This window comes from Bidens hawaiensis, unplaced genomic scaffold, assembly GCF_021521415.1.
Source record: "Bidens hawaiensis isolate Kalapana, Puna unplaced genomic scaffold, B.hawaiensis_p1.1 tig00059336_1, whole genome shotgun sequence".
NCBI classification, from domain to species: domain Eukaryota; kingdom Viridiplantae; phylum Streptophyta; class Magnoliopsida; order Asterales; family Asteraceae; genus Bidens; species Bidens hawaiensis.
The window spans coordinates 1-106,990 of record NW_027500706.1 but is presented as its reverse complement, the minus strand read 5'-3'; the positions used below and the strand labels follow the sequence as shown (position 1 = coordinate 106,990).

At 38.3% G+C, this 106,990-nt stretch overlaps 1 protein-coding gene and 3 pseudogenes across 6 annotated transcripts; all 4 read left to right on the top strand.

The window, feature by feature from the left end:
* Window positions 1-4,165: 4,165 nt before the first annotated feature.
* LOC143602677 (haloacid dehalogenase-like hydrolase domain-containing protein Sgpp pseudogene) lies at window positions 4,166-8,399 on the top strand (annotated as a pseudogene). The gene is made up of 3 exons (XR_013147891.1): window positions 4,166-4,371; window positions 7,868-8,129; window positions 8,222-8,399. The product of XR_013147891.1 is annotated as a haloacid dehalogenase-like hydrolase domain-containing protein Sgpp pseudogene (transcript).
* Window positions 8,400-11,522: 3,123 nt separating this feature from the next.
* On the top strand, window positions 11,523-15,267 carry LOC143602676 (disease resistance protein Roq1-like; annotated as a pseudogene). Its single transcript, XR_013147890.1, has 4 exons — window positions 11,523-12,145; window positions 12,840-13,927; window positions 14,016-14,354; window positions 14,469-15,267. The product of XR_013147890.1 is annotated as a disease resistance protein Roq1-like (transcript).
* Window positions 15,268-32,921: 17,654 nt separating this feature from the next.
* On the top strand, window positions 32,922-103,264 carry LOC143602675 (TMV resistance protein N-like). 3 transcript variants are annotated; one of them, XM_077079709.1, is made up of 4 exons: window positions 32,922-33,411; window positions 51,537-52,632; window positions 102,058-102,342; window positions 102,437-103,264. In XM_077079709.1, exons 1-4 carry the CDS (start codon window positions 32,933-32,935, stop codon window positions 103,262-103,264), a joined length of 2,688 nt encoding a protein of 895 aa, XP_076935824.1. In that variant the 5' UTR covers window positions 32,922-32,932. The 3 variants fall into 3 exon arrangements, with proteins under 3 accessions (XP_076935824.1, XP_076935823.1, XP_076935822.1); XM_077079708.1 differs by lacking the exon at window positions 32,922-33,411 and adding an exon at window positions 42,548-43,047; XM_077079707.1 differs by lacking the exons at window positions 32,922-33,411; window positions 51,537-52,632 and adding exons at window positions 99,808-100,301; window positions 100,861-101,965.
* LOC143602678 (uncharacterized) lies at window positions 52,982-86,620 on the top strand (annotated as a pseudogene). The gene is made up of 2 exons (XR_013147892.1): window positions 52,982-53,025; window positions 85,724-86,620. The product of XR_013147892.1 is annotated as an uncharacterized LOC143602678 (transcript).
* Window positions 103,265-106,990: the final 3,726 nt, after the last annotated feature.

Below are 106,990 nucleotides of genomic sequence, written 5' to 3'. Positions count from 1 at the left end.
AAGAGGAGCCCTGAGGAGGAACCTGAGGAAGATCCCGAGGAGGAACCCGAAGAGGAACCGGAGGAAGAACCGGCTGAGCCAGAGGCACACTCAGAGGTGTCCCCAGACGATGTGCAGATGTGCAAATTCTTGGATTGGAACTGGCTAACGCGATGAACTGGGAGGAGTTCAAGAACATGATGCGAGAGGAGTACTGTCCGAGAGAGGAGATGTCGAAGTTGGAGTCAGAATTTTGGTCGTTGAAGATGGTGGGTTCGGAAATCGAAGCCTACACTACTCGTTCGCACGGGTTGGCTGTGATGTGTCCGGCGGATGGTGGATCCGCCGAACAAGAGAATAGAAATGATACATTGATGGATTAGCACCGCAGATTCAGGGCATGGTGACGTTTTCCAGGCCAGCCACGATCCAACAAGCGATCTGTTTAGCTCACAAACTGACGGATCAAGCTGTGACCCAAGGTGCGTTACCACCTAGGGGTTCAACCACTAAAGCCCGTGACAACCCGAGTAACTGACAGCAACAACAACAGCAACCCGAGCAGCGGAAAGAGAAAGTTCGACAACACAAGATCCTCATTCTCGAACCCCCCACAGCAGCAACACTACCGAAAGCCCGATTTCACCCGGAGCTTCAACAATCAAGGTCACAACAACAATAACAACGGTAGCGGGCAGGTTCAAACGCTATGATGGTAAGCACCCGAAGTGCAACATGTGCAACTATCATCATGCTGGCCCGTGTGACCGAGTCAAGTGTCTAAAATGCGGAAAGAGGGGTCACCAAGCAAAGGAATGTAGAGGAGACCTTGCGGCAAAGGATGCTCCTAAACCACCTGCGACGACTAAGGGATGTTATGAATGTGGTCAAGAGGGACATTTTAAGAAAGACTTGCCCTAAGCTGAAACAGAATAACAACAATGGAGGTAATGGAAATGGCAGTGTGTGGTGGAAACAATGGGAAAGGAAGAGCTTTTGTGATTGGGTCATGTCAAGCCCGCAATAAGTAGCTTTTGAACTTGTTTAATACCATAAAACATGTCTTGGTTAATAAAAATCATTCCTTACACGGTAAGGAACCTGTAAGTTCCCTGTAAACGATTGTTTTGCTTCTATGTGGTTTGATACTAGAGCTAATAGGAGTTTTGTGTCGAAAGCCTTTAGCCAACTCTTAGACCTAACTCCAACCCCGTTAGACGCTAAGCCTTTCCTGTTGAACTAGCTAACGTAAAACTATAGTAACGACTCATGTACTTGCGGGATGTAAGTTAAACTGTCAGGTCATGTCTTTGACATCGACCTTATTCCTTTTACGCTTAGTAGTTTCGATGTCGTCGTCGGCATGGACTGGTTATCCGAGAACCGAGCGGAGATTATATGCCACGATAAGATAGTCCATATTACCCACCCCTTCCGGTGAGAACATTTTGGTCCGAGGCGAGAGAAGCGGCATGACCACCAGCGTCATTACCCTTATGAAGGCGCAAAAGTATCTACGAAATGGTCATACGGCAATTTTGGCGCATATTACTGAGAAACCCGCGGATGAGAAGCGAATCGAAGATATACCGGCTGTGCGAGATTTTCCGGAAGTTTTCCCCGGAGGATTCGCCTGGACTCCCTCCTATTCGTCAAGTCGAATTTCAAATCGAGTTGACACCCGGTGCAGCACCCATAGCCCGAGCCCCGTATCGGCTCGCACCGGCGGAGCTTCAGGAACTGTCCACGCAGTTGCAAGATTTGTTGGATAAGGGTTTTATCCGACCTAGCTCATCACCATGGGGAGCCCCTGTCTTGTTTGTCCGAAAGAAGGACGGGACTTTCCGAATGTGTATCGATTACCGGGAGTTGAACAAGGTGACGGTCAAGAACCGTTATCCTTTACCCCGAATCGATGATTTGTTTGACCAGCTTCAAGGATCGAGTTACTACTCGAAGATCGATCTACGATCTGGTTACCATCAGCTAAGAGTGCACGAAGAAGATATCTCTAAGACGGCTTTTCAGAACACGGTATGGTCACTACGAGTTTTCGGTTATGCCTTTTGGCCTAACCAACGCACCAGCCGTATTTATGGATCTCATGAATCGAGTATGCAAGGCCGTACCTCGACAAGTTTGTGATTGTTTTCATCGATGATATTCTCGTCTACTCCAAGAACGAGACTGACCACGAAGATCACTTAAGGGTAATTTTGGAACTATTGAAGAAGGAACAACTGTATGCTAAACTCTCGAAATGTGAATTTTGGCTTCGCGAGGTTCCCTTTTTAGGACATGTGATCAACGAGAATGGTATCCATGTCGATCCCGGTAAGGTAGAGGCCATCAACACTGGGAAGCACCTAAGACTCCGACTGAGGGCGGCAATTCCTAGGACTGGCCGGCTACTACCGGCGTTTCATCGAGGGATTTTCAAAGATTGCTCAACCCCTCACTGCTTTGACTCACAAAAGGCACTAAGTACAATTGGGGTGACGCGCAAGAATCCGCTTTTCAACTGTTGCAAACCAAACTCTGTAGCGCCCCCATTCTAGCCCTCCCCGAGGGAACAGAAAATTTTGAGGTACACTGTGACGCATCTATACAAGGTCTCGGTTGTGTGCTGATGCAACTCGAGAAGGTTATAGACTATGCCTCTCGACTACTACGGATTCACGAGAAGAACTACACGACTCATGATTTGGAACTCGGAGCTGTGGTGTTTGCCCTTAAGATATGGAGGCATTACTTGTACGGTACCAAGTTTACCATATACACCGACCACAAGAGTCTCCAGCATATCTTCGATCAAAGGGAGCTGAACATGCGACAGCGTCGTTGGGTCGAGTTGCTTAAGGATTATGATTGTGCCATCAAGTACCACCCTGGCAAGGCCAATGTAGTGGCCGACGCCCTCAGTAGAAAAGAAACCGATAAACCCAGACGAGTACGAGCATTGCAACTCACAATTCATGCTAGCTTACCCGACCAGATTCGCGATGCACAACTTGAAGCTTTGAAAGATGATAATCTTCCATCAGAACTCATGCGGGCATGGACAAACAACTTGAAACCAAATCGGACGGGGTCCGATATTTTGAGAACCGGATTTGGGTTCCACAATACGGAGAGTTGAGAACTCTAGTGATGGACGAAGCACACAAGTCTCGACATTCTATCCACCCTGGCTCAGATAAAATGTACCACGACATAAAGGCACTTTACTGGTGGTCCGAACATGAAAGCCGACATCGCCACCTACGTGAGCAAATGCTTGACTTGCGCCCGAGTCAAGATAGAATATCAGAAACCATCTGGTTTGCTGCAACAACCAGAACTTCCCATGTGGAAATGGGAACAAATTTCAATGGATTTTTATCACGGGATTACCTAAGACACCAACGGGATGCGATACCATCTGGGTGATCGTTGACCGGTTGACTAAGTCCGTGCACTCCTAGCGATTAAGGAATCGGACAAAATGGAAAGACTGACTCGCGTTTACATGAAAGAAGTAGTGTCTAGACACGGAGTGCCTGTCTCAATCATTTCTGATCGAGATTCTCGTTTCACTTCGCACTTTTGGAAGTCACTACAAAGCGCCCTAGGCACACGCCTTGATATGAGCACAGCCTACCATCCTCAGACGGATGGGCAAAGTGAACGAACTATTCAGACCTTAGAGGACATGTTGCGTGCATGCGTGTTGGATTTCGGAAAAAGTTGGGAACCCCACTTACCTTTGGTAGAGTTTTCGTATAATAACAGCTACCACGCAAGTATTAAAGCAGCGCCGTTTGAAGCACTGTACGGACGGAAGTGTCGATCACCCACTCTGCTGGGCAGAGGTGGGTGACAGCCAAATCACTGGTCCAGAACTGGTACTCGAAACTTCGGAAAAGATTGTTCAAATCCGAAATCGCATGGCAGCAGCACGAGATCGCCAAAAGAGTTACGCTGACAAGAACCGAAAACCTCTCGAATTTCAAGTAAACGATCGAGTGTTACTCAAAGTCTCACCTTGGAAAGGTGTGGTTCGCTTTGGAAAGCGAAACAAACTCAACCCACGATATGTTGGTCCTTATCGGATAACGGAACGCATTTGGTTCCAGTGGCGTACCGACTAGACTTACCAGCAGAACTCAGCGGTGTACACAACGTTTTTCACGTATCGAATTTAAAGAAATGCCTATCCGATGAAACTCAAGTAGTCCCTTTGAAGGAACTGCAAGTTGATGAACAGTTATGCTTCATTGAAGAACCAGTTGAGGTTTTGGATTGGGAAACCAAAACGCTCAAGCACAGCAAAATTCCAATTGTTAAAGTTCATTGGAACTCGAGACGTGGACCGGAGTTCACGTGGGAACGCGAGAATCAAATGATGAAAAAGTATCCTCACCTTTTTGAAGGGCTGACCAAACACAGAAAACCGCGAAACCCAGCAAACCGTCAGAAATCACCGGAAGTATGAATTAAATTTCGGGACGAAATTTCTTTCTACTAGGGGATGATATGACAAACTGAAATTTTTCTTACTTTTTCAGACACACATCACGACTTGACTCAAATTTTCGGGACGAAAATTCTTTTAACATGGGAATGATGTGACAATCGTCAATTTCAGGTTAACTCCGTTAACGCAACTCCGTCAATTCAAACTTTAGATTTATGGAATCTATAACGCAAACTTCATTACATTTAAACTAGGGTTTAAATGACGCTTAACACTTACTACATGTGTAGTAGTCTTTCGGGATTTGCACCGAAACGCAAACGATTGATGAATAAATGAAACACACTAAAACACTAATGATGTGATAATTATGTGTTAGGATTATGTTTTATGTGATAATATTATTGTCATGTTAATTTAATGTGCAAGTTATGATAGAATGTTCTAGAAAAAGGAAATACTTAATGTTAACTTAAGGTGCAAGTTATGATAGAATGTTCTAGAAAAAGTAATACTTAGGAGTTGAGGGGCCAAGGTGTAACATATTAGTCTATAAATACATGATAACCTAACCCTAACTCCCATCCCTTTTCCCTAACCCCAAATCAGCCAGCCATCCCCTCTCCCCTCTCCTTGTGATCGATCAATATACACACACACACACTCAAGATCTTTCAAGTTTGATTGAAGATTAAGGTGCTAGGAAGGTATAAACAACTATTCTATGCATCCTCTATGTTTAATTGTTAGTTTTATTGGGTGTAATTGATATGCATGGATATTGTTTATGGAGTCTAGAGTGTTATGTGAATGCATGATAGTTCATAGATTGTTAAATTGTTGAGTTTGGATGCAAACAGTTTCTGGACAGATTGTGTTGTTGATGTTTGAATGAATGTAACGGGATGTTAAAGTGGAATTTGATTGAGATAATTGATATTAAAGTAAACTAGGTTGAGTCTAGTTTCTAAAGAATATAAATTTGTAATTTTTAGACGTGTGAAAGTTAACTTTTATGATTTTACAAAAACGTGGTGCAAAGCTGAATTGTTAGACCTGCTGTTAGGTTGTTTTGTAAATGTTATATCTCATAATCTAAGAGGCCAATTTGTTGGTTCCACTTCTGGAAGTTTACTTATTGAGTTAGGAACCTAACCCAAGTGGTCTTGCATTATTGGATTTTTCGTTTAACGGGAATTGCAAATAACATTCTGTTGCGCATGAATCTGACTGAATGAGTTGCTGTAGTGTTTTGATCATTATGAGAAATCTATGTGGAATAAAAATAAAATAAAATATGTTCTGGAAACCTAAGACATGTATGCTTCAGTGATGATTTTTGGTGAATTAATTGAGATGTTATGATCGGTGAAATAGTACAATCTTTCAAGTAGAAATTTTGTCTCGATGAAATTAGCTGCTGATTGTTGTGAAATTGCATGAAATATGATAGTTGTTAATTGATTGTCATAAATTGACCAAGATGCCCTTGTGGAGGGTAATTGCTAATTAATTGTCGTATTTTGACTAAATTGCCTTTACGGGGAGTATTTGCTAGTGATGTACATTGTTTATACATGACACAAATGTAATTGCTCACACACGTATTGTATCACAAGTGTACTTGTTTAAGTCACACACGATCCACAAAACGAAACACGATACATGTTATGTGCATAGGTATTATGTGCCGAGTCTAGAGACTCGTTAAACGTTCCGAAACTTAGAAAATCTCTTTGTTAATTTAGAACGCTAGAGAGAGTTCTACGACGCGCATCACTTGGTGATCTAATTTGGGAAATTCTTCGCAAACAGTGAGTTTCACTTACCCCACTCTTAAACTGTTTTCAAACGTTTTTCACTTGGGGGAGATAACATACTCCGATAAACATATTTTCTGAGATAAACGCATATGAAAGATTTTGTTATAAATTATATATCACTTGTAAAGGCTAAGCGGCATACGTAACATTTGAAGTCCCACACATCGGACCGGTTAATATTTGGAATAGCGAGTCACTTTTGGGTAGTACTACTGGGTTTGACAAACCCCACCCGACGCTAAGCTCAACTGGAGGTTGAGTGGGTGTAATTTTGGCTAACACTTACCATGGTCTGGGTTGACCTGGTGACGGGCACTTGATAAACAGTCAGCTTCGGTCTCGAACCACTTAGCGATACTTGTTGTATAGATTAGCTACCTATCGATATATAATTTGACATAACACTATCTGGTAATGCAAAACGCTTAAACGCCGTAACGTGGTTACGCAAAACGCTTAAACGCCGTAACGTGGTTACGCAAAACGCTTAAACGCCGTAACGTGGTTACGCAAAACGCTTAAACGCCGTAACGTGGTTACACAAAACGCTTAAACGCCGTAACGTGGTTACGCAAGACACTTAACGTAAAACGCTGAACGCAAACGCTAAACGATTTATTTTTATATAACTTGTGAACTCACCAACCTCGTGTTGACCCTTTTAGTATGTTATTCTCAGGTAGCCGAGGCGGGCGCGCGGTCTAGGAACATGCATTGTTTGAATCATCTTTATTTATATGGTTTACGCTTCCGCACTTATTTGCATTTAAACGTTTTTATGGTTTGATTATAATTAATGATTCCGATCCTGTTAGTTCACACCCTCTGACGGTAAAACTCCGTTAGTGGATTTTGAGGGTGTGACAAGCTTGCTTTGACTTACGAGAGCTCAAGCTCGAGCTCGGTTCATTACTCATGTTTCAAGCTCAAGCCCGGCTTGTGCGCAGCTTGTTTGTTATTATTTTTAATTATTTGTGTTATTGAGAAAACCTTAACGAGCCTAAAGCTCGGCTCTGCAGTGTGAAATAAATACATAGAAGTTCAAAAAAGTTAAAACTCAAAACTACGCTAGGCCCGTTAAGGCTCGACAAACCTAAACGATCTTCCCATACGAGGCTTGAGCTTTGGCTCGATAACTAAACGAGCTTTTATTTGACGCTCGGGCTCGGCTCATTTCGAGTTTTTTTTATTTATTTGATCACGAGTAGCTCACGTGCGTCTCTGCTCGTCTGCACCCCTAGTAGTTTGTATCATTATTTAAGTAAAAGCTAGTAAGTTTGCCCTTCAAAGATAAAATCTATAAAAACTAAAAAAAGATATGTTCTTTGACATAAAGTTCTGAGTAACTCTTGTTAAAAATTTTAATATTAATCGTGTTAAAAGGGCCCATGTTTGTGTTTGAGGAAATGAAACCTTTAATTAATCGTGCGAGTTGGTGTTTAATACTTCTGTCAATCGTGTCTGGCCCGCTTAACACATTCAGACCTGATTTGCTGTCCCGTTGAGGTAAAACATGATGCCTTTTAAAGTTATAATCTTTATTGTACTGTTATTCAAGTAATTTTGACCTTAAAATGTAACGTTTTAATTCTTGTCTAAAAACAAACAGATTGGCAGCCGAACAATTGGAACCTATAAGCGGCTTAAACGATGTATGCAAATGGGTAGAAGATCTTGGCCTGAAACGGGCTGCGGTTACAAACGCTCCAAAATCAAATGCTGAGTTGCTGATTTCAATGCTTAAACTACAAGATTTCTTTGAAGTGATAGTTTTAGTTGAAGAATGTGCAAGGCCAAAACCTTTTCCTGATCCGTACCTTAAGGCTCTAAATGCACTTAAATTTTCCCCAAATCACGCATTTGTGTTTGAGGTATGAACTCAACTCAATCATCTGTTAAAATAACCAACTGTTTCAATACGTATGCCGTGTGTTTCATGTGCAACTTTTTGTGTGTTGCTTAGGATTCTGTTTCGGGATTAAAAGCAGCTAATGGAGCCGGGATGGCGGCTGTTGGTATGGCTACTAGAAACCCTGAACAAATGCTACTAGACGCAGGGCATGCTTGTTATCAAGGATTATAACGACCCTAAGTTATGGGAAAATCTACAAGAGATGGTACAACAAAAGTCGCCTATTTGATCCAACTATGACAGCAAAGTGTGTCAAAAGTTTGTAGATTAGTTGGTTCTTGAAATTTAATAACCATCGCTTTCACTAAATTGCATTATTTTTTAAAACATTTCATGCATATGTTTTTTATTTTTCTGAAAAATATATACATGTGATTAAGAACAATAAGAGGATCTGAATTTGGGTTTTTGATTGATAATTTGTTGGTGCCACTCAATATTGTCAATCACGTGATCTTTCTTTAAGAGTAAAAAAATAAAAAAAGGAGCAGATCTTTTTTTTAACGACCAACGAAACTTATATGATAAATCAAAATAGCTGCTAGGTTGGCAATCCCCATAACACCTTAAAAAGAAATGATTCTACATGATGAGAGAATGCAATTATAGCTTAAAAGGTAAGTTAGAAGATAGAATGGCAACATTAATCGACTCATGAGAGAAATTTAAGAAAAGTCCGAGATAATTAAACGAAAGAAAGAAAAGGAAAAGAATCATTTCCTTTCTCTTTTTTTTCATTTCCTTTCGTTTTCTTCACTAACTTTCTTTCCATCCAAATAAAACCTTCCATTTTACCCTTACTTTTCCTATCAATTCCTACCCTTTCTTTCCTCTAATGAAACTCGGAAACACACATTTCCTATTTCCTTCCCTTTCCATCCTTAAATGAAACTCGGGAACACAACCAATCTTATTTCGTACATTTTCCTTTCTTTTCTTTCCCTAAATGATACTCAGGAACACATCATAAAGACAATATAGAGGAATTTGGTGGATGACAACATTATCGATTCATGTTGTATGTATATGTTATGGAACACCAGCTTATGGCCTTAAAACCAATAAAAGTAGACACTTATTGGTATAACATATAACTAGATGACATAGAATCATTGAGAGAGTTTGTTTCAATTTTCAGAAGGTATATATCTTTATAAAACAATATCACATTGCATGATAGATAAAAAAAAGTATACAAAGTATTGAGAAGAAAAAATAGGCAATGCATCAACCAAGTAATCAAGCATATGACCAATTAACCATGTCAATCAGCCAATACATAATTGTATATCATTGACTTGTAGTTGTGCATCAACCAGCTAAATAATCCCTAAATTTTGATAATGATGTAATATAAATTTCTTATTTCTTATATCGTAACCTATAATGAATATAAATTTTGCTATAGCAAATTCTGGTACCATAACTAATCAAACCCATATCGATCGAATATTAGTTTCTCTGCCGCAACGCACGACAATTCCACTAGTCTAATAAGTTACAGACTTCTTGTGTTAGCTAATTAATATGAATCAAATTATGTTTAATTTTTTTATTTAACATGTCACTTATTTCTGTCAGGGCTGGGGTGCTTTATTAGTTGATTATGGATGGGAGATGGTTGGGTGGGTCAGTGATCCGTTAATGATCCAAATTGACTGTTAAAAAAAATATGCAACGGGGCCTTCTGGTTTAATGACATGGAGTGATAGTTAAGGCTTGGTATCTTTGAGGTATCAGGTTCGAAGTCTGACCTGGGGGGATTTTAGGGTTTCATCTTGATGGTGTTCATGGGGAGTCAAGACTGAAAAGTCAAAATCAGTATGGACGGTTGACATGCCATTTCTGAAAGCTCGCTTGGGTATTGAGGTAGTTCCAAACGTTGTTGAAAAAATTAGCTACGTAGAAAACCAATCCTTCCAAAGCCACATTTCAATTTTCTTTTATTAAAACCACACAAATATAAGAAATAAAAGGAACTAGAAATATATATAATTTTAGGAATTTAAAATAAAACAATATATAACTTTAACACATTCCAAAACTTATTACATCATTCATAAATCATGATTCATCCTATTGACCCATTCCATTATGTGTAATATCATAGTTTATAGAAAGATACTTTGAAAAGTAAACCCAAAACAAAGAGGGATATGGCACATATACAATCCAAGTTGTTGCATGTGGTTTTCGTGACCGGGCGACTTTTAAAAGTAAACTCAAAACAAATAGATAGGCCCATTTAGATCAATGTTGCTGTCTGTGGCTTTCGTGAAAATTATATTGCTATTTAATTTCGTTACTTGGATTGTTTGTACTTAATTTCAAGGAATTTAAATTTATTACTTAAAAAGAAAAGAGTTAATTACACGAAAGTTTTATGTGGTATGTTTCAATAATGGATTGGATGACTTGAGTCCCTACTATACCAATAAATTATAAATGAGTATTTTAGATTATTTTTTAGTTACATATTCCATAAATTAACTAAGTAATTGAAGAGTTCAATTCAATCATCACTAATTTAAGATGGTTTATTGGATTATAATAGTCCCTATTGACTGGTATTGGCCGATAATAATCTCTATTCATTTTATCACCACTGGCGGTCCCAAATTTAAAAAAGTTGGCCCCCAATGGTCCGCCGTTAAAAATAACTTAACGGCGTTATACTTTTTTCCGAATTTCAAACTAATGCTTTAGATTTTTTGATCAGAAGGAGGATACAAGTCGATTGATGTAAAACTTAACTCGAAACCATTTAAGATATACTGTATTGATAAAACCTATTAAATAAAGATATAAATGGACTTTTGTTTAATATTTTTATATATCAAGTCATTAATTTCTATCCTGCCTAGGGTGTTTTAATATGATGTATGAACTACAAAACTTCATTCCATTCCATTAAAATTAGAAGACTTTGATAAGTAAACCTAAATTAATCAAAGAGAGATGCCCCACTAAGGATCCAAGTTGTTGCATGTGTGTTTCTTGACCTTATTGTGGCTTTGAAAAGTAAACCCAAATTAAAGAGACAGGCCCCATTTTGATCCAAGTTGCTGATTGTGGGTTTCGTGGAAATTATATTGCTTGGACTGTTTGTACTTAATTTTGAGGATGATGTTTACGTGTTGCCCGTGGGTTTCGTGACCTTATTATGGCTTTGAAAAGTAAACCCAAGTTAAAGAGATAGGTCCCATAATTCGTTTATGATCCAAGTAGCTAGCGACGTAACTTGTTACTCATTTATCTTCATATGTAATGATGATGTGTAAGTGCAATGAAACTAACTATTTCTGTTTGTTTTTATTCAAGTCTGATTTAATTCCACAGAATACATTATCTCCTTGTGCGTGGTTTACACGTTGCCCAGCCTTATCTTAATATGCATTCTGCACTTTAAACATTCATTCCATCCTATTTTCTTTGCAACCATCTGGTGAAAATTTCTTCAAAAAATATTTGACCTTTTAGGATCTGCCTTCGATCAATGGCTTCTTCAAGTTCACATGGTCACAACAAAATCTACAAGTATAATGTGTTTCTGAGCTTCCGTGGTGAAGACACACGCAAGACCTTTGTTGATCATCTTTATGCAGCACTTGATCGACAAGGTATTTACACCTTCAAGGATGACGAGAGACTCGAGAGAGGAAAAGAGATCAATGATGGGCTCTTACAAGCCATCGAAGATTCCAGATTCTACATTATTGTTTTTTCCAAACGCTACGCATCTTCATCATGGTGCTTAAAGGAGCTTCTGAAGATCATGGAGTGCATTAAGACGGGCGGGCATATTGCTTTCCCAGTGTTCTACGATGTGGATCCCTCTGAAGTCCGAAAACAAATTGGATCAGTTGAGGAAGCCCTTTCTGTACATAAGAATGAATCAGAGGTTGGAAAATGGAGAGAGGCTCTTAAAGGAGCAGCCGATTTGTCTGGTTGGGATGTAAAGCAGACTGCGAATGGGTAATTCTTCATTATATCTCTACTATGGCATCTCATGTTCTATTGTCAAATTCTAATCTAAAAATGAAATATATTATACTTGTTTTCCAATTTGTATGGATAATGCCATGCAAACGGACGGCCAGGTCGGCCGATCAGGTTGGGTCAAAACGCTGATTTACAAAAGTATAACTAGCTTTGGTTCTAGTGAAAATTGTTTGGACTAAAGTCAGTTTGGCTGAAATTTGTCGTTTTATAATTTAAGTATCAAACTAGGTTCTCGGGCCACATGTTTTTATGTTCTTTTATGGTGACTACTATACGCGGTGGAGACCCTAGCAGAGGAGGCAGAAACTACCGGTATTACGGGCGGTGATAATGGTTGTGATTGCAGCAGCGGTGCAGGTAGTGGTGACAGAGAAGGCAACAACAACGACCGTGGTGGTGATGGTGATGGTGTAGGCAACGTTAGTGGTTGCTCGCCCTGACCACCCATTTTGATTTAGCAAGTGTTTATAGGCTACCCATTCTAACCCTTTGTATAATTCGTCTAGACCCAATTGAAACCATATAAAATTTCCTTTTTACCGTAATCAACCCATTTATAGATTATAGGATCATAATCGGCAGGCTTAGCATGTATAAAGGTGAAAATAACTATTCATGTGGTTTCTCGATCAAGCAAGCTAATTGAATCTTCTTTTTTCATCTACAGGCATGAAGCTAAAGTCATAGAAAAGATTGTTAAGCGGGTTTCACTCGAGTTACGTCCCTTTGTTATGTGCGTTGATGAAAATTTAATAGGCATGGAACAAAGGATGCTAGAACTCGATTCGTATTTAAAGATCGATTTGAAAGATGTTCGAATTGTAGGGATCAAGGGCATTGGAGGTGCCGGGAAGACAACTTTAGCCCGAGCCATTTTTGATAAAATATCCATTTGTTTTGAAGGGGGGAAATTCAAAATCCCCTTTGTTTGGTTTGAAGATGTTGCAAGAACAAATCCTTAGAGATGTATTAAAAGATAAAGACATTACTGTAAGTGGTGTTTATGAAGGGAAAAACTTAATGAGAAATAGGTTGTCTGGTAAAAAAATTCTTATTGTTCTTGATGATGTGGATCATAGAGACCAGCTTGAGATGTTAGTTGGTGACCCTTCTTGGTTCAAGTCAGGAAGTAGAATTATAATTACAACTAGATATGAAAAGGTGCTTAAAGAACATAACGTGAAATTGATTCATGATGTCAATCTTTTATCAGAAGAGGAAGCAATTCGCCTCTTCTGTAGGCATGCATTTGGGAAAGATATTCCAACTCAAGGGTATGAAAAGCATACACGTGAAGTTGTAAGTTGTGTTGTCGGTCTTCCATTGACCATCAAAGTTTTGGGTTCAGAACTATGTGGTAAAAATGAAATGCAATGGACCTTTACACTTGAGAGACTCAAAACAATTCCATCGAAGGAGACTCTTCAAATATTGGAGCTAAGTTATGAAAGCCTAGAGGATGAACACAAGGAAATATTCCTATATGTGGCATGCTTCCTTCGAGGATGGCAGAAAGACAATGCAATAAGTATGCTTGAATGTTGTGGACTTTATGCTAAAGATGGTTTAGGAGTTCTTGAGCAAAAATCTCTGATCGTAACTTTCAAAAGACGTTATGGTGTAATCATAGACATGCATGACCATATAGAAGAAATAGGTAAGAGTACTGCAGGTCGTGAGCATTTGGATGAGCCGCGCAAGCATAGCCGATTATGGATTCAAGAGGAAATCGAACATATCTTGGTTGATAACTCAGTAAGAGTCCATTTTATTTGTAAGGTGGAGATGAAACAAGTTTTTCATCGGTTATAACACATCTTTTATGATTGTTCGTGAATTCCAGGGTGGTAAAGCAGCAAGATGTATAGATCTAATATTTACTCCTAGTATTTATTTGGAAGGTCTTGGAAACATGACGAATCTTAGATGCCTTATTGTAAACAACATAAGTTTCAAGAAGAAAGCTGAAGATCGTGTGAAGATTGATGAAGCTCGCCCACGCTTTCCATATTCGCTACAATATCTGTATTGGTCCAAATACCCTCACCTTCCAAATTCATTACGATATTTGTATTGGTATGGGTACCCTCATCGGTGTTTACCCAAAACGTTTGAAGCAAATAATTTTGTTGCACTTGAAATGTTTGGAAGCAAAATCAAACAACTTTGGGAAAAGGGAAAGGTAGTATGATTGGTTGGTTGTTATTTAATGGTATATATGTATATCTATTAGCCGGTTATCACAACAACATATGTTTATCTTTTTTTTGGGTTCTCTTTTCATCTTGTAATATAGGTCATGGAGAAGCTCAAATTCCTTGATTTGAGTTTTACCGAGTTGAGGAGCCTTGACATTGGCCTTACGCCCAATCTCGAGAGGATAAATCTTGAAAGTTGTTCTGATTTGGAAAAACTTGACGTGCATGGTGGATGTCTAAAAAGCCTTGTCCACTTAAACTTAAATAAGTGCTTTAAATTGAAAACTATATCTTTTATCGAGCAGTTGAAATCAGTTGAGGTTCTTTATATAAGGGAATTATGTGTTGAGGGAATTACCTGATTATATATTCACAGGGCACTCCAGCAATAGTTTACTAGAGCTGGATCTTTCACGTAATAGCGATATAAAAGAAATACCTTCATCAATAGGAAATCTTCATAAGCTTGTCTCTCTAGATCTCGCTCATTGCGGTAGACTTAAGGGTCTTCCAGGAAGCATTTGTAGTCTACGACATTTGAGAACTCTTAACCTTTGTTTAAGTCGAATAGAGGAATTGCCAGAGGACCTTGGCCAATTGGAATGTTTAGAACGCCTAGATTTAACTTGGACAAACGTTAAACATCTCCCTGATAGCATTTGTAAGTTGAAATCTCTGAAAACCCTAATTATTCAATGGTGTGATAGTCTTGAGAAATTGCCAGACGAATTGGGTAATGTAGGATGTTTACAGTTGTTAGATATTAGGAGGACTGGCATAACTCATCTTCCACACAGCATTTCTTTGTTGAACATAAACAGATCTGAATCGAAAGATGAACCATCTGAAAATCTGATTTGGAAGATGAAGTTACACTTCGAGCATATAATCCATTAAAAGGTACTCTCTCTTTCAGCTAGTTACCTTTGTGTTTGATATTTGAAATTACTATGATTATCGATAACTCTAATGTAAATGGATAAATACGAATAAAACTAGTGTAACAGAATTTTGACTTTGCCTGTTATCTTGTATTGAAATTAACACGTTGGAATTTGGATTGCTAGGGGCTTGCATAGGTGGGTTTGGTTCGGTTTTGGGCTAAATCCGAACAAAAATCAAAGTATCAATATTTGAGTTTTTCAAAACTGATTGGTTTCAGTTTTTCGGTTATTGGTTTGGGTTCGGTCCGGTTTTAGTTTTTTCGCGTTAACCAAAAAATAATAAATTTTGGCCTATGTTTTTTGTTAGTTAGTTGATTATTATACATCTCGACCAAAACTTTTGGGTTAACTATCTATTAGTTTGGTTTGGATCCGTTTTTTCGGTTTTAACTACATGCAAACACAGAAACCGAATCAAGAGTTTGGTTTTTTAAGAAAACATAAAACCAGACCGTCTTAGCTTGCTTCATTTTGGTTATTCGGGTTTGGTCTTTCCATTTTTTTCCCTTTTTTGGATTCATGCACACCCTATTGGATTCAAGTACTTTAGCCTTATTTTGTTTTCAATATTTGAAATTGATATGATTATGGATAACTTTAATGTAAATAATTGGATAAATACAAATAAAGGTAGTGAAAACGTTATACATCAGAATTTTGACTGACAGTCATCTTGTATTGAATTAGCACATTGGATAGTTCTAGGGATGTGCTTGGGTCGGTTCGGTTCGGTGTTGGACGTCTAAAACTGGACAAAAAACCAAAGTGTCGGTTTTTGAGACCGGTTTAGGTTTTTCAGTTTGGTTTGGGTTCGATTCAGTTTTACTTTTCTGGTTAGCTAGAAATAATGAATTTGGGCCTAAGTTTTTTTGTTAGTTAATAACTAACTGATTATTGTATATTTGGGCTAAAACATTTGGGTTAACTATATATTAAACTATTATAAATTATTTAAATTTTAAAATAAATCTATTAGTTTGGTTTAGTCCCGTTCCGTTTTTTCAGTTTTAGTTACATGCAAAACCAAAACGAATCAAGAGTTCGATCTAACAGTCGGTTTCTGATTCAGTTTGGTTATTTTGGTTGGTCTTTCCGGTTTTTTTCATTTTTGGATCCAATTTTTTGGATACAAATACTAATTGTTCAAAGTTATTTTAATTTTCTTATTTTTAGCTGACATCAGGGGCATTTTTGTAAATATATATGCAATCGATCTGAATTTGTAACATGTTACTTGTGCTTCTGATGTTGCTGAACTGATCACAGATCACCTGCGTCTACGTTTAAGAATTCAAAGTTGACCTTTCTGCGTCTACGTTTAAGAATTCAAAGGTTGACCAAAGGTCAATTGTCAATTGATGAACCCTTAATATTAAACCATCCTTTTATACATAACATATCTGTTATATTTAAACTAGTGAACACAGTTTGACTATTATGGAAAGTCAAACTACTGTGATTTTCTTTGAATTTAATCTAATTACAAACATTATATTATACTTATTTCTAGCTAGTGCATGTTTAAACATTTCTGGAAGATATTTGTTTCTCTTATTCTAACTCAACTAAAAATATAACCGGATGAATAACTTAAATGACTTGACAATGATCTTGAGATTATAGATTTTAAACGTCTATGTTTTTCTTTTCTGTTCTAGCATCTATTATCTACACCAAAGCAAAGATACAATGGACGGTCCATGTTAATGAAGAAGGTACTTGCTCGTATGCTAAGAGGCAACAGGTCTACAACTTTCAACACTTTTCTGTTATATAAGTTTTGTTGAACATCAGTATTATTGAATCTTCTTGTATTGGATAAATGAACGAAGCGCTATGTTTTCTTTTTTGTTTGAACAGATAACTTAATGTATAATAATGTTTATTTATAAAGTTTTACACATTAGAATTAGTTGACTTTCATTAGTCAAACATTGCAAGTTTGATTAACTTTGTGTGTAGAAGTAACTTAATAGATTTTGCTTAGCCTCTTTATCTTGACAATAAACAACTGCTTTGGGAATCGTGCTCCTAAGTGTATCCGATACCATTCCAATATAAGATGACACGTTTGACCCGATCCTTCTAAAATGTGCTTGTGCTTATCGGTCAACTAACAGGTCTTCTGGACCAGGTGCTTCTACATACCAAAATATATACCATCACTTTAGGCCTACTTAGAATTGTAATTCCAATGCATATTCCAGGGCCTATGATCAATATACTGCTTATTCTCGGCCGACATAACCGAGTACAGTGGCATCTGACTAGCCCATATCCATTTTATTTAATTACCACTAGGCCAAATCCAATTAGCAATTCTCCTGGGCTCTATAATTTTGTTTATTTATTAATAGCCCATGTAACATAACTAACCCAAATTGTTTGCACTTCAACACTTGACTAAACCAAGCTCAATTGTTTTTATTACAAACGATCTTTAACTAGGTCTTACAATATTTCCTTTGAGCTTCATTCAACCCACGATTACTGATCAATTGGGTCTTTATCCGGGCTTATCTAATGCCCCTTTCTCGTTTTACCATATCGATAAACCCATGCGTAGCCCAGTTAACGATACTAAGGGCTATCAAGAAACAGGCCCATATTTCCAGCTATTATTCAACCAACTTTTGACTTACCGGTCAAAACTGACCAAAAAGGTCCACCTTCTCCGAAAGTCAACTCTGGTCAATAGAAATTCAAATTTAATTAAAATTTCAGATTTGGACAAAGAATTCACAACTTTAGTTATTTTTTTTCAGAAAGACCAGAACACCCTTTATGGTCATAACGTTTTTTTGTTCAACTTTTTTCACCAGTAGATCTCCAAATCTTGATACACACATTACGTTGACTTTCGTAGTTCCCCCAGAAGTCAAAGTTGACCCATAAAAGTCAAACCTATTAGGATTGCCAGTTTTGACCAGTTTTCTTCTCTTTTCCATCTGTTCCATAATGACCAAAATACCCTTTTTGTCAAAAACCTTTCAAAGGCTTCTGAAATTACCATAAACCATCCTATAATACAAAATCAAGTCAATAGAAGTTCGGAAGTCCTCTGAATAGCTTTTGCTTAACATGACGAATAAAATACATATTACGCAATTCAAGAAATTGGAGAATTGCAACTAAGCCGTCAAAAATCACCTCATGAAATTTTAGATACTTTGTCTTCCATTAATGCAATGGCTTCATTATGAGGATTAGTGCAACTTAGCTACTTTTAGCAAAAAAAAAGGTCAACCCAAAACATGAATTTCAAACTAACAGGTCGAATTTAATACAAAAATCGACTCGCCTGGACATTATATCAAACAGGTAATGTGCAGCTAATTATCGGTCTCGATCCTGCACCAACCGACAACCGATTGCATATGCAAGCATTGAATTTGTTGTCAAAATTGTTATGAGAAATTATGATTACAGAAAGTAATCAGTGCGTAACTGATGAATTTAAGAAGATACTTAATTTGCTTATTTAACAAGTTAGGGATTTTGTGCTTATGTAGTTTTTTTATCCGTCATGTAATTTCTATCCGAACTATGGTGTAAAATATGTATTTTGTGCTTATGTAGTTTTTGGATATGATGCAAAGTTAACTCCGTGTTAAACATCTTGTTTAACGTAGTTAATAAAATTCAGCGGCTGGTTGGTAAATTCTTCAAAGTTGTTTAAAGAGCAATTGAAGAACTTCAAGGAGTGAAGTTGCAACCACGGAGAATAAGTTCGTTAGAGTCTGACACAAGTTCAAAAGATTTTTTTAAACAGAACCGAATTTGTAACGTGTTAATTACCTGTGCTTATGGTGTATTCTGATCGGATTGTGCTTAACTGATGACTTATCAGCTGCTAATGGATGATGTCGATCCATTCTTTGGATTGATGTGATAAACTGGTGACATATTGCTGTTAAGTTGCTCAAACACATACAAGTTCAGAGGTGAAACATGATGCATTTAAATTTATAATTTTTATGGTATTATGGTTTTGGTTAGCCTCTTAGGAGTGAACAATATTCGGTTAGGCCCAAGAAAACGACTAGACAAACAGTTATTCAGTTTGGGCCTCGATTTTAAATATATATATATATGGTTGTAATTGGTTTTGGGTTGGTTGTGTCCGAACCAGAGACCAACTGTGGAACCCGAGACTGAACTTAAATAAATATATAAACCGCAGCGATAGGCTACAGAAAACCAAAGACCGAATTGTTCATTCTTGAAGCTGTTCTGCTCTATATTCTTCTTTTTTGGTGGTACTGGAATTTCAAATGCTTAGAATACCTTGATTTAAGTTTACAAAGGTTAAACATCTCCCTAATAGCATTTGTATGCTGAAACGTCTGAAAACCCTAATTCTTACATTTTGTCGTAGTCTTGAGAAATTACCTGAGGATGTTGGTCAATTAGAATCTTTTTTGATGTAAGTCGAAACGTCTCAAATTATGGTTGTGAAATGCTTGAGAAATTGCCGGACGAACAGGGTAATTTAGAATGTTTACAGATATTAGATACTGTGTGTACCGGCCATTATTAATATTATAAAGGGACAATCCCATTTATAAATTATAATCCAAGTTGTTGCCCGTGGCTTTTGAGGAAATTAATCTTATTATTTAGTTTCATTACCTGAATTATTCATTGTTTGTTTTAAGTATAATAATAAAACATTAATTTATATTACACTAGTTTTTAGCCCGTGTATTACGCTTATTAATTTAGGTTTTTTTTAATATTATTTTACATATATAATTTTTGATGTTACCATTTTTTTTTCCAAAAACCAGAAACATCACTAATTTTCTATTTCTAAAACAAAAGAGAGCATAAGAAAAATATTAAATATTTTTGACCTAACATTTATTATTTAGTAAAATAGTGTATATCTTCTCAATATTACTTATTGCATTGGATAAACTAAATACCATTATTTTACATATTGAGAAATATATTTTACAATGAAAGATACATACCATTATTGAATCAAATGTATCATTTGGCTCAATGGATAAAATTAGTTAGAGGAAATCTTGTCTCCATCAATGAGACCCATAGTATGTGTAACATTTTTTTTTTATTTTTATTAACGGGGGATGTATTAGTCGTTTGAGAGTCATCACTATACCGTCAGCCTTTCTAGGACTCGCATTATAATGGAACTTAGTTCGCCCATTTTTTAAGGCCATAATTTTTGGGTAACCTAATACCTTGAACCAATTTACATGTTCTTTATTATCGTTCGTGCTACCGTCAGTTTTTGCTAGAGCACGTGATAATATAGCCAATTTAGAGAATCCAGCTGGACTGGTACGTCCATGCGCATGGCTAGCTGTCATCTCCTATCAAAAGCAGCCACGTGTCCATTCAGGTAGAAAAACATGACAACTCCACCGAACATCTTTCCTTACCAACGACTATAACTACCTAACTTATCATCATCATGAGGTATTCATTGACACTCCCCATATTACATCAACCACTTTGTATTTTTTCTCTCTAAAAGAACAATACTTATTCTCACGCTGGAGGATGGTTACGGGAAGACCGCCCATCTTGTCCTTCCTGTAACGAGCTCACGGTGGTTATCTTGTCCTTCCCGTAACGAGCTCACGGTGGTTCTGTTTTGCAGGAGATTCACTCGGATATGGTGTGGCTCTCAACTTATTTTAACCTATTTATTAACCCATTAACCCTTACCCGGTGGAAATATAGATCTAACTATAACTGGTTTGGATCCGTATTTCTTCGGTTATTGAATAAAGAAGATTTCAGTTTTGTGACAGGCCCACTAGAAGAGAACTTATACAATAAATTTATAAGTAATTAAAGAATTTAATTAAGAAGACTTTTAATACGTTAATATAATAGGAAGGAGATGCAATGTATCTAACCATTGCAAAAATAATTAGATATGTTGAAGTAAATCCAATAATAAGCTAGGGACACGGCCCATTTATAAATTATAATGCAAGTTGTTGCCCGTGACTTTCGTGGATATTCTAGTGTTATTTAATTTCATTACTTGGATTATTTGTATTGAGAATAATAATAATGAAAATATTAATAAACATTATATTGACTTATATATCCCCCACCTTGGGCGACCTTATATCCATTCCAGACAGACTCTCACACACCTCCCTTCCATTGATCTACTACTACTACTACTGTCTTTTGGTGATATATCGCTGCTCGATCTGCTAATACCAAAATCTCAAGTAAGCTTTCTTCTTGTGCTCATGGTATTGTATATCCGATGTATAAACGACTATATGAGTATTTATTGATTACCACCTATTTAATTATTTGTTCATCCTTATATATACAACTATACAAGTAAAGTTTACTCAGTCAAGCCTATACGGGAAGATAATGAAAGAGTTGAAGATTTTAAGTAAATTTTTAATTCGACAATGTAATAGGTTGAAGATTTAAGCGCATGTAGTTTCTTGCTGTGTTGTAAAACGTATGAACTACAAATGAAGTTAAATTTGATTTTTTATACATGTACATGTGATCGTTATTCGGGATGAGGTGAAACCGCGTTTGACGTTTTTTATACATTTAGACGGTGCATGAAATAAATAGATCTAAATATAATAAGACTATGTATAATCAAAACTCTTCATATATGTGCATTATGTGATACGTGGCGCTTCAGCCAGTAATAGAGAGTTTTGTAAAAAATAGAGTAGTGGTAAAAAGCCTCAAAACTCTCCCGCAATCATTACACGATTATTATTTTTTTAATTCTTTTCTAATTTTTTAATATAAATAAAAGAAATAAATGTGGGACAACAAATTTGATTGGCGGGAAGTGATGGAGAGAGGCATTTTGTGGATAACTTTCCATGCCAAAACTTAGCTCAAAACTTAGAAGGAGACGGTGCTCATAGAGTTTTGAGGTGAAAAACGCCCCTACTACAGATAGTCTGATATTTTATTACAAAAATCCGAAACATTAATCCAAGTTGTTCGTGAGGATTCATTTTATGACTTAAATTTATTACATAAATCTGAAACATTCCAACTAGCTGTTGCGCGGGAATTCGTTTTGTGGCTTAAATTATTTTTATTTAAATATTAAACATGTAAAATTATAATTCACGTTACTTCAAGCAAGAACTTAATAATGTGGGGTCGAAAAAGTAAACTAACCGTAGATCAAAAGCCATCAAATAATTACTTGTTTTTTTGCAGGTCTGTTGTATCAAACTTCGTGGAACATTTTTATTTATGAGTTAAAATAATTTGTGTTGGACTTAATTGGATCGAGCAACGCGAACAACACCGATAATTTTGTGATAACTCATCACGACTCTTTCATTATTATTAAGAACTAAAACCATACAAAATGCAATAACCATAAATCAACTATTTATACTAAAATTCTAACTTGCTCAACAAAACTCCTAATTAGACTCAAAATAGGAAAACAAATAAACAAATTAAAATAAACTTTCTTTAACTCTAATAATTATGTCTTTTCATTATTATATCTGTGACCCTCTTCTTTCTCAGTTAACCATTTAGCCCTTCTACGTTCTTTCAAAAGAGAGTACAAAGAATTCTTTTGTGTTTTATTACTTTTATTATTTTTTTTACAAAGATACAAGACAAGTAATTGAAATAGACAAAAGGAACAAGGAACAAGGAAAAAACAAATAAAAGGAATGTCATATCCCTTGATTCTAGCCTCACAATGTTCTAATGTTTGATGTCATATTGTGGTACACATCTTCTATTTGGGGAAATGATGATAATATGATCCTTTGAAATCTTTATAATTTACTTTATTTTCTAACGCTCCTCTCAAGTTGAGTAGTGAGGTCTCTATTAATGCTTAACTTGTCAATGCAATTGTTGAATATTCTTTCGTTGATGGCCATAGTTAATATATATGCTAATTGTTCTTCTGATCGAGTGAATGACAACTCTATCGTTCCGACGTTGACTTTTTCTTTGATGATGTTCTGGTCAACTTTTATGTGTTTTTGTATGATCGTGCTGACATAATTTTCAGGAATTTGTATAGCGGTTTTGTTATCACACATGATCTTATAACTCGCTCCGGTGGAGGGAATCCTATCTCAACCAGAAGTTGTGCATCCGTAGAACTTATGCCAATCATCGTGCAATTTCTCATAATTCGGCTTCAGCGCTGGACAAAGCTACAACTTTTTGTTTCTTGCTTCTCCAAGTTACTAAATTTCCACCAACCAGAGTGAAGTATGCTGATGTAAATTTCCGGTTGTCTTGATCTCCAGTCCAGCCTGCATCAGTGTATAGCTGGATCTTCAGATGTTTGTTTTGCTAAAAAAGACCATAACCCATTGTTCATGTAAGATATCTAATAATCCTCATAAGTGCTTCCATGTGGGTAACTTGAGGTTGGTGCATAAACTCGCCAACCACTCCAACTGCATATTGGGAATGATATTGGTACCGTACCGGTACCGAAAATCATAATTTCTTGGTACCAGTATCGAAATATTCGGTTCGGTACCAGTGCCGTCCCGGGTACCGGTAAAAAAGGTAAAAATTCGAGAAATATCAGTACCGTACCGGTCCCGAAACTCAAAACTTTGGTACCGATTCAGTACCGACGGTACCAAAGCGGTACCGGTACCGAATTTGCTTATCCCTACTGCATATGCAATATCAGGACGAGTATGTGAAAAATATATTAATTTACCTACCGGGCGTTGGTATCTTTCTTTGTTTGTCAATTCAACTTCCTCTTCCATACGAAATTTATGGTTTACTCTTATTGGTGTGTCGGCAGACTTGCAGTCAACCATTCCTATTTAGCTAGGAGATCAAGAATATATTTCTTCTTATATATAAAGATCCATCTTATGGATGTAGTACTTCAATTCCAAGAAAATACTTAAGTTTTTGCAAATCCTTGTGAATAAGTTTTCCTTCAATTTCTTCATTTCTTCCCGTTCCCTGTAATGATCATTTCATCAAGTTTACCTCGTCTTTTTTAAAACAGCGTATGATCGGGGTTGCTTTGTTGATATCCATATTTTCTCATTACTAAAGTGAATCTACAAAACCAAGCTCTAGGGGATTGTTTAAGCCTGAAGAGAGATTTTTTTAATCGACATACTTCTTTTGTCTTGAAATTTTTGTGAAGCTTCCATATAAACTTCTTCTTCTAATTCCCCGTGTAAGAAGGCATTTTTGACATCATATTGATGAAGAGGCCATCCTTCATTAATCAAAAAAAGAAATCGGAATATGTCAAACTTGGCTACTGGTGAAAAGGATTCAGAGTAGTCAATCCCATATGTTTGGGTATAGCCTTTAGCCACTAACCTTGCTTTATATCTTTCAATTGTGCTATCTAGTTTGTGTTTGCTTGTAAAGACCCAAGACATCCAACTGGTTTCTTTCCTGGAGGAAGATCATATTTCTCTTATGTGTTGCTTTTCATTAATGCCTTCATTTCTGTATCCATCGCATCCTTCTAATTCTTTGACTTCAAAGCTTGTTCCATAGAAGTTGGAATTCGTTCAGTGTAAAGTGAAGAGGTAAAGGCTTTGGCTTCGGTTATGTTTGCTATTGGATACCTAGAAAATTTATTACTGTTTTTATTTTCTGGAGAGTATCGTTTTGTTAGAATTCCTTTGTTAACTCTTGGAGGAAGGACATCTCTCGGTGGTTTCTTCTTGTCTATTCTCTTCTTGTATTGGTTCTTCTTGTTCCACATGTGTTGTTTGTACAATTTCTATCTCATGGTTGTTAGTTATAGAAATATTTTCATGAGTATCATGAGATCCTTCATTTTTTATATTTTAATATATTTGAGAGTTACTTATCTCATACGTTAAGTCAGGAGGATTTGGGATTGCAACACTAATTGTTGGTCCACCAGATTGGTGTGGGGTCGGTGACATACCGTGATTGACTTATTCGGATGATGACATCCATTTTGGAACCCATTTCAACCAACAAAGCATGTGATGTGCTGAAAGCGTGACGTAGGTTGTCGCGGTCTACTCAAACAATTGATTTTTATTAACTTAAATATCTATATGAGTATGGGTAAGTAAGGTCGTCTCCACAGAAACTCAAGGAAAGTGAAAGTTTATATTTTTACTAATTAATTAACCTAAGCGGACAGATGATGTCAAACAGTTTTTGAAAAGATTAATTAAAACTAAAACGATTACTTTTTAAGGATTTGTCAATAATATTAATAAAGGGTATTCATTCTAGGTTCAGGTAATATGATATTTCAAATTAATCCCAGATTCACTTATCTTGATTGCGCAATAATTACTAGACCTATTAGTTTGATTGTGATGACAAACGATACCTTAACCGAATTGTTGACACAACTGAACTCGATCTACCCAATTACCAATTTATGTTTTATAAAAACTAATTAGGTAACAATATTTGATGATTAATAGTCCGATGACACAAGAGCCTAACCCTAAGTGTTGATGAACAAAACCAAACAACGGATGTACTAATCAATAATCGCAAACACAATTGTTTAAACAACCAAGCAATAATTAAGCAAGACTAAATCATAAAACTCAATCAAGATATTAGTATTTAAGCATAATGAATCTGGCCTTAATAAGAATTACACAAAACCCTAACCTAGAACAAACACAAGTGTTTAGCCAAGCATCATCATAAGAATTACACAAAACCCTAACCTAGAACAAACACAAGTGTTTAGCCAAGCATCATCATAATGTCAAAACAACTTATCTTTGATGAATATGCAAACCCGAGATGAACCGGAAGCTTTGGAATGATGGAAAATCGCCCTAGGCTGCCCTTTTTGCTTCTAGAATTAGTGATATGAAGAATGGGAAGTTAAATGAGTTTATATAGTGATTAACCCTAATTTTCTTCGGTTTTAAGTCGGTTCGCGTCTCGAGAAGCCTTCATGGGCCCTGTCTTCGCGTCGCGCGAAGACAAAAATAATCGGGGCCTGTTTTCCTAAACTTCGCGTCGCCCACGAAGTTTCCTCTCCAATCCTTCGCGTCGCTCGAAGGACAAAAATCTCAGCAGAATTTATTTTCTTTTCTTTAAATTGCCTCGTGATGCGTGCACTTCCATTCCCACACTTCTAAGCCTTCATTCCAAGCTCGTAAATCATCCTAATAAATTCATTAACGTCCAATGTCCTAAAACACATAACAATGCTTCAAGTACCAATGTGCACTCATTTATTTACCTAAATATAACTATTTAATATATAATAATAACTAACTTTTACTCAACCATCAAAGCGGTCTATAAAATATTAGCCTAACCTTGACACTCTAGTTTTAAATTTATAAACTTAGACTCTCCTAATGCTAGACCACTAGACAGGCAAAGCCTAATGAAGTCTGGGATATCGAACCCAAAGGACACTAGAGCCACCTAAAACTAGACTCTAACTTAAAACTTAATGACTTTACTTATTCGACAATTAACTAATTAAACTAAAAACTGACACTGACAAACACAAACTTAAAATCGATTATCTAGACGAACTCAAAGATTAGAGAAGCACTACCTAGGTTTAGGTTTAGAATCCTATTTGTGAATCTTGGATCTCTCTTGGCTATTGAAACTATTGTGGAACCAGGATCTTAATCTATGACACCCTTAGGCAACCTATGGATCCCTGATCATTCTCCGGGTGTGACCTAAAAGGAAACCTTAAAGGGCGTGTAAACTTACTGGTTAGTCAGCTCACCTCTTAGTCTCTCCAACAACACTAAAGTACACTAAAAGATAGATTACCTGTCAGTCTTAATATCTCAATACACCCTAAAGTGCAAGGGGTAACCTAAAAACAATTGATAAGACACGGAATTACAATGGATCTAGGAAACCTCATGTCAAAGCATTTTAGCCTAAACACCTAATCCGAAGGACAACCCCACTATCTATTACCTCTCAGTCTCTAGATAGGTAAAATATAAAGCTCTAACAAATCACTAACCGACGTTCCTATGAATTACTACGTATAGCAAAACCATAAAATAATCACAAACACACAGTAAGTAACCTAAACATGTGTCTATAATTGAAAAAAATTCAACAAGAAACTTGTGGAACAAAGATCATTAATAAATCAAAATTAAATATGCAACAACATCAAATCAATTATAAAAAGATTCTTTACTTTAGTATTAATCCAACATTAGAAACCAAAAACCAAGAAAAATCCACAAATCACAAAGTACTCATCAAAAACCTAGGTAGCGAAGGAGTTTAACCAACAATCATGCTTAAGAAGAAAACAAAATAAACAAGTTCAAACATTGAATTCATAAAGATATTAATAAATTCAAACCAGAAAACAATGTTTGGTTGAGTAGATGTTAAATAAGGACGCTCTCTAGTTGAACCAACACGTGCTAGCCCCTTCTCTATTTTCTTTTTCCTCTTTGTTCGAACTCCCGAAACCAAAAAGGGATGGCCCCCTTTTGAATTGCGTCCAATCTCCTCTAACCCTCCTTTGTGTCGGCACCTCTTATTCTCTTTTAATTCATCCAAGATTCATGGGCCTGCCACATTCTAATAATACCAAAATCCAAGTATTCGATCAATAAATTGCTGGCCCATAATTTCAATTTAGCTCATTTAATTGTTGGCTTATTGTTTATAAGAACCAAACCCAACGAGAAATTTTATTATTGTGATGTTGTCACTATTGTAATTTGATCCATAAATCATTAATTTATTTTGGTGACCCGAAGTTTTAATTTGTATATTATTATTATTATTATTATTAAAAATCTAACGTTCATGTAAAATAATAGTGTGTTAACAATAACTATAAAAGTTAGGTTCAAATAAGAAGTTTGATTTTCCTTAGAATGGTAGGAAGGAGGGTATTTTAGTCTAACACTTTAACATCAAAACCCACTTACTTTAATCTCGAAACCCACTAAAATTAATTTTAAAAATCCACTTACATAAAACCCACTTATGTTTTCATTCACCTCCTACAACCACCACCACTCATCCGCCCACCGCCATCACAACTGCCACCCACCCCAGCACCTCGTCGGAAAAGTATGTGGAAATTTCGCCGGAAAATTCGTCGGAAAGTTACCGGAAAACAATCATCGAGAAATTTCACCGGAAAATTACCGAAAAATTCACCAAAAAGTAGCCGAAAAAAAGTTACCGGAAACGGCCGCCGAAAAAAACACAATGGAAAACACTATGAAAGTTACCGGAAACGGCCGCCGAAAAAAACACAATGGAAAACACTATGAAAAACACAACATAAAAAACACAATGTGAAAAACACAACGTAAAAAACACAATGTAAAAAACACTATGAAAAAAAATTCACAATGATAAAAACACAATAAAAAAACACAATTGTATACATAATGTAAAAAACACAATAAAAAAACACTATGAAAAAAAACACAATGAAAAATACTATTGTATAACACAATTTGTAAAACACAATTTTGGTAAAACATAATTTGTAAAAAACCCATGATTTTTTTTTTTAATTTTTATATAACAATATGGTACTCATATAAAAGATAAAAAGACACTCGTTATTATGGTGAATTTGTTTTTCAATAAAAACGTTGTAAAAAAAGTTATGAACGTTCTAAAATGATTGGGGAATTTGGCATATACCCTGCATGTGGAGAGAGAGTCAACAAATGTGTTATTTATTTTATGCCTTTTCCCTTATGTTCACACTTGATTTCCCCTAAACTAATCTCAACCCTCCATGCTCAAAATCAATGGACATGGTTACTTTTTATCATTCTTGCAAAAACTATACTTCCTATTATTACCTAACCCATAACTATAATATAGAAGAACAGAGTTCATATTTACTCGCCATCTCAAGTTTCAGCAAAATATAATCAATTTGCTTATTGTCTCTTGAAACCTTTAAAACTTAAATATGAGCCAATTATGAGTAATATTTAATAAAAGCCTAGCTCAAAGTACTTAAAAGTGTAAGAAATATTTATATAATAATAATATATTTTAGACCACATCAAATATCCCCTCACTTGAACCTTTTGCGTCCTCGAAAAATATATAATGCAATGGAATCAGAATATAAGAGTAATCTTTAAAACATATAGGTTAAATTTTAGCATGGATAAACATAAAAACTGCGATTGCCGATATTGTTGTCCACTTAAACCCAATGACCAGTCTATCAAGCCCCTCTATTATATTTAGAGATTAAGTTCAAGTGATATCAATAAACCTAAGGTTCTCACACATAAAGAGTTACAGATCTACTTACCCCCCATCTCAAGCATAATCAAGACAATTTAAAACCGGGGTTGAAACAGATCGGTTCAACCTATCACCGTAGGCTAAGAACCTTTTAATGGTAAGAAGAATATGCACTTAGGTAGAATTTAGATAGATGAAAGGTCATGTGAGGTCATACGAGCAATACATAAACGCAAAACTATATTATTGGATTTCGGCCTAACATTGTTTCACCCGAGCTGCAACACAGTATATGACGGTCCCAGGCCTCCACCCTTAGTATTTCCTAAAAATATTTAATGACTTAAAAACCTCGAACTCCAATAGTGTATCCTCAAAGTCACCGTTCCCTTGGTAACACGTAAGCTCTTGGCCCGTCTAGTGTGTGCATTTTGGCCTCTTTTACTATATTTTTAACATATTATTTTTAGTGAATGCTTCTTTGGCATTTTCGTAACTTTCTCATTCACTTTTTCTTTTTAAACAATTGCACATCTTTGACGTTCGTGCAATCAATACTTTGTGCTCTTAGGCATCTTTTACCTAATTATATAACTATTTTTCTAAGCTCGTATAAAATTGGACATGGTGGGGCGCCACCACTCGTTATTTATTTTCATAAAACAAAGTGGTGTGCTAATTTAAGTGCATGTAATTCTCACCACTTCAAGGTAGTCAGATTACGGTAATACTCTCTATGCCTTATTGAATATTTAGCTTCACTATCTCCCCTCAAGATGAGAATCCACAAAGTCTATGATTTATTAGGTATATTAATAATATTCAAGGGAAACCTTTCAAAGCTAGTTGGGCCTAGCTACCGACAGATGCCAAGCTTAGTGTATTATCTTTTATTTAATCTCATATATAATAATAGTTTTGAAAAACCAATCTCAAATTTTTCTATCATTTTCCATTATTTGCCAAAAAAGTCGTTAAATTCTTAGGACATTTTTCAATTTTTTTTTCAACTTGTTTTTTTATTTTATTTTTTATTTTTGCTTAAAAGCGTTAGTTTCCCATCATCACACTTAAATTTAACATTGTCATCAATATGAGAAATAGGAAATGACAAATGAAAATAAAGCAAAAAAAAAAATAAAAATTGGAACAGACTCACTTGGTAAATTGTAGTGGTCGTGCATCACGAGTCATGTTTCGTGCCTCCAATTCAAATTCAATCATCAAACTATTTCCAAATAACATACCCTGCCAGGAACGAAAGCGACAATCCTGAAGCAACTAACATCCCCACACTTATTAAAAACCATAGCTCGGCAACTATCTCATAGGAAACTTTGGAACAACCTGCATTCAAGAGAAGAAACACCCAACAAAACAAAGAAATAAAAATAAAAATGAAAATAAAATAAAGAAAATATATTACCGTGTTGCATCCCGGGAAGTGCTAAGTTTACAGAAGAGTCTTCAGCCGGACTCGCTCCCGAAAACCTCGATAAGGAGGCTTCTCCTTTATCCTCTTCCCACCAATGCTCTTCAACACCCCCCCTCTTACAATTGGTCGGGAAGAAACCAACTGTAAATCTCTTATGGGCCCAAACATAGAAATTTAACTTGGCCCACCAACTCTTGAATTTCTCGGGACCGAACTGTATGATACGTATGTAATCCAAGAGGTGGTCATCCTTACATAATGCATCGGTGAAGTTAGTTGGGTATGACAAATTCCTACGCACAATTCGATCCCTGAGCCTCGTTATCCTTTCTCTTCTAACCATATTTTCAAACCTCGACACGTTCCGAATGGAGATTGAGTACGGTGCGTGTTTTGGTTTATCAGATATGAGGTGTAATTCCGTAGTAACCAAGTCACTTACATCCTCATGGCTCTCCTCGCAAGGCTCCCTCTCGATTCCCACACTTAGCTCATTACACAGTAAATCTTCATTGAAAAGAAATAATTTTGAAAATAAAATACGTAAATAACCGATAGATGGATGTTCCAATCTTCTATGTCATAACCAATCTTCTCTTTTTTTAGTCCCATGAGCCAACTTCATAGTATTATGAGTCACTTCTTCCATACTTGACGGTCAGTGCGACACCCAATAATCGCTCATGTCTTGTAAGATTCAAAAGGGTATTTTAATAGGGTCTAAAAAAACAGAATCTAAAATGCAAGGGTTTGAGATCCCCACGGAGTGCCAGCTGCTTCTTCTCCGGTGGAACCTGCAAAACCACCAAACCCGCAGCTTCCCTCTCCAACGAATTTTTTCTTTCGACATCCCGCAATGACTGCATTTTAATTGTGATTTATCTTCCCGGGATGATGGCCCATTCGATTTTCACCCCTGGTCTGAGCAGTAGTGCCCTTATGATACAAACCTGGTTCCGATCGGTTCCCCTGGTCTGGTGGTAGCCAACCCAGCCGCCACTCCTTGCTGTGATGATACATCCGCACCCAAGATGTTCTGGTGAGGGTATGTATGGGATCCCATCTCAAAACTTCCCTCTTTATATGATCATATTTCCGTTCTAAAGCGATAAGGAATTGAAATAATTTTTGTTCAGACCTGATTATGTTGTATGTTTTGATAATAGCTGCACACGTCATGGGATTGGGATCAATTCACTCGATTTCTCCCCAAGTGTCCTGCATCACGATCCAGAAGTCTTTTGAGGGGCATGGCATTTTGTACCGAGTAATTAACACCATGAGTTTGTCTTGTACCCTGCACCACAAACAAAGGTGTTGACCTTTAACAAGACAAGTAGTTAAACATTAAACAAAAGTAATAAAACACAAAAGAATCCTCGGTACAAGACAAACTCGTGGTGTTGACCTTTAACATGGAATTAAACAAACATAGGCGTTGACCTTTAACAAGACAAGTAATTAAACAAACAAATCCCGTGGCGTGTTAAACAAACAAATCCCGTTACGTGTTATTTTATTTTACCTTTCTTTTGTTATTTTATAAAGGTACAAGACAAGTAATTAAACAAACAAAGGTGTTGACCTTTAACAAGGAAAAAACAAATAAAAGTAAAAAAATATCCCTTGATTCCAGCCTCTAACGTTATAATCTTTGCTGTCATATTGTTGTACACATCTTCTATTTTGGGAAATGATGATAATCCGATCCTTTGAAATATTTATAATTTACTTTATTTTCTAACAAGAACAATTAGGATTAACCCTTCAATTTGTAGTTAAGAAAGTAAGACAGATTAATTCCAAAAAGTAAAAAGATTGTGAAAATTCATTATGCGGACATTGTATTGACATCTTTAATAGCATTTTATCGTAATACACATGCTGTAGTTAAAACATTCAATTTATCCTACTTTCTTTACTGGTGAATAATTCTTCAAAAAGGTCTGATCTTTTATGATCTCTCATGCATAGGATACATTCAATGGCTTCTTCAAGTTCATGTGGTCACAACAAGAGCTACAAGTATAATGTCTTTCTGAGCTTTAGTGGTGAAGACACACGCAAAACCTTTGTTGATCATCTTTATGCTGCACTTGATCGACAAGGTATTTACACATTCAAGGATGATGAGAGACTCGAGAGAGGGAAAGGGATTAGTGATGAGCTCTTACACGCCATTGAAGATTCAAGGTTCTATATTATTGTTTTTTCCAAACGCTACGCATCTTCATCATGGTGCTTAAACGAGCTTCTGAAGATCATGGAGTGCATTAAGACCAATGGGCATACTGCTTTCCCCGTGTTCTACGATGTGGAACCCTCTGATGTCCGCAAACAAACTGGATCAGTTGGAGAAGCCCTTGCTACACATAAGAATAAATCAGAGGTTGGAAAATGGAGAGAGGCTCTAAAACAAGCAGCCGGTTTGTCTGGTTTGGATGTGAGGAACACTGCTAATGGGTACTTGTTTTTCAGTTTGTGTATAATGCCAGGAGAACGAGGGGCCGAATTGGATTGGGCCATAACTGGTTTGAATGAAATTGAGCTCGGGATCATGGTTCAGACTAAAATCAGTTTGGTTGAAATCAGTCGTTTTATAAATATAAGTACCAAAATAGGTGATCAGGCTACATCTTTTTATATGTCTAGTAACACCAGGTATTCACGGTGGAGAGGCGGGCAACAGCGGGTATTATCTGCGGTGACCATGGCCGTGATTGCAACGGTGGTGTTGTATGCGACGGTGGCGGTTAGGGTGTTGACGGAGTGATGGTGATGGTAGTGGTTGCTCGCCCGGACGCATTATAGATTAACTAATGTGTTCTGAGCATCCCGTTCTAACACTTTGTATACTTTGGGTAGAGCCAGATGAACTTGAATGTATTGTTTGCCCAAATCGACCCATGTATTGGTTATAGAGTCAAATTGACATGCTTAGTGATAATTATTCATGTGGGTTCTTGATCAAGCTAATTGAATCCTCTTTTGTGTTCTATAGGCATGAAGCTAAAGTCATTGAGTTAATTGTTGATTGGGTTTCGCTTGAGTTACGTTCCATTGATATGAACGTTGATGAAAATTTAATGGGCATGGAACAAAGGGTGCAAGATCTTGATCGGTATTTAGAGATCGGTTTGGAGGATGTTCGCATGGTAGGGATTAAGGGCATGGGAGGTGCAGGGAAAACAACTTTAGCCCGAGCTATTTTTGATAAAATATCCACTGATTTTGAAGGTAAAAGCTTTGTTGAGAATGTGAGGGAAAACAGTTAGGTTTGGAGAAGTTGCAAGAACAAATTCTTAGAGATGCATTAAAGAGTAAAGACATTAGCTTAAGTGGTATCCAAGAAGGGAAAAACTTAATGAAAAATAGGTTGTCTAGCAAGAAAGTTCTTGTTGTTCTTGACGATGTGGTTTGTAAAGTTATAATTACTACTAAAGATGGAGAGGTGCTGGAAGAACATAATGTGAAATGGATACGCAATGTCAGTCTTTTAATGGAGGAAGAAGCCATTCGCCTTTTCAGTAAGCATGCGTTTGGGAAAGATATTCCAACTCAAGGGTATGAAAAACATTCAAATGAAGTTGTAAGTTATGCTGCTGGTCTTCCATTGACAGTAAAAGTTTTGGGTTCAAAACTATGCGGTGAAGATGAAAGGTAATGGAGGCATACACTAGAAAGACTTAAAACAATTCCATTGAAGGAAACTCTTAAAAAATTGGAATTAAGTTATGAAAGCCTTGAGGATGAACACAAGGAATTATTCCTGAATGTGACGTGCTTCCTTCGAGGGTGGCAGAAAGACGATGCAATTCGTATGCTTGAAAGTTGCGGACTTCATGCTGAATATGGTTTAAGAGTTCTTGAGCAAAAATCTCTAATTATAACTTTAAACCAATATTATGGTCCAATCATAGACATGCATGACCATATAGAAGAAATGGGCAAGAGTATTGTTGGTCGTGGGCATTTGGACAAGCCCACAAGCGTAGCCAATTATGGGTTCAGAAAGAAATTGAAGATATTTTGGCTGATAATTCGGTAAGAGTCCAATTTATTTGTAAGGTAGAGATGAAACTTGCAAAAATTTCATCCGTTATAACTCAACTTTTATGATTGTTCTTGAATTGCAGGTTTGTAAATGAACAAGATTTATAGATCTAAGAATCACTCCTGGTATTTTTTTGGAAGGTCTTGGAAACATGAAAAAACTTACTTGCCTTATTGTGAACAACAGAGAGTTCAATGGTAGTTCTGTTATTGACGAAGCTTGCCTACACTTTCCAGATTCGTTACGATATTTGTATTGGTACAACTACCCCCACTGGTGTTTACCCAAAACGTTTGAAGCAAATAATCTTGTTGCACTTGATATGTCTAACAGCAACATCGAACATCTTTGGGAAGAGGGAAAAGTAATATGGTTATTCTTTAATGTTATACTGATATATGTTTACCTTATTTCGTTCTCTTTTCATTTTGTGATAGGTTATGAAGAAACTCAAATTCCTTGACTTGAGTGAATCAAAGTTGAGGAGCCTTGACCTTGGGCTGACTCCCAAACTCGAGAGGTTAAATCTTAATAATTGTAAAGATTTGGTAAAACTTGACGTGGACGGGGGATGTCTAAAAAGTCTTGTCTACCTAAACTTATATATTAAACTATTATAAATTATTTAAATTTTAAAATAAATCAAAGTATCAATGTTTGAGTTTTTCAAAACTGATTGGTTTCAGTTTTTCGGTTATTGGTTTGGGTTCGGTCCGGTTTTAGTTTTTTCACGTTAGCCAAAAAATAATGCATTTTCGCTTAAGTTTTTTGTCAGTTAATTGATTATTATACATCTGGGCCAAAACTTTTGGGTTAACTATCTATTAGTTTGGTTCGGTTCGGACCCGTTTTTTCGGTTTTAACTACATGCAAACACAGAAACCGAATTGAGAGTTTGGTTTTTTAAGAAAACATAAAACCAAACCGTCTTAGCTTGCTTCATTTTGGTTATTCGGGTTTGGTCTTTCCATTTTTTTTCCTTTTTTGGAACGATTTTTTTTTGGATTCATGCACACCCCTATTGGATACAAGTACTCTAGCCTTATTTTGTTTTCAATAATTGAAATTGATATGATTATGGATAACTTTAATGTAAATAATTGGATAAATACAAATAAAGGTAGTGAAAACATTATACATCAGAATTTTGACTTTGACAGTCATCTTGTATTGAATTAGCACATTGGATAGTTCTAGGGGTGTGCTTGGGTCGGTTTGGTTCGGTTTTGGACTAAAACTGGACAAAAAACCAAAATGTCGGTTTTTGAGTTTTTGAAAATCGACCGGTTTAGGTTTTTCGGTTATTGGTTTGGGTTCGATTCAGTTTTACTTTTTCTGGTTAGCTAGAAATAATGAATTTGGGCCTAAGTTTTTTTGTTAGTTAATAACTAACTGATTATTGTATATTTGGGCTAAAACATTTTGGTTAACTATATATTAAACTATTATAAATTATATAAATTTTAAAATAAATTTATTAGTTTGGTTTGGTCCTGTTCCGTTTTTTCCGTTTTAGTTACATGCAAAACCAAAACGAATCAAGAGTTTGGTCTAACCGTCGGTTTCTGATTCGGTTTGGTTATTTTGGTTGGTCTTTCCGGTTTTTTTCATTTCTGGATCCAATATTTTGGATGCAAGTACTAATTGTTCAAAGTTATTTTAATTTTCTTATTTTTAGCTGACATCAGGGGCATTTTTGTAAATATTTATGCAATCGATCTGAATTTGTAACATGTTACTTGTGCTTCTGATGTTGCTGAACTGATCACAAATCACCTGGTTCTACGTTTAAGAATTCAAAGTTGACCTTTCTGCGTCTACGTTTAAGAATTCAAAGGTTGACCAAAGGTCAACTGTCAATTGATGAACCCTTAATATTAAACCATCCTTTTATACATAGCTTTCTGTTATATTTAAACTAGGGAACACAGTTTGACTATTATGGAAAGTCAAACTACTGTGATTTTCTTTGAATTTAATCTAATTACAAACATTACATTATACTTATTTCTAGCTAGCGCATGTTTAAACATTTCTGGAAGATATTTGTTTCTCTTATTCTAACTCAACTAAAAATACAACTGGATGAATAACTTAAATGACTTGACAATGATCTTGAGATTATATATTTTAAACGTCTATGTTTTTCTTTTCTGCTGTAGGATCTATTATCTACACCAATGCAAAGAACAGTGGACAGTCCACGGAAATGAATAACTTGCTCATATGCTAACTTCAAAACCTTTTTGTTCTATAATTTTTGTTGAACATTAGTATTAATGAATCTTCTTGTAAGTTGATATATGTTTTGGATAAATGAACGAAGCGCTATGTTTTCTTTTTCATTTGAATAGACAACTTAATGCATAATAATGTTTTCTTATAAAGTTTTACACATTAGAATTAGTTGACTTTCATTAGTCAAGCATTGCAAGTTTGATTGACTTCCAGCGTGTAGAAGTAACTTAATAGATTTTGCTTAGCCACGTTAACTTGACAATAAACAACCGCTTTGGGTATCATGCTCCTCAGTGTATCCGATACCATACCAATATACAATGACACGTTTGACCTGATCCTTCTGAAATATGCTTCTGCATATCGGTCAACTAAGGGTATGGGTCTGGACCAGGTGGGTTTTTGCAGTCTCCAGGTTAAGGAGTGGGCCCCATTTTGTAAGCTTCCGGAAAAAAATTGGCGGTCAGATATGAAGACTCCATTTTTACTAGTCTAAAAATAAAAACTGTCTTTTTACTCTTTTCACGAAACTTTTCCAATGCTTCACCCGCAGCGGCAGGGAGAGCGGTTTGCAGAGTAGGAAACCGCCTGAAATCCTGTTTTCATTATAATTTAGTCATTTAGGGTATGTTTGGCAAGGAGCTTTTAGGGGTTTCAAGCTTTTAAGAAAAAGCTCATACTTTATTAAAAGCCTTGTTTGGTTGGAAGGAGCTTGAAGCTTTTAGGTCATGAGAAAAAGCTTAATGCTCCAACTAGTAGCGTTTGAAAAGGGCTACAAGCTTTTAGTATTTTAATTACTTAAATAACCTTCCAAAATAAGTATATTTAATATTATTGTTTTTTAATTATGCCCATTTTGGTCATTTTATACATTTATTAAAAGATCCAGCTACTCTGCCAAACACTTAAATATATTATTTCATTATAATAATAGTGAACGAAGGTTACTTAAATAACCTTCCAAAATAAGTATATTTAATATTATTGTTTTTTAATTATGCCCATTTTGGTCATTTTATACATTTATTAAAAGATCTAGCTACTCTGCCAAACACTTAAATATATCTAAAAACTATAGCATCTAGCTACCAGCTTCCAGACACCAGTCACCAGCTAGTTTTGCCAAACATACCCTTAGTGTTACTTACAAATTCAGTATTAATAATAGTGAAAGATATATTTAATAGATATATTTAATAATAAATGAACGAAGCGCTATGTTTTCTTTTTCATTTGAATAGACAACTTAATGCATAATAATGTTTTCTTATAAAGTTTTACACATTAGAATTAGTTGACTTTCATTAGTCAAGCATTGCAAGTTTGATTGACTTCCAGCGTGTAGAAGTAACTTAATAGATTTTGCTTAGCCACGTTAACTTGACAATAAACAACCGCTTTGGGTATCATGCTCCTCAGTGTATCCGATACCATACCAATATACAATGACACGTTTGACCTGATCCTTCTGAAATATGCTTCTGCATATCGGTCAACTAAGGGTATGGGTCTGGACCAGGTGGGTTTTTGTAGTCTCCAGGTTAAGGAGTGGGCCCCATTTTGTAAGCTTCCGGAAAAAAATTGACGGTCAGATATGAAGACTCCATTTTTACTAGTCTAAAAATAAAAACTGTCTTTTTACTCTCTTCACGAAACTTTTCCAATGCTTCACCCGCAGCGGCAGGGAGAGCGGTTTGCAGAGTAGGAAACCGCCTGAAATCCTGTTTTCATTATAATAATAGTGAAAGATATATTTAATAATAAATGAACGAAGCGCTATGTTTTCTTTTTCATTTGAATAGACAACTTAATGCATAATAATGTTTTCTTATAAAGTTTTACACATTAGAATTAGTTGACTTTCATTAGTCAAGCATTGCAAGTTTGATTGACTTCCAGCGTGTAGAAGTAACTTAATAGATTTTGCTTAGCCACGTTAACTTGACAATAAACAACCGCTTTGGGTATCATGCTCCTCAGTGTATCCGATACCATACCAATATACAATGACACGTTTGACCTGATCCTTCTGAAATATGCTTCTGCATATCGGTCAACTAAGGGTATGGGTCTGGACCAGGTGGGTTTTTGTAGTCTCCAGGTTAAGGAGTGGGCCCCATTTTGTAAGCTTCCGGAAAAAAATTGACGGTCAGATATGAAGACTCCATTTTTACTAGTCTAAAAATAAAAACTGTCTTTTTACTCTCTTCACGAAACTTTTCCAATGCTTCACCCGCAGCGGCAGGGAGAGCGGTTTGCAGAGTAGGAAACCGCCTGAAATCCTGTTTTCATTATAATTTAGTCATTTAGGGTATGTTTGGCAAGGAGCTTTTAGGGGTTTCAAGCTTTTAAGAAAAAGCTCATACTTTATTAAAAGCCTTGTTTGGTTGGAAGGAGCTTGAAGCTTTTAGGTTATGAGAAAAAGCTTAATGCTCCAACTAGTAGCGTTTGAAAAGGGCTACAAGCTTTTAGTATTTTAATTACTTAAATAACCTTCCAAAATAAGTATATTTAATATTATTGTTTTTTAATTATGCCCATTTTGGTCATTTTATACATTTATTAAAAGATCCAGCTACTCTGCCAAACACTTAAATATATCTAAAACCTATAGCATCTAGCTACCAGCTTCCAGACACCAGTCACCAGCTAGTTTTGCCAAACATACCCTTAGTGTTACTTACAAATTCAGTATTAATAATAGTGAAAGAGTTTGACCTCGGTTTCTCCAATTAACTTCCTCACGTGTTCTTTTAAGACGAAATGCGCCTGAAATACAAACACCTGTTAAATAATGATAAAGCTTTCTTGGGACAAAGAAACTGAGCAAGATGTTCGAATAAACCAAACCTAAAGACATACGTTTTATGACAAATCAAAATCGCAACTCTAAAATGCAAAATAATCAAAAAAAGGCCCACTTAGAATTGTAATTCCAATGTATGTTCCAGGGGCCGGCGATCGCAATACTGCTTATTCTCGGCACACATAAACGAGTACAAAGGCATCGGCAATTAGCAATGCTCCTCTGGGCTCTAATATTTTGTTTTTTTTAATTAATAGCCAGTGTAACATAACTAGCCCAGAACTGTTTGCACTTCAACACTTGACTAAACCAGGCTCAATTGTTTTTATTCAACCGATCTCTAACTAGGTCTCACTATATTTCCTTCGTGTTTCATTCAACCCACTCTAACTGATCAATTGGGCCCTATTCCGGGCTTATCTAATTCCTGTTTCTCGTTTTACCATTTAGATAAACCCATGACACCCCATTTCTCAAGCATAACTCTGTTAACTATACTATTCGCCATCAGGAAACAGTTCCAGCTCTTGTTCAACCAAGTTTTGACTTATTAACCAAAGAAGTCCACATTCTCCGAAAGTCAACTCTGGCCAATAGAAATTCAGATTTAACTGAAATTTCAGATTTGGAAAAAGAATTCTCGACTTAAACTTTTTTCAGAAAGACGAGATTACCCTTTATGGTCATAGCAATTTTTTGTTCAGCTTTTATGACCAATAGATTTCCAAATCTTTATATACACATTCTGTTGACTTTCATAGTTCCTCCAGAAGTCAAAGTTGACACCAAAAAAGTCAAACCTAATAGAATTGCCAGTTTTGACCATCTGTTCCATAATAACCAAAATATCCTTTTTGTCAAAAACCATCAAAAAGCTTCTGAACTTACCATAAACCATCCTATAATACAAAATCAAGTCAATAGAAGTTTGGAACTCCACCAAATAACTTTTTCCTCAATGAAATTGGAGAATTGCAACTAAGCAATGGCTTAGGGGTAAATTAGTAAAACAACTAGTATTTGACTAAAGTAAAGTCAACAGGAAGTAAAGTTCAAAATATTCTTATTTTAACTGGTGCAGGGCACATGCTTAATATATATATATATATATATATATATATATATATATATTTTAATCAGAATCAAATGTGTAACGTGTTAATTACCTGTGCTTCTGGTGTATTCTGCTCTGATTTTGCTTAACTGATAACTTATCAACTGCTAGTGGATGATGTCGATCCGATCTTTAGATTGTATTGCTGTTTAGTTACTCAAATACATGAAGGACGCAGTGTGACTGTTAGTACATTAGAACTGTTAGACAGGTTTTATATATACAGGGGTATTATAGTCATTTCCCTATTTAGTTTCTTAATGATTGTTAGGTAGTTATAATCATTGAAACTAGCTTATACACATCTCCTAAACTTCTTATACCATGAGCAATTAAATCAAGAATTCATTAGTTTGACCAAAGGTCAACTGTTGATGCAAAATTGGGTTTCTGGACTTAAATTCTTCGAGCTCGTGCGTGCCCGCACATCCCGCGGACACGAATGCAACTCCGAAAACCTGGGCTCGCGTGAGGTAGTTTTTTTTTTGCACTTGTTTTTTGAGACTGCTAGCTGGTGCATTTCGTAACTGAAAGTCAATGACATTAATGATCATTATTCAGTAATGATTATTAAATTTCAGTTTCTCTTAACTGAATAGTCAATGATATTAATGATCATTAATCAGTAATGATTAATATCTTTCAGTTTTATTGTACTAATGACCATTATTATGATAATTACTAGTTATTATTATGCACTAATGGTCAACAATAAGTTATGAGTTTTATTGTTATAAAACTAGATGAAATGCTTCATTTCATACAACCCGAGAAAACACACAACTCTCTCGTCCTCTCCGCTGCAGCATTATTACGGTTTCGTTTCAGACAAGTGATCAAGTTCGGCAGTCCGCTACTGCTTTGAACCGGAGTACCCTGGGAACAGACCGCGAATCTGTTTAAGGGAATTGTGTCAAACACAAGCCCGGTTCACCGTTATCATTTATTGTTTCTATTTTATTATTTCCGGTTCTAATACTGGAATACCAACACATGTAAACCTTAAAATTAAACCGCATTTCTGTGTTTTCAAAGTGTGCCCATCGTGTCCATATCCTCTCTAAAATCTCCAGAGTAATGAGATCAGAATCGCATCCTTTTTATACATATTATGGAAAGTCAACTGCTGTGATTTTCTTTGATTTCAGCCTAATTATAACATTATAATTTACAGATTTCAAAATTACACCTGTTTAAACATTTCTGGAAGATATTCGCTTGTCTTTTTCAAACTTAATGCTCACAGATTTTAAATTTGTCTCTGTTTGTTTCCCCCCTTTCAAGAGGGGATCTATATAATTACTCAGTGAAGCACATGCTAACCAACTAATCACCTGACAACCGGTTACACTTCATAGGTCAGGTTTGCACTTCATAGATTTGTCAAGTATTAGCATACCTTCGATCGATGGCTTCTTCAAGTTCATGTGATCACAACAAAAGCTACAAATATAATGTGTTTCTGAGCTTTAGTGGTGAAGACACACGCAAGATTTTTGTTGATCATCTTTATGCTGCTCTTGATCGACAAAGTATTTACACCTTCAAGGATGACGAGAGACTTGAGAGAGGAAAAGAGATCAGTGAAGAGCTCTTACAAGCCATTGAAGATTCCAGATTCTATATTATTGTGTTTTCCAAACGCTACGCATCTTCATCATGGTGCTTAAACGAGCTTCTGAAGATCATGGAGTGCATTAAGACCAATGGGCATACTGCTTTTCCCGTGTTCTATGATGTGGATCCTTCTGATGTGCGTAAACAAGCTGGATCAGTTGGGGAAGCCCTTGCCACACATAAGAATGAATCAGAGGTTGGAAAATGGAGAAAGGCTCTTAAAGAAGCAGCCAATTTGTTTGGTTTGGACGTGAGGAACACTGCTAATGGGTAATTCTTCATTATATCTACACTATGGCATCTCATGTTCTATTGGCAAATTATAATGTAAAAGACTTGCATTCCAAATTGTATGGATAATAGCAACGCAAACGGACGGCCAGGTCGGGCTGGGTCATAACGGGTTGAATGAAAATGAGTGATATGGTCTAAAATATACATATTATTACATAAATATTCTCTACACTTTTAAGTGCTTGTGAGCCAAGTTTTTATTGAATATTATTAATATTTGGTTCATATGCGAGTTTTTAAAGATTTCATGAGTCAACGAGCTAAAAAGAGTATTTATCAATACTAAACTAAGTTCATGAAAAATTAATATATCTGATATGTTATTATAATTTTATTATAAATAGAATTCTACTATTTTAACACATAACGTTTAAGTGATTTTAGTGATTGAATTCTTTGCTTTACATTTAAAATATAATAATATTATGTAACCCTTCCAACAATTTATTTGATGTAGGCAGGAACCAAGAAATAATGTAGTAGGCTATAGAGTTTATTATATTGGGCTTGTTTAGTGCTTTTGAACATGGACTGGATCAACGAGCTTTGCACACATGATGTAGGCTGAATACAAAGAAAAAAAAAGAAAGGGTTTTGTTTCAGTAATTGGAACGTCGGCAATAATTATTAATATAAAAAAGGTTTTAGTGATAATATGAGGAGGAGACCCCTACGCATCAGGTGAGAAAATCAGACAAAGGGGACAGCACGCAAAAAGAAAGAAACAAGAAGAGGAAGGCCGTTGGTTCGAGTAGAGAGCATCCGGTTTCAACACCTACTCATCAAAACATCATTATTATTTATTTGGTTTGAATATATTATTTTCGTCATGAATTTATTGTTTGAACCAATTTATTTTCTTTTGTTCTTGAGTATGTGTAGGTCCCTATTCGGGTGGATCTAACAACGTCTTTGGATCAACCTAACTTAGTGCTAGCGGAAATCACACTAAGCAACCAAGAGGTCTCGGATCTAGAGATTATGTTCGGTTGAGTGTAATAAGAGAGAAAGAGAGGGCCGAGAGAAGGAGAGAAAGTGTGTAATTAGATTTTTTTGCAAAAGGTTATTTCTCTCATGGCATGCTCCCTATTTATAGGGTGGCATGCATGAGAAGCATGAATTATATTCACTAAGGCCCAATGGGCTTCTTTACAATGGACCGTGGCCCAATACATACAAAATGACCAATCGGCCCCAAATACATAACCGAACCAATACAAAAGACTAAAGCATACAAAAGGGGCCTAACAATCTCCCTCTAGTCTTTAGTATTGGAACCCGTCGGTGTCATAATCTAGCCAGCCGTCCTCGGGTAGTGGAAGTTCAACAACTCTTCTAACAAATTTGTTGAAGGCTTCTACCATCCGGTCTGTGTTCTGATGACCAATGTCCTCGACGGTTCCCAGAGGTGAGTTGTAGAGCTTCTTGATATCTTCTATATGCAACCCCATTAGCTCATGCTCGTCAAATACGCGAATCTCAGGCAGATCTTTGCAGCGTATGATGGCCTCCCCTGTTGTGTTGTCAAATTCCCAGCCTGTGAAGTCTCGGAGGATGTTGGGAACAAAGGGCTCTCCATGGTAGATAATATGACAATTCTTTGGTGCCCTGTATCTCCACATGGTTCGTGGCTCTCCAGTGACTGGGTCTCTTGGGTTCTTGTACTTCCGACTCTTATTTGGCTCAAACTCCTTGTAATCGACCTTCGACTGTCGATAAAGATAATCTGGGATCCAACTATCCAGAGTGCTCCCAACCGCACCATGACCTAGAGCTTTTCGAAGATAATTGAGGTCAAGCTCTGGTAGTGACTTCAGCTCATGATGGTTGAGATAAATTAGATCACCACTATATCGCCTAATCGCCCAACACGCGTTCTCCTTATTATACTTTGCATATACAGTCAGCGAATCATCGTGGTAAGGATAGATGAGATCGTTGGCGCATGCAAGACTTGACACTATATGATTCTTTCTCTTTCTCTTTAGTAGTTCCTGTGTCAGATCATCTGTTAGAGTGGAGACGGGATCAGCAGCAGGAGTCTCCGTAGCCTGAACTTGAGCAGGAGGAGTGTCTGGATTTGGTGAGTAATTGATGTAATCGTCTTCAACCCTCGCCTCCGTATTCTGATCAATAAGTTGCTCCAAGTTCTTTCCTGCTTCGATAAAGTCATCCATAGCACCTACAAAGTCATCAGGAAATAAATCTTTATACATGTCAGTAATCTGTGTGTCGTGTTCCTAGACTTTGCCAGCAGAGTCGTGAGTAGCGGGGTCTTGAACGTCATGTTGAGCTAGTGGAGGTGATTGAGTGTTATCTCCACCTCCTGCTGCCCCGGCCCCTCCGTCTCCACCTGCTCCACCTTCATCATAATTATCGTCATCTTCATCAAAACTATCATGAACTTCATCATCGTCGTCATCTTCTTCCTCATCATCATCTTCTTCATCACCATCATCATCACCATCATATCCACCACCAACACCGCTAGACTGGCCGCCCTGTTGTACTAACCTCTCCTTTAGATACTACAGCTTGAACTCCTCGCATGGTCACAGAAGGACCTGCGGCAGGCTATGAACCACCGAATTGAGAAGTCTCACCAGACCTTCTCCAAGTTCCAAACACGACGTCAAGCCTATCCTCCAGACCATGAAATTCATCTTCTTGAATGCCCATGAGATGAGGTCTGAGGCCGCCTGGTACTTGCTTACCATGTCTTCATTTGTCTTGAGCTGTAGCTCATTCAGACAATCTTGCTCTTTTATCTTTCCTTGTATGGCCTCCACTTCTGCTCTGAACGTATCGAGAAAGGCGGAGGAAGCAAGCTAATTTTCCAAATTTGCAACTCTTGAGTTTGTAGCTTCCTTTTCAACATCCCACCTTCTCGTTGTATCTTATATCTTCTTGTTTACACTAGATGTAACACCCCGACTGATGGCGGATTATACATCGGGGCGCCACGTATTGTTTCATTACTCGCGACACTATTTGGGTGTCAATATTTAATAAATACATTTCCTTGCGCACGCGCAGAACATGACATAAAGTAACATAAATCATATCATAACTTAAAATATTCAAATAACATAAACTTGTCTTGTTACATTTTAAACTAGGTCCAAAAGAAAAGAAAACATCCTATGTGTCCTCAACCTTCCAGAAACAGCTACAGCAAACCTGAACATGTGTTAAAATAAAACGTCAACACTTGCGTGTCGGTGAGAAATCAAGATTAATACATATAAATAGATAACAATATCTGCGCGCATCATGTGTATAACTAGTGTTCAACAAGGGTGTAATCAGATTGTGATCAAGCCTTAGATCATAGCTCATAGTTCAATCCGTGCTCCCAATTGAGCACAAAAACAAGAAAACTGTGCAAGTGTAAACAAAGAGAAATCATAAACGATAGTTCTCCCGTGTTCATCTAATGGATCCATGAAAACTGCGGAATAGGCCGACAAGACGGTTGATGATCCACACATACAAATAAACAGCCAAGTCTACGTCCATAACACATGGGGTTTTGCGCGACAAAAGTTCATAAACAAGTTTAAGACTCAAGTTTGTACGAACACATGAACATCCCAAAACATTAAAAATAAAAAGGGATTAGGTACGAGATTACTCACATGTAAACGGTGCGTTGAAAGATAATGCAAGAACCAACTTTTAAATAAGCACAAGTTAACCTATAAATAAGAGGTTATTGGTTTAACGATTGGTTTTTATGTCTTGAATATATGTAAGTTACTTAAACAAAATATATATATTTACCGAGATCTGGGCAGAACAGAAGAGAAGACGGAGGCAAGAGAGGAGGCGGCTGAGGAACAACGGCAGAGAGCAAAGGGAGAGAGATAAGGGGAGTGTTTGTGTAGTGTGTGAAGTGTTAAGAAAATAGCTATATTTATAGGCAAACCCTAGGGAACACAATCCCTAGAAAAGAGGAAAAGATCTAGACAATCAAGCAAAAGATATCAAAAAGCATAAGAATCCAAAAGCAAAAGATATGGAAAGATATGCCGGCAACTGCAGGGGAACAGGAAAAAGGGCTGACAGGTTACAGAATAAAGCATGGGAGGAGTCAGAGAAAACACTGTTCAAGGCATGCAAAAGAAGATTTCAAAAGATTATGTCAGTCACTTTTTCTGTCAACCAATAGGATTGGTGCGCATGCTGCGCCGAAAGTGGCTTTTCGGACAGATGTCGGAACTGACCTAAAAAGCTCAGACAAAAGATAAGATATCTCAAAAGAATACAGGCTGACCTAAACTGAAGAAAAGACTTAAGGTTTAGCGCGAGAAGATTCGAGCGCACGCGCGAGGGCGAAGGCAGACAGAACAAACCTTAGCGCGTCGCGGGAAGAACTAAAATCCTTAGCGCGCCGCGGGAAGAACTATAGCGCGTCGCGGGAAGAACTACCGTTCTTAGCGCGCTGCGAGAAGAACTACAATTCTTAGCGCGCTGCGAGAAGAACTACAATTCTTAGCGCGCTGCGAGAAGAACTACAATTCTTAGCGCGTCGCGGGAAGAACTACAATTCTTAGCGCGTCGCGGGAAGAACCAAAGGACAAGCAAAGAGTTAAGAGAAAAAGGGGTTCAAGGCTCAAGGGTTAAGCAAAGGGGCGGGACGGCGACAAGAGAGACAAAAGAGCGGGACGGCGACAAGAAAGACAAGGGGGCGGGATGGCGACAAGAAAGAGAAAAGAGCGGGACGGCGACAAGAAAGACAAGGGGGCGGGATGGCGACAAGAAAGAGAAATGTTATTAATAGGAGCAAGTATAGTAAAAAATTATATATATATATATACGATTTATTAAATGTTAAATTTACAAAGATTACTAAACAAATTTTAAATCATAAAAAGAATCGGATTCGAAAACGGGTACCTGGGTCGGGTCGGATTGGGCAGTTGTCACACTAGATCTGAGAGCACTAGCACTTGGAAAGTCTCTTTCAAGTGTAGTCAGCCTATCTCCAAGTCTTGTGTGATCTGCTCTCAGATTAGCGTTTTCAGAGGCCTCACGGTTCATTAACGCTTGTAGATTCTGGATTCGGGTGTGGAAGGTGTTTGTCAACAATCTTTGATTTTCAGCAAGAGCGTCACTTGCCTCCTTCTACTCCTCCAACACCCTTATCCTTTCCCTCAGAGCCGCCTTTTCTTCTTCATCCTCAAACGCCTTTTGTTTCATTTCCTTAATGAACTTAAGGAGCACAATTTCTCTTTCCGCCCTCGGATTCCTCCAGTACGACGATCCTATCGAGGATAGGATCTGGAGGTGTCGAAGACATCCCTCTGGAAATGGGTTTTGGTGAGATAATGGTGGATGGTGAGGTGGTGGACATGATGGGTGGTGAGGTTGTTGGGAAAGGTAGGGTGATGGCTTGGGTAATGATTGGTGAAGTTGTAGTGGTGAGTGGTGTTGGTTGTGTTGTAGGTGGTGTGAAGGTTTGGGTTGGGGAGGTAATGACGGTTTTGCTCCGTAAGCTTGTTGTTTGTATTGGTAAGCTGAAAACTGATGAGGTGATATGGATGTGGTTGTTTGGGTAGGTGGTGTTGAGACTTGAGAAGGTTCGGGTTGGGTTTGTTGTTGTGGTGGTGAGTGTGGTAAGGAAGGTATTTGGGGTAGGAATATTGAAATTGATTGGTCTGTTGGTGAGGGTTCAGGTGAGGATTCTGGTGAGTCATGGAGTAGGGTCTTGGTTTTCTTGGCTTTGGTTTTCTTTCTGGTTTTTGGTGGCTTATAGGTAGGGATTTGTATCTTGGTTACGTCTAGTGTTTTGAGGGCTTGGGCCAGGGCTTCTTTGGTGATTTTTGGTTGGTCGGGTGGTTTGTCTTGTGAGGGAGACTTGACAAGAAACTTGGTTGACTTCTAGGAGTCCCCAAGTTTCTTCAAGCGCTTCAGGGGCGGCTGGTCTTCTTCTTCCTCCTCAAGTTCTATCACTTTGCCCTTTTCAGCCACTTTCCTCTTCAAGTCATGCTTGGCCTTTGTTCGATCCTCGGCCGGCTCATCACTGGAATCTTGTTCACCTTCAACTACGGGTTCATCATCATCTTCACCCTCAGTAGACGCCTCTTCCCCGGCAGGCTCTGTCTCCTCAAATAAACCAAACTTAGGACCCGGCCTTGGTCCTTGATACTGATGCCCCCTCCCTTTGGTGCTAAGCAACACACTGAAAACCGAAGTTTTAATCTCATTCACATGTTACGGCTCAGGAAGTGACTTCTTGTCCTTGGCCTTTTTGGTCCTCGATTGTGGAACATTTGGAATTAAATTGTCTAAAAGCAGCTGTACGAATCTCGGGTACATGAGCCATGTAGCACCACTCTTTATGTTTCCAGCATGCACAAGAATATCCTTCGAGAGGAGTTGAACTTCTCTCTATTAGTCAATGCAGACATAATACGAACCCAGTCTGTACTCATACTGTCGAATCCTCCACGAATATCAGTCAGAAAATGGGTGACTATGTGGAATAAAAACCTCCGGAAGATGACTCTTTTCGAGGCTCCTTCGTATCCCATCTGTTCAACAAAACCAACCAGCTTCTTCTTGTTTCCCTTTTCATACGTATAATCTGGCTGGTCAGCAATCTTTAACACCCGTCTAATGTATGCTTCTGTAATTATCAACTCCTTTCTTGCCACAATTTTTGTGAAGGATAGAGAATCAACAGCAATCTTGGCAAATGCTTAGAAGTCCAAGATCCATTTATAGTAAACGGCTGGATTGGCGGTGATAGCATAGGCAAGTGGTGATTGCTTGAGCCCTTTGACCATTGAAGTGAATACTTTGTCAGCCTTTGTCTTAGGCAGCCCGAGAGCACAAAAATTGTTATGTCCCTGAAATTTAAACCAAGAGATCATGAGAATCATCATTAAGTTAAAACATAAACATAAATGTTATGTACATAAGCACTAAGTATTTACATCTACATAAGTTAACTAATTTACTTCAATTAATAAAGTTTAAGTATAATTTTAGTTTTAATAAGTTAACAAAGTTATCTATTAACAAGTCAATTTATCCACAAAGTACAAAGATCAAGTCCAAAAAAAAAAAAAAATTGTCCAGGAGTCCAAACAGTCCATTTATGTCCAAGCAGTTTAGTAGCTTTATCAGACTTTTAATTCCAAAAAATTTCCAAGTGTTGGTTTTTCGCTTGTAGGCTCATTTCGCTTCGCATGACCATGAGAAGCGAAACAGATGGTGTTTCGCTTCGCATGTTCATGCGAAGCGAAACCTCCTTTCAAGCAAACACTTGAATGTTTGATTCCTTTTCCTTTTCTTTGGTGTCGCCCAGATCAGAATTAGGGTTCTGGAAAGTTTGAAGGCAAACCCCTTATATCTTCATGGTCAATTGAACACTTGAATGTTTGAACAAAGACCTAAATCTACAAACTTTTCAAATCAATCCTAAAAACTAATTAATAATGATGATAAACAAGATCTAAAGTCTAAAAACAGAATCTGAACATGATAGCAACCCAAATCATGAAGATCTCTACTCAGATCTAGCAGGCGGTTCATAAGAACCGCCGCCTCGATCTCTGTGAACCCAGAAACATAAAGATGAAAGGATTTATGGGGTTCTGATGTTATACCGAGGGTGGATAATCTGGATTCAACGGCATATTGGAGAATAAACAGGAGGATCGGTGAAGAATTTGAAGAGATTTTAGGGTTTGAATGTTTGAAGATGAGAGGGAAGAGAAAGTAAAAGATAAAAGTGTTGGGTGAAAAGTGAACCAATACAAAAGACTAAAACATACAAAAAGGACCTAACAGTATGGTTGTTGGCTAAACCCCTAGATCGCCTAGGCTTATGATGAACTTTTGTTAATGTTGGATTTTAGTTTGGACTTTGTTTTTGTTATGGTTTATGATTAAGAGGTTTCTTGTTATTTATTCGATGCATATGTGTGCTTACCGGTTGACAGTTTAGTTAAGTTTAAGAGTCTAGAATTTATTACTTAGTGTCTAGATTAACGTTTATTTAGTTAATAAATTAATAACTACTTTTTGCACATCAATGAGCTTGGATCAACATGCAGATTTACAAAAGTATCACTAGTGACACAAGTAAAATCAGTTTGGCTGAAATAAGTCGTGGGCTACATTTATTTATGGCGACTAATGACACAAGTATTCATGGTGGAGACCCTAGCAAAAAAGGCGGAACCAACAAGTATTACCATTGGTGACCATGGTCGTGATCACAACAGCAGTACTGGTAATGGTGATAGAGAAGGCGATGACAACAGTGGTTGCTCGCCTAAACCCTTTGTATAATTTGAGTAGACCTAAACGTATATTTGTTTTTACCCAAATCAACCCATTTATTAATTACAGAGAAATAATTGACATTCTTAATTAGTGTGTATAGACGTGAAAAATAGTTATTCATGTGGGTTCTTTAGCAAGCTAACTAAATCTTCTTTTGTGATTTACAGGCATGAAGCTAAAGTTATAGAATTAATTGTTGAGTGGGTTTCACTCAAATTACGTCCCTTTGATATGAACGTTGATGAAAATTTAATAGGCATGGAACGAAGGATGCAAGATCTCGATGCATATTTAAAGGTTGGTTTGAAGGATGTTCGCATAGTAGGGATCAAGGGCATGGGAGGTGCAGGGAAGACAACTTTAGCCCGAGCTATTTTTGATAAAATATCCGTTAATTTTGAAGGTAAAAGTTTTGTTGAGGATGTGAGGGATAAAGCCTCTTGGTTAGGTTTGGAGAAGTTGCAAGAACAAGTCCTTAGTGATGTATTAAATGATAAAAGCATTAGTATAAGTGGTGTTTATGATGGGAAAAACTTAATGAGAAAGAGGTTGCTTAGTAAAAGAGTTCTTGTTGTTCTTGATGATGTGGATCGTAGAGACCAGCTTGAGATGTTAGCTGGTGATCCTACTTGGTTCAAGCCTGGAAGTAGAATTATAATTACAACCAGAGATGAAGAGGTGCTCAAAGAACATAACATGAAATGGATACATGATGTCAGCCTTTTATCGGAGGAGGAAGCAATTCGTCTCTTTAGTAGGCATGCATTTGGGAAAGATGTTCCAACTCTAGCATATGAAAAGCATTCACGTGAAGTTATAATTTACGTTGCGGGTCTTCCGTTAACCATAAAAGTTTTGGGTTCAAAACTATGTGGTAAAGATGATAGGCAATGGGCGCATACACTAGAAAGACTCAAAACAATTCCATTGAAGGAAACTCTTGAAAATTTGGAACTAAGTTATGAAAGCCTAGAGGACGAACACAAGGAAATATTCCTTGACGTGGCATGCATCCTTCGAGTTTGGGATAAAGATACAACAATAAGAATACTTGAAAGTTGCGGATATTATGCTAAACATGGTTTAAGAGTTCTTGAGCAAAAATCTCTAATAAATTTGAAGGACAAGTATTATATACATATGCATGACCATATAGAAGAATTGGGAAAGAATATTGTACGACGTGAACATGCGTATGAGCCCAACAAACACAGTCGATTATGGGTTCAGGTGGAAATTGAACAAGTCATGGCTGCTAACTCGGTAAGAATCCATGAAAAGTACAATTTTTCTGATGATTGTTTGAAGATTGACGAAGCCCGCTGGTACTTTCCAAATTCTCTATGATATCTATATTGGTACGAATACCCTCTTTGGTGTTTACCCAATACGTTTGAAGCAAATAATCTTGTTGCACTTGAAATACCTTTCAGCAACATCAAGCAACTTTGGGAAGGGGGAAAGGTAATATGGTTGGTTGGTTGTTCTTTAATGCTATAATGGTATATATGTATCTCTATTGGCTAGTTATCACAACATACGTTTACCTTTTTTTTGTTCTCTTTTCATCTTGTGATAGGTTATAAAAATTCCTAGATTTTAGTTATACAAAATGAAGAAGCTCAAATTCCTAGATTTTAGTTATACAAAATGTAGGTCCTTATTCGGGTGGATCTAACAACGTCTTTGGATCAACCTAACTTAGTGCTAGTGGAAATCACACTAAGTAACCAAGAGGTCTCGGATCTTGATATTATGTTCGGTTAAGGAAGTTAGTGAGAGAGAGAGAGAGAGCCAAGAGAGAAAGAAGATGTGTAATGAGATTTTTTGACAAAAGGTTATTTTTCTCATGGCATGCTCCATATAAACTATTTATAGGGTGGCATGCATGAGAAGCATGAATTATATTCACTAAGGCCCAATAGGCTTCTTTATAATGGATCGTGGCCCAATACATACAAAATGACCAATCGGTCCCAAATACATAACCGAACCAATACAAAAGACTAAAACATACAAAACGGGACCTAACAATCTCCCTCTAGTCTTTAGTATTGGAACCCATCGGTGTCGTAGACGAGAAGTTCTTCATCTGTTAGTGGAAGTTCAACAAGTCTGCGTACGTACTTGTTGAAAGCTTCAACTATCAGGGCGGTGTTTTGACGTCCCAAGTCCTCGACGGTCCCCAGTGGCTTGTTTTAGAGCTTCTTCACATCCTCAATGTGTAGTCCCATAAGCTCATGCTCGTCAAACACTCGAATCTCATGCATATCACGGAAGTGTATGACGGCCTCACCGGTTTTATTGTTAAACTCCCAATCTATGAAGTCTCGGAGAGTGTTGGAAAGATAGGGCTCGCCATGATAAATCTCGTGATAGTCTTTCGGCGCCTTGTATCTCCACATAGTGCGTGGCTCTTCGGTAGCCGGGTCCATCTCCTTTAAGTTCTTGTATTTTCAACCCTTGTTTGGCTCGAAATCTTTGTAGTCCACCCTTGATTGATGATGGAGATAGTCTGGAACCCAGATCTCTAACAAACTCCCAACTACACCATGGCCTAGAGAGCTTGTCGAAGATAATTAATGTCGAGCTCTGGTAGTGATTTCAGCTCATGGTGGTTGAGGTAGATCAGATCTCCGCTGTATCTCCTGATGGCTCAACAGTTGTTTCTCTTATCATGCTTCGCGTAAACAATGAGTGAATCATCATGATAAGGATAGTTGAGCACACGAGCACACGCACGACTTGACACAATGTGCGTTTTTCTTTTCTTTTCTTTTTTGGTAGTGATTTCAGCTCATGGTGGTTGAGGTAGATCAGATCTCCGCTGTATCTCCTGATGGCTCAACAGTTGTTTCTCTTATCATGCTTCGCGTAAACAATGAGTGAATCATCATGATAAGGATAGTTGAGCACACGAGCACACGCACGACTTGACACAATGTGCGTTTTTCTTTTCTTTTTTGGTGGTTCCTGTGTCAAGTCGTCAAGGTGGATTGGAGACGGGATCAGTAGCAGCGGTTTCTGAAGCTTGAACTTTTGCAGGAGGAGTGTCTGGGTTGGGTGAGTAGTTGATGTAGTCATCTTCAACCCTCGCTTCAGTGTTCTGATCAACAAGATGCTCCAAGTTCATTCCTGCTTTGATAAAGTCATCCATAACACCTGCAAAGTCATCAGGAAACAAATCTTTATACATGGCAGTGATTTGTGTGTCATGCTCCCTGACTTTGCCAGCCAAGTCGTGAGCAGCAGGGTCTTGAACGTCATGTTGAGCTGGTGGAGGTGATTGAGTGTTATCTCCACCTCCACCTCCTGCTGCTCCGGCCCCTCCGTCTCCACTTGCTCCACCTTCATCATCATTATTGTCATCTTCATCAAAGCTATCATGAACTTCATCATCGTCATCATCTTCTTCCTCATCATCATCTTCTTCATCACCATCATCATCACCCTTATATCCACCACCAACCCCGCTAGACTGTCCGCCCTGTTGTACTAACCGACCAACAGTCGCCTCTCCTTTAGACACAACAGCCTGAACTCCTCGCACGGTTACAGAAGGACCTACGGTAGGCTGTGAACCACCAACTTGAGAAGTCTCACCAGACCTTCTCCAAGTCCTAAATACAGCGTCAAGCCTATCCTCCAGACCATGAAATTCATCTTCTTGAATGCCCATGAGGTCTGAGGCCACCTGGTACTTGCTCACCATGTCTTCCTTCGTCTTGAGCTGTAGCTCATTCAGACGATCATGCTCTTTAATAATTCCTTGTATGGCCTCCATTTCTGTTCTGAGCGTATCGAGAGAGGCGGAGGAAGCAAGCTGTTTCTCCAGATTTGCAACTCTTGAGTTTGTAGCTTCTTTTTCAACATCCCACCTTCTCGTTGCATCTTCGATTTTCTTGTTTACACTAGATCAGAGAGCACTAGCACTTGGTAAGTCTCTTTCAAGTGTAGTCAGCCTATCTCCAAGTCTTGTGTGATCTGCTCAAATTAGCGTTTTCAGAGGCCTCACGGTTCATTAACGCTTGTAGATTCTGGATTCGGGTGTGGAAGGTGTTTGTCAACAATCTTTGATTTTCAGCAAGAGCGTCACTTGCCTCCTTCTACTCCTCCAACACCCTTATCCTTTCCCTCAAAGTCGCCTTTTCTTCTTCATCCTCCAACGCCTTTTGCTTCATCTCCTTAATGAACTTGAGGAGCACAATTTCTCTTTCCGCCCTCTTAGCATTGGATTCCTCCAGTGTGACGATCCTATCGAGGATAGGATCGGCGTACACTGGAGGTGTCGACGATATCCCTCGGAAGATGAGTTTGGGTGAGATAATGGTGGATGGTGGGGTGGTGGTCGTTATGGGTGGTGAGGTTGTTGGAAAAGGTAGGGTGATGGATTGGGTAAGGATTGGTGAAGTTATAGTGGTGGGTTGTGTTGGTTGTGTTGTAGGTGGTGTGACAGTTTGGGTTGGGAAAGTAATGATGGTTTTGCTCCATAAGCTTGTTGTTTGTATTGGTGAGCTGAAAACTGATGAGGTGAATATGGATGAGGTTGGTTGGGTAGGTAGTGTTGAGACTTGAGAAGGTTCGGGTTGGGTTGGTTGTTGTGGTCGTGAGTGTGGTAAGGAAGGTATTTGGGGTAGGAATGTTGAAATTGGTTGGTCTGTTGGTGAGGGTTCTGGTGAGGATTCTGGTAAGTCATGGAGTAGGGTCTTGGTTTTCTTGGCTTTGTTTTCTTTCTGGTTTTTGGTGTCTTGTAGGCAGGGATTTGTATCTTGGTAACGTCTAGTGTCATGAGGGCTTGGGCCAGGGCTTCTTTGGTGAATTTTGGTTGGTTGGAGGGTTTGTCTTGTGAGGGAGACTTGACAAGAAACTTGGTTGACTTCTAGGAGTCCCCAAGTTTCATCAAGCGTTTCAGGGGCCGCTGGTCTTCTTCTTCCTCCTCAAGTTCTATCACTTTTCCCTTTTCAGCCACTTTCCTCTTCAAGTCATGCTTGGCCTTTGTTCGATCCTCGGCCAGCTCATCACTTGAATCTTGTTCACCTTCAACTTCGGGTTCATCATCATCTTCACCCTCAGTTGACGCCTCTTCCCCAGCAGGCTCTGTCTCCTCAAATAAACCAAACTTAGGACCCGGCCTTGGTCCTTGATACTGATGCCCCCTCCTTTTGGTGCTCAGCAACACATTGAAAACCGAAGTTTTAATCTCATTCATATGGTACGGCTCAGGAAGTGACTTCTTGTCCTTGGCCTTTTTGGTCCCCGATCGTGAAACAATTTCTCTTTCCACCCTCTTAGCGTTGGATTCCTCCAGTGCGACAATCCTATCGAGGATAGGATCTGGAGGTGTCGAAGACATCCCTAGGGAAATGGGTTTTGGTGAGATTATGGTGGATGGTGGGGTGGTTGCCATGATTGGTGGTGAGGTTGTTGGCAAAGGTAGGGTGATGGCTTGGGTAATGATTGGTGAAGTTGTAGTGGTGGGTGGTGTTGGTTGTGTTGTAGGTGGTGTGAAGGTTTGGGTTGGGGAGGTAATGACGGTTTTGCTCCATAAGCTTGTTGTTTGTATTGGTGAGTTGAAAACTAATGAGGTGAATATGGATGTGGTTGTTTGGGTAGGTGGTGTTGTGACTTGAGAAGGTTCGGGTTGGGTTTGTTGTTGTGGTGGTGAGTGTGGTAAGGAAGGTATTTGGGGTAGGATGTTGAAATTGGTTGGTCTGTTGGTGAGGGTTCAGGTGAGGATTCTGGTGAGTCATGGAGTAGGGTCTTGGTTTTCTTGGCTTTGGTTTTTTTCTGGTTTTTGGTGGCTTGTAGGTAGGGATTTGTATCTTGGTTACGTCTAGTGTTTTAGGGCTTGGGCCAGGGCTTCTTTTGTGATTTTTGGTTGGTCGGATGGTTTGTCTTGTGAGGGAGACTTGACAAGAAACTTGATTGACTTTTGGGAGTCCCCAAGTTTCCTCAAGCGCTTCAGGGGCGGCTGGTCTTCTTCTTCCTCCTCAAGTTCTATCACTTTGCCCTTTTCAGCCACTTTCCTCTTCAAGTCATGCTTGGCCTTTGTTCGATCCTCGACCGGCTCATCACTGGAATCTTGTTCACCTTCAACTTCGGGTTCATCATCATCTTCACCCTCAGCAGACGCCTCTTCCCGGCAGGCTCTGTTTCCTCAAATAAACCAAACTTAGGACCCGGCCTTGGTCCTTGATACTGATGCCCCCTCCCTTTGGTGCTAAGCAACACACTGAAAACCGAAGTTTTAATCTCATTCACATGTTACGGCTCAGGAAGTGACTTCTTGCCTTGGCCTTTTTGGTCCCCGATCATGGAACATTTGGAATTAAATCGTCTAAAAGCAGCTGCACGAATCTCGGGTACATGAGCCATGTAGCACCACTCTTGATGTTTTCCAGCATGCACAAGAATATCCTTCGAGATTAGTTGAACTTCTCTCTGTTAGTCAATGCAGACATAATACGAATCTAGTCTGTACTCATACTGTCGAATCCTCCACGAATATCTGTCAGACAATGGGTGACTATGTGGAATAAAACCTCCAGTATGGTGGAAGATGACTCTTTTCGAGGCTCCTCCATTCCGTGTCGTATCCCATCTGTTCAACAAAACCAACCAGCTTCTTCTTGTTTCCCCTTTCATACGTTTAATCTGGCTAGTCAGCAATCTTTAACACCCATCTAATGTCTGCTTCTGTAATTGTCAACTCCTTTTTGCCACGGTTGTTGTGAAGGATAGACAATCATCAGCAATCTTGGCAAATGCCCAGAAGTCCAAGACCCATTTATAGTAAACAGCTGGGTTGGCGGTGATAGCATAGGAAAGGGGTGATTGCTTGAGTCCCTTGACCATGGAGGTTGTTGGTGCATAAATGTCAGTAGTTCATAGTCTAGTGTCTGTAATCGAGTCTGTAATGTTATTTATGTTTTTGTTTAAGCGAAGTTGTTAACAAGTTCGCCTAGGCGAACTTGTTGAACAAGCGAAGTTATGGACAACTTCGCCTGAACATATCAGGCGAAGTTGTCGTGTATTTATACTAGGTTACGGCTTAGTGTTTAGGTTGCTCATCGAGTTTATCTAAGCTTGTTTGAGTTCATTGTAACGTGAGGACGAGAGTCTGTATCAGTGATTCATATCACGTGAGTTCAGTTATTAATATATAACGTGTTTCGGTTTATTCGTGTGTGTTTGTTTGATTTGCTTTCTACTCTCGTAACGATCTACGCAGGGATTCCGCACCTGAATAGACCGCGATATCTCGTGAGATCCGTCCAGGGAACCTACAATTGGTATCAGAGCATTTGCTCGATTGTGTGGTTCGGGATATTCACGCGGGTGTAGAAATCGTCCCGTTTCGACTATTCGCGGGACGTGTTTTCTGTGTTTTTGATCATTCTTACCTCCTACCATCGTGTTCAAGCCTTTACACCGTCAAAAACCTCGTTAAAATCCGATTTACAGATCTGCAAATCTTCCGTGTTCATCAGGCGAAGTTGCCGTCACTGTTCGTAGGGTTTCGGCGAAGATATAAGGTTAAGCGAAGTTATCCACAACTTCGCCTACCTTCTCAAGTTCGCCTGTATCAGCGAAGTTACCCACAACTTCGCCTTCTTCCTAAGTTCGCTTACCTTAAGCGAAGTTAATCATCTGCGAAGTTAATCATCAGCGAAGTTCTTCAGCGAAGTTATCCGTAACTTCGCCTACAGTACTTTATTAAAAAAAAAATTAATTAATTTTTCAGGTTTCTTACTTTTCGGGAAAGATGTCGTCGATCAACATCTCTGAGTTAGTGAAGATGGAAGTTGAAGCAGGGTCAGCTACTAAGGCCCCAAGATTGCTGAAGGGAACCGATTTCGTTGCATGGAAGGATCGGTTCATACAATACGTCAAATACCAGGATGCGAAGATGTGGGTATGCATCCAGGATGGGTATATTCCATCAGTTATGGAGTATGAAGGTCGTGATCAAATTAAAAGTATAGTAAAATGGAAGAAGAAGAGAAAAAGATGTATGAGGCCGAGAGCAAGGCTCATGCTGCTATTACTATGGCTCTTCCTCAAGAGATCCTTCATACGTTTAGAAAGTATACGTCAGCAAGAGAGCTTTGGGAAGCTCTTGAAAACAGATTTGAAGGGAATGTAGGAATTCGAGCTTCAAAGATAAAATTGCTCAAAACCCAGTTCTCAGTCTTCAAGTATTTGAAGAATGAATCTTTAGATGATATTATCACTCGATACTACCATCTGATGACTGAATTGAGCAACTATTCCATTTCCTACCGAGAAGAAGAAATAGTTGAGAAGCTTCTAGATGCTCTCCCGCCAAAATGGGAGATGTACACTGTGCTGATGAGGGAAGACAAAGACTTTCCCACATATGATCTAGAAACGGCAGTCAACAAGCTCAGAACCTTTGAGCTTAACATGGTCAGAAAAGAGACACCTACGGATCAGGTTCAAGATCCAGGTATGTATGGAGCTAAAGTCAACAATAGCTCAGGATCAAAGACTGAATCTGCTGCCTACTACACAAAGGGAGAGTCGGGCCCCAACTCATCACATGAGGGGCATGTGTCAGTTAACTCAAATGGGGATGTTTGCTATGTAGCAGCTGGATCTAGTGGTTCTCAACCCCAGGTAAGCAAGAGTAGTTGCTCTTCAAGTTCTCCCAGCAACAACTACTCCATGATGCCTATGAGTGTCAAGTCTTCTGAAGAGCAGTTTGGCCTCTATGCTTCTTTCATTGCTTCCTATGAGAACTATATTCAGGGGAAGATTGTGGATCCAGCTATGTTGGATGAAGACTATGACCAGATAGATGCTGATGATATGGAAGAAATGGATCTACAATGGCAGATGGCCATGATCGTGAGAAGGGTGAAAAGGTTTATGAATAAGACCGGAAGAAAGTTTATCGGTGGAAGACCGGGGTTCGACAAGTCGAAGGTAAGATGCTACAATTGTCAGCAAAACGGTCACTTTGCGAAGGAATGCAGGAATGAGCATGTAGAACGAAGTCAGGGAAGGTCTACACAGCATAATGAGGGTAGAAAAGATTATAGTGCGATGATGTCCAGAGAAGATGGTGAATACAACTGGAATCTGCAGTCTAAAGAAACTTTTGAGCAGGCAAATTTGGCGAAGGTTGAAACTGAAGAAAGTGAGAAGGTTACCGGAGAAGAAAAAGCTCTCATGGCAGATGTTAAAGATCAGCTCTCCGAGGTATGTTCTAAAACTAAATGTTCTAAATGTGAAAACTTGTCTGAGCAATTAGCAACCATAACCGATCAGTATGTTAGGTTGGATGCTGAATTTAAAACACTAAAAGAAGATCATCACTTTACAAAAGTAAGAGAAAATAGCTATAAAATTAAAATAAAAGCCTGTGAAAAAGATGTTAAAAGTCTAAAAACAAAACTTGCTGAAAAAATTGAAGTGATTGATTTAAGCTATGAAGTTTTGGAAGAAAAGACCAAACTAATTGCTGAGAGAGAAAAACAGATTGCTGACCACCAGGTGAAAGTGATGGAACTGAATCGAAAACTGGAGCAGTTCAGAAATTCCTCTGCTATTCTTGATCACCTTGTTAGTGATCAAGGATCCTCTGTCAAGAGGGGAGGAATTGGTTATCATGAGGTTCCACCACCGTATAATCACAATTACACTTTTAACCCTAGTGTTCAGAAATCTGTTGACTTTGAGGTTGCTCAGACAGTACCAGTTAAAGTAACTTGCAAAGAACCAAATGTCAGTAGAGGCGAAACTAGTTCGCCTGTTTCAAGTGTTAAAATTTCTGATCCAAGTCCAGTCTCATCGGATTCGGATAAGTCATCCGAGTCTGGTAAGGCAAAAGAGGAGGTGGTATTACCCAATGGTGGAGAAAAAGATAAGACGAATAAAAAGAGTACTCCACTAAACCCGTATGTCCCACCATACGTGAGACGAACGGGCGGTAATAACGCCTCGACATCTAAAACACCGGTTGATAAAAAGGTTGAGCATAGGTGTTGTTTTAGGTGTAATCAATTAGGACATCTTGTTGCAGATTGCCCTCTGAAGCAGCGATTCAGAGGTGTGAGACCTACTAAAACTGAGAATAAGCCTAAAAGTAATTATCATACTGCTAAAAATGAAAACCATTCAAAATTCAAAAATGTGACTAATTCAGGTTTTCATAGAAACAAATCTCAGTTTTACACTGCTAATAACCAAACCACAAGCTATAATTCTTTCAATTCACTAAGGTTTGGAAGGTCTCACAATCAATCTACAAGGAGGTATCCTAGTAGGACTGACAGGAATTATCAAAGTACTAACTTTGAAAAGCCAAAGTTCGGGATGTATAGATCCAAGACCAATTGGTCTTGGGTCCCAAAATTCTAATCTTTTGCTTTATTGTGCAGGAACAGTTGAACAGGGCTGCCAACAATCTTTGGGTTGTAGATAGTGGCTGTTCCCGGCACATGACGGGTAACAAATACTTGTTACACGATTTGAAACCTGTTCAAGGAGGGAGAGTGAGCTTTGCCGGTGAAAGTGGAGGAAAGATTACTGGAATGGGAACGGTGTCGAACGGAAAGATGACATTGGAGAAAGTTAACTTTGTCGAAGAATTGAAGCACAATCTGCTGAGTGTGTCGCAGATTTGTGATAAGGAGTACACCGTACACTTCACAAAGAATGAAGCAATTGTGTTACATCCTGGTTTTCAGATACCAGAGGAGTGGATAGTGATGAAGGCTCCACGTGATCGGAATACGTACATTATGGATATGAGGTCGACTGAAATGGCCTCGGAAGAATCATGCCTTTTGACAAAAGCGAGCGAATCAGAATCCAAATTGTGGCATAGGAGAATGGGACACATTCATCTTCGGAAGATGAACCACATTGTCAAGAATGGGCTTGTGTTGGGCGTTCCCTTGAAAAATTTCAATTTTGAAGACAAATGTCTACCGTGCAAGAAGGGAAAGCAGCACAAGAAATCCCATCACACCAAGAAGGTCAATTCAATTGCCAGTACCCTAGAATTGCTTCACATGGATCTCTTCGGTCCCGTGAATGCAAAAAGTCTAGGAGGTACTTCTTACTGCTTGGTGATCACTGATGACTACTCACGATACTCGTGGGTATATTTCCTGAAATCAAAAGATGAAACGGCTCAGATGGTGAAGAATTTGATTACCAAAGTTGAGAACGTTATGGATAAAAGGGTTAAGTTCATCAGAAGTGACAATGGAACGGAGTTCAAGAATTTTGAGATGGAGATCTTCTGCCTTCAGAAAGGGATTGAACACCAATACAGCGCTCCGTATACACCGCAACAGAATGGAGTGGCTGAAAGGAAGAACAGAACATTAATTGAAGGAGCCAGAACAATGCTGGCTGATTCGAAGCTTCCTGTGGTGTTTTGGGCTGAAGCTGTTGCTACAGCCTGTTATGTTCTGAATAGAGTCCTAACTGTTAAAAGACTTGGTAAAACGTGTTATGAGCTTATGCATGGGAGAAAGCCCAACTTGAGTGGTCTTGAACCATTCGGGTCCCCTTGTTCGATCTTAAAGACAAATTCAAAATTTGGTGAAGTAGCCGACGAAGGAATCTTAGTTGGTTATGTTGTTGGGACTCCCAACAGACGTGTCTTTAATACATCGACCAGCAAGGTTGAGGTGGTGTGTAACATAGACATCACAAGTTACCAACCGCCAAAACCAAGCAACGGACCTGCTGAGTTTCTCGACTATGTTAAACTTTTTAAGTCTTTTAACATACCGTATTTGGATATTGCTGAAGAAGAAGAGAGGGTTGCCACGAAGATGATCCTTGATGAGGAAGAAAGTCTATTGCAAAGACAGCTGATCGATAAATGTCAACCTTCCTCATCAAATGCTATCGATACCCCTGCTGCCTCGACTGAAGAAGAATTTTTCAATCCATTTCACTCTCAGCATGAAACAACCATTGACGAGCTCTCTTCTAACTTGGAAGACAATTTGCATGTCGGTTCTGTTCCGACCACGAGAATTCATAAAGATCACCCTCTGGAGAATGTGATTGGTGATGTGTCCTCCGGTGTACAAACAAGACGTAGCTTGAATGAGCACACCTGTGTTTACACAAGCATCAGGGAGACAGGGATAATCAACGAATGCTTGTACACCTGCTTTATCAGCCAGATTGAGCCGAAGAATTATCAAATGGCTTTAAAGAACAGCTCGTGGGTCGAAGCCATGCAAGAAGAGTTGGCTCAGTTCAAGAAAATGGAAGTATGGGATTTGGTTGAAAAACCAAAGCATGTGCATGCGATAGGCACAAAATGGGTGTTTAAGTGCAAGAGAGATGAGAAAGGGATTATCATAAGAAACAAGGCGAGGCTAGTTGTGAAAAGATTTAATCAACAAGAGGGTATTGATTATAATGAAGTGTTCGCTCCGGTGGCAAGGTTGGAAGCCATTAGATTGTTTTTGGCGTTCGCTGCTTATAAAAAGATGAAGGTATTTCAGCTGGATGTGAAGAGTGCGTTTCTGAATGGGAAAGTTGATGAGGTAGTGTATGTTGAGCAACCTCCGGGTTTTCCTGACCCAGACTTTCCCGACCACGTTTACAAGTTAAGCAAGGCATTGTATGGACTACATCAGGCACCTCGTGCCTGGTATTCAACTTTATCAGATTACTTGCTTGAAAATGGTTTTGAAAGAGGGAAGATTGATAGCACACTGTTCTTCAAGAGAGATGGAAGCGACTTCTTGCTAGTGCAAGTCTACGTGGATGACATTATTTTTGCTGCATCAAAAGTCTCCATGTGTCAAGATTTTGAGGCCGTCATGAAAAAGAGGTTTGAAATGAGTGCCATGGGTGAACTAACTTTCTTTTTAGAATTGCAGGTTGATCAGAAGAAGGATGGGATGTTCATTCATCAGACGAAGTATGTCCATGATGTTCTCAAACGATTCAAGATGGAGGACAGCTCTCCATTCGATACTCCAATCTGCGTCAATCACAAATTGGGTGCTGATTCAGACGGTGATGCAGATGTGGACCCAACTCAATATCGGGCTATTATAGGTTCTTTAATGTACTTAACTGCTTCTAGGCCTGATATAATGTTTGCTGTTTGTCTTTGTGCACGCTTTCAGGCAAATCCAAAAGAATCTCATTTGAAGGGTGCGAAGAGGATACTGCGGTATCTCAAGGGCAAGCCAAAGCTGGGGTTGTGGTACCCGAGAGGAGGAGACTTGGAGCTAGTCGCTTACACAGATTCTGATTATGGAGGGTGCAATCAGAGTCGGAAATCAACAACTGGAGGATGTCAGTTTCTTGGCGGCAGATTGGTGTCGTGGCAATGCAAGAAGCAGACTTCAGTCGCAATTTCAACCTGTGAGGCAGAATACATGGCAGCATCCAACTGCTGCTCCCAGGTTCTTTGGATTCAACAACAGTTGCGCGACTATGGTCTGAATTTCTTACTTACTCCTATTTGCATTGATAACACAACTGCTATCTCAGTAACTAACAATCCTGTGAAGCACAGTAAAACTAAACATATTGACATACGTCATCATTTTATACGGGATTGTGCTGAGAACAAACTGATTGTGCTTGAAAAGGTGGATACGCTTGATAATTTCGCTGATTTATATACCAAAGCGTTTGACAAAATGAGATTTCAAAACCTTATTGAGTTGAATGGGATGATCAATTCCGAGTAACCATGCTTTTCAAGTTATAAAAAAAAAAGTCACTATCGCTTAAAATTATGTCGGTTACCACAGTTTGAAGGACATGTCTTAGGATATGTTTGGTCCTCATTTCTACTTGTAGAATATGAGGATAGCCATTAACCAGATGACTGAAAGTGACCGGGGCGGTTTATGATGAGTTTTCTTTCTTTCGCTGAAAATTAGTCGATCATACTTAGTTAGAAGGACACATACTTGTATGTGGTCGGTCCAGCTAATCCATTGGATTCGCAGGATAGCCGTTAACCTGAAGACTTGACTTGATCGGGGCGATTGAAGTTAAAAATTTTAAGGGAAATGAAATTATCTTTCAAGTCTACTACTTCGTAAGAAGTTCGTTTGCTATGTTTAACAGAAAATTGATCCAACCTTGGAAAATGATACATATACTGATTCTGTGTGCTTAACTAGTGAAGTTATTAGGCTTAAAAGGCTTTAGGACAGTCATTGTATGTCATGGTAACTTTTTATGGTGCGTAAAAGTAGATGTGATACAAACTAAAACTACTCGATTTTACGTGGAAACTCCTTAAGAGTTTTGCTTGTCTTCATATATATCTTTCCGAATGATAAGCAGAAAAGCTATTACCCAGTCATACACGAGCCCGTAAGTGTTCTGATTCCCGTGAAGATAGCGTTTCAAGAAACTGCAGTGATCCAGATTCGGGACTTGTAGTTGTTTACTACTCTGAAGTCTATATGAGTGTTCGGTTTAAAAAAAGAAATAAAAAAAAAATAAATAAAAAAATAAAATTATTATGAGTTATTGGAACATTCTAGAGTTCAAAATATCAAGACTTCTTAAATCATGGAGTAAGAAAGAGAACGGGAAGCAGAAGAAGAGTAATTACAAACTTAATCAGACACTATGGGTCGAAGTCAATTCGGGGTGACTTGGGGAAAGCCAAATACGCTTTGAGAATAGATAGGAGGCATCATAATCTCTGAGTTGTTGCCCACTTAAATTTTGAGGATTAATTGAACCTAACTCGTATCACAGAAACGATGAAAACCATCTTAAGTATATTACCTGCTTACACCCTGTTTCTTTATGTCATAATACAGCTAAACACGAATCTATGTGACAGTCACGTAATTAGTATGATTCCTGTTCGGATCTTTTCTAAAACGTAGTAGTCCCTATCGAGACTGAAATTTGATCCCTTGTACTTTAAATTTTTTAAAAGTTTTTTCGTACTTAGGTAGTTTATGATTTTATAACTGGTTACTTGGACTTGATCGTGTTATTTAATTCTTAAAGGGAAGTTTTAAAAGTTAATTGCAAAATGTTTAAATTATAAGGGTTGATTTTGTAAATATAGGCGATGTTGTTAAACAGGCGAACTTGTGAATAACTTCGCCTAGGCGAAGTTAACCGTAACTTCGCCTGTATAACTTCGCCCCTATATAAGGAATTTTTAAAGTTATCAGTTCATTATTTCTAATCTCTGCGAACTTATTACGTATCTCTCGGCGAACTTATTGTTTGATTATCCGGCGAACTTGTCGTTATTCCGATTACTTGTTCTTTTTCCCAGTTTCCGTTACGTTTCAAGGTTCGTGATACCATTACATCGTATAATCATTGTTCTTCAATGATAATCAGTGGTCGTTTCGACCCGATTATGAACCTCGAACCGTCGGACCTTCAAATCGAACTTTCAAAACTTGTTGTTACGTGTTAATAACCAAACTGATCGTCAACATATCCTTAAAAGCTTGAGTTTAAGAGTCCTAAATCGTCAAAATACCCAGAAAACCTCAGATTTTCGAGTTTGAATCGAACTCACTGTCGCCGATTCAGTTTCAGGCGAACTTAAGGTTTAGGCGAAGTTATCCGTAACTTCGCCTGATGCTCAACTTCGCCTGAGGCGATGTTGTGGTGAGGCGAAGTTATCATTAACTTCGCCTGGACCTTTTAATTTTTAAAATTATTAGACGAACTTAAAGATGAAGCGAAGTTGTTCCCAACTTCGCCCCAACTTTAACTTCGCCTATACAGAAGTTATCACAACTTCGCTCATGGTAATAAGCGAACTTGTGTTAAACCTTAACGTGTATCTAACTTGGTTCGTTTGTTGCAGATATGGCTGCAGTAGCAAGTGCTGGAGGTGCTGGAGGCGATGACGGAGATAACCAGAGGCAATTTTTCCCGGGTCATAATATGTACATTACCTTAGACCCGGAAGCGAGCGGAGTTGAAGACTACCGTGAGATCATCACATTCCTCATTCGCTCGAGGATATTCCACGCAATCACGACGACTCTGCCGATATCCTTACCCAATATCGAGGATTTCTGGCAGACGGTGGAGTACGATTGCCGTGTTGAGCCCCCGGTTATGCGAGCAACCATCAACAACCAAGAAGTTCAGTTCTCGTCTGAACAAATACGGGTGGCGTTACGTTTTGGAGAGGAGACTCGGGACGACCCGACTGACTTTGTGGCTCCGTTTCGTGATGGAGCATTTCTACGAATGGGATATTCTGGTCCCTTGGGCGATACCCAGAGACGGAAGGGGTTCCTGCTCGATCAGTGGCGCTTCCTCATGCACGTCATGATTGTGTGTATGTCTGGGAGGAAGGCGGGTACTGACGGAATGGGTGCGACCATGCAGTCAGCAATGACTGCTCTGACTTATAACAAAGGTTATAGCTTTAGTCAGATGGTCTTTTATGAGATCGACAGACAGAGGAGGGCGATGGCTCGTGAGCGGTTCATAATGTATCCAAGATTCATCCAGATGATCTTGAACCATGTGGCTCCAAATTTTCCTCAACGACGCCCAATACGATACGTGGAGAGTGTGAGCAAACGTATCTTTGCTCAATGCCGTACTTCGAGTGCGAGGAGCAAGCCTGAACTTCGTCCAAGGCATACTCCACTCTTTGGGTTCTTAATAAACCCGGGGTATGTGCCAGCTCGGGGGGATGAGTTCAGAGACCCTCAACCACAACAGGCAGGAGCAACTCGAGATGTACCTACTGTGCCTGTGGTGTCGGCTGAGGAGGATGTTGACCTTGATGCTGCATTTGGCGGCCAAGGATTCTTCGACATGGATCGTTTTGATCCACAAGAAGAAGTGCAGGTCTTTGCTGCACAGGTTAGGGAAGTGCGTGTACTAGAGCAGCTACGACATTGGCTGACTCAGATCTTGATGATATTATGGATGAAGCGAGGAGGATGTTGGTGACTAGAGAGAGGACGTTAGGGAAGAGAAAGAGAACAGTGGATGATAGTGAATCAGAAGAAGAGGAAGAAGATATCCACAAGTTGATTAGACGTTCAAGACGGGAGAGGACAGGTGCAGGTATGGGAGCTGGAGAGACTTCAAGGGTTGTACGTTTTGCTCCATCCGCACTGTCAGGTATGTCGATTGTTCCTACTTCTGTACAGGTTACAAGCGCCGCGGATGTTCTCGTGGTGGCTACATCAGCTTTCGGCATCCCATCCATCACACTACAGGTGACGACTCCGGAGATTGTGTCGTTACCACCTCCAACGCTTACTCCTTCAGAGGTGGTGGCACAGTTTGTAGAGTCGACGGTCGTTGCAACTGCAGGGTTGTCGGTCACGATACCACCTGCGGTTACGTCCACAACTACTTCTGATGTCCCGGTTACATTCGAGATCCCTCCTCAGTATACTCAAGACACATCTAACATGAGGTTTGATTTCGATGCAACCCTCTCAGACTCGGAGAGAATAGCTGCACTTGAGCGGGTCGTGGCTGAACAATCAAGGGTGAATCTTGTCCAGACCCAGGCTATTCAACGTCTTGTAGCAGAGAATCAACTACAGTCGTCCCTCCTGGTTGAACATGGGCGAATTATAGATGCTATGAAGGAGTTCTTGGCATCTCAGGGGGAGACAGGCTGTAGAGGCGACGAGTTAAGGACGAAGAAGCGTTTTGATAGAGACGATGATCCCAATGCACCGAAAGGTGCAGGTGGTGAGTTGCCAAGAACTACTCAAGCTCTTGGGACTTCCACAGCTCAGGGGGAGTCTGCAGGTGCAGTTGGTGGTGATGAGGTGGTGACGGTTGATGATGATGATGATGTGATAGATGCTTTGAAAGAATTAGATGATGTTATGCTTGATGATGATATGTTTGATAATGATGTGCTGCATATTGAGGAGATTGAGAAGATTGGAGCACAGATTGTGATTGAAGATGAGATTGAAGAAGGTGAAATAATTGAAGAAAATGTTGAACACGAGATCCCAGATGTTGAGAAAGCCGATATGGGTACTGAGATGGAGAATGATGAGACTGAGTGGGAAGAGCAGCCTAGGTGGAAGGAAGGCTATGCTCATTGGTTTATCAAGACTAAGAAGACTGCTGTTCCAACCATGTTCAAGAAGAGTTATAATATCAAAGGCTACGCTGAGTCGAAGAAAGGAATTATCTGTTGGCTATATGATGAACAGATAAAGTTGTTTGTGGTGAAGCGTTTTGATGGTATTCAGTATTTTAAAAGAACGTTGAGATCTCTCAATACATTGCCTGAATGTGAGGTGAAGGATTTGGCTAGATTGGGGCTGATCAATAGAAGCGACGACAACATGGCAAGGGTTATTGGGAAGATTGTGTGGAAAGAAAGCATAAAAGAGAAGAAGTTTGAGTTATTAAAGCCACAGAAGGGAAAGCTAGTGGAAGATAAAGAAAGGGGAATGAGAGCAGATGGCAAGCCATGGATGGTGATGAAGTACAAACCGATCCGATGCATTAAGGAGGTTCCAATGAAGACTATGCCTCAAGATGTGTTGAAGAATCTTAAATGGTGGTATGTAGATTGCCAGACTGCTGAAGCCGTGATGGAAGACGAAGACGAACAAGAAGTGCTGAGGGTGTATGATCCGATGCATCTTGTTAACTTATCGAAAGCTGATCTGCAGGTGTTGAATGAAAAGAAGATATTCTATATTCCTGCTTGGAAGGACGAAGCAAGGAAATATCAGCGAGTAGTCACGGTATGTGTTAGAGAAGGAGTGCATGCGTGAAGATACAGGATTACAAGACAAGAGCTTAAAGATCAAGATATGAAGCTACTGCCAAGGGGGAGTCTGTTGGTGCATAAATGTCAGTAGTTCATAGTCTAGTGTCTGTAATCGAGTCTGTAATGTTATTTATGTTTTTGTTTAAGCGAAGTTGTTAACAAGTTCGCCTAGGCGAACTTGTTGAACAAGCAAAGTTATGGACAACTTCGCCTGAACATATCAGGCGAAGTTGTCGTGTATTTATACTAGGTTACGGCTTAGTGTTTAGGTTGCTCATCGAGTTGATCTAAGCTTGTTTGAGTTCATTGTAACGTGAGGACGAGAGTCTGTATCAGTGATTCATATCACGTGAGTTCAGTTATTAATATATAACGTGTTTCGGTTTATTCGTGTGTGTTTGTTTGATTTGCTTTCTACGCTCGTAACGATCTACGCAGGGATTCCGCACCTGAGTAGACCGCGATATCTCGTGAGATCCTTCCAGGGAACCTACAGAGGTAAATACTTTGTCTGCCTTTGCCTTTGGCAGCCCGAGAGCACAAAAATTATTATGACCCTGAAAGTTAAACCAAGAGATCATGAGAATCATCATTGGGAAATAAACAAAATAAATAAGATATATACATAAGCATTAAGTATTTACATATTATAATTAAAAAATTATATACATTTTAGTTTTAACAAGGTTATAAGTTAGTTTTAGTATGTTCACTAGGCAATTAGTCTACAATGTATAAAGATTAAGTCCAAAACAGTCCAAGAGTCCAAACAGTTCATTGGTTCAAAAACAGTCACTTAAGATTCTGAAAATTCTGCTAAGTGTTGGTTTTTCGCGTGAGGTCTTATTTCGCTTCGCATGGAGTCATGCGAAGCGAAACAGACAATCCATTCGCTTCGCATGAGTTCAAGCGAAGCGAAACAGAAATATGTTTCGATTCGCATGAGGTGAAGCGAAAGAGAAATACGTTTCGCTTCGCATGAGGTCAAGCGAAGCGAAACAGAAATATGTTTCGCTTCACATCACCAAGCGAAGCGAAAAACCCATCCATGCGAAAACTTGTACTTAGCCCTTTTTATCCCCGTTTTCTTTTCACATGGTCGTCTAGGTGCGAATTATGTTTGTGGAAAGTCTGAGCCTGAACCTCCTTTGCTTACTTGGTCAGATTATCCTTAGAACATCTGAACAAAAACCTAGATCCTACTACAAACTTTACATATCAATCCTAAAAACTAATTAATAATGATGATAAACAAGATCTAAAGTTTAAAAACAGAATCTGAACATGATAGCAACCCAAATTATGAAGATCTATACTCAGATCTAGCCGACGGTTCATAAGAACCGCCGCCTCAATCTCTGTGAACCCAGAAACATAAAGATGAAAGGATTGAAGTTGTTCTGATGTTATACCGAGGGTGGATAATCTGGATTCAACGACATGTTTTATAATGAAGGCTGGATTGTTGAATAATTGAAGAGTTTTTAGGGTTTGAGAGCTTGAAGATGAGAGAGAAGAGAGAGTCAAAGGTAAAATTGTTTGATGAATAGTGAAAGATATTTTAGGTTTATATAGGGTCAACCTATCTCACGATAAGGTCAAAACATCGCGAGTTTTCACCGAAAATACACTCTCAGTCCTCGGTCTTTAAAATAATTTGCATTTTCAATCCCTGAAAAACATTTACCCATCGAATCCGAGCACTTGTTTGTTTTGCAATATTTTCTTTTGTTGGTTCATAAACGTTAACGTTTGCACGATTGATCTCTTTTGTCAAAACAAAACATAATAAAAGAAGACACTAAAATAAAGTCAAAAATAAAATTAAAGATAAAATAAAATAAATAAAAATAAAATTTAAAATATTAGAGTATGCAGATACTTAATATTTTAGAAATTAAAAACAAAATAGATTTAAAAAAAATTAAAACATTTTAAAGTTAAAAACAATAATATTAAATTAATTTACATAGTTCTTTTTCTTTAGTTAATTTACAAAGAACGATCACGACATGGAATCATATTGATTTGCAAAGCCCTAGATCGCATTTCCATTTTAAAGTTATTGTGACACAAGTTCATCATTGACTGTAGATATTGTCATCCTTTTTAACTGACAAGTGTTTTGATGCCAAAAATAACACATTTAAAGTACAATTAGGCACGGTGCTTATCTGGTTCCCACTTAATCAGACATGTTATTGATTCCATCATATCTCGGGCCTACTTTGTGTTAACATATCACCTCAACTTGACTTAAACCTTTCTTAGTTGATCACGGTACTCTTATTAACACACTTGACTTATTGTACACTGTACACATGACACTTTGTGCTTTGCACACTTGACTTGATCTAGAAAGATTAAAATAAAGCAGAAGTTCAGGCCATAACAATCAGGTCGGATAATACCATATTATCGCGTAGAGAAAGTCCAAGGCTTGAACAAAAGAAAGAAAATAAAACAAAGCAGAAGACTCAGAGCCTTAACAATCAGATCTTGTATGACTACAAACGTAGAAAGTCCAAGGCTTGAGTCGAAAATAAATGAAGAAATAAAACAGAAGTTAAAATTCCTAGGGCTGACTCCTTTTCTGTCTTTTTTTCTTTTGTTTTTCTGACTCTTTTGTTTTCTTTTTCTTGCTTTTCTTGACTTTTTACTTGACTCTTTTCTTAACTCAATGAAAATAAAAATTGACACTGACTTTCATAAGACTACTGTGATTAGGTAAAGAGAGGCTTGGGTATGACATGTATAGTTACATTTTTGCCTTCATGAATATGACTTTACGAAATCATGCAACCGTTTCATAATCGTATATCCACTAGTACCGGTAGGAGTTTAGGTTTATATCATTCGACACTTGTTTGTCAAGCCTACCTACACATCTATGAATGATCTTATAGCCTTTTGTTCTATTCTTTTAGCGCGCTAGAATCATTACAAACCAATGTACTATCACTTTCCAAATGATCGGATCAAATTCTCAAAACTTGAAAATTTTAAATATACGACTCCCTCTACGAAGAAGCTCCCTCTAAGCGGGACACCACTTTTTGAATTTTCTTAAATAGGAGTAAGGAAGAAATTAATATTATATATAAAAATTAAAATCTTTTTGTTAAGTCAAGTGACTTGATTTTTGTTTTTCTAAAAGTAAATTCAAAATCTTTTTGGTGAGTTAAACTTAACTCAATTTTCTCCCTCTAAAATTGTGACATATTTGAAAAATATTTACAGTTTTAAAAACTTAAAAGATAAGATTTACTCAAAAGAGATCATGCCCAATGACTCAACAAGAAACAAAAATCGGGCATGACTAAAAGCTTTAGTAAAGAGATCTGCAAAGTTATAGTCAGTATGGACCCTTTTTATGTCGACAAGCTTACGATCATAACAATCACAAATAAAATGTATTCGGATGTCAATGTGCTTGGTCTTTGAGTGCTGGACCGGGTTTTTAACAATTGCAACGACCGCCTCATTATCACATTTGATCGTTGATCCATAGAAATTCAAACCGTAATCCAGCAGCTGATGCTGGATCCATGTCACTTGAGAGCAGCAGCTGGATGCAGCAATGTACTCGGCCTCTGCTGTGGAGGTGGACATGGTGACTTGTTTCCTGCAATGCCATGAGATCAACCGATCTTCCAGGAATTGACATCCACCAGATGTAGACTTTCTGTCCAAGTTGCATCCCCCATAATCTGTCGGTGTAAGCATGAAGTTCCAAGGGAGATTCCTTTGGATACCAAAGACCCAAACGTGGTCTACCTTTCAAGTATCTGAAAATACGCTTGACAGCCGTCATGTGGGATTCTCTCGGGTCTGACTGATATCTGGCACACTGACAAACAGGGAACATAATGTCCGGTCTGCTTGTAGTGAGATACATGATGTGCCTCGGATAACCCTCACAACGAAGCTTTAATTAAAACGAAAATCCTAACCACACAACCGGCAAGTGTACCGGTCGCAAGTAATATAACTCTAGGAAGTCCGAGTATCGAACACGAAGACACGAAAGACGCTAACGATTACGACCCTAGACACGACCTACCTAAGAATAATAATTAATTAATTTTTGATTTTTAAATTTGTTTTTATAAAATGACTTAACTGGACTGACTGACCTAACTGACAAAAGTTACCAAAAATAGAAAACTTAACGGAAAACTGACGGTGTTAACTTCGGATGGGAGAAACGTCTACCTAGGGTTGAATCAAATTGTAAAACTGACAAGCTAATGGATTGGATGATATCAGGACATCGGTTTCTAAAGATGACACGACTAAGGATTGCTCGGGCTCACTGGATTACCTCTTGGTCTCACACAACAAGCCTAAACTACTTAAAACCGATAAAAAAGGACCAAACCAAGAGACAATTGCTAATGTGTTCTAATGAAGGATTACCTCTCGGTCTCACCGACACTCGACCCTAATGGTAATGAATACTACACAACCAAGGATAGAGGAACAATCTAATCTAGACCAAAATGGACCATCTAGTCGCTCAAAACACCTAAACCGGTCGGAGTTTTGTAGGCAGTACGGAAGGCCCACAACGCATCATCCAACTTGTCGGACCAATCCCGACGATTCGAACCAACCGTTTTCTCAAGAATACGCTTGATCCCCCGATTACTCACTTCTACCTGCCCATTGGTCTGTGGGTGGTAGGCGGTCGCAAGCCGATGGGTGACCCCATAGCGTCGCAACGCCTTCTCCATCTGCGCATTGCAGAAGTGAGTTCCTCTATCACTGATCAGAGCCTTCGGGACACCAAAACGAGCAAAAAGGCTCTTGAGAAAACGGAGTACAACTCGACCATCATTAGTGGGTAAGGCCTTGGCCTCAACCCACTTTGAGACGTAATCAACCGCCACGAGTATGTACTTGTTCCCACGCGAAGATGGAAACTGTCCCATGAAATCAATGCCCCAAACATCAAAAACCTCACAAACCTGAATAGCATTCTGGGGCATTTCATTTCGCGAAGAAATGTTGCCGACCCGCTAGCAACGATCACAACTCCTCACGAACGCGTGCGCATCCTTAAATATCGAAGGCCAATAGAATCCACAATCAAACACCTTCTTTGCCGTCAAACTCGCACCGTGGTGACCTCCTGTCGGTCCAACATGGCAATGGCTAAGAATCTGCCATCCCTCCTTAACGTCAACACACCTCCTGATCAACTGATCAGCACCTATACGAAAAATATACGGGTCGTCCCACAGGTAAAACTTAACATCAGCAAAGAATTTCTTCTTTTGCTGGTAAGACATCTTCGGGTAGTACCCGTCAGCAAGATAGTTTGCGAAGTCGGCGAACCATGGAAAACCCTCATCCTGAGCCGAAACAAACATGAGACTCTCCGTCAGAAAATGGTCATTAATCCTAACCCATGGCTCTCCTAAATCAGCACCCTCAAGACGTGAAAGATGATCGGCCGCCACATTCTCGGCCCCCTTTTTGTCACGGATCTCAATATCAAACTCTTGAAGCAACAGGATCCATCGGATAAGGCGTGGTTTAGCATCCTATTTGCTAAAGAGATAACGAATGGCAGAATGATCCATGTACACAATCGTCTTGGACAGAACAAGATAGGACCTGAATTTATCGAACGCAAACACCACAGCTAAAAGCTCCTTCTCGGTGGTGGTGTAACTCTCTTGCGCACCATTCAAGGTCTGGCTCGCATAGTAAATCGGATGGAAGTGTTTATCCTTCCGCTGTCCAAGAACCGCTCCGACTGCGAAGTCGCTTGCATTACACATCAACTCAAAGGGAAGCGACCAGTCGGGAGAAATCATGATCGGGGCGTTAACGAGTTTGTCTTTCAAGAGATCAAACGCCCCGATACACTGCTCAGAAAACACAAATGGGGCATCCTTCTCCAGGAGTTTGGTCATGGGTCTCGAGATTTTAGAAAAATCTTTAATGAACCGGCGATAGAACCCAGCATGACCCAGAAAACTCCAGATGGATCTCACGGAAGTGGGCGAGGGAAGATTAGAGATGGTATCGATCTTCGCTCGGTCGACCTCTATCCCCGCACTTGAAATACGATGCCCCAAAACGATGCCCTCGCGTACCATGAAGTGACACTTCTCCCAGTTAAGGACTAGGTTGGTGTCTACGCATTGGGCCAACATCCTCTCAAGGTTAGAGAGACAACGATCAAAGGAACTCCCGAACACCGAAAAGTCATCCATGAAAACCTCCATGGAGTCCTCGATCATGTCGTGAAAGATAGCCACCATGCACCTCTGAAATGTGGCTGGAGCGTTACATAGTCCGAACGGCATACGTCTATAGGCAAACGTGCCATATGGGCAGGTGAACGTGGTTTTCTCCTGGTCGTAAGTACCCAGAGAAACCATCCAAGAAGCAGTAATACTGCTGACCCGTCAAACGCTCCAATATCTGATCGATGAAAGGTAGAGGAAAGTGATCTTTCCTCGTGGCATCATTCAGTCTGCGATAATCGATGCAGACTCTCCAACCAGTCACAGTCCTAGTGGGAATGAGCTCGTTCCTCTCATTGGTGACGACAGTCATGCCACCCTTTTTAGGAACCACTTGGACTGGACTAACCCACGCACTATCAGAAATGGGGAAAATGATCCCCGCATCAAGGAGTTTGATGATCTCCTTCTTCACGACCTCCTGCATCCTCGAATTAAGCCGCCGCTGCGGCTGAACGACAGTCCTAAAGTCATCCTCCATGAGGATTTTATGCGTGCAAAACGAAGGGTTGATACCCTTGATGTCGATAATCTTCCATGCAATGGCCTCCTTGTGCTCTCGAAGCATCCTCAACAATCTCTCTCTCTCGACCTCCGTCAAAGCAGATGCAATGATAACCGGCAACTTCCTTTCCTCGTCCAAAAACGCGTACTCCAGATGGTCAGGCAGATCCTTAAGCTCTAAGGAAAGAGGGGGGCTCTTGACAGAAGGTCGATCCATCGGATCGTCACGTACGATCCCAGCATACACCTCAGACTCAGGGGTATGTAACTAAGTGTCATCTTCCGTTGACTGATCGGTCAGGGCAACCATCTCAATCTCCGGAATATCCCTATCGAGAATCTGAGTGTCGGAGGCAGATCCTCCACAGATCTCGCTGAAAAACTCCCCAACATGCTCATCACCAACCAGGGCTTGTTGGTTAGCCATTGATTATACATTCAGTATGGGTGCAGCAGTAGCTATGTCAACATGTCCAAGATCTTTCAAAACAACATGCATAAGGATAGACTGATCATCCGCGGTTTGAACAGTTTGAGACACAACAGGGGAAACCATTGGTGCGGCGAGTGTCATATACATTCCACGAAACTGCTTGAACAATCCTTCATAATCAAACATCCAGTCCGGACCATTGTGTGCATCAGTAGGGTTTAACTCCTGCCAATCAATGTTGAAGGACTCCAAGATCACTCTTGATTTCTTATTGTATACGCGATAAGCACTTTTATCAGCAAAATAACCAATAAAGTAGCACTCATCCGCCTTTTCAGCAAAGTTGGAAGTTGTTCCAACATTCGTTTGGAGTATGGTACAGAGACATCTAAACGTTCTGAAGAAATTTACCCTTGGCTTAGTTCCATAGAAGACTTCATACGGAGTCTTGTTTAGTCTTTTGTTCAGAAGCACACGATTCTGGGTAAAGCAAGCAACATTGACAGCTTCACCCTAGAAAATCAATGGTAGTTTGGAATATGAGAGCATTGTTGATGTGTTGTAAAACACACGTACTTTCCGCACGTTTTATCTACATATTATATTATATTTTATATGTTTTAACTTGTTTTAGATAGGTTTTACGTAAGTTTATTCATATTGTAGGTTATGGGTTACAAGGAAGAAGAAACCGGGACTTTTCGAGCATTTTACGAGCCTTTTACGCATACAAGTTCAAGACAAAGCTCAAGGCCTGGCCCGTATGCATCATGGAGGCCCAAATCTTACATTATAATATAATATATAAAAAATAAAAAAACCCTAAGGGCTGAACAGGGGCTGCGATCGGCCAGAAAAAAAAAGAGAAAAAAGTTTTTTGGGAGCTAGGGTTTGGACTTGTAGCGGCAAGGTAAGGAAGAACAAACAAGAACAAGCCTCGGTGATCGTTTACCATCATTTTACAGCAGCAAACAGCAGCCCAGAACACCCAATATCCTTTCTTTCATAACATTGTTCAACAACTTTACTTCTCTTGTTTAATTGTTAACTAGTTTTGTACTTGATTGAGAGATTGAATTTTTTTATGATTAGTATTGATCATTGGATGATTATTATGATGATTGGTATGAGTTTAATGATGATTTTGTTAAGTGTTTGCTGCTGTCCAAAAAATATGAACGGCTAAACTTGTTAGTTCTACCTAGGAATGATGAAAATTGTTAATGTTTGATGAGCTTGTTGGATTGTTTGATTGCTAGACGTATTTTGCTATTGTAAAGTTTGATTTAGACTTCAAATAGGTTGTGTTTAAGGGCTGGAATTATTGGTTAATTTATTGCATAAACCCCGTGTGTTGATTGATTAGTTTTGTATTGATTGATCGATGCATTGTTTGATTCTAGACTTGGTGTTTAGGGTTTGTTTGCGGTAGGAACAACCGTAGGGTTTTGTTGCATGATTAATTGATTAAAGTACAGCGGTTAGACACCTTCTTTGAGACCGAGAGGTGATAGGAAGTTAGGGTCATCTCATTGCCTTTACATGCTAGAATAAGGATTGCGCGAGAGCGAGTTCGTTTCTTGTCAGGTTTAGGTGTTTTGAGTGACTAGTTGATCTATTTTAGTTTAAGTTGAATTGTTCCTCCATCCTTGGTTGTGTAGTATTCATTGCCATTAGGGTCGAGTGTTGGTGAGACCAAGAGGTGATCTAGCATTAGAACACGTTAGCAATTATTTCCCGGTTTGGTTGTTTTAGCCGATTTTGAGTAGTTAGGGTTTATTGAGTGAGACCGAGAGGTAATCCAGTGAGCCCGAGCGATCCTTAGTCATGTCATCTTTAGAGACCGGTGTCTTGAAGTCATCCAATCCATTAGCTTGTTAGGCCTACAATTTGATTCAGACCTAGGTAGACGTTTTTCTTCATCCTAGTTAACACAGTTAGTTTTCCGTTAAGTTTTCTATTTTTGGTAAGTTTTGTCAGTCAGTTAGGTTAGTTCAGTTAAGTTAAAAGAAATCAAAAATCAATTAAATATTATTCTAAGGTAGGTCTTGACTAGGGTTAGTAATCGTTAGCGTCTTACGTGTCCACGTGTTCGATACTCGGACTTCCTAGGTCTATACTACTTGCGATCGGTACACTTGCCGGTTGTGTGTGGTTTTAGGATTTTCGTTTTAATATTAAAGCTTAGTTGTGAGGGTCATTATTATAGGATTATTAGACACACATCAATTGTTCTAGCGGCTTCCACCAAAGTATGGATTCTTCTCTCAGCCACCCCATTTTGTTCGGGAGTGTAAGGTGTGCTGAGTTGATGAACAATTCCCTTGTTTTGACAGAATTCATTTACCACCTTGTTGCAGAATTCGTTGCCGTTGTCACTTCTGATACATTTCACCTTCTTATCAGTTTGATTCTCAACCAACATGATAAACCTGAGTAGAAACTGTGACGTCTCGTCCTTGTGCCCTAACAAAAATGTCCAACTAAAATGCGAAAATTCATCAGTAATAACAAGACAATAGGCTTTGCGACCGTTGCCATTGGTTGAATTGGACCGAAAAGATCCATGTGCAACAACTGAAGAGTGGAATTGATGGAATTGACTAGCTTGGGTCTATGAAGGAGTTTGTGTTGTTTGCATTTAGAGCAAGATAAACGTTTTTCAGTACAGTGAAAAGATTTTACTGGCAGACCCCTCACATGGTCACCTTTAACCAACTTGTTCAAGTTCTTATAGTTGACGTGACCCAACCGTCGATGCCATAAGGATGAATCGTTCTCCGAGGCCTTGGACATTAAACAAGAAGCAGACCGCATGGAATAATTACTTCTTATATCCATAATGTAGGCATCATTGTGCCTCGGAGTACGCATCATAATTCATTCTTTAGGGACTTCAAAACCTGGTTTCAGAATGAGACATTCATTTTCAGTAAATAGGGTTGAAAATTTCTTATCACAGATCTGAGAGATGCTGAGCAGGTTGTGGTTGAGCTATTCCACCAGATTGACTTCATCGAATGTCAAAGTGCCATTAGTGACCTTCCCTTGCTTGGTTATCTCTCCTCCAATGTCACCGGCAAAAGAAACGTGACCACCGTTGAATGGTTTGATATCGAACAACAGCAACTCGTCTCCTGTCATGTGTCGGGTGCAGCCACTGTCTAAGTACCAAATACTGTTGACAGGCCGTCCAGGCTGTCCCTGCACACACGAAGAACCAATTAGTGGAGGGTTTCCCGAGACACACTTGTCTCGGGAAGGTTAAACATAAAATCACCAAGTTTAATTTTATGATTTCTGAAAATGTAATCCTTTGGTGAATCAGAATCTGAAGAGCAATCCCTCGAGGAACTTGAATTTTGATTTCCTCGGTTTTTGAAAAGTTTTCTAGATTGCCTTCGTTTTGGTTTTGGCTTAACCATAAAATCTTCTTGATTAGCTTTTGTGAAAACCTTTGACGGGCTCTTGAGCTTTTCAACCTCAGACCCCTTAGCTAACCGCTTTCTTTCCCTTTGGGTTAGCCAAAATGGTTTCTTGGGTTTTTTGGTTCTTTCGGACCTTAAATTCATCTCATTGGCTGAAGTGTAAGTTTGGTTAGGCATTTTCTTGGTTTGAGCATTATACCTAGGAAATGTCCGACCAAACTTACTGTTGAAAACTTTTTGTTGTTTATACCAGTTCTTGCAATGCCTTGCAAGATGGGACGGATTTCCACAAATGAAGCAACATTTTCTTTGGTTGCATATATAGACATCTTGCTCACTGAGATATGTGGGATGAGGTGATGTAGATTGGTTAACATGTTGGTGACCTCTATCTAACTGATAATTGTAAGCATTTGAATGATGAGTTGCAAAATAATTTGATTGCCTAGGTTTCTGTCGAGAGTAGTAAAAGTCACTATCAAATTGATCATAATATTGAGAACTATTGTTATAATTTGTATTTTGAGAAAAAGAAGTTTTCTTGGGTGGCACATATTTACATGAAGTGCTTGGTTTTTCATTTTTAAAGCTAATTCTCTCTTTTATTAAGTTCTCAATTTTATCATCAGTTGATGAGCAGCTTTGACTAGTCTGTTCATTAACCTTGACTTTGACGGTTTCATCAAATACAGTTTCACATTCTGAATCAGAAGAGGAACATTCACTTTCATTGCAAACATTTATACAATTGTCATCACTTGACGATTCACAAAATACATCCTTTGATCTAGACATTAAACTTCCTATCATTGATTCACACATTTTGTTACAAACCGGATTGTTAATTGATTCACACATTTTGGTTTTGGCTTAACCACAAAATCTTCTTGATTAGCTTTTGTGAAAACCTTTGAAGGGCTCTTGAGCTTTTCAACCTCAGACCCCTTAGCTAACTGCTTTCTTTCTCTTTGGGTTATCCAAAATGGTTTCTTGGGTCTTTCGGTTCCTTTAGATCTAAAATTCGTCTCACTAGCTGAAGTGTAAGTCTGGTGAGACATTTTCTTGGTTTGAGCATTGTACTTAGGAAATGTCTGATCAACCTTACTATTGAAGTCTCTTTGTTGTTTGTGCCAGTTCTTGCAATGTCTTGCATGATGAGATGGATTTCCACAAGTGAAGCAACATTTTCTTTGGTTACATTTATAGACATCTTGCTCACTGTGATATGTGGGATGAGGTGATGTTGTTTGGTTAACATGTTGATGACCTCTATCTGACTTATAATTGTAAGCATTTGCATGATTAGTTACAAAATAATTTGATTGCCCAGGTTTCTGTCGAGAGTAGTAAAAGTCACTATCAAATTGATCATAAAATTGAGAACTATTGTTATAATTTGTATTTTGAGAAAATGAAGTTTTCTTGAGTGGCACATATTTACATGAAGTGCCCGGTTTTTCATTTTCAAAGCTAACTTTCTCTTTTATTAAGTTCTCAATTTTGTTATCAGTTGATGAGCAGCTTTGACTAGTCTGTTCATTAACCTTGACCACCACAGTTTCATCAAATACAGTCTCACATTCTGAATCAGACGAGGAAAATTCACTTTCATTGCAAACATTTATACAGCTGTCATCACTTGATGATTCACAAAATACATCCTTTGATCTAGACATTAAACTTCCTATCATTGATTCACACATTTTGTTACAAACCGGATTGTTAATTGATTTTGTTAGACCCACACAGGATTCAAAACGTGGTTCTAACTCTCCCTTTGGTTTACAACCCTGGTTAACCTTCCCACCACTTACATCACTTGCTACACAAGACATGTTGACGTTAGAATTATCAGATGACGAAATTTGGACTGTTGATGGAGAGGCAGCTGAAACAAATTTCACTGGTTTTGGTAGTTTACCAATACCACAGGCCATCTCTTCTTCAGGAGAAGTATTATAGCTAAAATGGGGTAGGCAAGTGTAATTATCATTCATTGGTGGAGGCACCGCTAAATAATCACAACCTAGTCCCGATTTATCTTTAGTACTTCTCTGAGCTCTGATAAGATCATCTAATTGTTCAGATGATGCTTCAAATCTTTCAACCTATTTTTCCTTTTCTCGTTTATCAGAAAGATCAAGTTTTGAAAAGCTGTTTTTCCTTTTCTCGTTTATCAGAAAGATCAAGTTTTAACTATTCAATTTCATCTTTTAATTTGTTTACAATGTCCTTGTAATAGATGACATTGTGCTCTCCTTGAAAGATTTTGAGTTTAAGATTTGCAACATCATCGTGATGTGTTTTAATCTTTTCAACATATATCTTGTCAGCCTTTACATATTCAGCATTTAGTTGACGAAGTTTTGCGTTTTCTTTCAAAACTTCGTCCTGAAGATATCTATAGTATGTAACTTTATTTACGCAAGCTTTAGTGCATAGATTTCTTTTTACCTCATCAGAAGGTGATGCATCAGGACTTGCAGCAGTAGATGAAGAAGCTTCATTGTTTGTGAGAGCCATGCCAGCCATGTTGAGAGGATTCTACAGCTCTTGGAATTGATCATCCCAATCCACACCAACTTGGACCTCCGATTGGGAGACAAGGGCCTTTGAGTTTGAGCTTGAGTTGCCCTTGTGTGGATGACCTCCAATTCTTTGTGATGAGCTGCTTGGTTCTGCACCTCATGCCTTTTTCCTGCAGCCTTGCTGTTCTCTTCCTCTGTCACCTCAGTCACACGAATATCATTTGCATGTTTTGATGGATTCGTGCATTCTCGGGAGAAATGACCCATCTCACCATAATTGTAGCAACACAGCTTTGACTTATCGAACCCGATCCTTTTCCTGTCTGAATCATTGAAGCTATCCTTCCCGTATGTTTTCATGAAGTTGGTAGCTCTTTGCACCGCCATTGCTATCTGGTACTTGATATCCATATTTTCAAATCCTTTTGATTGATATCTCTTAATTCTCCAGCTTCAAACTATGGTGGCAATAAATTTCCTTGCATCAACTCTTCATGGCTTGACAGAAAAGCATGAACTACTGCAATGTTTGAGTCATTCAACATGGGTTGTGCTTCACAGAAACTTTAAGGTTTGCTTGGTTGAGGTTTTGAAGATGAGGAAATCCCTTGAGCTTTTAAGGCTTGGGCAACTGCACTGTCGACTGCCTTTTGAAATGAACTTGTATCGGAAGAATCCGATTGATTAGTTGTTGAGATGAATGCTGTTGGTTGTGAAGGTACACTTGGAGAGTACTTGGGAGTGGTCATGGGATACACATTCTGTTGAGCTTTGCTTATAAAGGCAGTAGGCATTGAGGAAGCAGAACTCACTCCAGCTTGATTCAGAGAACTTAGATGATTGTTCATTCTCATCTGCTCATCCATTTCAAATGACCTGATAGTGGATATCAAGTTAGTGTTTGACATCATATTTAGATTGGTAGTTCTCTTGATTGTGACAGTATTGGTACTCCAGTTGTATGGCAATGAATTCATCAACTTGTGGTTGACCTCAGCATTTGCAATGTTGACACTAGCAGCCCTAATTCTTATCATAAACTTCTCAAATCTCTTTACCAACTCCAAAATAGCTTCACCTTGACGATGATTAAACATATTGAACTCTTCCTTTAAAAGAGCCTTCTTGTTTTCCCTAATTTCGGCATTGCCCTCAACTTTATCAACAAGTGCTTCCCACAGTCCCTTTGCACTTGTGTGTTCACGAAGAGTTTCAGTGATTTCATTTGAGAGGCAAACAGTCAATATGAAATATGAGATAGGCTTTCTTATCTTATGCCAACAGGTCCCTGTCTACTTGATCATAGTTTTCTGGAGCCTTAAGTTGTTCCCCAGCATCAGTGCGAGTCACGGGATCATGAGGACCTTGTTCAAAACATCTCATTAAATCAGTCTCAGTCAATGAGATATAATTCATAAATCTCCATTTGAAATCTGCAAAGTTATCATCCAAGGTCATATACTTTAGTGGCTTTATAGGTGAACAGCAAATAACCCTTCAACAGCAACAACTTTAAATCAGTGATAGCCATGGTCTAAGCAGTTAAAAGCCTTTAACAAAGCTTAATCTTCAAGACAGTCAACTATTTCGCACAAAACTGCTTCAAGCGAAGCGAAACAGATCTAAGCGAAGCGAAACAGCCTTAACCAAAGCGAAATAGATCCAAGCGAAGCGAAATGGATCCAAGCGAAGCGAAATTGATCCAACTTTCTAGAAGAAATCTTCCTCGGGATCAATTTTCACCTAACCTTATCAGTACTAGGTCAAAGGTTGTTGCACAAACTTTCATGCCATGAGAAGCGAAATTGTTTCTTATCAATTTTGACCAACGTTTTGAACCCGTAACCCAAGCTTTAACACCTTTTAACCCAAAACTTCTTAGATCTAGACTTGATATTTTTACCAAGAACACTTTCTAAGACATTTTTATGAAGATTTTGCCCAATTCTTTTTGTATTTTTCTTGTTTTTGAGGTTTTTGTGAACTTTCTTGTAAAGAGCACTTGTTTTCTTCTTTTCAAGATCAAAACCCAAGGTTGTGATCCAAAAACCCTCAACTAGTGAGCCGAAGCTCTGATACCAATCGTAAGTCCCTATTCGGGTGGATCTAACAACGTCTTTGGATCAACCTAACTTAGTGCTAGCGGAAATCACACTAAGCAACCAAGAGGTCTCGGATCTTGATATTATGTTCGGTTAAGGAAGTTAGTGAGAGAGAGAGAGCAGAGAGAGAAAGAAGATGTGTAATGAGATTTTTTGACAAAAGGTTATTTTTCTCATGGCATGCTCCCTATTTATAGGGTGGCATGCATGAGAAGCATGAATTATATACTAAGGCCCAATGGGCTTCTTTACAATGGACAGTGACCCAATACATACAAAATGACCAATCGGTCCCAAATACATAACCGAACCAATACAAAAGACTAAAACATACAAAACGGGACCTAACACAAAATTTAGGAGCCTTGACCTTGGGCTGATGCCCAACCTCGAGAGGTTAAGTCTTCCACATTGTGATGATTTGGTAGAACTTTACGTGCACGGTGGATGTCTAAAAAGCCTTGTCTACCTAAACTTACATGGCTGCAGAAGTTTGAAATCTATATCTTTTATCGAGCAGTTGGAATCACTTGAGGTTCTTTATATAAGTAGATTAAATTTAAGGGAATTCCCGGATTATATAATCACAGGGCATTCCAGCAACAATTTGCTAGAGCTTCATCTTTCACATAATGAAGATATAGAAGAAATACCCTTATCAGTTGGAAATCTTCATAAGCTTGTCTATCTAAATCTCGCTCATTGCAGCAGACTTAAGAGTCTTCCGGGAAGCATTTGTAGTCTACAACATTTGAGAACTCTTAACCTTCGATCCAGTGGCATAGAGGAATTGCTCGATGACCTTAGCCAACTAAATGTTTAGAATACCGAGATTTATCTGGTACAGATTTTAAACATGTTCCCGGTAGAATTTGTATGTTGAAACGTCTAAAAACCCTAATTCTTGGATGTTGTTGGCTTCTTGAGAAATTACCTGAGGATGCTGGTGAATTAGAATCTTTGGAGAAGTTAGATCTATACTTTTGCTCTAATTTAATAAAAATTCCAAGCAGCATCTGTAAGTTGAAACGTCTCACAGGGTTGGAGCTTAGATGTTGTAGAAGGCTTGAGAAATTGCCCGACGAACTAGGTAATGTGGGATGTTTACAGTTACTAGATATTAGGGATGCTCGCATAACTCATCTTCCACATAGCATTTCTTTGTTGAAAGGTCTGAAAATCAAGATATCTGAAATTAAAAATTAAATATTAGATGATGATGTGTTCCAAATATGATACTTGGAAGCGTCAAATACAGGGTTTTCAACAATTAAGAACTCTCGAACTTAGAAGATGTGGCATAGAAGAATTGCCGGAGGCCCTTGGGCATTTGGAACGTTTAGAAGAGCTAAATGTAAGTCACACATATGTTAAACATCTTCCTAATAACATACTTTACTTAAACATACGATAAAAGTTACACTATTGCATCATATGATCTAAGTTGCTTGAACGTTTGTCTAAAGCAAACAACATATCTACGTACGTTGCGGTTATCTTTTTTAAATTCCATTACAGCACAACTACAGAAGAATAATAATATAGAGCAATTCAATTATTTCGTTTCTAAAGCATATCTACATAAGCACTTTCACATTAAAGTTAACAACATGATTTAGATAATTCTGCAATAATAAGCAGGGCCCTAATAAGATCAACTCAATTTGTAAATTAGCCGCTTGTTTTCTGCAATTCAGAATCATTATGACTGTAACTATATAGGTAATTGATTCTCTTTGATCTATTTACAATTTACTACAAAATGATCAACAGGTCGAATTTAATACAAAAATCGACTCGCCTGGACATTATATCAAACAGGTAATGTGCAGCTAATTATCGGTCTCGATCCTGCACCAACCGACAACCGGTTGCATATGCAAGCATTGAATTTGTTGTCAAAATTGTTATGAGAAATTATGATTACAGAAAGTAATCAGTGCGTAACTGATCAAATATGTTCTTTGATTGAATGGAGTTTGATATAAAGTGGCCTGATGAATTTAAGAAGATACTTAATTTGCTTATTTAACAAGTTAGGGATTTTGTGCCTATGTAGTTTTTTTATCCGTCATGTGATTTCTATCCGAACTATGGTGTAAAATATGTATTTTGTGCTTATGTGTAAGGCCAAAAATGTGACTTGCGATATCAAAATATGAAACCCGTTATTTATTCACGGTCAAGTTAATAATTAATGTTGGCGAGAAATCCGGATACGAGACGAGAACTTTGACACGCGTTTAAGTTTAACAAGAAGATATTCTAGAATATTATTGTTTTTAGCTATAAATATGTCATATGTTAGTCATTTATGTGTGCGTTTTGATGGTGTAAACAACCACCCAAGGGGAGCTCACCTTGGGTGGGATCGGTTCGTTTTATCATATATGTAATCTTTTTCAACCGATAACGAGATCGTTCCTTTATTTTATCGTTATATTATTTATATTCGGTCGTTTGTTTCACCGCACCCGTCTCGAGCGTTTATCAAGAACAAAGCCGTTCGTTGTCGGATTCGGTTTCGGGACCTACAATTGGTATCAGAGCGGGTCGAATCTTATGATTCAACTTTGTTCTTGATAATCGGGTTCTATTTCCGCGATTACCCGAACCGAGACGTTAAAGTTTTGGGAAATAAAATTTGGTGTTTGAAAATAAAATTTTGAAGATTTGGGGAAATAATCGTGTTCGAAGCTCGTCTTGTTCGCAGATCTGGATTCCCCGACACTTTTCGGGGTGGTTGTCCAAACGGTTGTCAGTGATTGTGATGTTGGATCTGAGGTTGCCATGAATGATAGTCTGGATAATTTTTTTTTTCCGGTGAGGGTGTCCGGTCATTGGATCTCTCTCTCTCTCTTTTTTTTCAAAAGGTTTTCTATATGTATATCAAACTTCAACAACCCTTTACTTCTCATGGCATGCTTCCTATTTATAGGGAAGCATGCATGAGAAGTAAAGCCTAATGCCCAATGGGCTTCTTTACAATGGACCGTGGCCCAACAATGTACAAAATGACCTATCCGCCCAAATACATAACTGAATCAATACAAAAGACTAACTATACAAAACAGGGCCTAACAATCTCCCTCTAGTCTTTAGTATTGAAACCCGTCGGTGTCGTAGGAATTCGTCCTCGGTTAGTGGAAGTTCAACAAGTCTACGCACGAACTTGTTGAAGGCTTCCACTATCCGATCGGTATTCTGACGTCCCAAATCCTCGACGGTTCCCAGCGGCTTGTTGTAGAGCTTCTTCACATCTTCAACACGTAGTCCCATAAGCTCATGCTCTTCAAACACTCTAATCTCGTGCATATCACGGCAGTGAATGACGGCCTCGCAGGTTGTGTTGTCGAACTCCCAATCGATGAAGTCTCGGAGAGTGTTGGGAAGATAAGGCTCGCCAAGATAAATCTCGTGACATTCTTTCGGCACCTTGTATCTCCACATCGTGCGAGGCTCTCCGGTAGCCAGGTTTATCTCTCTTGGGTTCTTGTACTTGCGACCCTTATTCGGCTCGAAGTCCTTGTAGTTGACTCTCGATTGTTGCTATAGATAAGTCGGGACCCAACTTTCCAACGTACTTCCAGTTGCACCATGACCCATGCTCTGAAGATAGTTCAGATCAAGCTTAGGTAGAGTCTTAAGCTCGTGATGACTGAGATAGATGAGGTCCCCGCTGTAACGTCTGATGGCCCAAACTTTATTCCGCTGATCATACCTAGCATATACGATCACCGAGTCATCGTGATATGGATAGTTGAGCACGCGGGTAGACGCACAACTTGAGACAATGTGCGTCTTTCGCTTCTTCTTTGGCGGATGAGCAAAGACATGATCGGTTGCAGGAGCTTGTGAAGCCTGAGCGGGAGGAGTATCTGGATTTGGCGAGTAGTTAATGTCATCGTCTTGTTCATTTACTGCCTTCTCCATTTTCATTCCCTCGATGAATTCCTCAAAGCTCATACCTGCATTGATAAAATTAGCGATCACACCTGTATTGTCAGTCGGAGATGATATCTTTGTACAAGCTGTCAAGTAGTGAATCATCCTCTCTGACTTTGCTAGCTGAGCCGGGGTTAGCAGGGTCTTGAGCATCGTGTTGAGAGTGTGGAGGTGATTGAGTGTTACCTCCACCTCCACCTCCTGTCGTCCCGGCCCCTCCATCTCCACCACCACCGTTGTCACCATCATCGTCGTCATCATCAAAGCTGTCATGAACTTCATCGTCGTCGTCATCTTCTTCATCATCATCATCCTCTTCATCACCATCATAGCCACCACCAACACCGCTAGATTGGCCGCCCTGTTGTACTAACCGACCAACAGTCGCCTCTCCTTCAGACACCGCAGCCTGTACGCCTCGCGTGGTCACAGAAGGACCTGCGGCAAGTTGCGAACCCCCAACTTGAGAAGTCTCACCAGACCTTCTCCAAGTTCTAAACACAGCATCAAGCCTATCCTCCAGACCATGAAATTCGTCTTCTTGAATGCCCATGAGGTATGAGGCCGCCTGGTACTTGCTCACCATCTCTTCATTTGTCTTGAGCTGTAGCTCATTCAGACGGTCTTGTTCCTTGATTCTTTCTTTAATGGCCTCCATGTCTGCTCTGAGCATATCGAGAGAGGTGGAGGAAGCAAGTTGATTTTCCAAATCAGCAACTCTTGAGTTTGTAGCTTCATTTTCAACATCCCACCTTCTCGTAGCATTTTCAATCTTCTCGTTTACGCTTGATCTGAGAGCACTAGCACTTGGTAAGTTTCTTTCAAGTGTGGCCAATCTATCTCCAAGTCTAGTGTGATCGGCTCTCAGATTAGCGTTCTCAGAGGCCTCATGATTCATCAACGTTTGTAGATTCTGGATTCGGGTGTGGAAGGTGCTGGTCAATAATCGTTGATTTTCATCAATTTCATCACCTGCTGCCTTCTGTTCTTCCAACACCCAGATCCTTTCCCTCAGATCCGCCTTTTCCTTTTCATCCTCGAGAGCCTTTTGCTTCATATCTTTAATGAGCTTTAGGAGTGCAATCTCTCGTTCCGCCCTTTTGGTGTTTGATTCCTCCAGGGCGACGATCCTATCGAGGATAGGATCAACGTACACCGGAGGTGTCAAAGACATCCCTCGGGAGATTGGTTTGGGTGAGATAATGGTGGATGGTGGGGTGGTGGTTGTTATGGGTGGTGAGGTAGTTGGTAAAGGTAGGGTGATGGCTAGAGTAAGGATTTGTGGAGTTGTAGTGGTGGGTGGTGTTGGTTGTATTGTAGTTGGTGTGACGGTTTGGGTTGGGGAAGTAAGGATGGTTTTGCTCCATAGGCTTGTTGTTTGTATTGGGGAGCTAAAGACTGAAGAAGTGAATATGGATGAGGTTGGTTGTGCAAGTGGTGTTGAGGCTTGAGTTGATTCAGGTTGAGTTTGTTGTTGTGGTGGTGAGTGTGGCAAGGAAGGTATTTGGGGTAGGAATGTTGAAATTGGTTGGTCTGTGGGTGAGGGTTTAGGTGAGGATTCAGGTGAGTCATGAAGTAAGGTCTTGGTTTTCTTAGCTTTGGTTTTCTTTCTAGTTTTTGTTGGTTTGTGGGCAGGGATTTGTATTTTAGTCATATCTAGGGTTTTGAGGGCTTGGGCCACGGCTTCTTTGGTTATTTTTGGTTGGTCTGAGGGCTTGTCCTGTGAGGGAGACTTGACATGAGACTTGGTTGACTTCTAGGAGTCTCCATGTCTCCTCAAACGCTTTAGGGGCCGCTGGTCTTCTTCCTCCTCCTGAAGTTCTATCATTTTGCCCTTTTCTGCCACCTTTCTTTTCAAATCATGTTTGGCCTTTGTTCGATCTTCGGCCGGCTCATCAGATGAATCTTGATCACCTCCAGCTACGGGTTCTTCATCACCTTCACCTTCACCAGACGCCCCTTCCCTAGTAGGCTCTGTCTCTTCAAACAAACCAAACTTGGGCCCAGGTTGTGGTCCCGTATACTGATGACCACTATCCTTGGTGCTCAATAACACACCAAAAACTGATACCTTAATCTCGTGAACATGAAATGGCTCGGGGTGTGACTTCTTGTCCTTTGCCTTCTTGAATCCCGGCCTTTGAACGTCTGGGATCATATCATCTAATAACATCTGCATGAATCTCGGGTACATCAACCATGTGGCCCCACTCTTGATGTTCGCGAGCATGCACAAAAATATTCGTCTTGAGTAATTGAACTTCTCCTTGTTGGTCAATGCGGACATAAACCGAACCCAGTCCGTACTCATGCTGTCAAAACCACCTCGAATGTCTGTAAAACAATGAGCAATAATGTGGAAGAGAAATCTCCAGTATGGTGACAGATGGCTCTTCTCTAAGCTCTTCCATTCCGTGTCATACCCCATCTGAGCAACGAAACCTTCCAGCATCTTTTTGTTTCCTCTTTCATACTTGTAATCGGGCTGGTCATCAATCTTTAACACCCTTCTAATGTCATCTTCGGTGATGGTTAATTCCTGTCTTGCAACCGTCATGGTGAAGGACATAGAATCTTCAGCAATCCTCCTGGCAAATGCCCAAAAATCTAAGACCCACTTGTAGTAAATGGCTGGATCTGCAGTGATGGCATAGGCAAGGGGAGATTGCCTGAGCCCCTTTACCATAGGAGTGAACACCTTATCAGCCTTTGCCTTAGGCCACTCGAGAGCACAAAAGTTATTATGACCCTGAAATTGAAAATCAAAAGATCATGAGAATCATCATTAAGACAAAACAAAACAAACAAGATATGTACATAGACATTAACAATTCACATATTAGATAGATTAGATTTTATACTGTATAATTTAGATTAAATGAGTTAAAAAGTTAATTTATAAGTCAATTAGATCATACTGTACAAAGATCAAGTTCAAAACAGTCCACTAGACCAAACAGTGTGTTTGAGTAAAAACAGATCAGTGGCAAAAAAATTTGCTAAGTATGGGTTTTTTACATGAGACATTGTTTCGCTTCGCATGGGGTCAAGCGAAGCGAAACAGGAAGGTGTTTCGCTTCGCATGGTCAAGCGAAGCGTAAGACCCTTTCATGCGAAGACCTGTACTTAGCCCCTTTTTATCCATTCCTTTCTTTACTCAAGATCGCCTATATGCGAATTAGGTTTCTGGAAAGTTTGAACTTGAAACTCCTTTGATTACTAGGTCAGTTTGTCCTTAGAACATATGAACTGAAACTTAAATCTACAAACTTTATACAAACAACCCTAATTCAAACACTTAAAGATGATACCCAAGATCAATAATTCCAAAAACAGACTATTCATAACATATGAACCAATTTCATATGAAGATCAGTCATGAATCAAGCCGACGGCTCATCTGAACCATCGTCTCGATCCACGAGAACCAAGAAAACATGAAGATGAAATGATTTATGGTGTTTTGATGTTATACCGAAGGTGGATATTCTGGATTCAACGGCATGTTTGTGATTATGAGGGCTGGATTCTTTGAAAAGTGGATGAAGATTAGGGTTTAAGAGATTGAACATGAGAGAGAGAAGAGAGTAAAAACTCAAAAGTGTTTGGTGAATAGTGAAAGATATTTTAGGTTTCTCTTATATATAGGGTCAGCCTATCTCGTGATAAGGTCAAAACATCGTGAGTATTCACCGAAAATACACTCTCAGTCCTCATTCTTTAAAAATGTTTGCATTTTCAAACCCGAAAAACATTTACCCACCGAGTCCGAGCACTTGATTGTTTATAATATTTTCTTTTGTTGGTCCATAATTGTTAACATTTGCACGATCGATCTCTGTTGTCAAAACAAAACATAATAAAAGAAGACACTAAAATAAAATCAAAAATAAAATTAAAATTAAGGATAAGATAAAATAAAATAAATAAAATTTAAAACAATTTTAAAGTTAAAAACAATAATATTAAATTAATTTACATAGTATTTTCTTTGGTTAATTTTCAAAGAATGGTCATGATATGGAATCATATTGATTTGCAAAGCCCTAGATCGCGTTTCCATTTTGAAATTATTGTGACACAAGTTCATCATTGACTGTAGATCTTGTCCTCCTTTTTAACTTGACAAGTGTTTTGATGCCAGAAATGATACGTTAAAAGTACAATTAGAGACGGTGATTATGTGGTCCCGCTTAATTGGACATGTTACTGATTCCATCATATCTCAGGCCTACTTTGTGTTAACATATCACCTCAACTTGACTTAGACCTTTCTTAGTTGATCACAATACACTTATTAACAAACTTGACTTATTGTACACTGTACACATGACACTTTGTGCTTTGCACACTTGACTGGATCTAGAAAGATTAAAATAAGGCAGAAGTTCAGGCCATAATAATCAGGTCGGAAAATACCATATTATCGCGCAGAGAAAGTCCAAGGCTTGAACAAAAGAAAGAAAATAAAACAAAGCAGAAGACTCAGGGCCTTAACAATCAGATCTTGTATGACTACAAACGTAGAAAGTCCAAGGATTGAGTTGAAAATAAATGAAGAAATAAAGCAGAAGTTAAAAATTCCTAGGACTAACTCTTTGTCTGACTTCTTTTCTTTTTCTTTCATGACTCTTTTGTTTTCTCTTTCTTGCTTTTCTTGACTTTTTACTTGACTCTTTTCTTGACTCAATGAAAATTGAAATTTGATACTGACTTTCATAAGACGACTGATCAGTTAACGAGAGGCTTGGGTATGACATGTGTAGTTACATTTTTGCCTTCATGAATATGACTTTACGGAATCATGCAACCGCTTCATAACTGTATATCCACTAGTACCGGCATTAGTTTAAGTTTATATCACTCGATACTTACTTGTTTGTCAAGCCTACCTACACATCAATGAATGACCTTGTAGCCTTTTGTTCTATCCTTTTAACGCGCTAGAATCATTATAGACCAATGTACTATCACTTTCCATTGGTTGGATCAATTAAATTTGGAAATTTTAAATATCCGACTCCCTCTAAGCAGGAGCTCCCTCTAAACGGGATAATTCGTTTTGAGTTTACTTAAAATATAAAAATAAAATCTTTTTGTTAAGTCAAATGACTTGTTTTTGTTTTACTGAAATGAAATTTAAAATCTTTTTGGTGAGTTAAGGTTGACTCATTTTCTCCCTCTAAAAGTGAGATATATTTGAAAAATATTTACAGTTTTAAACTAAAAGATAGACGATAAAAATTTACTGAAAGGAAATCATGCCCAATGACTCAATGAGAAACAAAAATCGGGCACGACAAAAAGCTTTTGTAAAGAGATCTGCAAAGTTAAAATCAGTATGGACCCGTTTTATGTCGACAAGCTTACGATCATAACAATCACGAATAAAATGTATCCGGATGTCAATGTTCTTAGTCTTTGAGTGCTGGACCGGGTTTTTGACAATAGCAACGACCGCCTCATTATCACATTTGATCGTTGATCCATAGAAATTCAAACCGTAATCCAGCAACTGATGCTGGATCCATATCACTTGAGAGCAGCAGCTGGATGCGGCGATGTACTCGGCTTCGGCTGTGGATGTAGACACAGTGACTTGTTTCTTGCACTGCCATGAGATCAACCGATCTCCCAGGAATTGACATCCACCAGATGTGGATTTTCTGTCCAAGTTGCATCCCCCATAATCACTATCGGTGTAAGCAGAAGTTCCAAGGGAGAATCTTTTGGATACCAAAGACCCAAACGTGGTCTCCCTTTCAAATATCTGAAGATACGCTTGACAGCAGTCATGTGGGATTCTCTTGGGTCTTACTGATATCTGGCACATTGACAAACAAAACATGATGTCCAGTCTGCTTGTAGTGAGATACATCAGGGAACCAATCATTGACCTATAAAGGTGTTGATCGACTGGTTTTCCTGATGGATCAGGAGCGAGAACAGGACGAGTAGCGATTGTGTCATGAAAGCTGTTGAGTCCTTGAATCCAAATTTCTGAACAATGTCATGAACGTACTTTTTTTTCAAATGGTTTTCTATATGTATATCAAACTTCAACAACCTTTTGCTTCTCATGGCATGCTTCCTATTTATAGGGAAGCATGCATGAGAAGTAAAGCACTTCTAATACCCAATGGGCTTCTTTACAATGGACCGTGGCCCAACAATGTACAAAATGACTTATCGGCCCAAATACATAACTGAATCAATACAAAAGACTAACTATACAAAACGGGGCCTAACATTATGTAGTTTTTGGATATGATGCAAAGTTAACTCCGTGTTAAACATCTTGTTTAACGTAGTTAATAAAATTCAGTGGCTGGTTGGTAAATTCTTCAAAGTTGTTTTAAGAGCAATTGAAGAACTTCAAGGGGTGAACTTGCAACTATGGAGAATAAGTTCGTTATATTCGGGCTTATAATTAGCCATAGATTTGTCCGTTCAGTTTGATTTCAATCCTGTATCGTTTTGTTTCTGTTTGTTTCTTTCGATTCATAATCATTAAACTAGTGTTAGCCCTAGCTCAATTTGGGTTTTCTTTGTTTATTAGTTTTTCGGTGTTATTAATCAAATTCAGTATGACCAAAAAACCCTTCCACTTTTTAGCTGTCTTACTCTTGTTTTTTATATTACGTGTAACTTTATTGTACATGTAACATGGATGATTACATGAGAACATAAAGAGATATTATGAATACACATAAAGCTGGTGCAAAAATTATTTAATAATACACAAAATTTTGACTTTGAAAGTCAATAAATACTGAAAATGAACACATTATCTATATGTTCTTATTTTAACTGGTGCAAGGCACAAGTTCAAAAGATTTTTTTAAACAGAACCGAATTTGTAACGCGTTAATTACCTGTGCTTTTGGTGTATTCTGATCCGATTTTGCTTAACTGATGACTTATCAACTGCTAGTGATGATGTTGATCCATTCTTTGGATTGATGTGATAAACCGGTGATGTATTGCTGTTGAGTTGCTCAAACACATATGGGTACAGAGGTGAAACATGATACTTTTAAATTTATAATTTTTATGGTATCATGGTTTTTGTTAGCCTGTTAGGAGTGAACAATATTCGGTTAGGCCCAAGAAACCGACCAGACAAACAGTTATGCAGTTTGGGCCTCGGTTTTAAATATATATTGTTGTAATTGGTTTTGGGTTGGTTGTGTCCGAACCAAAGACCAACCGTGAAACCCGAGAATGACCTTAAATAAATATATAAACCGCAGCGATAGGCTACAGAAAACAAAAGACCGATTTGTTCATTCTTGAAGCTGTTCTGCTCTATATTCTTCTTTTTTGGTGGTACTGGAATTTCGAATGTTGGAAGACGACAGATCGGAGATTAACAATTGCTCTTCCTATTGAATTGGGCTGCTGGAAATTCTAGGCGTAGCTTGTATGGTGTGAAAGTCAACGGTGGTCAAAGATTGGTTGGTATTGTTTTTAATGTTCAAATATTGGTGATCTGTATTAAAATCATAAACTGGATACTTGCGGATAGGGGTCAAGGTCCAGCTAATCTAATATACAAATGCCCGACCTGGCAAAACCCAGACCAATCCATCCTTCGATGGTTCGGGCCTTGGACATTTTATGGAAAACTCGGGTTTGGGTGAGTCGGGTCAGGTTTCAGCCTGATGCACATCCCTAGTTCTAGTTACATCAAATATCATGAAAATGTTTAATTTAGCAGAGATTTGAAATCATTCAAGTCAATTTTGACCTTATAATTCAACTTTTAACTCTTGTGTATAAATAAACAAATTGGAACCTATAAGCGGGTTGAACAATGTATGCAAATGGGTAGAAGATATTGTGCTAATCAAGAATGTGCAAGACCAAAACCTTAACCTCGGGGCTCTAAATGCACTTAAAGCTTCCCCAAATCACACATTTGTGTTTTGAGGTTTTAACTCAAGTCAATCATCTCTCAAAATAGCAAACTGTTTCAATACGTGTGGCATGCGTTTTCATGTGCAATTTAATGTGTGTTGCCTAGGATTTTTTTTTTCTTGATTTAAAGCGGTCAATGGAGCTCTTGGTATGTTGACCCTGAAGAAATGCTACTAGACGTAGGGTCATCGCTCGTTATCAAGGATTATGATGACCCAAAATTGTAAATCCAGGGCAAGATGGGGAACACGAAGAGCAACTCCATACGTCATCAAGAACATCACAAGTGGCCAAGCGGGTTAACACTCGGCATCACACAGCTGCCTGGATTCCGACCCATGGTGTGGGTTTTGGTAGGAACACATACTGGCATACAATTTAAATTACAGATAGTTCAATATATGGTTTTTTTCTAGAAAAATTAATAAGTTTTCTCAAGTTTATCCCTAATCCTTCAACATTGATATAAGGTTTCTTGTTATGCAATTGCTACTCATTTGTAAAAATTGCCGATTTCTTAAAAAAGACATTTTGTTTATGTGAACGAAACCAACATTATCTTTTTCTGACACATGCTTATCTAACCGGCTCTACTTTTGGGACCAACCGGCTCTCGATCTAGATCTTCTAACACAAAACGCCATTTAAAAAAAATAATTAAATTAGTTAATTAATAATCTAATACTTTAAACTAACGAAACTAAGTCACGGAGGAAGTCGCTTCCACGTTAATTTTTTGCCGGCCTGTTTCTACCACTACTAGCCCAATATTTCTTTATAAGCCACTAGATTAGAATATGTATATTGGATATAAATTTTTTTAGTTTTAAAATTAATAGACATTTTACAAATATTGTTTTTTCAATAATTATATCTACGAATTACAAACATTTTTAAGAAAGCAATACAACTTTAAATCACGTATTACCTGTCCATTGCCCAATTACTCATTTTATTTTATAAATTTACACTTGAAATAAAGCCTGTATATATTAGATGATAATGGATCGCGTTGAACAAATTAAGAACATTTTTTAATTGAGTAATAATAAGTTTGAGATTTAAGGATGTATAGTCTCTTGTTGTGCTATGAGACGGCTTAATTATATATGAAATTACGTTTTATTATATTTTTCTATACATGTACATTTGATCTGTATATTTGCCAATGACCTTGGTGGTGGAGTAGTAAGGGAGAGAATTTGCATGTGTTTTATGTGACCAAGGTTCGATTTCTGTCCCTAATTCTTTTGTTTCAGCGGCACCAGGTGATGATGAAGACCAGACGAGTAGGTGTCGTCACTAGTTCGATCATTGAACTGAACGAGTTTTATCTCACTGCGTTGTCGTGCCTTCGAGCTAATGTTTATGTGCGTTGGCCTTAGGTGAGGGTTTCTCCGAATCGAAAGTTGAGTGTATCCCAATGTGACGAAATTAGCAGGTAGCCAAATTTGAAAGATTCGTTGGTTGTTTAAAAATGAAGTCAGGATGAGATGAAATTACGTTTGATTTTCCTAAGCACGTACACGGTATATAAAATAAATAGATCCGGTATATTCGTATATAAAATAAAAAATAGATCCGGTATATAAAATAAATAGATCCGGTATACAACAAGACGCCTATTACAAGACATAAATTAAACAACATCCACCACTAATATAATAATATGTCATTACAAAAACTACAAAAAATAATCAAACCTTACCTACCATTATTACAAAACTCCAAAGTCCAACTCATGAATCAAACGATACCCACACCCACCATTAATTAAATGTAATAATAATATTATAAAGAAGACTTGACTTTTCGATCAGTAAATCCAAAATAAAGAATAGGGCCATGTCGAAGTTGTTACGTGTGGTTCCTAGGAATTTATTTGACCAACCACCTGCACTTTTTCTTTATGCACTTGTGATATTATAATCTTGGTGCTCCACTTCTGATCTCTAAAAACTAAGGATTCAAAAACACATCTCTACCTTTGAACTTGGGTGAGCTTAGTCATATCCTGATTCACACCTCCATTCTATCATCAAAATCTCGAGTAATATTTCTTCTTCTCGTGATGTATTATTATTATTATTATATATATATATATGATCGACGTTTATCATATATGATGTAAACTAATGAAACTAAGTCACGGAGGTTGCTTCTTTTCTCCGGCCGATTGTGTGCAATCGGAGATGATGTCATGGCTATCTTTCCCGGTTATTACTAAATACAAGTTTTCTGTATAAAAATTTTGTGCATCCAACTATTCCAAAACTAATACATTAACATAGCATTTGGTCTGACCAGAATAACGCTAACGATACCCATCATTATTAATATGATTTTAAAATGTAAACTGAATAATAAGTTAAGGGACATGGCCCATTTATAAATTATAATCCAAGTTGTTGCCCGTGGCTTTCCAGGAAATTAATCTTAGTTTCATTACTTAATTGGATTATTCATTGTTTGTATTAAATATTAATATACATTATATTAACTTTAATAACTCTTTGTGTGTGGCTCACAACTTTACATCTTGCCCAGCCTTGTCTAAATATGCATTCTGCACTTCAAACATAACTTTAATGGCTTCTTCAAGTTCATGTGCCAACAACAAGAGCTACAAGTATAACGTATTTCTGAGCTTCTGTGGTGTAGACACACGCAAGACCTTTGTTGATCATCTTTACGCTGCACTTGATCGACAAGGCATTTACACATTCAAGGATAATGAGAGACTTGAGAGAGGAAAAGAGATCAGTGAAGAGCTCTTACAAGCCATTGAAGATTCCAGATTCTATATTATTGTGTTTTCCAAGCGCTACGCATCTTCATCATGGTGCTTAAACGAGCTTCTGAAGATCATGGAGTGCCGTAAGACTGGCGGGCATATTGCTTACCCCGTGTTCTACGATGTGGATCCCTCTGATGTCCGAAAACAAACTAGATCAGTCGGAAAAGCCTTGGCAAAACATAAAAATAACAATAAGTCAGAGGTTGAAAAATGGAGAGAGGCTCTTAAAGAAGCAGCCAATTTGTCTGGTTTGGATGTGAGGAAAACTGCTAATGGGTAATTCTTCATTATATCTATACTCATGTTCTATACTCTTATTGCCAAATCATGAATTAAATTTGAGTCTCGTTGAAAGATGTAAATTTAAACCTGAAATATGTTTTAAATCTGTGTGTATTATGCCACACAAACGGACTTGCTGGGTCTGGTCATAGCTGGTTTTAATGAAAACGAGCGATGGAGAGGTGGCAACAACGGTATTACCGACAGTGACCATAGTCATGACCGCAACAGTGGTGCCGGTAGTGGTGATGGAGAAGGCAACGACAAGAATGGTGGGGTAAATGGGTTGTATGCGACGGTGCCGGTTAGGGTGGTGATGCAGACGGTAGTGGTTGCTCACCCGGGCCCATTTAATGTTTTATGAGCTGCTCGTTCTATCCCCTTGTATAATTTGAGTAGACCCAAATGAACCCAAAGTTACTATTTTTAACCCAAGTCATGAGTTTATTGGTTATAGGGTCAAATTGGCATGCTTAGTGCGTATAGACGTGAAAAATAATTATTCATGTGGGTTCTTGATCAAGCTAATTGAATCTTCTTTTATGTTCTATAGGTATGAAGCTAAAGTCATTGACTTAATTATTGATTGGATTTCGCTCGAGTTACGTTCCATTGATATGAACGTCGATGAAAAGTTGATAGGCATGGAACAAAGGGTGCAAGATCTTGACCAGTATTTAGAGATTGGTTTGGAGGATGTTCGCATGGTAGGGATTAAGGGCATGGGAGGTGCAGGGAAAACAACTTTATCCCGAGCTATTTTTGATAAAATATCCACTGATTTTGAAGGTAAAAGCTTTGTTGAGAATGTGAGGGAAAAAGCTTCACAGTTAGGCTTGGAGAAGTTGCAAGAACAAATCCTTAGAGATGTATTAAAGAATACAGGCATTAGTGTAAGTGGTATCCAAGTAGGGAAAAACTTAATGAAAAATAGGTTGTCTAGCAAGAAAGTTCTTGTTGTTCTTGACGATGTGGACTGTAAAGAACAGCTTGAGACGTTAGCCGGAGATCCTACTTGGTTCAAGCCAGGAAGTAGAGTTATAATTACAACTAGAGATGGAGAGGTGCTCGAAGAACATAACGTGAAATGGATACACGATGCCAGTCTTTTAACGGATGAAGAAGCAATTCGCCTTTTCAGTAGGCATGCATTTGGGAAAGAAATTCCAACTCAAGGGTATGAAAAGCATTCACATGAAGTTGTAAGGTATGCTGCTGGTCTTCCATTGACAATTAAAGTATTGGGTTCAAAATTATGCGGTAAGGATGAAAGGCAATGGAGACATACACTAGAAAGACTTAAAACAATTCCATTGAAGGAAACTCTTAAAAAATTGGAATTAAGTTATGAAAGCCTTGAGGATGAACACAAGGATTTATTCCTGAATGTGGCATGCTTCCTTCGAGGGTGGCAGAAAGACGATGCAATTCGTATGCTTGAAAGTTGCGGACTTCATGCTGAATATGGTTTAAGAGTTCTTGAGCAAAAATCTCTAATTGTAACTTTAAACCAATTTTATGGTCCAAGCATAGACATGCATGACCATATAGAAGAAATGGGCAAGAATATTGCTGGTCGTGGGCATTTGGACAAGCCCCACAAGCGTAGCCGATTATGGGTTCAGAAGGAAATTGAAGATATTTTGGGTGATAATTCGGTAGGAGTCCAATTTATTTGTAAGGTGGAGACGAAACTCGTAAAATTTTCATCCGTTATAACTCAACTTTTATGATTGTTTTTGAATTGCAGGTTTGTAAACGAACAAGATGTATAGATCTAAGAATCACTCCTGGTATTTTTTTGGAAGGTCTTGGAAACATGAAAAAACTTACTTGCCTTATTGTGAACAACAGGCGGTTCAAGGATAGTTCTGCTATTGACGAAGCTTGCCTACACTTTCCAGATTCGTTACGATATCTGTATTGGTACAAGTACCCCCACTGGTGTTTACCCAAAACGTTTGAAGCAAATAATCTTGTTGCAGTTGATATGTCTAAAAGCAAAATCAAACAACTTTGGGAATGCTGGGGAAAGGTAAGATGGTTGATTGGTAGTTCTATAATGTTATAAATATATATGTATATCTATCACAATAAAATGTGTTTATCACAACAAAATCTTGTGATAGGTTATGAAGAAGCTCAAATTCCTTGACTTGAGTAAATCAAAGTTGAGGAGCCTTGACCTTGGGCTGACTCCCAAACTCGAGAGGTTAAATCTTGAATGTTGTCGGGATTTGGTAAAAGTTGACGTGGACGGGGGATGCCTAAAAAGCCTTGTCTACTTAAACTTAGATTACTGCAGGGGTTTGAAGTCTGTATCTTTTATCGAGGAGTTGGAATCACTTGAGGTTCTAAATATACGTGGATTAGGTCTGAGGGAATTCCCGGGTTGTATAGTCTCAGGGCACTCCAGCAATAGTTTGCAAGTGCTGGATCTTTCATTTAATTACTTAATATCAGAAATACCCTCATCAATTGGAAATCTTCATAACCTTGTCTCTTTGAATCTCTCTTTTTGCGAAAGTCTTAAGAGTCTTCCCGGAAGCATTTGTAGTCTACAACATTTGACAACTCTTTACCTTCAATTCAGTGGAATAGAGGAATTGCCAGAGGAACTTGGCCAATTGGAATGTTTAGAATACCTAAATTTAAGATCTGCAAAAGTTAAACATCTCCCTAATAGCATTTGTATGTTGAAACGTCTGAAAACCCTAATTCTTATTAATTGTACATTTCTTGAGAAATTACCTGAGGATGTTGGTGAATTAGAGTCGTTGGAGGAACTGAATCTATATAATTGCTCTAATTTAAGAGAAATTCCAAGCAGCATCTGTAAGTTGAAACGTCTCAAAGAGTTGGATCTTGAAGCATGTGAGAATATTGAGAAATTGCCAGACGAACTGGGTAATTTAGGATGTTTACAGTGGTTACATATTAGTGGTTACATATTATAGGGATACATGCATAACTCATCTTCCAAACAGCATTTATTTGTTGAAACGTCTGAAAATCAACAGATGAACCATCTGAAAATCTGATTTTGAAGATGAAGTTACACTTCGATTAAAAGGTACTCTCTCTCTCTTTCAGCTAGTTAACTTTGTGTTTGATATTTGAAATAAAACTAGTGTAAACATTATTTAACAGAATTTTGACTTTGCCTGTTATCTTATATTGAAATTAACACGTTGGAATTTGGATACTAGGGGAGTGCATAGGTCGGTTCGGTTTTGGGCTAAAACAGAACCAAAAACCGAAGTATCGGTTTTTGAGTTTTTGAAAACCAATTGGTTTCAGTTTTTCAGTCAGTGGTTTGGGTTCGGTCCGGTTTTAGTTTTTTCGCGTTAGCCAAAAAATAATGAATTTTGGCCTAAGTTTTTTGTTAGTTAATTGATTATTATACATCTGGGACAAAACTTTTGGGTTAACTAATATTAAACTATTATAAATCATTAAATTTTGGGTTAACTATCTATTAGTTTGGTTCGGATCCGTTTTTTCGGTTTTAACTACATGCAAACACAGAAACCGAATCGAGAGTTTGGTTTTTTAAGAAAACATAAAACCAAACCGTCTTAGCTTGCTTCATTTTGGTTATTCGGGTTTGGTCTTTCCATTTTTTTTCCTTTTTTGGATAGATTTTTTTGGATTCATGCACACCCCTATTGGATACAAGTACTCTAGCCCTATTTTGTTTTCAATATTTGAAATTGAAATGATTATGGATAACTTTAATGTAAATAATTGGATAAATACAAATAAAGGTAGTGAAAACATTATACATCAGAATTTTGACTTTGACAGTCATCTTGTATTGAATTAGCACATTGGATAGTTCCAGGGGTGTGCTTGGGTTGGTTCGGTTCGGTTCGGTTCGGTTTTGGACTAAAACTGGACAAAAACCAAAGTGTCGGTTTTTGAGTTTTTGAAAATCGACCGGTTTAGGTTTTTCGGTTATTGGTTTGGGTTCGATTCAATTTTACTTTTTCTGGTTAGCTAGAAATAATGAATTTGGGCCTAAGTTTTTTTGTTAGTTAATAACTAACTGATTATTGTATATTTGAGCTAAAACATTTGGGTTAACTATATATTAAACTATTATAAATTATTTAAATTTTAAAATAAATCTATTAGTTTGGTTTGGTCCCGTTCCGTTTTTTCAGTTTTAGTTACATGCAAAACCAAAACGAATCAAGAGTTCGGTCTAACCGTCGATTTATGATTCGGTTCGGTTATTTTGGTTGGTCTTTTCGGTTTTTTCATTTTTGGATCGATTTTTTTGGATACAAGTACTAATTGTTCAAAGTTATTTTAATTTTCTTATTTTTAACTGGCATCAGGGGCATTTTTGTAAATATTTATGCAATCGATCTGAATTTGTAACATGTTACTTGTGCTTCTGATGTATCTGAACTGATCACAGATCACCTGCGTCTACGTTCAAGAATTCAAAGGTTGACCAAAGGTCAACTGTCAATTGATGAACCCTTAATGTTAAGCCATCCTTTTATACATAACATATCTGTTATATTTAAACTAGTGAACACAGTTTGACTATTATGGAAAGTCAAACTACTGTGATTTTCTTTGAATTTAATCTAATTACAAACATTACATTATACTTATTTCTAGCTTGCTCATGCTTAAACATTTTTGGAGGATATTTGTTTCTCTTATTCTAACTCAACTAAAAATATAACTGGATGAATAACTTAAATGACTTGACAATGATCTTGAGATTATATATTTTAAGCGTCTATGTTTTTCTGTTATGTTGTAGGATCTATTATGTACACCAATGCAAAGAAACAGTGGACAGTCCACGGAAATGAAAAGGTGCTTGCTCATATGCTAAGAGACAACAGGTCTACAGCTTTCAAAACTTTTTTGTTCTATAATTTTTGTTGAACATTAGTATTAATGAATCTTCTTGTAAGTTGATGTATGTTTTGGATAAATGAACGAAGCGCTATGTTTTCTTTTACATTTGAATAGACAACTTAATGTATAATAATGTTTTCTTATAAAGTTTTACACATTAGAATTAGTTGACTTTCATTAGTCAAACATTGCAAGTTTGATTGACTTCCTGCGTTAAGTAACTCAATAGATTTTGCTTAGCCACGCTAACTTGACAATAAACAACCACTTTGGGAATCATGCTTCTCTGTGTATCCGATACCATACCAATATACAATGACACGTTTGACCTGATCCTTCTGAAATATGCTTCTGCATATCGGTCAAATAATGGGTCTGGACCAGGTGGGCTTCTGCAGTCTCCATGTCAAGGAGTGAGCCCCATTTTGTAAGTTCCGGAAAAAATTGACGGTCAGATATGAAGACTCCATGTTTACTAGTCTAACAACTGTCTTTTTACTCTCTTCACGAAACTTTTCCAATGCTTCACCTGCTGCAGCAGGGAGATGGTTTGCAGAGTAGGAAACCGCCTTAAATCCTGTTTTTGTTATAATTTAGTGAAAGAGTTTGACCTCGGTTTCTCAAATTGACTTCCTCACGAGTTCTTTTAGGACGAAATGCGCCTGAAATACAAACACTTGTTAAATAATATAACACATTGGAAACAGCAGATAATAAAACAACCACTTACTGCATCAGTGCATCTACAAGAAGCTTCAGCGGGTGCTCTGAAATAATTCAATAATCCATTAATAAGTCAATTCGATTAAATCAAGTAACCCGAAAGTTTAATTATTTATTTATTTTTTTTTTTTGATAAGGCGCCTATAACCGCCAACAACAAAAAGAAACTAAAAAAGATATTGGAAGAAACCAAACCTAATGACATACGTTTTATGACTATTTTTATTACAAATCAAAATCACAACTCTAAAATCCATAATAACCAAAATAGAGGCCCGCTCGTGTCAAAATGCCATGAATCAATCCTGACTCAACCAAAATATGTACTAACACTCTTGGCCCACATAGAATTGTAATTCCAAATTTCCAATGTATATTCCAGGGCCTGTGATCGAATACTGCTTATTCTCGGCCCACATAAACGAGTACAAAGGCATCCGGTAATTAGCCCATATCCATTTTGTTAAATACCATAAGGTCCTCTGAGCTCTATTTTTTTTTGTTTTTGCAACTTCACTTTTTTCCAGAAAGACCAGAATACCCTTTATGGTTATTATCAAAAAATTTTCTCAGCCAAACAATCAATTTAGAAACAATCATGTTTAGAAATCAATTTAGAAATCCTCAGCCAAGCATACCTTCAATTAATAATGTAAAAGTTAGTAAAAGTACAATATGTTGACATTATATTGACTTTTAACAGGTCTCCTTATCCTTGCTGACATTAGTTTACTATGTATTCTTCTGTTTAAAACATTGCTACTCTTTTTGCAATCATCTGATCAAAGACGTACTCTTCAGAAAAACATATATTTCACTAGATCTGTCAAGCATACCTTCAATTAATAATGGCTGCTTCTGATATTGCTGAACTGATCACAGATCACGAGCGTCTATGTTCAAGAATCCAAAGGTTGACCAAAGGTCAACTGTCAATTGATGAACCCTTAATATGAAACCATCCTTTTATACATAACTTTCTGTTATATTTAAACTTGTGAACACGGTTTGGTCAGTATGGAAAGTCAAACTGCTGTGATTGTCTTTGAATTTAATACAATTACAAACATTATTTA

What these genes read in the sequence shown, in the direction of transcription:
- LOC143602675 (XM_077079707.1), top strand. Translation starts at nt 99,817, where the DNA reads ATGGCTTCTTCAAGTTCATGTGCCAACAACAAGAGCTACAAGTATAAC. An exon ending in ATATTTTGGGTGATAATTCG is followed by an intron (nt 101,966 to 102,057) that starts GTAGGAGTCCAA and finishes TTTGAATTGCAG; the next exon opens with GTTTGTAAACGAACAAGATG. An exon ending in TTTGGGAATGCTGGGGAAAG is followed by an intron (nt 102,343 to 102,436) that starts GTAAGATGGTTG and finishes ATCTTGTGATAG; the next exon opens with GTTATGAAGAAGCTCAAATT.